General features: G+C 46.0%; 2 protein-coding genes and 19 non-coding genes across 21 annotated transcripts in view; 12 read left to right on the top strand and 9 right to left on the bottom strand.

Moving 5' to 3' along the window:
• Positions 1-2,380, top strand: part of Znf467 (zinc finger protein 467) — a 7,623-nt gene extending 5,243 nt beyond the window's left edge. The window contains 2 exon segments of the mRNA XM_028879624.2: positions 526-1,608; positions 1,611-2,380. Of these exon segments, the coding sequence (XP_028735457.1) occupies positions 526-1,608; positions 1,611-2,038 (1,511 nt within the window). The 3' untranslated portion in view covers positions 2,039-2,380.
• A 19,605-nt stretch (positions 2,381-21,985) lies between these two features.
• Krba1 (KRAB-A domain containing 1) lies at positions 21,986-45,940 on the bottom strand. The gene is given in 19 exon segments (XM_028879627.2): positions 21,986-26,314; positions 27,405-27,515; positions 27,847-27,960; positions 28,403-28,543; positions 28,635-28,829; positions 29,480-29,632; positions 30,106-30,258; positions 32,120-32,296; positions 32,682-32,855; positions 33,282-33,482; positions 34,227-34,376; positions 35,258-35,431; positions 35,854-35,988; positions 37,054-37,179; positions 37,182-37,208; positions 37,851-38,000; positions 38,506-38,625; positions 39,010-39,136; positions 45,835-45,940. Coding segments are annotated over 19 exon segments (3,252 nt in total). The 5' UTR covers positions 45,847-45,940; the 3' UTR covers positions 21,986-25,502.
• Positions 45,941-50,222: 4,282 nt separating this feature from the next.
• Trnac-gca lies at positions 50,223-50,294 on the bottom strand. Its single transcript has one exon. It is a non-coding gene; the product is annotated as a tRNA-Cys (tRNA).
• Positions 50,295-57,338: 7,044 nt separating this feature from the next.
• On the top strand, positions 57,339-57,410 carry Trnac-gca. Its single transcript has one exon. It is a non-coding gene; the product is annotated as a tRNA-Cys (tRNA).
• A 17,860-nt stretch (positions 57,411-75,270) lies between these two features.
• Trnac-gca lies at positions 75,271-75,342 on the top strand. The gene has a single exon. It is a non-coding gene; the product is annotated as a tRNA-Cys (tRNA).
• Positions 75,343-76,250: 908 nt separating this feature from the next.
• On the top strand, positions 76,251-76,322 carry Trnac-gca. Its single transcript has one exon. It is a non-coding gene; the product is annotated as a tRNA-Cys (tRNA).
• A 3,137-nt stretch (positions 76,323-79,459) lies between these two features.
• On the bottom strand, positions 79,460-79,531 carry Trnac-gca. Its single transcript has one exon. It is a non-coding gene; the product is annotated as a tRNA-Cys (tRNA).
• Positions 79,532-80,432: 901 nt separating this feature from the next.
• Trnac-gca lies at positions 80,433-80,504 on the bottom strand. The gene has a single exon. It is a non-coding gene; the product is annotated as a tRNA-Cys (tRNA).
• A 4,470-nt stretch (positions 80,505-84,974) lies between these two features.
• On the top strand, positions 84,975-85,046 carry Trnac-gca. The gene has a single exon. It is a non-coding gene; the product is annotated as a tRNA-Cys (tRNA).
• A 4,827-nt stretch (positions 85,047-89,873) lies between these two features.
• On the bottom strand, positions 89,874-89,945 carry Trnac-gca. The gene has a single exon. It is a non-coding gene; the product is annotated as a tRNA-Cys (tRNA).
• Positions 89,946-99,376: 9,431 nt separating this feature from the next.
• On the top strand, positions 99,377-99,448 carry Trnac-gca. Its single transcript has one exon. It is a non-coding gene; the product is annotated as a tRNA-Cys (tRNA).
• A 6,026-nt stretch (positions 99,449-105,474) lies between these two features.
• Trnac-gca lies at positions 105,475-105,546 on the bottom strand. The gene has a single exon. It is a non-coding gene; the product is annotated as a tRNA-Cys (tRNA).
• Positions 105,547-106,448: 902 nt separating this feature from the next.
• On the bottom strand, positions 106,449-106,520 carry Trnac-gca. The gene has a single exon. It is a non-coding gene; the product is annotated as a tRNA-Cys (tRNA).
• Positions 106,521-110,598: 4,078 nt separating this feature from the next.
• Positions 110,599-110,670, top strand: Trnac-gca. The gene has a single exon. It is a non-coding gene; the product is annotated as a tRNA-Cys (tRNA).
• A 4,785-nt stretch (positions 110,671-115,455) lies between these two features.
• Positions 115,456-115,527, bottom strand: Trnac-gca. The gene has a single exon. It is a non-coding gene; the product is annotated as a tRNA-Cys (tRNA).
• Positions 115,528-125,601: 10,074 nt separating this feature from the next.
• Trnac-gca lies at positions 125,602-125,673 on the top strand. Its single transcript has one exon. It is a non-coding gene; the product is annotated as a tRNA-Cys (tRNA).
• A 2,036-nt stretch (positions 125,674-127,709) lies between these two features.
• Trnac-gca lies at positions 127,710-127,781 on the bottom strand. The gene has a single exon. It is a non-coding gene; the product is annotated as a tRNA-Cys (tRNA).
• Positions 127,782-130,801: 3,020 nt separating this feature from the next.
• Trnac-gca lies at positions 130,802-130,873 on the top strand. The gene has a single exon. It is a non-coding gene; the product is annotated as a tRNA-Cys (tRNA).
• An 886-nt stretch (positions 130,874-131,759) lies between these two features.
• Positions 131,760-131,831, top strand: Trnac-gca. The gene has a single exon. It is a non-coding gene; the product is annotated as a tRNA-Cys (tRNA).
• A 6,617-nt stretch (positions 131,832-138,448) lies between these two features.
• Trnac-gca lies at positions 138,449-138,520 on the top strand. The gene has a single exon. It is a non-coding gene; the product is annotated as a tRNA-Cys (tRNA).
• A 1,675-nt stretch (positions 138,521-140,195) lies between these two features.
• Trnac-gca lies at positions 140,196-140,267 on the top strand. Its single transcript has one exon. It is a non-coding gene; the product is annotated as a tRNA-Cys (tRNA).
• The last annotated feature ends 2,343 nt before the right edge of the window (positions 140,268-142,610 follow it).

Below are 142,610 nucleotides of genomic sequence, written 5' to 3'. Positions count from 1 at the left end.
TGGGCACCAAAGGGAATGGAACCTCAGAGGGAGCATTTGAGAGGCAGGAGGGAGCACCGGGGTGCCCTGGTGCTCAGGGAGGAGCACAGGGAGAGGCACAAGGTTCCAAGGCCGTCCTCCCTCCTAAGGTTAAGGTTAGCTTGGGGTAGCTAGCCAGGATGCTGGGGGCAGTCTCGGGATGATGGAAACTCAGAGAAAGCTTGAGGACAGAAGCGGGCAGCAGTCCTTTTCTGGAGGTAGGAGGGGAAGGGTGTCTAGTAAGGATTCAAGGGAAAGTTCCTGAGTAGGGGAGCTGGCCAGCCTGAGAGAAAGGCCCGAGGAGGGGCCCTGCTTGCCAGCAGATTGGATGCAGAGGGAACACAAAGTGGATGAAAGAGGGCTTTGGGACTTACTGATTCCCAGCAAACTGTGTGGGGCACAAAGAGGACCAGACTGCAGGGATACTGCAGTGGGGAGCCTATTGAGAAATGAGTGTGCCCATGGATGGGCTTTCAAACCATTCTTTTTTTCTTTTTGACTGTTCAGGGGAGGAGTGGATGATTCGGAAGGTGAAGGTAGAGGATGAGGATCAAGAGGCAGAGGAAGAGGTGGAATGGCCCCAGCATCTCTCTTTCCTTCCCAGTCCTTTTCCCGCTCCTGACTTGGGCCACCTAGCTGTTGCATACAAACTGGAGCCGGGGACTCCGGGGGCTCTAGGTGGGCTCTCGTTGTCGGCTTGGGCCCCGATCCCTGAGAAGCCTTATGGCTGCGAGGAATGTGAGCGGCGTTTCCGGGATCAGCTAACTCTGCGGCTGCACCAGAGGTTGCACCGGGGCGAGGGTCCCTGCGCCTGCCCTGATTGTGGCCGCAGTTTCACGCAGCGCGCCCATATGCTGCTGCACCAACGCAGCCACCGCGGAGAGCGTCCCTTCCCGTGCTCTGAGTGCGACAAGCGGTTCAGCAAGAAGGCCCACCTGACCCGCCACCTGCGCACGCACACCGGCGAGCGGCCCTACCCGTGCGCCGAGTGCGGCAAACGCTTCAGCCAGAAGATCCACCTGGGCTCACACCAGAAGACCCACACCGGAGAGCGGCCCTTTCCCTGCACTGAATGCGAGAAGCGTTTCCGCAAGAAGACACACCTGATCCGCCACCAGCGCATCCATACGGGCGAGAGGCCTTATCAGTGTTCCCAGTGCACACGCAGCTTCACGCATAAGCAACACCTAGTGAGGCACCAGAGGGTGCACGATGCTGCTAACCGTACCCGGTCCTCTCCCGACGCTCCTGCTTCTCCCCATTCTCCTGCCCCGTCCCCTCCTGGGCCCAAGCCTTTCGCTTGTTCCCACTGTGGCCTGAGCTTTGGCTGGAAAAAGAACCTTGCTACGCACCAGAGTCTGCATCTCACCGAGGGTCGCCCTTTCGGGTGCGATGAGTGTGCACTGGGTGCCACCGTAGACCCCGCCGCCACCGAGCCCTCAGCCTGCGCTCCCCACGCTCCTGACTGTGGCCCGGGTTCGGGGCCCGCGGCGCCCCCGCGCACCAGCTCCGGTGAGCGCTCCTTCTTCTGCCCGGACTGCGGACGCGGCTTCGCTCACGGGCAGCACCTGGCCCGGCACCGGCGCGTGCACACGGCGAAAGACCCTTCGCCTGCGCGCAGTGTGGCCGCCGCTTCGGCTCGCGGCCCAATCTGGTCGCCCACTCTCGGGCTCACAGCGGCGCCAGACCTTTTGCCTGTGCGCAGTGTGGCCGCCGCTTCAGTCGTAAATCTCACTTAGGCCGCCATCAGGCCGTGCACACGGGCAGCCGCCCCCACGCTTGTGCGGTCTGCGCCCGCTGCTTCAGCTCCAAAACCAACCTGGTCCGCCACCAGGCAATCCATACGGGCTCCCGCCCCTTCTCCTGCCCGCAGTGCGCCAAGAGCTTCAGCCGCAAGACCCACCTTGTGCGGCACCAACGCATCCATGGCGAAGCGACCCTCCCAGCCTCAGCCTCGACCCTCCCGACTCCAGCCTGGCCCAGTTCCTCCGAGGTTGTGCCTCCTCCAATCTTCTTCTAACTAAGGAAGTTCTGACCCGCATCCTTCCTTTCCTAACAGATTTGGAAAACTCATGCCTGGAGACTTCGTGGGCTTGCAACACTCAGACTTAGGTTGCTGCTGAAGTGCCAGGACACATGTCATTGTCCTTTCCATAAAGTTGAGAAGTCTGAAAAGCATTCTTAGCTCTTGACAGCCGTGACAAAGAACATGCAGAGAGAACCCTTCCTTGCTTTGGAAATTGGGCATTTCTGGGGATCAACTAGGACAAGGGGAGACTGAGCAGGAAACCTCCACCTAAAGGGAAAGAATGGTTATTTATGTACTTGAAGTCCATTAAAGTTCAAATCTGAAGTTCTGGGACTGATTGAGCCAGGGGTGGAATGCCTGACCAGTCCAGTTACTGCCACTCCAGCCACAGAAAAAGACCTTTCCTGTCAGTCCAGGGAAGTTAAGTTAAGCTAGATGGTTTGCTGTTCGCAATCAATGTGTAATATGCCCAGATGCCAAACAACCACCTCGGTCCGAGTGTGTGCGTGCGCGTTTGCGCGCGCGTGCGCGCGCGCGCGTGTGTGTGTGTGTGTGTGTGTGTGTGTGTGTGTGTGTGTGTGTGTTTTCAGAAATTTGGCATGGGAGGATGGAGTGTGGACTGGAGAAGGCAGAGGGGGCAGACTGCCTTTTGCCAGTTCCCGTGGGCCCAGCATTGTCACTGCCAGCGCTGGGGCGTATCCCACCTGTTTGCAGCCCTGCAAGAGGCTTCCCAGAAGTACCCTCTCCTGCACCTGCCCAGGAGGTACAAAAGGAGGCAGCACTTGGACAGGTCATAAGGGTTGTTTCTCTATCGCACTCTCCACCCTTTCTCCCGGTAAGGAGTGCTTGAGCCTGGAGGCGCTGAGACTGCACAAACCCAGCCGGTGGGGGGAGGGGAGGCGGGGAAGGGCAGACAGAAGCCCTGGGGCTGGCTGGCTGGCAGTGAGGGGAGTTGGGGGGGCAGGCCATAAGTTTGGACAGAACTATTTTGGATTTGACCTCTCCTCTGCCTCATTGGGGGACTTGGGACGAATCGATTACTCTCCCAGAACTTCAATTTCTCATTAAAATGGGAATTGGTGTTGACAAGGGCTGAGACCCCGTCCTATCCTATTAAGAGACCACTAACACCCCCCAGCAACTGTCTCCTGGGCTCTAAGCACTGGGACTGGTAGGAGCCAATGTAGGAAGGGTCCTTCCATCACAGCTTAATCAGACTTCCCGGTCTGCATTACTGTTGCTGTGAGAAAACACTGACCAAAAAGCACCTTGGGCAGGAAAGGTTTATTTGTTTTACACTTTCAAGTCACAGTCCATCATTCAGGGAAGTCAGGGCAGGAACTCAAGGCAGGAACTGAAGCAGAGACCAAGGAGGAATACTGCTGATTGGCCAGTTCTTAATGACCCAGGACTACATGCCTGGGGGCAGCACTGCCCACAGGAGGTCCTCCCCATCAATCATTAATCAAGAAAACGCCCCCACAGACTTACCCACAGGCCAGTCTGATGGAGGCATCCTCTCCATTGAGATTCCCTCTTCCCAGATGCCCCTAGCTTGTTTCAAGTTGGCAACAAAACAGAACAAAACCAAAACCTAATCAGCACAGTAGACTGCTTGAAGGCAGAGTAAGGACCCAAAAGTCCAAGAATAGTCAAGGGAGGCTGGCAGGATGCCGCTTCTAAAGTCATGCCCGAAGAAAGGGCTCAGGAAGTGTGGGTGGGAGTAGGAAGACCCAGATTAGGTCCAATCCAAGATCCAGAGAGCGCAGTGCTCAGCACGAGGGAGGAGGAGCTAGAGGTGGCCTGAGAACTAGAAAGGCCATTAGCACTCCATTGTACAGGAGCTCCCTGTATCTAAGGGAAGGGGACACCAGGTTTTAGGCATGGCCATGTTTATATTCCTGCACTGTGGAAAGATGTTAGCTGGAGAGGGCATGGCTGGAGATTTGTTTATCAGTCATCCATCTGCCACATGGCAGGGACTTGGACCATGGACATGTCAGGAGATGGAGATGTGTTGAATTCAAGAAACACTAGGCAGATGGTACAGGACTTGCTAAGAGGGATAGTGGAATCAGTGGGCCTGACTTCTGCTCAGCTGCCTAGCTGACAGCAGCCTTTCTCTGAGAAGTGTCCATCAGATGGGGAAGCAGACTTATGCCGGGAGATCGGTCTTCTACCTGCTGAGTGTGACTTGGAGAAAGGAGGCCGTATTGATACAGTGCTCGGGATAAGGTGAGCTGGAGACAGGTGGTCTGGAAACCATCAGTGTTTCAGAAGCGTTTAGGTATTAGATGCTCACCTCCTGAGGAAGTGAGTGTGGTTCAAAAAAGGAGGCCTTGGACTAAACACTGGTGTGGAGCACAAACAATGAGAGAAAGACACTGGGAAACCTGTCAAGACCGGGGTGGGGAGCACCCAGCATGGGAAGGAGGACCCTGAGAGGAGGTAGCAGGGATGCATGGACAACAGTTCTAGGAAGGAGGAAGCAGCTAAAGGCTAGGGGAGCACAGTGCAGGAACCCAGGGTCCTGCACCTAGGCAGTGGTGTGCAGCATCCCAGTGGTTGGGTGAGTTCCAGCAGCCAAGGTGAGTCCCAGAAGGAAGGTCCCAGAGCAAGGCATAAGCGAAGGAGACCTAGACATGGATGAGGGAGGAGGGAGTGCCAACGGGAGGCCTCTTTGGCTATAAGGCCGAGGGCATGAATATGCGCAAGGTTTTGTTTCCTGGCTAAGCACGGGTAGGTGACTGTTGATCCATGTGTGCGTGACTATCAAACAGCGTTTCTTCCCAGCCCTACTGTTGGAATCCCCACCACTCCCCCCATTCAAAACCCAGCCCAGCTGCTCTCCAAAGCGGCCCACCTGGCCTCTGGGGTGCTGAGCCTGCAGGATTTGCTGAAAGGCGACTGCGCGGACTGTTGGACTCATACACACAAGTGCCATGTTAGACCACTGCTTCCCTTTCTCCAAACATTCTGGAGTTCTTGTGTAACAACAGCTTTTTGACCCTTCAGCGTGTTTGATGAGCACTACCACGTGCCAGCCCTTTCTGGGATTTCACATTCTCTTCAAGATTCTCCATCCAGCAAATCTTTGTCCTCTGAACTTGTTTGCAAATAGTTGAAAGTCATTTAGTGTCAAGTCTGGCGATCGAAACAAGGGACAAGTGCTCTAAACCGAGTGGGACTGATGGTACAGGGCTTCCATCCCAGCCACTGTGGAGGCTAAGGCAGGAAAATCAGAAGGGCAAAGCTTACCTGGGCTGCAGAGGGAGTTCAAGGTCAGCCTGAAGAACCTAAGGGGGGAAATGGGGGACTGGCAAGAAGTCTCAGCAGGTAAAGATGCCCACTGCCACGCCTGCATTTGATCCCAGGGACACACGGGGTAAGGAGTGAACTGCAAGTTATCCGCTGACCTGCACACACGTGTTATGGTATGTGTATGTGTGTGCACACTAAAGAAATAAAAAGAATTTTAAAGGGTTCTGGGTTTGCAGCTTGGTGGTGGAGCATTTATCTGGCGCATGCAAAGCTCTGGTTCAATTCCCAGCCCTTCTCTGCCCAAGATCTGAGTGGAAGGCTGGGGCTTTTGGCGTTGTTGCAAGGAGGAGCTGTAGACTCAGTCAGAGGGGTTCTTACTAAAATGAATACCCACTCTTGCGTCTTTCCAGGTGTGAGCCATCCTTGGTACTGGTACTCAAAAATAAGAAGTAAAACACAAATTATAGGTGTGTATCTATGTATGAATGTTTCATCTATAACGGAACATTTCATTAATTAGCCAAAATGCATTTAGTCTCCTCCAAATCTTTAAAAAAAAAATAATAATTCTTTATTGATTCTTTGGAAATTTCTAGTCTCCTCCAAATCTTGTTCCACAGAAAGATTGTCTGTGGTAAACAGGTGTGAAGCAGAAAGTCTGTCGTCCCAGTATGTAGTACAGACATGTATAGCTCATTCCACCTGCCTGTGAGGAACTTACAGTCTGGCTGGAGAGGAAACGTCAACTTCCCACAAGCAGAGGCTCTGTGCGCTCCCCTGTTGCGTTGCTGCCTTTTTGCTGCCGGAGTCGGAGGAGGAGGAGGAGCCAGGGGAAGAGCTGGGGAGTTGTTTACATGCCGCCCTCGCAACGACGCTTCGCCCTGGCAGCTGTCCACTTGCCCGGAATGCTGCTGCTCGCTCTCTTCTCTTCTTGTTCTTTCCCACGTGTCACCGTGCTTGGGGAGCCAATCAGCGACCAAGATTGGCAAGGGCAGAGCAAAGCGAGTGGACTTTAGCAGCACCTACTCCAGGTTCTAGTGAAATCTGCCAATCGCATGACCGGTAGGACGCAGGAATTTAGCGTTAGCCAAGCCTCTGGTGTCTCCTCCCTCCGCAGGGGTAGACACAGAGAGCTGCTGGTCAGAGGGTTCTACCCAACATGCCTGCAGATCTCAAGTCAGAGAGAGTCTAGGTGTGTCTCTGACCAGCTCAGACAAGCAGGTAGAGCGACTCTGGCATTTTAATCCTCTGAACTTGTAAATCCACCCAGCCCTGTGCAAACACTGTAGGAAACAGAGCACAAGCCCTCGATCTCATGACTTTGATTCTTCAGATGTAAGACAAGCTATGTCCTGTGGATGGCCCTTAATGCTGAGTGCTCTGGGATACAGTAAAGAAATGAGAGCCATGGCCCCAGACTCAACAAACTTGAACCTGAGCCGAAAGAGAAAGCTAAAGCTTCACAACATGCCCATCATCTGTGGCTGGGCAGGCACAGGTATTCCGTCCTATTCAAGACCAAAGGGCAGAAAAAGGGCAGGGTGTAGGCTGGGGCAGTCCGGGGTGTTTCTGGAGGGAAGTGTGCCTTGGGTGAGTTAAGAAGATGGTTAGAACTACAAGCAGGGGGCAGAGGACTTGGGGTCAACCCTAAGGCCATTGTGTAGGGCCTTGGGCCATAGGAGGCCAGCTTTATGTAACTCTAGGCAGTGATGAGAACTGGTTATCCTTCTCAGGGTCAGTTCAGAGAAATCCTACTTCTCCTGCAATGACTGATGTTCAAGCTAATGGATATTGTCTTAGTTAGGGTTTCTTTTGCTATGACGAAACACCATGACCAAACAAGTTGGGGAAGAAAGGGTTTATTAGGCTTACACTTCCACAGCACTGTTCTTTATCAAAGGAAGTCAGGACAGGAACTCAAACAAGGCAGGATCCTCGAGACAGGAGCTGATGCAGAGGCCATGGAAGAGTGCTGCTTACTGGTTTGCTCCTCATACATAACTTACTCAGCCTGCTTGCTCATCCGCCCCTCAAATTTATCTGCTTTTTACGTGAGTGCTCTGTCTTCATGTGTCCCTGCATGCCAGAAGAGGACATCAGATCCCATTACAGATGGTTGTGAGTCTCCATGTAGTTGCTGGGAATTGAACTCAGGACCTCTAGGAGAGCAGCCAGTGTTCTTAACCCCTGAGCCATTTCACCAGCCCCTCAGTCTGCTTTCTTACAAAACCCAGAACCGCCTGCCCAGGGACGGTACCACCCACAGTGGGCTGGACCCTCCTCTATTGATCACTAATTAAGAAAATGTCTCCATAAGATCTGGCTATAAGGCATTTTCTCAATGGAGGCTCCCTCCTCTCTGATGACTCTAGCTTGTATCAAGTTGACAAAACTAGACAGTACAGGGACGGCAGTAACTATTAACAGTGGTCTCTGCCAACCTACATTCTACTTTTTCTAGTTATCTGACCATTAGCACTCTCCCTGTAAGCTGGATTGTAAAATACTTGGGCTTATTTCACTTAGTAAAAAATCTTCACGGTCCATCCGCATGGTAGCACACACCAGAATTTCCTTTAATTCCTTTAAAATTGAATGCAGTGTGTGTGTGTGTGTGTGTGTGTGTGTGTGTGTGTGTGTGTGTGTACCACAATACACACATGGAGGTCAGAGGACAACTTGAGGGAGACTGTTCTTTCCTTCCACCATGTGGCTCTTGTGTATCATATAGCAAGTGCCTTAACCCACTGGGCCATCTTTCAGACACGGCATTCCTTTATTTTTTATTGTAGTTTTTAAATATGGGTTTGAACCCAGTTTTCTTCCTTTTAAAGTTTGAACGATATTCCATTGTGTGTTGAATGATATTTCATTGTGTGTCTGCAGTTGTTTCTCTGTTCATCTCAATAATACAGGTTGCTTTTGCCTCATGGCTATTGCGAATGATGTTGTACCCCCTTGCAGAGAGCACCCTCATATTCCCGCACTCTCAACTCAGATTCATAGACGGACCTAGCAGGTGAATATGTAAGACAAGTATGTGCAAGGTGTCTGAGGAGAAGAATAAGAAGAGATGGATTCTGCCTGGATGGTCAGGAGGCATCTCTGAGATGAAACAAATTGACAGGAATATTAGTGTTGTGGTCTGGGCCCCTAGCCATCCAGGCAGCATGGTTCCATGCACCCAGGGCATTCGGTCTGTCTCCTGGAAAAGAGGAGGAGAGCATCCTCAACAGTGCTGTATCGAGAAAAGCATAAAGCATTTCTCAGTTACAAACACTCCTTTTCCAGGAGCGACTGTCCGTTTCAGAGACATGCCAAGACACAGGCCTGGAATCTGTGACAAGGTGTGAGTGACAGACACAATTTAAAGCAATTAGAAATGAACAGGCTGGGTAAAGACCAGTTTTCATGGAAACTGCAGCATGCTGAATAAAGGCACTTGGGATGGGAAACAAGTGTCCCAGCAGGTGATGCAAAGGGAAGGTCAGCTGTGCACAGGCAAGATTCTGAGAACATGAGAGGGTAGGGGACAGGAAGGTTGCAGGAACTTGAAATGTGCTCCCAGAACAGGTGGTGGAGACTCGCAGGAAGAGACACTTTGTATCATACACAGGTGACGCCACAGGCCCAACACCCAGCCTGAGTGTCTGAGAATTGTCTGGGAGTTCCCTGTCTCCTAACACTGCCTTCCTCTGCCCCACCACCCAGGCCTGCCTTCACACACACAGAGGGGGATGGTCTGCACCTAGTGCCCCTCACCAAAGGTGCCACATTCCTTTTCTGGAGTCTTCTTAACAAATACCAGGGTCTGGGAGGCTCAAAAATGACAAAAGCAGCTCCTGCCCTGTCACTGGATTGGAGGTTGGAAGACTGAGGCCCTATGCTCTGCTTGGGTGGTTGATGAGGACTCTGTTCTGTGCCTCTACCCTATCTGCCCTTCCTGGTGGATGCTTCTCCATCTCCCCTTCTGACCCCAACACTTCCTGAGCCATCATTCTGTGGGCATCTGTGTCTCTTCTTCTTAAGGACACAGGTCCTATTGGATTAGACCCAATCTAGTGACATCATCTTAATTTGATTACCTTTGCAAAGACACTGTTTCCGGATACATGGCCTCAGAGCTGTGGGAGGTCCTGAAACCAAGGCTCCAGGTGCCTGGAGGCTGGGACCCGGCTCTGGAGGGCAAATCACTCGAAACAGGTGCAAGACAGAACTATATTTTTGCTTATGCAAGTGATTGGTTGTTTTGTCTTTGAGAAAGGTTCTCATTATGTAGGCCTGGCTGGTCTGGAACTTACTATGTAGCCAGGCTGTCTTCCATCTCAGAAAGAACCACAGGCCTCTGCCTCCCAAGAGTTGGATGGAATTAAAGGTGTGTGCCACCATATCCAGCCTTTGTGGACATTTTTTTTTTTAGTGAATCTCCAGGGCCTCAGACAGATTCTTGCCCTGTTCTTCAGGGGAACTCATAGTTCATCTTCTTATTGATCCTTAGGACTTATGGAGACAAAGCAGGGTTGGAGACCACTCACACTCTTCGGTGAATGAGCAGCTTTCTGGGGCAGCCATTGTGGGAGGGGCTGGAAGGGTGACTCTGGAGAAGGGCTCTGGGACGCTCCCTGGGGAGAGGTGGGAGTGCAGGACAAGAGCTAGAAAGGCTGAAGAGTGGCCTGATGCAGGAGGTTGGGGGTCCCAAGATGCTAACAATTTGGGGTGCTAGACCCATAGAGGAGATGGGGGAGCAGATTAAACCAACTGCCCAACTGAAGACAGAGCCTTCAGGTTTGGGATTAGGTCACCCTCAGGGCTGGAGACCTTCCTGGTCAACAACAGGACACCGATTTATGTAATGGGCTTATGTAATATTGTTATGTAATATCATTAGAAGCATCATCACAAATTGGATTCTACTTGAGGTTCTGCAGAAGCCAGACCAGGGATCCCTTCCAACCCTGCAAGACAGCCCCCGGGGGTCAGAGCCCTCTTTCTCTACCAGGATTTCTTCCAGGACTCAGGGGCCTCAATCCCTGTGATCTTTAGGGTCTCCCCACAGGATCTGGATTTTTAGATAGATGAAACCAACTCCATCCTGAGTATCCCTGGTATCTTTTTTCTCCAGACAGAACAACCCTCGGGTCCATTCAAAGGCCTCTCCTCCACCTACACTTGTGCTCCTGATACCGGCACCTCAGTCAGGCTTGTGTTGGAGAGGCCTGGGAACGTTCTTGAACATGGCTCTGTAAAGTTTTGTGGACCACTAAATACTTTAAAATGTTTTGTTAACACATATTAATTGTACATATCGTTGGTGTTAGTGTGAGATTTTCACAAAATCGTAGTGTGCACCTTTGATCCACACATACCCATGCCCCCTCCAGGCTTTGTTTTTTTGTTCACTGCTCTGCATTCAGGTCCATCTTGCTCAGCTTCCTCACGTGAGAGAGAACATTCATTATTGCCCTTCTGAGTCTGTTCATTTCACTCAAAGCCTTCCAATCCCAAATGGGAGCATGCCACTCCTCCTTAGGGCTGAATAATATTCCCTGTGTACATAGACTGTATATATATATATATATATATATATATATATATATATATATATATATCCCATTATTCAGTCAATGGGTACCTAGGCTATTGTGAATCATGCCATGATAAACATGGATGCCGTTCTCAAAAGAATGTGTGTGTAAATAAGTTTGTATATAAATTCAGAGTCTATGATCCACTCTTAATCTTATCCATGGGCCCTCAGGGCTGTCAGAAGACTCTCTGTTCTCATCCTACATACAAGACAATTTGGGCCTAGAGAAGGAGAGATGAGTCCAGAGGGCTGCAGGTGGGAGGGAGGGAGTAATGAGCCCATGGTGTGGTAGGGCAGGTCCTGCCGGCAGGTTTCTGGCTCCCCGTGTGGACCTGTGCCTGTGCCTACCACAGCAGAGACTAAAAGAAATTCTCCAACAGGTAGGTGTGCACAAGAAACAGTCAGGCCTCTGTATCCCCCTTCCTCTTCAGGAGGCAGGGTAGGGTAGGGTACAAAACACAGGCTGAGGGGCCAGAGCTGAACTGAGCTCACAGGAAGAAGCCTGCTACAAACCAGGGAGATGGCTTGGTGGATAAAGGTTTGCTGCCAAGCCCAATGACTGGAGTTAGATCCCTGGAACCCTCATGCTGGAAGGAGAGAAGCATCTTCCATGAGTTGTCCATTGATCTCCACACTGACACCAGGACACGAGAATGGGTGAGGGGGCTACTCACAAGGCGCACATGTGACTCAAAGGCCCCGTGTCACTGAGAAGCCTACCCACAAGGAGTGACAACTTAGGAAGGGTGCGTTCCATGAGCTCTTTACACTCCCAGCAGACAATTCAGCAGTCCAATCTCTTCTCCCCAGCGATCGTTACTTTTGATACAACCTTGGGAAGGGAGGCTTGTAAATCTTGTAAGTTTCAGGAGCTTCCTGAGACTTTTGAGCTTTGTTTTATTCCTGAGCCTTTTAAGTTTTATTTGCTTCCTAAGTCTTAATGAACCTCCCTTCCAGAGACAACAAAACAGCTCAACACCCTTCTCTGGGACAGCTGCAACAGTGTGTCCTGGGTGCACCTTGTGCCTCTCCTGCTGTGTGTGGCTTGAAGGAAGCAAAGCAGAGATTTCATCCTCACTCCCACTTCTATTCCTAGCCAAGGTCACAGCTGTACAGGTTCTGTAGGTGATGTCCCAAAGGAAGCACTGCTGATCGGAGCAAAGGATACTCATGGGAACAATCAGGTAGGTACTTAGGCATCAGAGAATGTGGGGGAGGGGTGCACCTAGACTCCATGTAGCACCACTACATTATCTGCCTTTTGGTCATCTAGCTAGTTAAATGAATTGTACTTAGCAGGTGGCAAACAGGAGCTGAACAACACACCAGTCCCGAATCAAGCGGGAAACAACAAGCCTTTATTTGTTTTGATTTCATAACATATAGTTACTTTTCTACATGTTATGTGAAGGGACACTAGCCCACTTGAACATGTGGCTATGGCAGCCCTTGCCCTTCTCTCCATGCCCTCTGCCTGGCAAAAACTGTTAGATTACATTCCTAAGGCTAGCCACCAAGGTCTATTCCCTTTTTTGGCCACTTCCTCCTCCTGAGACTGACTACCAAAGACTAGCAATCGAAAGCCCACTTTGGCTCGCCTAATTAACATGCCCAATTAAAATTATACACCTCATCCTAACACGGGGTTTCCCCCTTTACCTTTATGTGGTGACATTGTGTTCCCCAAAATATTTTACACCCTAATAAACTTATCTGGTCAGAGACCAGAACAGCCACTAGATATAGAGGCCAGAAAATGGTGGCACACAAGTCTTTAATCCTATCGTTCCAGAGGCTGAGATCTATCTGGATCTCTGTGAGTTCAAAGCCACACTGGAAACAGCTAGGCATGGTAACAAGAGCCTTTAATCCCAGGAAGTGGTGGCAGAAAGCAGAAAGGTATTAAGGCATGAGGATGAGGAACTAGAGCCTGGTTAAGCTTTTAGGCTTTTGAGCAACACTTTCATTCTGGATGAGGACTCAGAGGCTTCCAGTCTGAGGAAACAGGATCAGCTGAGGAACTGGCAAGGTGAGGTGACTGTGGCTTGTTCTGCTTCTCTGATCTTCCAGCATTCACCCCAATACCCAGCTCCAGGTTTGATTTTATCAATAAGAACTTTTAAGATTCGTGCTACACCTTTATAAACCACCATTTGCCCATGTGCCGCATCTGTCTCCTCTCTGTCCAGAGGCTGTCCTTTGTCCCTCTGGTACAGATAACCCTGCCTCCTTTCCCTTGTCCCCTTCCCCTTCTCCCTTCTCCCTCATCTCCTTTACCACCACATCCCAGCCCATTCTATCACAGACCTCCCCCCCTTTTTTTTCTCTTAAGAATGACACATCAGCTTGGCAGCAGGTATGCACGCCTTTAATCCCAGCACTTGGGAGGCAGAGCCAGGAGGATCTCTGTGAGTTCGAGGCCAGCCTGGTCTACAGATCCGAGATCCAAGACAGGCACCACAACTACACAGAGAAACCCTGTCTCGAAAAACAAAAAACAAAAAACAAAACAAAAAAAAGAAACCTCAAGGTCATTCGCTGCTGTTTTTCGGCCCGAGTCAGAGAGCAGCCACTTTTTTTCTTCCCCACTTACTAAAGGATCTCTCTGTGTAAACAGGTGATGGGTGGGGTCTGGAGGGGAGCCCCCGCCGTGCGGGCATCCTCTTCACTATGGCAAAAGCAACGTAAGGACGGAAGGACTCCTTTGGCTCGTGGTTTAAGGGGACACTGTGTCTTAGTCAGGGTTCCTATTGCTGCGAGAAAACACCATGAGCAAAAAGCAAGCTGGGGAGGAAAGGGCTTCTTTGGCTCACACTTCAGCATTGCTGTTCATCACTGAAGGAAGCCAGGGCAGGATCCAGAGGAATCCCAGAGCTGATACAGAGGCCATGGAGGGGAGCTGCTTACTGGCTTGCTCCCCATGGCTTGCTCAGCCCATCTTCTTATAGAATCCAGGACCACCAGCCCAGGGATGGCACCACCCACCATGGGCTGGGCCCTCCTCCATCGATCACTAAATGAGAAAATGCCTTACAGCTGGATCTCATGGAGGCATTTCCTCAGCTGAGGCTCCTTCCTCTCTGATGACTCTAGCTCGAGTCAAGTTGACACAAAACCAGCCAGTACAACAGTCCATCTTGTTGGGCAAGTCACAATAATGGTAGCACCAGGGCAGCTGATGACATTGTATCTTCAGTCAAGAAGCAGAGAATTGAATGCTGATGCTCAAGCTTTCTTCCTTTCCCTCTTAAAATTCATCTAGGACTCCAATTCTTGGGACGCCCATATTCAAGTTAGGCCTTCCTCCTCAGTTAAACACCACTCTGCATATACAGAGGTACCCAAAGACATGTCTCCAAGTTAACGATGGATAGCGATTGCCGCACATGGGCTGGCAGTTAGAAGAGGGCTCTGCTGAGTGGCTTTGGCTGGCCTTATTTAGAATATATCATACAGCTATAATCACCTTAGGGTTCTTGGGACTCCAGACCTGGGTGGTCGAAGATGTCCCCACGGTCAGTCTGGTGGTTGGTTCTTGGGCTGGCTTCTCTCTTCCTCCAGGAGTTTGGTCTGTGTTTCCCAACAAGATAGCCTGAATCAAAGAGTGGGAGCAGCCTTTACTCCAGATCTCATGCAATGTCATTTCTACCATTTTCTCTTGAACACATCAAGTTATCAGCCATCTTTGCTGACAGTCTCCTGGACCCACTACTGGAACACGTGTTAGGTGGATCCCAACAGAGCTTGGGTGTTTGAGTGGTTCCCCTTCAGCTATTGCAAAGTTCAGTCTTATAATCTAAGGCTTCCCCTGTCTCACCTGCTTGGTGACTTTCCTCCTGGTCCTACCGAGGCTGTTCAATGACAGGAGAAAAGGCCCAGGTTTCCATGGTCTCTGTCTTGTTTTCTAATCCTTCACTACTGGGACACCATGGACTCTCTCATAAGAAGACACGGATTATGAAAAGAGAAAGGAAAGCTCATTTGACCCATTCATTGTCATCTGGCAAGGGACCTTTGTGTGACTGGATACTGTTAGAATACTAACCTTTTATGTTCTCAGAGGCTCTGCTGAGTTCTGTCTCTGTCCTGACATGAGGCCACATGAGGGGCCACTGTTCTCTGAAGGAAGCCCACCTTCTTCATTTTGAATTGCTATAACAGCATGCCTTGGTCTGAGTAATTTATAACAAATGCAAATATATTTGGCTCATGGTTCTGCAGACTGAGTATCCCTTAGCCAAGTTACCTTGATGTATAACATTGACCATTAAAAAGCTCAACTCAACTAGCAAAGATAAAAAGAAAATGTTGATTCAGCAAACCCATGGGAAGGCTTGTTTGGCAAAGCAGGGCAGGATGAGAGGTTTATGAGGTAGTTCCCATGAGAGAAAACAATAATAACAACAAAAAGAAGGCATCTGAGCCATACAGTGCATATGGCCTCCTGAAAAGTAAGATCAGGGGAGTAGGCTCACACAGATGGAGCCTCACGCCTCCACACTCAAAGTCTCAGGAACTCAGCAGGGAGTTCTGAGGCAAAGATAGCTTGTCATGTGAGTCTGCTGGGGGCAGGAGACCCAAGCCTGGTGCCCCACCACGCTGAGATATGGCTGGTACTTCCCAGGGAAAGTGCCCTGGGATGATGAGCTGAGGTGAATCCCGAAGACCAGCGACTGCAGACAACCCGCCATTGCTTTCTTGAACTGAGCAGCACTAGATTTAGATGAGAAATTCAAGGGTGGCATCTCCCCAGTTCCTATAGAAATGTAGGGCTCTGATTCAGCCTCGGGAATACCAAGAATCTGCTTCATTTAATCCCAAGATTCCCTCCATCTCTCATGCCCTTTACTCCTGGGTCAGGCCTCACTGGAGACCAGCCTTCTCCACCTGATAGGAAATAAAGTCAATGAAAGCTCTCAGGATCTGCTGTTTATGGCTTTTGCTAACCAAGAGAGTGATGCACACACTCCCTGATTTTCAGTTCCTGACCTTGAAGGAGGTATTCCAGCTGGTCCAGATTGGTCCATTTTGGACCAATCAGCAGGTGCCAGGGACAGGACCACACAGGAACATGGCAGCTATTGGCCGCGCTGCTGAAGTAAGGAGAATAAAGAGCTGCTTCTTCCTGAAGAAGAGTGCCACTAGGCAAAGACAAATTGCACAGCTAGTCCAGGCATGGTGGTGTAGGCCTCCAATCCCAGCACTGGGGGGCAAGGCAGGGAGATCTTTGTTTGAAGCCAGCCAGGTCTACAGAGTGAGTTCAGGCCAGCCAGGGCTACATGGATACCTTGTCTCAAAAACAGAAATAAAAAATTACCTATCTATTCTAACTAGTCAATACACCTTGTCTCCACTTCCTCACTGCCATTTGCCACTAAACCACTGGCAATCTGAACCTCTGCTCTCCTTCTCCTACTGAAGTAACCTTTGAAGTGACAATTGACAGTTTCATGGTCAGTAAGTCTGATTGTCCCCAGACTAAGCAGATGACTTACCTACCTCAGCTTCAGCTTCCTTCTCTGCAAAATAAGGATAAAACAACACTTTATTGGGTTGACACTAGAATGAAATAAAATAATGCAAAATGATGATATAATGTAACAGAGGGCACAGAACATTCTGGTTGTATTTCTTAGCTAAATTTAATTAAAAAAATAACAGACAATAAACCATTTGATAAAACCATTTAATTTTTATCAAACTTTCAAGAGCTAGTCCCAAGTCTTCAATGCAAGTCCTTATTGAACACACTGATGAGGCTAGCACATAGTAAGTCTCAATAGAGCTGCTCAGACAGCTCAGTGGGTAAAGTGCTTGCTCTGGAAGCTTGAGGACCAGAGTTCGGATCCCCAACACTCATGTAAAAGCGGGTGTGGCGGTGCACATCTGTGACCCCAGTGCTGGGGGTAGGTCAGAGGTAGACAGATCCTAGGAGCTTGCTGGCAAGCCAGACTAGCCTACACGGTGAGTTCCTGGCTTAGTGAGAGACTGTGCCTCAAAAAAAAGGTAGAAAACAATAAAAATGGGCATCCTGTTCTTGGTCTCTGGCCTCCACATGTGCGCACACAAGCAAGTGCACTCTTGCACACACATGCACAGCACACACCCCCTCTTGAGTGTGAGCAGGTCTGGGACTTGGCCTCTAAGTGATAGTTATGGCAATGCCGATGGAGGCCGCTGCTCTCACCACGCCATGTAACACGGGGCTAATTCGCTAGGAGAGCTTCTTTCTGCAGACCTGATGGGGAAGTGTTGCACTGGGAAGCCTGTGGCAGAACCTTGGGTGTTCTCTCGGCATCTGAGAGTGGCTCTCTAGCTGAGCTACTAAGAAGCTGACTCCTCTCTCCCTCAGTCCTCCAGCCCCAAAGAAATGAAACCTGCCAACATACACCCAGAATGTTCCGTGCCCTCTGCCACGTTACCATCATTTTACATTAAATGCCGGTAATTCTAGTTCTAGGAGATCTGATGCCCTCTTCTGACCTCCAAGGGCACCTGCACTCAGGTGCATGGGGATGGACACACACACACACACACACACACACACACTAACAAAATAAAGATAACAAAATGTGAGGGGGGGAAAAGTATAAAGAAGAAAAGGAAAATGTCTTACATGCCTCTCGTGCTTAAGTGTTTGTTATATGCGCTTTATCTGCACCGTGTACTTTTACAAGCTTACACATCCTAGCAGGCTGGTAAAGTGACCAAGACTTTGAGAAGTCAGGGCTCGTTGGGACTGGCATGCCTAGATCCCGAGCCCTCATCTTCTTTGAATTTGAGGAATCCTTTCAGACAGAACTTTGACAGTGCATTACAAGAGATTTTAAGATTTGAAATAATGCTATGTGAGTCTGGAAAAGCCAAACATAATCACAATTACATTTTAAAAACGTCTCAGCAAGTCTAGAAAGGCATGCTGCTTGCTATCAGCTGTTTCTTTGGTGACCTTTCCGTTTTGTGTCACTACTTAAAAAGAGCGGCTTTCAGCCAGCACTACATTCTAACTAAGACTCTTGCGGCAAACATCACGTGTTCGTCAGCAGCATCTCTTTGATTCTCACGTGACTTTTGTCATGTCATTTGCACTTCTGCTTGCAGTGACTGACCCCTTACCTGACTCAGTGGTCTAGGGTCTGTTCTCAGAACACTAGCTGATCCTTGTTAAATGCTGTGTGTGCAGGCATGCATGCTAGGGCAGGCATGGTGAAGTGTTTGAATGAGAATGTCCCTCATAGGCTCAGATGTTTAAACATGTGGTTTCCACATGGTGGCGCTGTGTGGGGAGGTCTAGGGGGTGCAGCCTTCTTGTTGGAAGGAGCCACCGGAGGCTGGCTTTCAGAGTGTAAAGCCTCCTGCCACTTCCAGTTTGCCCCCTCTCTCTGCGTCATGCCTGCAGTTGAAGATGTGAGCTCTCAGCTTCCTGCTGCCGTACCTCTGCACAACAATGGAGTCTCACTTCTCTGGAACTGTAAGCCCCAATAAACTCTTCCTTCCTCAGGTTGCCTTGGTCATGGTGTAAACTGAAGCTGAGATAGGTAAGTCATCTGCTTGGCCTGGGGACAGTCAGATTTACTAACATTGGTCATGGTAGTGTTTTATCACAGCAACAGAAAAGTAATGACACATGGGAAAAAAGCATTACACATGGAAAGATGACTGAGTGTATTAGAGTGTGTGTGTGTGTGTGTGTGTGTGTGTGTGTGTGTGTGTGTGTGTGTGGTAAGTGGGGTAAGGCCACATCCATACAACTAACTAAAGACCAGATGGATACAGAACTAATTTGTTCTGTGTGTGAACTTCAGCATCCGTTTGCCTGTTTGTCTTAAATACTAGTTCACAAACAACTTCATTGTTGTTGAGCAGAACAGAGGAAACACTTTCCCTATGACCATTCCAGAACATTCTCTTCTGCCTATTGGGGCTTCTGAATATAAAAAGGTCATTGCAGCTGAGGGCATGGTGTCACACACTTTCAATCCCAGAATTGGGAGGCAAAGGCAGGCCATCTCTGTGGTCTGAGGCCATCGGGTTTGTATGGTGAGTTCCAGGCAAGCCAGGGCTACAGAATGAGATACTATCTCAAAAACAAAAATAAAAACAAAAACAAACAACAAACAACAACAAAAAACATCACTGCAAAGACGGATAGGCCCACTCAAGGAACCATGGTGCTGAGAGAACCAAGAGGCAGGAGCGAGGAGGCACCGAAGAGCCAAGGAGCAGAGGTGCCCGTCAGAGGCATGCCCGCCCAGGTTTGGGTGGTCTCACTTTTGAGAGTTTTTGGAGTCTGATGGGTAGTTTTCATGTCTCGGAGTGGCTTCGACATTGAGAACAGAACTCTGATTAGGCCTGTCTATGTTCACGGGAAGCAGGAAGAGCATGGAGTCTGACTCCCAGAGGAGACCCACTTTGAACTGTGTCAGATGTATCAAGCTTGCAAAGCTCTCAGTCAGCTGTTAGACTTGGACCCGAGAGGGAAAGCTGACTTACTGGGAGGACAGCCAACAGAGGATGAGGACATTAGGAGAAGAGATCCATGGAAAGATGCCACCAAGACTCTACCTTGGGAGCCTGCAGACTCAAGGGACTCAGTCCAGTACTGCAAAGGCCATCTTGGGCACTGGAATAGGATACTCCATTTTCTGGAAGAGCTGACCACATTGTGCTGAGCTGAGCTAGGTCCCACAGTGCTGAACTAAAGGATTCCTAAGATGCTGTGGAGCATTAAAAGTCTTAAGTTACGATCAAATGTAATACTGCATGCTACAGTCCTGGCACTTAGGAACCTGAAGCAGGAAAATAGCAAGTTTGAGGCTCTGAGGCCATATAGTGAGACACCTGACTGAAGATAAAAGTTAAGCTTCATCTTTCATGGAAGACAGACTTGTCTGAAATTTATTTTCTCTGGTGTCTTGGTGGTGGGGATGGGATAGGGGTGTGGAAGTGAGTGGGTAGAGCAATCTTCTGGATGATGGCACCTGATAGCTGGGGCACTTAGCTTGTGCTAGGTACCTCCCTGAGCCCTCCTGTGAGTTCACTCAGGATACCCAGTAACATCTTTGGGTCACCACAGGTGCAGAAGGGCAGACTCTTGGAAAGGTTGGACAACTGTGGTTTCAGTTAACATCCTTGCCAGACTTAATAAATGCATCTTCATCAAGAGCCATGGGTTCCAGCTAATCCACAGTTCTTCCCCGCCACAGCCCCTGCTTGCTCAGAATATGCCATGCCTAATCAATACACCCGATTTCCCTGCTGGCTTCTCTGTAGGCCCTAAAGACCCTGGGTTCTTTGGGGCTCTGTGGTGGTGCACCTCCTTTTTTTTTGCTTTTTCCTTCCTTTTCTTTTTGATGTGAGGCCTCACCTGGCCTGGGCTAGCCTTGACCTTTCTGTGTAACCAAGGTTGGCCTTACACTCCTGGTCTCACCTCAGAAGCGCTGGTTTTACAGCTCTGAGTGCCATCATATCCAGCTTTTCCTTTTGATTATTTTTAACTTTTTATGCGTTTGAGGGTTTGCCTGTATGTATATCTGTGCACCACATTTAAGTCTTATGCCCATGGCAGATAGGAAAGGGTGTCAGACCCCCAGGAACTGGAGTTATAGATGGCTGTGATCGGCTGTGTGGGTACTGGGAACCAAACACAGGTCCTTTGCAGTAACAATAAATGCTCTAAACACTGATCCATCTTTCCAACCTTTTTTCTTTTAATATAAAAAGGATTTGTTTAATGGGTTCACTATTATTTAGAGGCACTGGATTTATTTTAAATGTTTATTGTGGGGGCTCAAAAGATGGCTCAGCAATTAAAAACACTTATGCTCTTGCGGAGGATGGGATTTGGGTTTCAGCATCCACATTAGGCAGCTCACAACTGCCTGTAACTCCACTACCAGGAGATCCAAGGCCCCCTGGCCTCTGAGGGCACCTGCATGCACCTGGTGCACATACACTCACACAGGCACATATACATGAAAATAAGTAAAATATTTACTGGGCACCTGTTGTGTGTCAGGTACTGTAGAAGTAGCAGCTGAGGGAGCAGGAGTGGACAAAGTGACATAAACCTATAAGAAACACAGCGAAGAGCAACATGAATAGCACCTTGTCAGTTAATGCTTCTGAGGAAGTACAGCAGGGGAGGGGTGAGGAGGCTGTGGGCCAGATTACAGTTCCAATAGAGTGGCCAGGGAGGTCATAGCTGAGGAGGTAACATTTACATTTAGGGACATTATACGTTTAAGTGGCAAAGATGAATAAATACAACAGTTTCTATAGATGCTTCCCTACCTTTCCTCTTAGCTTTTGAGACAGGGTCTCACTGTGTGGCCCTGGCTGGCCTGGAACTCACTATGTGGACCAGGCTGGCCTCCAAGGACTCAAGGTGTGCCCCAGCATGCCCGCTTTACATGCCTGCCCCTCTGAAGCTAATGGTGTGGTTTTCCCCTTTGGTTTAGGATGGTGGTGGGTTACCACTGCAGGCTTCCAGGTGTTAAATTGGTTTTGGATCTCATAGATACACCCAGTGTGATCATGACTTTCTGTCCTTCTAACGTAAGACTGGTTGTTGGTATTCTGATGTGATTTCGGCTTCTGTGGACTCTGAGGCTGGCACTGATGTCCTTCTCCTCGATTGTCAGCAAGTTTTGGCTTTAAGGTTGAGGTAGCCTCATATTATTCCTACTCTTTGGTTAACCCATGAGGCTGTTGGTTTCTTCTGAAGGAAGATGTTTTGTGAACAACTTTTTCAGCGGTATAAAACTACTCAGGTTTTCTATCCTTTTCAGTCTGCTTGTAATGTTTTGTGCTTTAATTTTCTTTCTTTTTTCTTTTGTTGAGACAGGGTTTCTCTGTGTAGTTTTTGGTGCCTGTCCTGGAACTCACTCTGTAGACCAGGTTGGCATCGAACTCACAGAGATCCGAGTAGTTCTGCCTCCCGAGTGCTGGGATCAAAGGCGTGTGCCACCACTACCCAGCTTGTGCTTTAATTTTCAAGGTCTTGGCAAAAAGTTCCTTCCATCATTTTGCTACCCTTTACAGCCCATAATGTCTACAGTGATGTCATCTTTCACTCCTGAGACAAGTTATTTGTGCTTTTTTTTTTTATCAGTATTTTACCACAGGATAGTCATTAGTATTAGTTTTCATAGTACAATCATTATTTTTTGAATATATAAAAACATCTGGGATTTGCTATTTGACTTTAGCCACGAAGGTAAACTGTGGTCAGAGAACACATTCCATGTAATTCCAATACTTTTAAATTTGTTTAAATTTGCTCTGGGGCTAAGACAATTAGCTCAATTTCTGCCCGGTTCTGCATATTCATGGAAACAGCGGTCCTGTGGTGCAGTGTGCTTACATTCATGAATTGGGTCAATTTTGTTAATCAGCTTGTTCAAGATTTTGGCTTCTTTCCTAATTTGTCTTATCAATTTGGGAAAAGAATACCAAAATCTTCCAAAGAGGATTGTGAATTCAAATGTCTTTCCTTCTAGTCCTTTGGAAGGATAAAATTGGGAGAAGTGGAGTATGAAAAAAATCCAAAAACAAAAACAAAAATACACCACAGCCAATCTAAAACAAGACAGGAAAGAAGGAAAACAAAACCAACCCAGCCAACCAGCCCCAAACTCTGAAAGTGGGACAAAGCCCCACACACAAAGGTGAGTTCAAGTGTAAACATATCAGTAACCAATGCCATCTAATGGGCTAAGGCCTCCAAGAACAGAAACCGTCAAGGCGGATTATGAGGGAAAAGCCTTTCAACCACGGGTCATTAGAAGGAGCCACATGTAAAACCGAGATCAGCCAGTCTGGAGTTAAGTCACATTACCAGTGGGCGGCACTCTGGTGGAACGGTGACCCGCAGGGTGCTGTGGGAAGTCTCCGATGGTCCCTATGGTTACCTCCGCCAGCCTCCCATCAGCCTGCTCAGTGAGCTGGACCCTCCCACTTTTCTGCCCCATGGGTGATAGAAGGTCCCCCCACCCAGGTGTGGCCTAGGGTCACTTCCCAGAACAGTAGGGGACACACCGTCTCTGGCCCCCACCTCCAAGCCAGTAGATCTGCAACAAGTTTAACCAGGTTGTCCCAGAACAAGCCTGTGCTGGAACTGTTCTCAGTGAGTCCAGAGGGCTTTCTGGTTATCAGTGGTGGCGGCAGCAGGTCCTGGAGACTTCCTGCAGTGTGAACAGAGCAACACCACACAGCTTCAGCTGGTTCCATGCTCATGTTCCAGCTAAAGTTTTCTTTAAACCCGTTACACGGTCCGACTGGATCCGAACCACTTACTGCCTTTATCTGTCCTAAGCAGGCACAGCAGAGGAAGGTACTTAACACCCAGCAGATGACAGGCCCTGGCAACTCAGCCCCGTATTGCTGTTTGTTCACTTGTGCTGGCTGCCTTCAAGGGAGATGTGCCACGCAGAGCATCATGGTAGCCCTTTTCACTGACGGACAACATGGTCTCTGGCTTAGAAAGAGTCACTCAAGCAGGGCAGACCAAGTTCCTGTCCTAGCCACGGCCACCCACATCAGGCCCCAATTTGTCTTATCAGTTTAAGAACGCCTAGTCTTCCAACTGGGATACTGAATTTGAATGTTCCTTCTTCACTCTCTCAACCTGCCTTACCCCTGCCCCTTGGCACTGGGAACACCAGCACTGCCCCACTAGCCTGGAGATGCAGCTGCCCACTCCTTACAAGTGGAGGCCGCAGCCTTTGGTTTTCTACTCCAACCTGCAGTGGGCTGGACTTGTTCCAGTCAATGCCCTGTGCGTACCTTGTATTACATTCTAGGTGGACTTCTTGGGGGTGTGCTTTAGTCTCTAGGTCAGTGGTTTGAGAACCTTCCTGATGCTGTGATCCTTTAATACAGCTCCTCATGTTGTGGTGACCCCCGCCCCAACCATAAAATTATTTTATTGTTACTCATGTTATTTGACTACTGCTATGAATTGTGACTATCTAATGTGACCCCCTGGGGCCGCGAACCACAGGTTGAGAAACATGACTAAAACACTTTAATGATCTTTTGTGACTGTGTCTGCCCAAGTCACACTCACCAAGTCCCAGGCCTGAGGGGCACTCAAGTCCCGGATATCTCCAGAGACCATGACTTTAGAGTGTCACAGGGCAAAGCAGCCACAAGTAACTGCTTAGGGTTGTCACGGACAAGGTCATGTCACCCTGAGCTTCAGCAGACAGCTCAGGCCCTGGCCTTCCCAGCTCCCGTGGGTATAGGCTGAAAAGTCCTCAGGTTCAAAAGGAATTCAGATCAACTCTGAAGGACGAGGTGAGTAAATGTGGATGGCTAGCTGTGGTACATTACCAAGCATCTCACCAGGGCAGAAGCTGATGGAGTGACATGTAGCCAGGCTAAACCCAAGAGTGGCCCAGGCCTTCGTGTATTATGAGCTAGATGGTGCCCTCCTCCCCATTATATGCTGAAGGTTTAATCCTCACAGGCACATCTAACCTGCACATAGCTGAGAAATGCTATACATGCAACCCAACACAAACTTGTAAACGGATTTAAAACAGTTTGTTTTTTTTAATCTCAACTGTCTGGTTCTTGAACGTGAACTTTCTAGATGACAACACTTTGTCATAATGTCGAAAGGCTGACCATGCTGTGGCCCCTGGCACTTCAGAATGTGACGTTCCTTAGAGTCTTTAGCGAAGATGAGTTCAAAAGAGAATGAGTGCCAACCAAAACATCCTGTGTCCTGGCAGGAGGGGCATTTGGAGAAGAGACTCATAGAAGATACCATGAGCATGAAGACAGCCTCCAACAGAGCCAGACACCCTCTGTAGAACCAACCCTGACAAGACCTTGATTTGGGACCCCTGATTTAAGCTGCCCAGACTAAGTCTGTGACACTCTTGTACACAGCCTAGGAGACTGGCCCATGTGCAGTACTGTGCCCAGCCTCACTGCGCATGCTCAGTTCTCTTGAGGTGTGTGTGTGTGTGGAAGAGGGAAACGCAAGCTGCCTCGTTCTCACTGCACTGGTGACAATCCAGGTAACCATGCCCGAGTGCCATCCCCTCTGAGCACTCTTCCATTGCAGCCAAATGGCCTTTTCTTAGCAGCTAATATATTTAGTTTTAGAATTCATGTGGGTCAGTTCAGCTTAGACCACAGGCCAGGCTCTCCCTAAATGAGATCTGTGAATATTCTCTCTAGACAGACAAAGACTGGCCTTTTAGTGTCCTTGAGATCAGGAGCAGGAGATTAAGGTGCCTTCATGGTGCCCTCTGCAGCTGGCTCTGTGCATATGCAGTATGCATGACACCCACCTGGAACCTAGATGGCTCTGCTAAGGAGGAAGAGCAGCTGGCTGACTGAACCTGAGCCAAGCAAGCCGGAGGTATGGCTGAGGGATGCCTCTAGAGTGGCTCTGTGCAAACACCACGGGGGCCTGGCACAGCAGAGGCAAAGGGCCAGACTTGCAGCAGTGATCAGAGGGCTGGCTGAGCAGGTAAGGAAGACACAACCCCTGGGAAGCAGGCAGCCTGCGATGGTTTTACCTCAGAGGGTCCTACCAGGCATCCTGGCCACCCAGCTTCCTCAGCAAGCCTGAGCAAAGGGACAGGACAGTTAATGGGCCCCCCACCTCGGATCCCTGTGGTCACCTCCCCAGAGGTCTTTGCTGAGGGCTCCCCCTAGCCGGCTGTTAGGTTCCTTGTGCTGGTTTGGAATGCTGGTTGCTGCCACTCCAGCAGCCTGAGGTTCCGTGTCTGCACTGGTTGCTGGTGAGGCCACAAGGGGGACCGAGGCAGTAGGCACTGAAGGGGAGGGGGAATTCTGGTGGCATCCGGTGTGTTCCCGAAGGGGGTGTGCAGTCAGCACAGTGTGGCCTCCAGGTGCTGAGGAGATCTGCTGGGATGAGCTACCGCTGGGCCTGGAAGATTCTACCAAGGAACCATCTGGAGGCAGCTGAGGCACCAAACTGCCCTTTCCTCTAGAGAGTCCTGGGCGGTCCGCAGCCTTGCAGCCTTCTGCCTGGGCCCGCAGCATCTTTGGTCTGGGCCTGCTGGGGCCCTTCTGCCTCCAGTAGGGTAGGTGTCTGCGGTCCAGTCTGTTGGCCCAGTGAGGTCTCCGGGGGAGGGTCAACCGCCAGGAAGCCTGGCCTTTTGGTCCAAGGCTCTGTGGGCGCCTTCCCAGCCGGTCCATCTGGGTCCTCATGGTGGCCACTTCCTGAGTCAGGCCTGCCAAGGCTGACGCAAGCTGATCCAGCTTGTCCGTGAGGGCAGTACCAAGGCTGTGCAACTCCTGCTGCAGGAATCTGCCACAGGGGCATGGTGTCTGGAAAGAAGCGGGTGGCCACTTTGACAAGACAGCTGTGGGAAGGGGAGACTTGCTAGGTGGCTCCGGAGGGTCCCCAGAGAGCAGCTTCCCTTGAGTCCTGGCTGAAACCAGAGAAAGAGTGGGTAAGAGTACTTAGGTTGTAAGGGCCTTCTCTCTGGCCCCAGAGACCTCTTTAGTGTATTCACTATCCTGCCCCCATAAGGCCTGGCTTTCAGAGAATTTTAATCTTAGGTTCTTCCCCACTGACCCCCCAAAACGTCTAATTAATTCTTCAGTCCCACATCCCCTGGAGTGGGTCTCACCCAGGCAACATGGTGCTGGTCAAGATCCCTGCCATTCTTCACCCATCCACCAGAATGGAAGAGGGGTCTGCTGTTTACTGAACCCCAGTCAAGGCTCTGCCCTTGTCTTTCAGTACCTTTAGGGCTGCAGACAGGGAAGGACAGGCGACGGCCCAAGTGGCCCAAGGACCCACACCTGGTCTCACTAAGTTCTTGAACTAAAGCAAGGATCTGAAATTGAGGCAGGAGGATCACATGTTCCAAGTGGCCTAGGTTACTTGTCTCCCACAAGACTTTTGAAACCTTATCTCAAGCGAAAACTAACAACTAAACATCACAAAACAAAGTAAGAATGTGGTCTGATGCTTCATCTGAGGGAGGGCGGCCAGGGCTCTTAACAAACCTTGCACTCTCGGAGGAGTCAAAGCTCACAGGCAAAGAAGGTGCCCAGCACACGCACATGCACATGCACACACGCACATGCAAGCCAGCGAGGGCAGCGGCACAGACCCCGCGTCCTGCAAACCTGTGGTGCTTTCCCAGCACGGCTCCGGGTACAGATGCGTCACCCTGCCTGTTGTCACTGTGGGTCCCTGAACAAGGCGATGGGAAGCCCATGCTTTGTGCAGGACCCCAGCCAGGCCACTCAACAGTGCTGAGGTTCAGTTCCCTCAAACCCAAACTTGGACTCCAGATGCTTCTCAATGCCTCTAAAAGGAGAGCCTGTGGGCTTTTATGAAAACCCTGAAGTAAAGTGAACCACGTACCTTAGTGGCTTCAGTATAAGATTTTCCTACCCATAATCAATGATGAACTTGGAGCATGCTTACTTCCTTAGGCTGGAACCTGGGTTCTGATTTCCCCAGAGGCCACTAAAGCACAGCAAATGCTGGAGAAGCCACCAGCTCACCTGTGGCACTGGGTTGCCCATGTCCAGGCTCCAGGTTACTGGTGTCTTCAGCACCCTTGGGCTCAGGCCTTTCTTCCAGCTGAGAGGCAGGCCATGGGCACCCAGCTGCCTCTGCAGAAAGAACATCGAGCACTTGGGACAAGGACAGTTCTGGCAGTACCACTCCACATGGGGCTGTCCTCATGGAGCCACACCCCCACTCCCACCCTCCCCCCAATGACAAATGTGCAACTTTTAAACAACGATTAAATCAGGTGCAAGACGCTGGGGAGACCAACGCTGGTGGGCTGGCCTGCTGGGCCATGTGGGAACCCCTCCACCATTTCCTGCAAATCCTCAGCGACTCGTAAGGAAATGTGAGTGTGGCTCATCCTGAGTCCTACATAGGTGGTAGCCAAGGCCTGGGAGCAGCAGCTTCCGAAGACGATTCCCTGGCCCCTACCTCCTCCTCCTCCTTTTACTTCAGCACTGCTGACAGGGCCAGGCTGGCATGTGTGCTCTGCAGCTCCTTCTCTTCTGGGTGACTGGGTCTTGACTCCTGTCCCTTCTGCTCTTCCTGTTAGGAACAAAGTCTGGGTCACAGCCAGAAGAACTTTCCAAGAAGTTCTGTTCTCACTGTGTGTGATCAGACCCAGCCTCACACATGTTAGACAAGTGCTTTAGCACTGAAAAAGACCACTGTTGATGTTTTGTTAATTGCCAAGTTTTAAAAATGTTACTGGATACTAACTATAAGGCATATATATGTGTATGCATATATATATGCATGTATTAATGAGCATATATGCAGATAGTATGTTCATATCATTCAGTGGTTTACCCAGATTTCCTTACAGAACACAGCCCTGGGCTCAGCTTCCCTCACAGGATCTAAAGTATAACAAATTATGGGGATGTTTTAAGGAGAGTCAACAGAATGACAACCAAACCCAGAGAATGAAGTCTGGACCTTTGGACCATGGGGACATGTTGCTGTCATCCAGAGACTCCAGACTTACCTGTATCGAGGCTGCTGCAGTCCCTGGACTCTGGTCTGTCCGGGTCTTCAGCAAGACAGCTATTGTTGTTGACTCCTGGGAACGTTGCAGGGACAGGGCACAGAGGGACAGGACCCTTGCTGGAGGGAAGGTGGTCTTTCTCTGTGTCATGAGTAAGCTAGCATCAGAGTGCTGACAGGCACCTCCGAGATCAGCTCACCGCCACCACCCACCCCCACGCCAGCAGACTCACTCGGGAGGGGTGGCTGCCAGAATGCAGGCTCTGGCCTCAGGTCTTCTCCATCAGAGCTGCTGAAGCTGGAGCTGGAGCAGGGGCTGGGACTGGGGTCAGGACCAGTCACACAGGTGAAACGCAGGGGTCGCACGGGCAAGATCCCCCTCAGAGAGCTCTCCAGGCAGTGCAGAGGGGAGGGCATGGTGGCTGTCTCTAAACAAAGGAGAAAAGAGTTCACTGCCCAGTTCCTGACAGCACAGTTTTGGTGGCCAGGCACTTAGGATGCATCTTTTTCCACTCAGCCACAGCCCACTTGGGCTCTGGTGGACCCTGAACAATTTACTTTCTGGTCGTAGGTAGAGAGAAACAAACCCAGAGGCTAGTCATGTCCCCAGACAAGTGAGCTGGGGAACTTTCCGGAAGTTCCAAGTCCCTAGAAGCTATTCCTGGTCAGGTTCCAATTAGGTCCTGAGTCTTGCATGCGAGGCAGCCCTTCCCACTGGGCAGACTGCAACCCTCCCCTCAGCAGACCCTCTACCCAGCACTATGCAAGCGTTCAGTGAGGACCACTGATGAGCGAGGTCATCCTTCCACCCCTGGAGACTAGAATGGTCCTGCTGGAGCAGTCTGTACTCAACAGTGTGTACAGGGTACCCTTCAATCCCAGCAGTGTCTCCACTTCAGATACCCCAAGGAAGCCAAACATCCTGTTCTTTCTTAGTCCACTCTGTTCGGTCCACATCTTTATCCATGCAAGGGCAGGAGAGTAGGGAAGGAACAGAAACACAGAAAAGGGAAGGGCTATTGCCTTGGCAAAAACTCACTAGGGGGAAACGCTGGTGTCAACACAGAAGGCGGCTCACCATCTTTCGGCCACTGCCACGGTCCTGGCCTGGCAGTCACTTGGTGGCAGGTGGAGGGGCAGGTCTGTGGACTGCCTAGACGGAGACTCCTGCTGGGCACTTCTCCCCGACCCTGTCCAAGGTGGGGTGGCTCACAGGCCTCGCCCCTCGGTCCTGTTTTAATGAGAAGAGTTCTGACGTCCTACGGGACCTCATACTCCCACAGAATGGACAGCATTTCTAACACGACCAGGCATTTAGCACACAAGTTTCAGGTCACTACACCAGCCCAAACCCCTGGGACCTCTCTACTCCCAACCCAAGCTACAGAGAATCCCAGGAGGTGTATAACTCAGTGCCCAGACAACAAGGGATGACACAGTCACAACCGAGACACTGGTCAGCAAAGCTCTGGCTCAGTGGAGCAGCAGGCAGGGCCTCCACATCCTGGACTCTGACTGTGAGTCTGCATGAGTGGGGAGACTAGGCTGGCTGACTTTCTGGCCCCCAGCCTCGGCTCAGGCCTGTCTCCAGAGCATCCTCTCAGCTCAGCTGAGATCTGGCCCGAGGGCTGCTACCCTGCTGCCAAAGCCGCAGTGCAGGAGGGACGGCTCTTCTCCCAGCTACCTACAAATACCATTTGTTACCGTCAGTGTCTGCAGTCCAGTTCCTGGGCTCTGTTCTCTTCGACCCCCTGTCTGCAGTCAAGGAGCAAGGCCAGGCAGCCTGTGGCCTGGGAATAGGGATCTCTCTTAGACAGTTCTCCAGGCCTTGGAGTGGAGAGCTTCCTGGTGGATATCCTGTAGTCAAACATGAACAGTCTTGGATGGGTAGCCAGTGCTCTGTGAATCCCTGGAGCCCGTCTCTTCTGCCCTGACCAGGGCAGAGGAAGGAGGCACAGAATATAGGATATGTTCAGGGAGCTCAGGGCCCCGGATGAAGACATGGCTCCAAGCACTTGTCAGCCTTGGCCTGGGGTAGCCCTGCTCAGGCTGCCCTGGAAGAAGCCTACACAGAAGTCTGCCTTGGGGGCTGGAATGAGATAGTCTAGTCACAGGCGTCTAGTTTAGCACAAGAGCTGTCACTATGCCAAGGAGAGATGCTGCCTGCTCAGTGCGCAGGACATCCTAACAATCAAATGTGCACGAGTCTTCTTTTACCCCCCAAGGAGGGCAATGATGCAGGCCTTCTTGCCGCTCAGTATCACATCTGGGCACAGGAGGTCTAATTCTCCATAGGTTTCAGATACATTTAAAAACTAGTACTCCTACTGATAGAGTCTTGTGTAATAAGGAGCTAGATGATGTGAAATTCTAGAGGGATAAGGTAAGCAGACAGTACTAGTCATGAGGCCACGAGGCACCTGTTGTCTACTCTGGAAGCAGGCAGAGATTATAAGCAAGAGACGATCACGTGGGGTTGGTATAGCATAGCATAGCACGGAAGTACAAACCACAGCAGGCAAAGGTGCTTGGCACCAAGCACACTTGAGTTTGAGCTCTAGAACACATACAGTGTTGGAAAATTGAGAACTGACTCTTCCAAGTTGTCCTCGGACCACATGTATGCCACGGTACACACGGGAGGGCAATGAAAGCTGAGGGGCATTTGAGTTCTATATGGGGGGGGTGTTTCCTCAGTAGGATTCAGAAAAGAGAAAGCAGGCGCTATAATGAAGGCAGTCTCCCAAATGCTACAAGAGTAACTCCAGCTTGTAGCAATATGTCACTTAGCTCTTCTATGTGCCAGACAAGAGCAAAGTAAGCCATCCTGCCCACAATTAGGCAGTGTTTGGCAAGACCGACAGAATCTCAGATCAGGGCAAGAGCAGGGTATACATGAATGTGCAACTTGCCCAGCGTCTGGCTCTGTCTGTGCCTCCTGTCGTCGGGGCCTGTATTCAGCTCTGCTGCTTTAACACTGGGCAGCAGCACTCCAAGCCCAGCTTTACTGACTCCGCTGTACACTGAGAGCCAAATAAATCAGGAGCTTGGTGGGTGTGGGCTTGGGGACTCTGAAAAAATGCCGCTGTTGACAGTCATCCACAGTGCCTGAGAAACCTCAGGTAAACTCGTTTAACTCATCAGGGTAAACTAGAATGAGTCACTCTGGGCTGCTGGTGCCACGCCACTGAGACAGATGTCAATTTATGTTGCCAGGCCTTTAACAATGGATGTGGCCAGGGCACAGTTGGGCAGATGCACTGGGTATCCACCCACAGGAGAAGACAGACATGATGGTTCCAAGAGAAAAGGCAAAGGGGGATGCTGAGAGAGCTCCAGAAGACCCCAAGTCCCCAAGAGTGACTTCCTTTGGCAGGGCCCAGGGAGGTACAGATTAGTGAGTACAGTTCCGCAGGCGGTTTTCCAAGATCTGCACTGTCCCCTCTGCTGGAGGTCATTTAGTACTATAGACACTTCTTTTTGTCCGTGATAGGGAAGGGTTTAGTGTAAGGGAGATTAAGGACACATTGCCAGCCATTGTCCTGTCCTTTCTGAGCTAAGCTACTACAACAGACCCCTCTCACTTGCCAAGACAAGTCCTGGGTCTGTTTCTGCTTTGGTACACCCAGTTCTTCTGGCACTGAGGCAGAGATAATAGTGGACAAGGACCAATGTATTCCTTCCCAGAGGACTCCAACCTCAGGCCGGACCAGCTCACCTTTCCCAAGCCGTTGCCCCTGACTGCTCCTGGGGCTCCTGAAATCCAGATCCCCATCACTGCTGCTGGCTGAGGAGAAGCTGGTAGGGGTACCCTGGGAGCCAGAGGATTGAATCCCAGGTCCCTCTCTCATGCAGCCCCGCAAGCTCAGAGGCAGAAGTGGCTCTCTCGAAGCATCTGCAGAGAGAAGTATAATTGAGTCAAGGCAGAGCATGCTGGAGAAGTCCTTGAGCCTTACAGTATATGGCACCAGAAGACCCAGACCGGGGAGCCCCTTCCCCTTCCAGAATTTCTTTCCCATGGCACTGATGAAAAGTCTACCCCCCCCCCCCGCCCTACCCCCATACAGTCTTGGGAATAAGAAGACCTCAGAGCAGGAAAGTGGGTGGGGAGAATGTGGCTCTCACCAAACCTGGATAGCTATTTGGGGGAAGGCATGAAGCAGGGGTTAGGAAAGAAGGTAACATGCTCGAGGAGGAGGCCAAGGGGGGATGAGCAGATGGTGCCCTCAGCATCTTCCCACTGTATGCACAGGAATAACTGTCAGCCTGGGCCCGAGTACCTGCACTGTGTGATCCTTGCGGCTGTAGCTCAAGTCTCTGAGAGCCAGCATCTCCTGGCTGGGGACTTCTGGACCATGAGGTGGCTAGCGGCTGAAGAGGTGATGACCCGCCTGGAGGAATGCCCTTCAGACAGGCCTCCAGAGCTTCTAGCGGTGAGCTTGAGGCCCTGCCGGCTGGACAAGAGAGGCCACCTTGTCATCTCCTCTTGCTGGGCTCTGGCCTGCTTGTCAGACCCCAGCTTGGCCTTTGGCTGGCTGGCTGGCCCACAGCCTGACTTCTACAGCAGGCTCCAGTGATCTGCTAAGCAGGAGATCCTCCAGTGAGGAACTGTGAATGCTTTCTGCTTCTACACAAGGAATGAAGTTGTCCCCAACTCCGAGGAGAAGGGTGGGGTAGCCACATGCACACCGTGGCCAGCTTCCACAGCCACAACCTCACTGCAAAAAGAAGGTCCTGAAACCAGAGGGTGCCTGAGCATGGGCCTGACTGAGGACATGAATTGAGATGAACAGCTTGGGAGGAGAGGCCGGGGAAAGGCTCCTTGGCCGAAAGAGAAGCAGGTACTTACTTCCCTGTGGGCTTTGGAACCCAGAACTTACCGAGAGTCATGGGGCCCCAGCGGGGCACACGGACCTCTCTGCTATCTCCAGTGAAATAGGGACCGTGGCCTTGCCTGCTAAGCTGGCAAGATGCTGGCACTGGGGGACTCTGGACCCAGCCATCTTCTACCTTCACCACGGCAAGCATACTTCCAGCTCCATGACTACGGCGGAGAGGAGGAGTCTGGGGGCATCTCATCCCTGTGGGAAAGGTGAGTGCTGGGAAGCCCTGGTTGCAGGCTCAGACTCAACCTAAGCCCTAAGAGCTCCACTTTATAGGGTTCGGGAGGACTTCCAAGGTTCCTCTGCCTACACAGCACACTAGCTCTGGGTATGATCACCTCTCAATCCCGAGCACAGATGCAAGTAACATCTCTACCACCTTTGGGGTGCTCGGGAGCTTTCTAAGGGATGTTAAAGTGAACCCCTCCCTGGTCAGCAACAAATCAGACCTTGCTCCTCATGCTTCAGGTCTGTTCAGCCCCACCCTCTCAAGGCTGTGCTCTCGGGAATACAAGCTTATTGATGAGCTGACAAATATCCCTGGTCCAAACATGCGTGTTGGGAAACCCATCCTCCAGCCATACCCGCTGTCTGAACACAGACAGCAGCAATCCCCAGTCACAATTACGGTCTGCTGTGCTACACCTCCTGTCTTCTGTTCCATTTCCCTCTCCCACCCCAATATCCTTTCTCGAAAGTTCTCTAGCTCTTTTACCTCCTACAACAAGAGCCAGTTTGGAAAATTATGAAGCTGACTAAGGGTCTCCCACATGCTCTGCTCTTATACAGAGTGATGAGGTCCAGCATGGGGTCGTTGGACCAACATGCTGACACAGGACATCCATTTTGTTGTGAAGGGTCACACACAGCTGTACTCAGAGCAGGGAAACCAAAGATATTACATCTAGCTCCCCCACCACTAATCTAGCGAATAGCCTTTACCTCCAGAATTCCTTTTCCCTGGCTCCTCCTGCAGCTGCAGGTCCCCTGCTCCTGAGGGGCTGGGACGCCCGTCTGGGGCTTCTGGGATCTCCTTCAGACAGTTCAGCAGGCCCTGAAGGGGACAATCCCCGGATATTGGCTCTGTCTTCACTAAGGGAAAAGACATATGTTTCACTTAAGTTCAGCGACCTCAGTCTTCTGACAGACAGACAAGGACTGTCCTGGGGTGCAGTCTGAGCAGCACAGGATCAGAAACCAGGACCTGTAAACCTTCCAGGTGGGCAGCACTTATGCACAGCTATCACTCGGGGTGCAAATCGAAGAGGGCGGGCTGGCAATTTCTGAGTTCTGAGTACAACTTAGCTTCAAGGTGTATCAGGCCTTGACATACACATGGAACGTTCATACACATGTGAGGAATTCTGCAGTTAAGTTCACCCAACCCAGAGGATGGAGCAGCGATCCTCTACAGATGCAAGACCAAAGATCAAAGGCAGCCTTTTGAGGGGCAACCTCAGGCAGACTTCAGTGTCCACTGACACCTCATTCATGTCAACAGAAAGTGACATTTGAGCCCTAAAGTACTCCTCAGAGTCCCACATTAGAAGGAGCAGAGAGAGGGGGCTGGAGAGATGGCTCAGGGGTTAAGAGTACTGCCTGCTCTTCCAGAGGTCCTGAGTTCAATTCCCAGCAATCACATGGTGGCTTACAACCATCGATAATGAGATCTGGTGCCCTCTTCTGGCCTGGAGGCATACATGTAGACAGAACACTATATACATAATAAATAAATAAACCTTAAAAAAAAAAAAAGAAGGAGCAGAGAACAGTGAGGAGAACAGGACAAAGTCTGCTGCTATCTTTGAAAGCCACTGGGCTTCAGACAGCTGACCCTAGGGACACAGGAGCACCCAAAGTGGTCATCTCACGGGAGATGGCATGGAATACAGCAATAGCTGTGAATGGCAATTTGAACTTCCCAGGGACTGTGGAGACTCTGGCCTGAGCAGGCCAGGTGCCCAGGGACTCACCCGGGCAGGGCAGGCTCCCTGGCTCCACCTCAGCTCTGCTCTGCTTCAGCACACTCAGGCCAGGCAGAGAAGCTGGCAAGTCTGCGGCTGTTCCACGGTGCTGGGGCCCGGGCACAAGGATTTCCTTCAGACAGTTGATGAGGCCTTGCAAGGGACTGTTCTCGGGAGAGGTTCCTATGCACATACAAGGCAGCTAAGGTCAGTGTAGTCCCCACAGGCAGCACACGAGACCCTCAGCCATCGCCACCATCTCTGGGCAGCTGAGCATCACCCATACACACACACACACACACACAAAGTTTAGCTGACAGTTGTGGTTCTCAACCTGTGGGTCATGACCCCTTCGGGGCACATATCAGACATTTACATTATGATTTATAACAATAGCAAAATTATAGTTATGAAGTAGCAACGAAATAACTTTATGGCTGGGGGTCACCATAACATGAAGAACTGTATTAAAGGGTCACAGCACTAAGAAGGTTGAGAACCACTGTCTTACAGGGTTGTCATGAAGTTCAGAGGAGAGAGTGACATGACCTTCTCTGACCCTACTCAGCTCTGGACTGCTCGACCCCTGAAAGCCAGCCTCTCACCTGTTCCTATGCCGCCTCTATCTTGTCTTAGGTGGCTCTTGCTCTGGTCCAGGCTTTGAGTGGGATGAATGGAAGTCTCTCCTGAGGCTCCCAAGCCTTCCTTCTCTATGGAGAGTGGTTTATCAGTAGCTCCTACTGCAAAACACAAAGAAAGCCATGTTAGGGGGACTCAGACTCTGGGATCACCCCAGATCTGCTCCCCAAGAGGACAGACCACTTTAACTCTCCAACCCTCTGAGAGTCACCCAAACCCTAAAAATTAGCCTCTCGTGCTGGGGCTATCTTTGGAGGACTTGTTCCAGGAGGGCTGGAGGCTATATCCTGTTTCCTTCTGGTTTAGCTGTAAATACCAAGACTCGCTCATGCTGAATGTTTCCTGACCCTTTCCCTGACCTCAGTCTCTGAATCTGGCCCAGCTAATAAAGCCTACAGCCACAACACAGGTCAGGCTTGTACTCATGCTTTTTCTTCCTTTTTTTTTTTTTTGTGTGTGTGTATGTGTGTGTGTGGTGTTGTTTTTTGTTTTTGTTTAGTTTTCCCTTAGAGACAGGGTTTTTCTCTGTGTAGCCCACCACCTCCTGGAAGCACTACTCATGCTTCTTCTGTGGGCTTGTAAGACAGATGGCACATGGAACCATGGGCTAATTGGAGTACATTTTTGGGGAGTGCCCATTTTAATCTTTATTTCTTTAAATATTCTAAATTAAAACACCAAACAGGGCTGGAAAGATGGCTCAGCCATTAAAGGCTAGGCTCACAACCAAAAATAAAAAACCAACACATTCAGACAAGTACAGTTTTGAAATATTTTAGAAGACAAACTGAGACCCCAGAGAAACTTTAGAGGCTGGCGCTGCTTCACTGTTGTTAGCTCTGCTGAGGCAGCTGAGAATCAAACCAGGGGCACATAGGTAAGTGATCTGCCTGGCTTGCACATAGGAACTGCCCAGAGCTCTGTGTGTGTGTCTCTAGTCCTCAGTGATGAACACAGGGACCGGCCATCTGGAACTGAGCATCAAATCACCTGGTCTGCAGACCAGAGGCCAAGTGTGTTTTCTCATTATTCAGAGATCTTTGTTTCCAGTCACCTACAGAGGAAGCTGAGCCAGAGAAAGTGAAGAGGGTATGGGCTCCAAGACCGGTTCTAGGGGTAGGCCTTTCCAGTGCTGGGTGTCCCTGTGCACACTGGGTCAGACTCACTGGCAGGCAGGAGGCTTTCTTGTGCCCAGTCTCCAGGAGGGCCACTGGAAGAGGAGCTGCCCGTGGGTGTGCTGGCCAGGCTGGGGTGGCTTGCAGGGCTCTCCGGAAGAGAACTAAGCAGGCCTCGGGAGGGTAAGTTTCCACAGCCCCAGCTACTGTTGGGAGATGGAGAAGATGCCAACCGGTAAGTTGTCCTCACATTACCACAGTCAGTGCTTTCCCTGTCCTGTGCCACTAACAACAACCAGGGGCCAGGGGCCTGCTCAGTGTCATTGCTGAGCTCTGAAACTTGAAGATTTATGTCTCAGCCATGTCCTGATAAAGCACAGAGCAGTGAGTACAAAGCCACATCCCATCCAGTCAGCGCCGCTCTATACCTCTGCTCCCTTCCTGTGTCATCCACCACTAACTGCAGAGGGCTGCAGCAGGTAGGGGACATGTTCTAGGGGGACCAGGTGGAGAGGGGAAAGAACAGTTTCCAAGGCAGAAAGAGAAAGGCTGGCAGTGGGATCTAGGACCCACTGGCTATCTGGACAAAGCTCAGCTTCTCTCCCGTTCCCCATCTGCTTAACAGGGACAAACATACTGTTCACCAGCATGCAAAGTACAAGGCAGCAGGGAGGGATCACCAGGTGGCTGGACACAGACACACCGAGAGAAGGCATGGACTATTCCCACCCCCACTGGGTCCCACAAGCTCAGAGGATGAGCACAGAGAGGTCAAGAGCCGAGCCGGAAGGGACTGCGCACAGCCCCGTGGACCGTACTGAGGTCACTCTGCAGCTTGTGTGACTTACCCTCAGGGCTCGCTCGCTCCCCATCCAGACTGGTGCTCCCACTCTCGGAGTAGTCCTCCGTGCCCTTCACTTCTCCAAACAAGAACTCCGGAATCTCCTTCACCAGCTGCACTAAGGCGGTGAGGTGTAGGCTCTGCTGGGGCTGCCCTCCTGTGGAGAGGTGTGCAGGCCTGTGCTCAGTCACCCAGCTCTCCAGGGAACCCTCAATCACAGATGGCGCAGCCAAAGGGAGCACATGGCTCAGAGGATGGAGGGCTGAGCTCAGGAGGGCTCTGCGCCGTTACCCAGAAGTTCCTCTTGTCTCCTTTCCACTGAGAGCAATACTGAAGGGTCCTGCGGCTCCATCCGGCCGTCTCCCTTCCCTCACTTACTCTGGGCCCCATGTGCCGCCTCTACTGTCTAAATAGCAGGCTTCTCTGGGTAGGGGTGAGTGGGGCCCAAGGCAGAGTTTCTCCCCCATGTGACCTCAGGTTTTATTCTGAGCATTTCTCCATGGACTAGACTACAGGCAATGAGCCTCCCCCAGAGGAAGAGCGGCAAGCCTCAAGGAGGCCTGGACTGAATTAGCTGAAGTCAGTGTCACTTGAGGGGCAGAACCCAGGGGCTGAAAACCACGACTAGGAGGAAGTGCTCCAAGTCCACTGGGAGGACCTACCCTGGGAACCACGCTCCAGTGGGGGTTCTTGTCCCTTATCATGGTGGCCCTCTCCCGTGGTGGCTCCTCCAGGCTCTGTGGGTGACAGGAAAGCAGAGAGAGGAAGCAGCTCAGAGGTCCCTGGGGAAAGAAGGAGCAGTTACTCTGGGAACAGAGTGGCTTTTACCCTCCCGCAGTCATGTGATGGCCCAGATGCCTGCTTATCTACGCATAGCTTTCCATTCATGTTTGTGTGGTCACCAAATTCAAAAGACCAGACACCCCGAAAGCTTTGTACACCCCCACTCTGGCTCACAGAAATGAACCAAGGGAAGTGAGGCCCTGGGCAGCCTCAGGCTCTGAGCACTCCCCTGACACTACTCAGTTCACAGAGGAGGAGGCCAGGGCCCGGAGGAGCCTAGGGCCTCACGGAGACCCCAGGCCCCTGGGCACAGGCCCCGGCCTCCTTTCCTGCTCCCCTCTCCTGTCCCTGCAGCCCGCACTCTGGAGGCCTCAGGCCCTCACCCACGGACACCAACGTCTCGTAGTTCTCCCGCATCACGTCTCTGTAGAACTCCCGCTGCCCCTCCTGCAGGAGCCGCCACTCCTCTTCAGAGAACCGCACGGCCAAGTCCTTGAAGCTGATGGGCACCTGTGGGCACAGTCTCCGGGGGGGTTGGCTGCATCCATGCCAACAAGGCGCACGCAAACTGTCCCTTAGCTCAGGGAGCCACCTGCGTCTCCCGGTCAACACCAGGAGCGGGCTGGCGGGCAGTGCAGACCTGGGTGGGGTCGGCCCGGGTGGAGCGGGTACCGGGGCAGTGCCTGGGTGCCCAGGAAGGTGTGCCACCACCAGCAACCGTTTGGAAACAAGGTCACCACAGGTGTAACCAGGAAGGGCGAAACTCCACTCCTCAGTACCCAGCCGGCCCTATCTGCTGTGTCGGCTACTAAGTGACTGTCGGAGAACCTGGAACTCCAGCACCGCGGCACTGAGAGGAGGACATCAGGTTACTAACAAAACCAGCTCGTTACCAGGGGCTACTATTGTCCCCAAATTCTTGGGGTCAGATGTATTTTGAATACTTGATTTTGAATGTTCTCGTGTCCCTAATGAATTATTTTAGAGATGGCCCTCAAATCTAAACAAGAAATTCATTTGTATTTTGTTCTTTATGCACCTAGGTGGAGGTAACTTTTATAGCGTGTTTAGTACACCTGCATTCTGACTGCAAATGATCACAGGAGCTCAGATGTGGACTTCTCTACACAGGGCATCACGGTGCTCCAAAGTTTTGCCTTTTGGAGCATTTTCCATCTCAGATTTCCAGACCAGAATTAATCAACCTGCATAGCAAAGAAAAATCCCACTTACTGCTCTTCAGCAGGGATGACATAATTTATATCAGAAATTAAATACCCCCAAACAGCAGGGGGAGGGCAGCAACAGAACCTCACAAAGCCCTGAAGGTCTGAAGGAGATCAAGCCCTTTCCACCTGCCAGCCAGGCAGCAGGTGAGCCAGGTACTCCAGGCCTGACCTGTGCTCAGGGCCCCTGATCTGCAGACTCCGATCTGGTCCAGGTTCCACTGCTGGGCAGAACTCACCTTCACTCTTCCCATCCCACCTGCCTGCAAGGCTTCAACTTGCCACAAACCCTAGGCCAGCTGTGGTCAGTTCCACTGTGAAAAGCTGTGACACGCATCACCAGGCACATGCAGCAGAAGCACGCAGTGGGAGGTGATGGCCACAGAGCCCTTCTAGGGGCCCCATCTAAAGGCCTCATCTCACCACACACATCTCTACACACACACACACCAACTATTGCCACTTAGCATTGAAAGACTGTAGTGTAGTCTTTAGGGACTCAAGAAACCAGGAACTCCCGGAGCTTTAGGAAACAGTTCTTCACATCCACACTCCACACCTGTACCTGCTAGGTTCACCTTATGGCTTTTGTAAGATGAATGCAACATCTCTTAGTTTTGTTAAAAGTCATCATTCAGTAGACTTTCAAACAGCCATGAAAACTGAGACAATGACAGACATCTGATAGGCATGAACTTAGATTATGGCAGAAATTAACCATGCAAGTGACACAAACAGAATGTAAATATGGAAAGAATCCATCTAAGTGAGAAACAAGCATGATCTGCAAGAAGGAATTGTGAAGAAAATGGGGACACTTCTAATAAAGCAGAGGAGAGTCAACTGCCTATTTCATGGATTTAAGTCAGTGACTTTAAAAACTGTCTCTGCTACTAACTGGCAGCCTTACCACCCACTCCCTGCCATCTCTCGGCTGCCATTCTTGACAGCTGACAGCTACCACTGTGCACACACTAGGCTCATACTCCTAGAGCCCTGCCATTTTGAAGTAGTTAGGCTCCAGGAACACATCTGGCTAGGGACCGCATCTCCAGTGACTGTGGACAGCCAGAAGCCCAGAAGGATCACAGTCAGTGTCCTTTGCCTCAGCCCACTGTGCATTCCCAACCATCTCCATGGCTTGCTGGGCAATTCAGCAGCCTCTTTTGCCAAGCTTAGCTTGTGGCTCTGGCCCACTATGGCCACTATCCCTCAGGAACACCTCAGATACTCCACAAACCTCTAGCAGGGAGCCATTTTGCATTTCTTATTGGCCTCCTAGACATAAAATGTGGACAATCTTAGGTTCTGTACTAAGGAGCCAACGGGGCAGGCCTGCCACTGCTGCCCTTCAAAATGCCTAGCACTAGGTAAACCCAGGCAGGCACCTGGGAATGTGCATCTCAAAAGGGTTTCTACCTAACCAATTACAGGTTAATTGGTTAACACAGTGACTAATCTGTGCAATTCAGCTTGTGCTGAACACACATCTCCTTTTGAGGTGTCTGCCACTGGGGCAGGTGCCAGCAGAAGGTCTGAATGACCTGTTCTCAGCAACAACCCTGGGTGTAGCATCTCTGGCAAGCTTCCCCCAGTGGGCATTCCACACGGGTCATTCACCATTATGCTGGGGGGGAGTTCAGTGCTTCTTGGTGACTGCACTGGAGGCCTCCCGGAAGCTGCCCTCAGTTTTCCTCTAAACTGCCCCCAGGCACCTCTGCTATCTGCTGAGTTTGTCAGATGTTTTCCCACACACAGCTGTGAGTCTAACTACCTGCTGAGCCTGAATCCTCATGGGCATCTCTAAGTCTCAGATGCTCTTGGAGATGCCACCATAGGACCCCATTCCACCTGGCCACCTTTCAATCCGCGCCCCCACCCCCCATGTATTCAACCCATCACTTCCTAGTCTTGCCTTTGGCATCTCTGCTACAGCTGTGTCCTCTGGTCCTTTCTGGGGCTGCCCTCTTCCTTCTCTCCCTTCCTGTATCCTATCAGCCAACGCCTGGGAGCCATGGGGGCTGGCTGGTAGAGTGGGAAGGAGCTGCTGAGTCCTCATGTGTGAGCTACAGACCCCCAGGTCTGTGACAACAGGCTCAGGGTCCAAACGGGCATACACATGCCTCCTACAGACCAAATATACTTGTTTTGCTTACACACTTTAATTACTGTTTAAACATGTTCAGATGCTGCTGTCCTTTAAAGGTCATGCAAATTATGACATAGGAACGTCTACCACCCAGGTGCAGGAAGCAGACAACTACGGGTGATCAGGGAAGTTTCACCATCAAGAAGGGGTCAGAGAGCCAAAAGAATGAAAGTTCCTGTTTATGACCCAACCTTCTCACTGTGACTGCTAAGGGAACAGGAATTATCAGTCATCGGAAAGGGTGACCAAGTCATGGCAACAGAGAGGCATGACCCAATGGGTCCTGCCACCTGAAAGCTGGAACCTGGTCAGCTGTTACCGACCCTGCCAGAGGGAAGGGTGCCCCTACAGAATAGCAGTCCAGCACAAGGGAAGGACTAGCTTGTGGGTCCCTGGCCTTAGCCACATGACGTGTAGACTCTGGCCTACACTGCAGAACTCTTCCTAAATAGCAGTGTGGCTCCGGCTACCAGAGTACCATGCTGCCAGCTGTCAAGCTTGTCCAGCACCTCTGTGCTTAGGAGACAGATCTCCATTAGCACTTGGCTTCCCATGCAGGGTCCACTCTAGGCACAAGAGTGACTGGGCCATGCATAGATTAAGACCATTATCTGGGGGAGTCATTCTCTGATGAAAGGATGGGTTCAGCCCTCTTCTTTCTCTGTTTACTTATGCTCTTCTGCCCCTCTCCCTTCCACGGTGGGATGACAGTGCTATTGGCTGAATGTGAAGCGCCCTAGCCCTGCCCACATAAGCTCATGTTTTAAAAGCTTGTTCCCTGCCTGCTGAACTATTTTAGGTTATAGGAACTTTAGAAAGTGGACTTAGTACATCACTGGAGGTGGGTCCTTTGGGGGTGTAGTACTCCTGGTCCCTTCCTGTCACACCCCCTATCTCCCAATCATCAAGACTTGGAGAACACATGTTACTGCCGAGATGGTCTGCCCAACTACATGGGTCAAATGACTATGACTGAACTCTTCAAAAGCAGGAGCCAAATCAACCTAGCCTCCATCAGGTGTTTCTGCCAGTGTTTGGTCTGAGCAACCAGCAAAGCAGCCAACCCACACATCAAGGCAACCACTGCCAGATGCTGATTCCTTGCCAGACACTGGTCCCTTGATTTTGCATTTCTCAGCAGCCAGCACCATGAAAGGGAAAAAAAAAAAAATCTGTTTTGTAGCTGTTGTTTGCTTTTTAAGAGAGGGTCTCATTATTGCAGCCCTGGCTGTCCTGGAACATATTATGCAGGCCAGGCTGGCTTTAAACGTAGACATTAGGCTGCCTCTGCCTCCCAAGTGCTGGGATTAAAGGCGTGCGCCACTATCACCTGGCTCCATGTTAAGTTTTATTTTAATATAGAAATACAAAGAAGGCAGGTGGCTAGATATTCCACAGCTGTATCTTCATGCATTTTCAGTTTGTCAGCTCCATTTTTCACTGATTTACTCTCTGTTTGTGTCTGTTTCTACTACTGTAACAGAACACCTGAGAGGAGGTGAGTTATAAAGACAATAGATTGATATCTTACAGTTGCAGATTCTGGGAAGTCCAGAGTGAAGGGGCCATGTTGGTTGCGGGCCTCCTTGCTACATCAAATAATACAGAGTGATGGGGGACATCACATGGTGAACAAAGCAAGCAAGCCAGGCTACTCCCTCAACAGCCCATTAATAACAAGTCCAGTGACTTCCCCACAAAGCATGAACAAGACACTGGGAATTAAGTTTCTAACAGGCAAAATGTGAAGGCTATTGTCAAACTCCAGCATTCTTGTTCATTTGTCTTTTGTGAGTCTACTTAGTGTTAAGTTGGTCCTCTTGAGAGCCATAACCTAAGGTGCCCTGAATGACAATATATTAGTTAGGAGACTTCAGCCAAACAGCTGACCCATCTGAGCCTTAGCAAACTCATCTGTAATAGTGGATCATGTCCTGGTTCATAGGGATAGTGCAGACAAAATGAATAGGCAAAATGTCTAGAATAAACGCTGGAGTACATAAAGTGCTAGACTGGTCTGCCTAATATCCATTTACAGAGCGTGACTCGCCACCTCAGGCTCTTCTAAACACCACTCCTGACTTGGGTGGGGGGTGATGTGAGGCTCTTTATCTCAAGGCTAAATATATCTGGCTCCTTTAGGCCTTTGTGTGTGCTATTTTCCAGACCTCTCTCCATCCTAGCCTCAAAAGGAAATCTTCACTGACAATGTTTTTTATAAAATGTGAATGAGAACTGGCCGTGACTCCTGATGCTTCCTTCAGAGGTTTCCCAAACAGAAGTGGAAGTGGGGATGTTGGTCAGATGGTAAAGTGTTTGCCTAGCATGTTCTGGGACTGACCCCCAGTGCTACCACAAGCCAGATATAGTGGCACATGCCTATAATTCCAGGTGGTTATAGGAGGATCAAAAGTTCAAGGTCCTATTCAGCACACGAAACCCTGTCTCCAAAACAAGTAAATAGATAGATAATAAATAAATAAAAATAAAAAGTGAAGAGTGAAAAGTGTATGTGAGGGAGAGGGAGTGGGAAGAGGAAGGGAAGAGACAGAGGGCATGGGGAGATTGACTCAGGAAGACAGCTACCACTGGCCTGCCATCTGGGCTCCTGCCCCCGTTCATCAGAAGAAAAGCTTCTGGAGCTAACTAGGACCACGGTGGATGACCAACCTCATGGCTGCCATGATGGACCTCCTAAAAACTGCTTTTACGGTGTTGTCTCTGTAAGAAACTGCAGTTTCAGCACTCACAGGATGGGTCTGTCTATTGCAGTCTGTCAGCCTAGCCCCACTGCCCCAGCATGCCCCAGGCTACCAGGTCAGATCCTGTACCATGCTACCACTCACTGTCCCCACCTGCAAACTGTGCACACACCCCTGTGATTCTTGGAGTCAAACTGAACACAAAGAGTGCAGGCCTTCCCTATCCCTCTCCATCAGACTGTGACCTTCTTGCATTCCCATTGACCATGCCTGACCATCTTCTCCACGCAGCTACACAGTATGAGGCTACATCCTTCCTTGAACATCAGGTCTGAGAGATCCACGGTCCAACTCCCTCTGGATTGAGAATGAGAAACCCAAATATCCAGTCTCTAGGATGGGGTCAGTGAGCATTTCTGTGGAAGAGTGTGCTTGGGTTGCCTGTCGGCTAAAGCTACAAAGGACACTCCAGGGCCAGGCAACATCCCATTTACCTTACGATACTTGTGGGGTACTAGTAATATCTAGCCACACGCTGTTCTAAACACCCCAACACAGCTGCCTAAGTCTGGCCAAAGCTCATGGGCAACAAGATTGGACATCTGACTCTGGGTGTCTACCCAGAAGGCAGTGCAGTAACTGCTCTGGCATCTTCACAGCCTACGACCCTGCCCAAACTGTGCCTAGGCCACAACAGCAGATAGGGCTCTTCTTCCAGCTCTGGGACCGACACATTTTACCAGCAGAACTTGGATCTGTTTTCTTTCTCCCCACTTTCTTGGCCCCATTCCCCGGGATTCCGTATCTTAACAAAAGTAAATGTCAGATTTAGTTATCCCCTCAAGTCCCGCTCAGGCCTCAATCGTGCACACCCTCTCATGATATCTTGTACTGAAAAGCCCAAGGAATGAGCTCTCCAGGTAGAAAAAGAGCTCCAGGTCCGTGTTCCTGGGGGAAGGGGAGAGCCCTAGACTTCTGGCCAGGGAATCCTGGGCATCTGGCCGGTCTGGCTGGGCTCACCCAAGCTCAAAGTCGGCGGTGACGGCTCCTTTCAGGCCCGTCGCCCAGGGGGCCGCGTTGCACCGAGAAGCCCGGTCGAGGCGTCCGTCGGTCCGCAACGGCTCGCCTTACCTGGAGCGCCATGGCGGAACTCAGCTTCGCGACTCCCCGGCCCACCCAGCTTCCGGCGCGGCTCCGGCAGGAGGCTGCACCGAGACCCTCGAGACCCTCGAGGACAGCGGCCCAGCTCCGCACGACAGGAGGCGGGGCCGGGGGCCGGGCCGCGCGGGGAGCCGCAGTGTTGGCTCGCCTGGGTCAGCCCCGCGCCTCGCATCGCGGGAGGGGGTGGTCCCGCTTCCGCCCGCAGCCCCCGGCCTCACGGCGAGAACAACGCAGGCGCAGACTACACTTCCCAGAGGGCTCCGTGGCTGGGACGTGGCTCCAGGGGGGTGTGGCGGGGGCTCGCTTGATTGCTCCGCCCCTCGCACCTCCAGCTCTTCAGGTTCAGGGACCGCTTGGAGGCCGCCACGTCCTGTCAGGGCTTGCGGCTGCGCATGCTCAGGTGCAAACAACCGTTCACCCAAACAACCATCCATCCCCCTTGTGCGATCCTTCCAGCATCTGGCGCTTTCTGAGCGCGTCCTGTGCTGGTGCCAGGTGGGGATGCGTGGATAAGAAGCGACCGCTTCCTCTCATAGGCTGCAGTCACGCAAACCCAACCCTGAGCGGCTGAAGGGCCAGGGCACAAGGGGTTCATAGCCACACTGACCTGCGGCATTCTAGTTGGTGTGACTGTTTGCTGGTTTCGCCTGCTGGTGGTGGCAGCCCCAGCAGTTCCTGACAAATAGTAGGCTTAAATACATGTGCAAGGTATGGACTGAGTGCGGGCCCCACCAACCCTGGATTCGTTTGCTCTACTGTCTGTGAGGTGCAGGCGCAGGCCTCCGGCTGAGCACTGTGAGGCTCATTTTCCTTCTGCAGGAGCTCCCGCCTTTTATACTGGAAAAACTCAAAACAGGAGAAGGTTGTGGAGCTTCAACTGCTCTTTGAAACAGGTGCTTGGAGCCACAGCAGAAGCAGAGGTCACCCTGCCCTGTACCCCGCTCCCCCAAAAGCCTGCCGCCACCCCAGTGTAGTTCCTCTTTAGTGACTCTGGTCTACATGAGCTCCACTGGCTTTGTATCCCGACACGCCAGAACACAGGATGCGGCCTTGGATGGAACAAGGGAGCAGACACCACTAGCCATTACTGCTCAGCACAGCTGAAGGAATTTCCTCCTTCATACTCTAAGGACAGGACTGGAACATGGAAAAGGCAAACTGAAAAGTTCAGTCTCATCTCTAGCTTCTCAGGGTAAGTCCTAGGCCCAAAGCCAGGGACCCATGATCCCTAAGCCTTAAAATCCTCTCAAATTAAAACTTTTTTTTTAAAAAAAAGAAAGGTACGATTTCCAGCATGTAAAGTCCTCCTCCTGTCTGGGCTTAGTGCAGCATTTGTAGATTCTGGGCCATCTGTCACTAAGAACGGCCTAGCAATATCAAACTTGCTGAATGGCCACTTGTTAAAGTTACAGAGAAAACTGCTGCCTACCCATTACCCTTTGGACTGTTCTTGCCTCTACTCCAGCCCTATATCTCTGTGTTGAAAATTTTACTCCAGATGACAGGGGTTGTAGTCTGGGGTGTGCTACCATGACACACCATGATTAACTCAGGGAGGCAAGAGAAGGCAAAGGTGTTTTTTTTATGGCTAACTTGACCAAGGTTGCAGAGTTGTTTTGAAATGATAGTTCTTGGCTATAAGGATCAATAAGGATAAATGGAGTGTTGTTATTCCGGTTCTGAACAGGCACTTGCTGAGTGGGTGTCCTTTGCAGAAGTACTTTTTCCCTACAAGGTTGCTGTGGCCTTTGAGTAAGGTTGTGGTCTTGGCTGTCTTTTGTGACCGTTCTTGTTATCGGCAAATATAAGTGAGGAAACCCCCACCCTCCTCATCGCCGTGGCTTCTTGACTTCGTTCTGTCAGCAGTTGATATAAGTGATTCTGTCAGTTTCACGTAAGTGGCTCTAGTTTGATCTCAGCAATTCCGCATGAGCTCTGCATGTAGATAAGGGATGGAGTAGGAATGGAATGCATTTAAGAAGCCTCAGTAATTCAGATAGGTTGTTCGGTGAATTGGTATTCAGGGGCTTAGCTTTCTGCATTTTTGGCATTTGGTTCCTGGCCATCCAACAAGTTGGCTTTTGGAGCACTAAGCCAGCTGTCTTGCTTACACGAAACAGCTAGCTTCTGTCAGTGGTAAACTGTGCTGTCCATTTCCCCATATGAAAAATGGCTGGAATTGAAAATAGTTTCCGATTTACATTATGATTTTCTTTTCCATCCATGAGGTCACCTAGAAAGACTTCTGAATTTCCCATGATGAGGTTCTTATAGAAGTTAGGAGTTTTTAAAATTTGCCCTATATTCAGAGACTGTGATGTTGACTGTAATGGGTGTGTCCAAAAATTTGACATTGTAATAAAGTTTACCACACAATGGAGTTACAAAAAATTGTAAACAAACAAACAAACAAACAAAAAAACTCCCCTAAGGTTTTAAGTACGCTTATTATTTTGTGTTGAGTTGCATCCAGAGCTATTGTGGGCCAGGGGTTGTACGTACCTGCTAGGATTTTCTGAGACTTATTTTGTGGCTAGTAAAGCAAGAAACATTTAAATGTTTGGTATTTCCTTCAGAAGAGTGTTCATATTCTAATATGGGTGGTAATGATCTAATTAGAGATTAAACCAAGCATATTGATTGTGTTGTTTATGCCTTTTATATATTGCCATCTATTTGTCTTTTGAACCATTGATTATTGAGCTGTGATAGAAATCTCAAGAATATGTGTTTGTCTATTTCTACCTTTATGTATTTGGTGGCCTGTGCATAGAAATTTAGCATTGTAGTATTTTCCCCAGAGAATTGTTCATTTTAATTTTGAGAAGTAACACTATTTCCAATAATACATTTTGTCTATGATCTGTTCTAACTGATATTGTGATTGCTAGGTGTGCTGGTTTGAATGAGAATGACCCTCATATATTTGAATATGTGGTCCCCAGTTGGTGGACCATTTAGGAAGGATTAGGAGCTGTGACTTTGTTGGAGGAGGTGTGTCACTGGGAGTGGGCCTTGTGTGTGTGTCTCGTTGTGGGATATTTGTACACTGTGTGAAGGTGTATTGCTGTGATTAGTGTAATTAAAAAGCTGAATAGGCAATAGCTAGGCAGGAGGTGTAAGTGGGATTTCCAGGGAGAGAAAAGAAGAAGAGGAGGAATCTAGGCATGCAGGAGATGCCAGGAGACATGGAGAGGAAACCGGAGGTGCAAGATGGAAGAGAGATAACACCACATGATAGAGTGTAGATGAATATAAATGGGTTAATTTAAGTTATAAGAGCTAGTTAGGAACAAGACCAAGCTATAGGCTGAACTTTCATAATTAATAAAATGTCTTCCATGTCATTATTTGGGAGCTGGCTGGAGGGACAGAAAAAGACTTGTTACATCTCTCTGCTTCAAGGTTGTGTGTGGATCAATAGTGAGTTCTGAGCTATTTCTTCACTTTGCCATCATGAACTTTAACCCTGTAAAAGGTTAGAGTAGTCAAATTAAATGTAAGCCAAATTAAATGTTTTCTGTTATAAGTTACCTTGGCCATGTTGTTTTACTGCAGCAATAGAAAAGTAGCCGTATTTGTCTTTTCTTCATTCTCTGGATGCCTCAGATAGGTCAAGTCCCTGAGGCTATGCAAGGATAGTTTGGTCCCCAGAACCCTCATGACAAAGCTGGACGTGGTGGCATGTGCTGTGATACCAGCTCTGGGAAGATGAAGGCAGACTGGTCCCTGGGGCTCACTAACTAGCCAGCCTCGCCTACTTGGTGAGTTCTAGGCCAGTAAGAGCAAAAAAGGGAATGACACCTGAGAAATAATATCTGAGTTGTCCTATGGCCTTAATATGTGTGTGTGTATTGTGTGTGTGTGTGTGTGTGTATACACACACACACACACACATATATATATATACATATATATATACATATATATATATATATCCTTGCCCAATACACACACACACACACACACACACACACTTTATAAGGAAAAAAATTAAATTTGGTAAGTGAAACAAAAAGCTTAGGGTGGAGGAACTTACAGTTCTGGGCCTGTGGTACTCAATGGCACAGGTTTTGTTGTTGTTGTTTTTTGTTTGTTTGTTTGTTTTTTGTTTTTTTGAGACAGGGTTTCTCTGTGTAGCTTTCACCTTTCCTGCAATTCACTTTGTAGACCAGGCTGGCCTCGAACTCACAGAGATCCACCTGCCTCTGCCTCCCAAGTGCAGTTTTAAGTCACTCTGAGTTTTCTCTGAGATTTTAGGAAGCTGAGTATCCTAAGATTTAGGATTAGAATAAACAATGAATTTTCAGCACTTGACCTTAGTAACTAAACAATAATAATGAGAATAATAGAATAGTAGGGGGCACCTGGATTTGAACCAGGGACCTCTTGATCTGCAGTCAAATGCTCTACCCCTGAGCTATACCCCCTGATGATGACTGAGGTCTAAGTAGTGCCTTATACCCATGTAACCATGCTCAACATGTCTATAAAACGTTGCTGTGGGTATTTATTCAACTGTGGCTCCTAGAAGCCACCAAGCTTGCCTCACTACAAATTTACCTCTATAATATAAAACAAGCAATGGTTTCTTCTCCCAAATGTTTTCGTGATGCACCTGATTTCATAAAACTAACACTACTAGGTGTAAAGAGTTGGATAGGCTGAGACACAACAATGGTGAGAGCCTCCAGCACATCACTGTCTTTGAAAGACGGATCATCCAGACCAGAAAAAGGAAGAGAGGGCTCCAGCGGCACAGCATCAAACCCCCATGCACATGGAGTTGCAGCACTTGTCATGCCAAATATTTCAGAAAGAAACGACGTCTTACACTGCTGAAGAATAAAGCTGCCTTTAAAATGGTGCCTTCTCTGAGTCTGTGATTCACCCACCCCAGACAAGTGGTTCCTCTCTTCATCTCACAAACTGACAAGCTCTATTTCTGGAACAACCCACACTGGGACACCAGATTACAGAAGAATCACATATCATTAAAACAGAAGAGAAAGCCTTCGGAAAGAATGAATACATGTTCATGGTTTCAAAATGGTTTTGGTTGATTAGGACAAGCACTTTACCTCTTTAGTGTGCTCTGAGGAATCTCTCTGAACATAAAATAAATCCTACTAATGGTGGGGTGTTGAAAGTTTTCCACTGAAACTCAAAACAAGATAAAAATACTCATTGTAACTACATCTGATCTTTGATAAATGAGGGTCTTAGCCAGGGAGGAAGGCATTTGATAAAAAAAAAATAAACAAAATATACGGTTTTAAGGGGAGAATACTGGTTTTTTTGAAGATGAAATTATTACAGTATGGGTGAGAAAGTTGCAGACCACCACATATATAAGGCCAAATTAGAACACATCCTTTATTTTTGTCTGGCAATCAAGAGTGAGCTAGAGTCTCAGCCTCTTGGTGCCGAAGCTCAGTGGTGCAGCATTTTGAAAGGTAAAGCCCACAATTACATCCGTCTTAGAGCTGCAGTCGGAGTCTCTGCAACATTTGTTTTGGCAGAGCACAGCAGTTATTTCAGACACAACATAACAACTAATTTTGACTTATATCCTTTTCAGTTATTTTAGTTTATGTTTGTTTCTATAAACATTATTTTAGCTAATACATCTGGACCATGATCAGGATCTTGGAAATCCCAAATGTGTTGCCAAGGCAGACTTGGATCTTAGGGGTGTAGAGAGCTGAAAAGTGTCTAAGCAGACACAAAATGGAGTCAGGACATGATAGTGTTACCTTAGTCATTTCAATATGATTGCATATGTAGAACTTAAAAAGATATCAAAGGCACACCAATTAGGGTTATTAGCTGTTCAGCAATGTTTCTGGATTTAAAATTGAAATTATTAGATCAATGATGATATTGCAGTGTACCAGCAAGAAACTGGAAAAGGGGGAAATTCCATTTAAAATAACATAAAATGTCAACCTTCCATATTAGTTAATTTCCTTATTGTTTTGAGAAATACTTGGCAACTACAACTCAAGGAAGGATTATTTTGTCTTGCAGTTGTAAATGGGATACAGTCGATCATGGTGAGGAAGGCTTGGTGGCAGAAGCATAAATGGCTGGTCAAGTTACTTCTGCAGTCAGGAAACAGATGGAGACGGATGCTGGTGCTCAGCTCCCTTTCTCCTTTTGATTTAGTCCAGGATTCCAGCCCGTGGGTTAGTGCACCCTGCCTTCAGGCTGGGTCTTCTCTCCCCAGTTTAAACCTTTCTGGAATCACCTCCATGAATACCAGAGGTCTGTTTCCATGGTGATTTTAAATCTAATCAAATCTATAAGATTAGCTGTCATTCCTCCTAACTAAAGATGAGCAAAAATTTCTGCAGTTGCAAAAGTATGAGAAGAAATTGATGAAACAAATTCTGAGAGGACAGATGACTTGGGGGTTAGAAACCTAGTTATCAGAATTATGTAGATTTTCCCTGCATTTGTCTAAAACACCAATGCAGGCTAATAAAAAATACTGGAAGTGTGTGCTTGTGTGCGTTTAACTGGACAAATGGTTCCTAAAACATATAAGTACAGTAGCCAAAAACAAGAATGGTCTTAGATAAAGTATAGAAGGATGTGTTGAACCAGAGCTCAAAGCTCATTCATTCAAGAGAAAGGAAGGAAGTGTGGGGTTCTCACAAAGCTGGGCAGAAATTCAAAGGCCGAGGCTAGACTCATTAGAAAGACTCCTTTCTGTGTCTGTGTAGTTTGAATGTGAAATGTTCTGAAGGGTGAATTAATGTGATGGAGACTTGGTTCCTCCTCCCCCACCCCCCAGCTAGTGAAACTATGTTGGGGGCAATAAAAACTTCAAGAGGTGGGGCCTAGCTGAAGGAAGTAGATTACTGAAGTGCTTTTAAAATATTTTTTAATTTTTGAAATTATAATATAATTATATAATTTCCCTCCTTCCCTTTCCTTCTTTCAACACCTCCTATATACCCCCTTGCTCTCTCTCAAATTATAGCCTCCTTTTCTTTAATGGTTCATACACACACACACACACACACACACACACACACACACACACACTTCTAAATATAACCTACTCAGCCCATATTGTAGGCGAGTGTGTTTCAGCTCTGGGAAAAGGTATCCTGACGGTTCAGGACTCAGGCAACACCTTGAGCTTCTGGGACAGCTCTGGCAACCGGAGCTGAGATGGGACAGCTCAGTCCTGGAGCGGAAGGTATCCTGACTGTTTGGGAGTCAGGCTACACCTGGAGTTAGGGTGCGGTGGGGGATGGTCTCTGCAGGATATAGCAATGCCGCTCCTCTCCCGGGGAGCCACTACAGCTGACCTTTACTCAGCCCCCACTTAAGGAGGCTTTCCAGAGGAACCCTGCGGCTTCTCGGCTGGAGATGTTGCTTCTTTTGCTTCACTCTGCTAAAGGGGAAACCCCGCAGAAATGTAGCAATCTCCTCCGGCTCTGGTGAAGAGAAGTTGTTACTTTCTCTGCTCCACCTTGCTCAGTCCCCTAAGGGAGGATGTCTCTGCAAGTCTTTTTCTGCTCAGTCCACTAAGGGACGTCTTAGCAAGGTTCTTCTTCTCTGCACCAGCGAATGAAGATCTTTACACCCAAAACTCTTTTGAGAAAGAGATTTATTTGGGAAGGAGGAGTCCAGGAAAGTAGCTGCCTCTACCAGGGTGGGAGAGAACAGCCTGCAACTGAATAGGCAGGGTGGTTTATATAGGATCTCTTGAGGGTGGAGTTTCTCCAGGGAGAAGATTTTCTGTCCAGGGTTTGTTATTTATTTTTTTTCCTTGCTTAGGGATTGGTTAGTTTTGGATTAGGGGCAGAGATGGCCTTGATTTCAGAGCCAAACTGTGTTTCTTTCACTGGCCTTTTTAACCTTTCTCTCTAATTCTAAGACCATGGCTTATTTCTTTCACTGGCTCTAATTCTAGGGACAAAGTGTGTTTCTTTGGTACTGGGCTTGGGGATAAAGTGTTTCTTTCTCTGGCTCAGGTCCCAGACCCAGGGTGTGTTTCTTCCCTATTTCTGGGCTCCAGGGACAGGGTGGGTTTCTTAAGCCAGCCCCATTTCCATACACATATGCTATTACTTGTATATATATGAGTTCAGAGCTCACTATTCGGTACTGGATAACCGACTAGTGTTATATTCCCGAAGGAAGACTATTTCTCCTGCTCTCATCATTCCTTAGTTGTCTATAGTTCTTTGTCTAGGGTTGAGGCCTTGTGAGATTCCCCCTTCCATGTTATCATGTCTGTTGGTGTTGTCCTTGTTCAGGTCTTGTTTAGGCAGCCACGGTGATGAGACTTCATGGACATAACTTCACTGACATTTCTAGGAGACAAAATCTCACAGCAAACTTCCTATTCCTCTGGCTTTTACTGTAGGCAGACTTTTCTATCCTGCCAGTCAGTTCCCAAATAACCACACAGAGACTTAATATTAATTATAAATGCCTGGCCTATAGCTTTGGCTTGTTTTTTTAGCTAGATCTTATGACTTAAATTAACCCATTACTATTAATCTATGTGCTGCCCTGAGGCTCATTTACCTCATCTATGAACTTTCCATGTTGCTTCTTCTGCATCTGACTCATGACTCTGGTGACTCCACCCTTATTCTTCCCAGCATCCTCTCAGTTTGGCTCTCCCACCTAACCTCTACCTGTCCAGCTATTGGCCAGTCAGCTTTTTTTTATTAACCAATGAGAGTAATACATGCTTAAGTGTACAAAGTCTGTTCACAGCATTTTATAATCTCGCCCTGCTCCCCTTCTGCAATGATCCCTGAGTCTTAGGTGCAAGAGTTGTGCTGTAGACATATCAGTTGGGACTGGGCAGCACAAGTCTCCTGTTCTCTGGATTTTGATCAGTAGTAGTTTTCTGTAATGATCTCTGTCTGTTGCAAGTAGAAGTTTTCTTGATGCGGGGTGAGAACTGCACTTACTTGTGGGTATAAGGATAAATATTTAGAACATAGTCAGGGATTGTGCTAGTTTAGTAAAGTAGCATTCTTAGGTTCTCATATGAGATCCATGACTTCTCTGGCCCCAGGGAGTTGGCTGGGTCTCCAGTAACAAGAATAAGTTCCCTTTTGTAGAGCTGGATGTAAGTCCATTTAGAGAGCTGTTGGTTATTGCCACTGTTGTACTTTTAGAGTTATTGTGCCATGCTGGTCATTGTTCGTAGATGCCATAGGTAGGTAGGACTATCGGTTGCTTCCATCCCCTTGGAAGCTTGCATGGTGCCTTCTGGTAAAAGTAAGCCTTTCATCTTTCCAATGGTTTCTCCAGGTATTTGTGACAGTGACAAAAAAAATCGATACAGACAAATGGTTAATGGCAAAGGCAGTTTGCTGAGCACTGGAGAAACTGAGGTAGCTGAGGAAGGTGGACCTGTTCAACAAAGGGAATTGGCAATCGGGCCCATATAGAAAGGAAAGAAGCCTATGAATCCAGACCTCTGCCTCACACTACATACTAAAGACAGTTCTGAAACAAAGTGGCATCCTGGGCGGTGGTGGCCCACACCTTTAATCCCAGCACTTGGGAGGCAGAGGCAGGTGGATCTCTGTGAGTTCAAGGCCAGCCTGGGCTACAAAGGAGTTCCAGGAAAGGCACAAAGCTACACAGAGAAACCCTGTCTCAAAAAACCACAAGAAAAAAAAAAAAAAAAAAGAAACAAAGTGGCAGTCAACCCAACAAGGTTTAGGGGAGTAATACAGGAAATTAAAAAGGAGATGCTTAAATTGAACAAAGAGTACACATTACCATAAAGAAAAAGGTCAGTTAAGGCAGCCATCTTAAAATGACTTCACGTCATGAGTAGGTACCATTAGGAGAAAGTAATTCTGGTAATTCTGATGTTCTATTGCACAGCTGGGTGACTGCAGATAAAAATCATCTTCAGGGCTGGGACATGACTCAGAAGTTAGGAGCACTGACTGCTCTCCCAGAGGACCTGAGTTCAATTCCCAGCACCTACATAGTAGCTAACAACTGTCTGTAACTCTAGTTCTATGGGATCCAATGTCCTCTTCTGGCCTCTGTGGGCAACACACACACACACTTTGCACAGACACATATACAGGCAAAACATTTCTATACATAAAATAATATAAATTTTTAAAATGTTTCTTTTATTCCCAAAAAGTCAGGGGCCTGTAGCATTGTTTTTTTTATTATTATTTTATTTTATTTTACAATACTATTCAGTTCTACATAACAGCCACAGATTCCCTTGTTCTCCCCCTTCCTGCCCCCCTCCCAGGGGCCTGTAGCATTACACAGGCTCCAACTTAAAACTGCAAACACAGGTCCTGAATGCATCAGTCAGCTTCAGGTCCCACGGTTGGTTTTCTTTCTCCTGTCCCTCCTTAAGATCCTTGCTCTTCCTCCTTCCAGGTGTGACACAGGCTGTAGCTTTACTTACTGCTCCCATCTGTGGGGCTCGAGGCTGTGCCCTAGGAAACACTTCTCACAGTGCTGGACCCCCAAGCTGTCTACTGCTCAGCCCTCAATTCCCGGCCACAGATGGCAGCCTTCCTCCCCTGCCCCTGCTTCCATGGAGTTCTTTGAACTTTTACAGCCTCAAAGGTCCTTTCCACAGTGCTTGGCAGTGTAACCTGTTGCTGATGGGAGAGAGCCAGATAATTTCAATGGCCCCATAGAATTCCATGCAGAAGGCAGCATCCCCCTGTCTCTCAGGCTGGGCAAGCAGAGGAGAGGCTTCTGGGCCACCTCATGAGAAGGTGGCTAGGATGCCAAGGGAGGCCTGTGGGTAGAAGAAGAAATTTCCTTCCTTAAGAGAAAAATATGGGTTGGAGAGAGAGAGAGAGAAAATGGTACTAAGGGAAGTGCATTTTTTCTAGATGGGATAGGGCTTTGCCCACTGGCCGTCAGATCTGAGTTAGATGGGACTCATTGCTGGTAGCATTTCCTGGTCTTGATCTATATGCTACTATCTGTCCCTTTGCAAGCTGGGAGATGCCTTCGGCTGTTTCTTTGAGGAGCTCGTTGTCCATCACACTTCTCTGTTTTAGCTAGAGAGCAAAGTGGAGAGGCCCTCGTGTATCCTAGTCCTGCACTTGTGTAGGAAGTGCCATGGACTCTGTATGGGCGCAGGTGGGTCAGGCTTGACTGTCATCTGTGTGACAGGACAGACACTTCAGTCCGATAGTTGCTGTTTATAGGTCTCCATCATGGTGGGCTCTGGCTTTGACTCTAAGGACCATTCTAGCAGACAGGTCCATGCTTCTCTAGGTAGTAGCTGGCCCTAGGGGTTTGTGGAGATGACACAGCTGTAGACTTCCAGGGGAGTGACCCTGTCTTTTGGTACACAGCAGAAGATCGGTTTCCTTTAACTCGGGATTGATGCGCCTGAGATCTCCATTCTGTAATGCCAATAAACAGGTTACAAGGGATGTGGGTGTGACTCTAGGAGTAAAAGATGTTAATTAGACTCCATATGAGTAGAAGGGGGTATAGCTCAGGGGTAGAGCATTTGACTGCAGATCAAGAGGTCCCTGGTTCAAATCCAGGTGCCCCCTGGTTTTTGTGTATCAGTGGGTAGGCACCCACTTTGTTTTTGAGACATGGTCTCGTACTGCACCTGGAGTTTACTGGTCGACTGTAGGATACCCCATCCTCCTTCCTTGAACCTTCACTAGACTGGTGGCCAGCAAGCTGCCCCCCCAATCCTCCCAGCTCCATTCTCTCTGTCTTTGTCCTCCTGTGCCTGTCTCCCAGTGCTGGGTTATCAGGCATGCTATACCTCTTCATGGTTTCTTTGTTTTTGTTTTTTTGTTTTTTTTTCCACGGGGGCTGGAGATTTGAGCTCAGTTTTTAGTGCTCACAGGGCAGGGCACCTTTCCCACTGAGCTGTCTTCAAAGCCCCACCACTAGCTCTAGCCAGTGAAATCGATGCTGGAATTTCAAGTTCTTCTTCCTTAGCAGATACTAGGATATATTTTCTTTTTCCAGAGCCAGTACATGGTGAGGCTTTAATGTGGTGGTTTTGAACCCCAAATACACATTAGGAGCACCTCAGGAGTCTATAAAAGTTTCTTTCCCAGGCCTCACCCAGACCAATTAAATCAGAATATCCTGAATGGGACCCACGTACCAGAAAAGCTTCCCAGTGGTCTCTGGACCACAGAGGTGAGAAAGAGCACTGCAGAGCTTCCTGGATGTCTCCTCAGCCAGTGCCACTCAGCCCCTGCGTTCTTAACCTTTGCAGTCAACAGTGTCTGTGTATGCTTATACTCGCAACAGGGATAACTAGACCACACCAGCATCTTCCAGGGACAACTGCTTTCTCGACTCTTTTCCTCTTCTTGATCCTTCTTTTTTCTCCACTAATTTTCCTGGGAAAGGGTGGAATTGGTCTTCTGATCTTCATTTGAAGTGGCCTGGTTTCTCTCTTCTTACCAGTTTTTTTCATGAAAGGTCTTATTTTGTGTTGTACCTTATGTCTTTGTGAAGAGGAGATATTCTTATTCTTTAACTTTTTTTTTTCTTGGCTTTGGTTCTTTTTTTTTTCTTTAAGCAACTGTGTTAGTTATTCCCATTTGGAATAACTGCCTGTGCATGTCAGAGCTTGTGACGTGCCTTCTGCCCCATTGATGGTGGGTAAGTGCATATCTGCATTGCACTTTTAGAAAACAACACGATGCACTTCACCCATGGGCTTCCTTGGCACTCAAGTGAATAAACGTATGTCCACTCATTTGCTACACGAGTTCCTTACAAAACACAACACACTTGTATAGAGAAGCTACCTAATAACAAACTAAACAAGAAATAAGGTTTTAAAAATATTTATTTCTTTTACTTTGTGAGCATTTTGCTTGCATGTATGTATGTGTACCACATGTGTGCCTGGTGCCCAGGTTGGTCAGAAGAGCGTGTCAGATGCCCTGGAACTGGAGTTACAGACCGTTGTGAGCTATCATGTGGTACTGGGAACTGAACCTGGGTCTTCTGCAAGAGCAACAAGTGCTTTTAACAATTGAGCCATCTTTAGATCCATCTATAAGTTTTTAAAAGTCTGAACCTATCCAGGCATGGTGATGAATTCCTTAAATCCCAGCACTTGAGAGGCAGAGGCAGGCTGATTTCTATGAGTTTGAGGCCAGCCTGGTCTACATAGTGAGTTGCAGGCAAGGCAGGAATACAGAGATAGACCCTTAAAATATTAAACAAATAAGTGTGGTCCTATTTTCTAGAACTAATAGAAAACAGTGTGGGCCAGTGTGCATAGCTAACTGGATGCCACGATGATGCTGGTCTTTTCTTTCTTTCTCTCTTTCTTTATTTTAAAGATTTATTTATTTATTTATTTATTTATTTATTTATTTATTTTATGTATCTGTGTGTACACTTGCACATCAGAAGAGGGCACCTGATTTCACTACACATGGTTGTGAGCCACCATGTCGGTGCTGGGAATTGAATTCAGGACCTCTAGAAGAACACCCAGTGCTCTTATCCTCTGAACCATCTCTCAAGTCCCCAGATGCTGGTCTTTTCTTATTCACATCTGACTCTTAGCTACAGCTAACTACAACCATAGATCCTTAAATCCAAAATATCATACAAGTGGCCCTGACAGAGTCTTTGCTTGCCTCTGAAACTGCACAAGTCTAGCCTCTATTGTCTGCATGTCTCTCAGCAAAACTGTCTTCTAAGCTCTCTTGCTCCTGCTCTGCTAGCTTTCTTGTATATCCCAGGGCCTCCTGCCTGGAGAGCGTGCCCCTCAGTGAGCTGGACCCTCCTGTGTCAATTAGCCATCAGTAAAATGCCCCATAGACATTCCCCAAAGGCCAGTGTGATTGGTGTACTCTCCCACCAGAGACTCCTTCAGGTAACTTCGGGCTGTGCTGAGTTCATAAAGACAGATTTATGTTTGTTTGGTCTGAATAGCTTGTGATAATTTAGTTCTTATCAAGAGTAAGGCAGTTCACAGATAATGTTGCCTTGTGTTTTGTTAAACAGACATTGCTTTGGAGAAATATATGGTATGTTGCTTAAAAGTTAGATATCTAGATTTCAAAACTTTACACTAAATATTTATGTATTACAAGAAATTACAGTACTATTTTCGTTAGTCTGAATGTTTTCATTGAAATAAATTTTGACTGTGACAAACAAAATAAAGTAAAACAAAACCAAAAATAGGTGAGATAGGCGATGTTGTGCAAAGAAGGCTTCTGGGGCCAATGGAAGGGCAAGGGCCGTATGGAGGAAAAGGACCAAGGGACACTATCTTTCTGTGGGGCAACATTTTTATACTGTTAGAACTTTCTGAGAGTTAGGACAAATTTCAGCTCATGTGGGTATGGGTACTGAGTGTGGTTTGCAATGTGACTCAGAAGGTATTTACTAGGCACTTCCAGAATGACAGGGGGCAGAGCTCAGTTCGAACATTTGACTGCAGGACAAGAGGTCCAAGTCCAGCTCCAGACACCCTCTGAGGAAGGTTGGCTTTAGTGTCCTGCAGTAAATTACCAGTTCACCCTCAGCTCGACCCATTTTATCTCTGGGTTGAGGGGCCTTACGGGGAGTGGTGGGAGGCAAACAGTCAGAAGAGACAGGAAGGAGTCTAGACTATCTTGATTGGGGCAATGGAATGTTCCAGAACTAGAAATATGGTTTTAGAACATGATCATGTTTTCACTGTTGTTTTATTTGTTTGAGACAGGTTCTCACTATGTAGCTATAGATGTCCTAGAACTCACTGTGTACCCCAGGCTGACCTTGAACTCATAGAGATCCACATGCTTCTGCCTCCCAGGTGCTGCAATTAAAGGCGAGTGCCACTATGTCCCACCAAGATCATGTTCTAAGCTTAGTCTGTCCTGGTCTTTCTTCAGGTGTACAACATAGAAGTGCAGGCTAAAAGTTGTCAAATGTGTGTGAATTCTAGAATGGTCTGGGTGTCTGGTGATATGTGCCTATTTCCTGATCCCATCCTCAGGCATTCTCATTGGTTAGGTCTGCGCTGGGCCTGCAAGGTTGAACTTGACAATGGCATCCTTCCTTCCTTCCTTCCTTCCTTCCTTCCTTCCTTCCTTCCTTCCTTCCTTCCTTCCTTCCTCCCTCCCTCCCTCCCTCCCTCCCTTCCTTCCTTCCTTCCTTTCACTCACGTTCTATTCTCAGTGTTTAAGAGGGTTGAACCGAGGCAGAAAGACTCATCCTGAATGTGGGAGCACCATAGTGAGCTGAGCATTAGCGTGCATCTCTCTCTGCTTCTTGTTTGTGAAGCTAACATGTCCAGCCTCCTCATGTTCCCTCTTTGGCCTCTCAGACTGCGAGCCACAATAAACCCTCTTCCTTAGCTTGCTTTTGTCGGGTAGTTTGTTATAGCGACGTGAAAATAACTCATCCAGGGAGAGAGTTCAAAGAGTCCTGAAAGATGCTACCTAAACACAGTGACATTACTGAGTCTCTTCCTGAAAGCGTGGCTGAGGCCTGCCAGAATTCTCTAACGTCATTACTTAGGAGTTCAGCTGCTCAGACTCCAGCATAGGGCTTCTGTATCCTTACTGTGGTTCCAGAAATATTAACAGTGCCTTAGGACTGCAGCCAGTGGCCGCTCTGGTCCTGCTCTCAGAGCTCATTAAGTCCCCTCCTGATCAGTGACTGTCCTCTTCACACCTGTCCCACCCCACTCACCTGTGTTCACTTATTTCAACACAGTCATTCCTTTCCTTCTTTTTCTTCCTTTTGGTGTGTGTGTGTGTGTGTGCGCGCAGAGGACAGAGGACAGCCTCAGGTGTGTTTCCTTAAGTCCCTTCCACTTTGCATCTGCATCTGCATCTCTCTCTCTCTCTCTCTCTCTCTCTCTCTCTCTCTCTCTCTCTCTCTCACACACACACACACACACACACACACACACACATACACACACATATACACACACACACACACACAGAGAGAGAGAGAAGAGAGAGAGAGAGAGAGAGAGAGAGAGAGAGATTCAAGACTAGAAATGTCACAAAGGGAGGACCACATGGGAGAGATGTGGGAAGAGAGAATGCCCTGGTGAGGGTGAGTCCGGGTACTAAAGAAAAAAGAATAGAAGTGTTCATTATCTGATGACCCACATGTAGAAATTTGTTCTAAAAGATGCAGAGAGATGTCAAAGTTCATGAAAACCATAGCTATTTAAAGAAAATAAAGCAAGAGCACCACCTCTGCCCCACACCGTGCAGCTGCGCCTGTCGAGCTCAGTGGATCGCAGCCGTGCTTTCTAGCCCCGGCTCCCGAGAGGTCTCCAGCAACACCTCCACACCAGCTAGGCTTGGGGCAGTTGGGCACTCTTACGGTCTGGTCTCTTTGTGATGAGGAAGCATGGTCCTGCCCAGGGCCATGACACTCTAAGCAGGACAAGGAGATCCACATGTGGGCCTGGGTTGATCTGCACCAGGCTCCGAGAAGAAAACACTGGCCCACCCGGCTCCTCGTGGCACCAGACAGGCACTGCTGTGGTGAGCAATGGAGTGATATGGGGGGGAGAGAGAAAATGGTTGACATCCTGTGGACAGAGGCATATCTGAAGAGGTGAGGAAGGGGCTGAGGTGAGCGGCCTCATTGCCACCCAGGGCCAGGTGACATCTGGGCCTGGGCTACTGCTGGGGCCCATGTCTGGGTTCACGCTCTGATGCAGCCATGGTCTCTGTTGATATCTGTGGCTCCCGATACCACCAAAGGCAGAGAGGACAGGGCTGTACACATCTGGCCGCACCCCTCACTGGCTGCAACGCTAGGGAGAACTGGTCCTGCCCCTTAACAGCTGAAGCACTCAGGAGAGAGGGTCCTACACCTCACCTGGGCAGCATACTAGAGCTGACCCTGTTGGCAGGGGCAGGGGCGAGCTGGTCCTGAGGGCATGAGAATGGGAGAGCAGGTCACACCCCTCTTGTATGCCATGTGGTGGCATGGATCAGGGAAAGATGCCCTCCTCCCCTCTCTCCTCACCACCTACAGCAGTGGGGGACTTGACCCAATCCCTCACCAGCTGCAGCACTCGGGAGAGCAGGCCCTATACCTTGCCTGGGCAGCACAATAGAGCCAACCCTGTGGGCAGAGGTGTGGGTGAGCCAACCCCGAAGTTGTGAGCATGGGAGAGCTGTCCCCATTACTCATCTGTCTTGAGGTGGCATGGGCTAGGGAGAGATGCTCCCCCTTTGTCACCCATCAACGCCTGAGTCAGGTGGGAGAGCTGTCTCTGCCCTCATCAGCTGCAGCACTTGGGAGAGTGGTCCCTACATCTCACCTGGGCAACACAGTAGAGCTGGCTCTGAAGGTATGGGTGTGGGAGAACCAACCCTGAGGATACATGACAGCTGGAGATCTGGCCCCACTGCTTGCTCCTTGCTGCAAGGGGTGAAGTAGCCAGGACAATCCTGGAGAGCCCACCCTGGTGGTGAGGACAGGGGAGAGCTGGTGGGCTGGTCAACCTTGCAACTACCCAGACCCAGAACCAGGGTTATATGTTGGCCCACTCCAACATCCACCCCATCTGTGATCTGCTGGAAAACGGGGAGGGGAGGGATCAGTTTGTGGACCCAGGGCAGCAACAGAATGTCCAGGAAGAGTCCCAGGGAGGGTCCAGCTTCCATGGTGCAGCAGAGACCAGGGGCCTCGAACCAGACCAGTGATTCTTTTCAATAAACGTCTGCATGTAAAAATCTATGGATAAAGAGGTTTACTGTGTGACTCACTGTGTCACACTGCAGCTTCCATGATGTGATTTCTTCCTTCTTCCTTTTTTCTTTCCTTTTATCTCTTAAATTTTATTTTTATTTATTTATTTTTAATAATTTATTTAATTTTATTTTATGTGCATTGGTGTGAGGGTATCAGATCCCTTGGAAGTGGAGTTACAGACAGTTGTGAGCCATCACATGGGTGCTGGGAATTGAACACAAGTCATCTGGAAGAGCAGCTAGTGCTCTTAATTGCTGAGCCATCTCTCCAGCCCCTTATTTTGTTTTATTTTGAGGTAGGGAGGGAGATGGGTGGGATTGGGAGGCATGATGTGAAAGACACAAAGAATAAATAAAAAATAAGTAAGTAAAAATAACGATATGAAGTTTCACTCAATTAAAAATAAAGCAAGATTGCTACTACCCTCAGGAAAGCAAACAGTTCAACACAAATTCTTAGCCCTACTTAACATGGCATTCATACTCACTATTAACTATTCACCACAAGAACACAAAGGATTTAACTCAGAATTGAGGTATAGATGTATTGGAAAGTGACCTGCTTGTCTATGAAGAATGCTAATGATTTCTAAACTAGGTTACTTTCAACCTAGCTCTACTCACTTAATCCCACAGATGCTAAAGTACCAGAGGAAACAACCAAAAGTGTGGAAATTGGCTGCCTGTGGGTGCCAGGGGGACTATACAAAGCATTGGCAGGTTTTTTTTTTTTTTTTTCTTGGTTTTTCGAGACAGGGTTTCTCTGTGTAGCTTTGCGCCTTTCCTGGAACTCACTTGGTAGCCCAGGCTGGCCTGGAACTCACAGAGATCTGCCTGCGTCTGCCTCCTGAGTGCTGGGATTAAAGGCGTGTGCCACCACTGCCAGGCTGCATTGGCAGGTTTTTAATGATGCGTTTTAAAACAATATTTGACTCTGAAAAATAACTGTGAAAGATACTTTGATATAAGTGCAAATATATGCAAAAGGGGACACATTCATGTGGAGATAAAGGCCACAGTAGTGCTGTCTCCGTAAAGGCCCTTTGTGCTCCTCATTCTATGTTGTCCTCCTGATGGTTTTCAGAACTCCTTCTATTATCCCTCAAGACCTGGGAAGGCCACACCCCCTTCTGCCACCACCCTTAGGGTCCTTGGGCTGGAGAGATGTGTTCAGATGTGGGTATTTCAGGTGCCTCAAGAAAATAGGCATTTTACCTTCCCCTGAGGCTTTGTGGTATATGTATAATATGAGGAAACATGACATGTGAATTCTAGAGCCCCTGAAGTATTGTATGTGTGTATATGTGTGCTGTTCCCACAGCCTGAAGAAAGAGGGAAGGGTGTGAAGACGTGAGCAAGTTAGAACTGACGACCGGAGAAGGAGCTCTCTAGGAGGAATCAGTACTAGCTAGTCTTACCAACTCTCTGGAGATAAGTTAACACTTCTAGTATATTGTAGGAATGTTGTATGTGAACATAAAAGGTAATTAGTAGACCCCTATCACAGGACAGGGGGAATAGCTCAGGGGGTAGAGTGTTAGGCCTCTAACCAATAAGGTCCCCAGTTCAAGTCTGGGTGTTCCCTGCTAAGTTTTTTTTTAATTGTTGTTTTTAATAGAAGCTGTTGCTCATATTCATTTCTGCTTTTCTTTCATTTATTCTAATTCTTTCTGGATTTTTCCAAGGCAGAGCAGATAGCTATAGAAAGAACCCATATTCCAGGAAAGAACCATCAGAGGACTCACTGTGAAGTTCATACAGGTCACAGTCAGTCACTCCTGCTATGACCCAGATAGTCTGAGTGATCCTAAGACTCACTCACTATTGGCGAAATTATTAAGGCCACTCCACGTAGTTAAAAGGGAGGTTTATATAGTGGCGTAACTTACAAATGAAGGGATAGGTAGGTCGTAGGGTCTGGGAAAGACGTAGCGCAGTTCGGTGGTGTTCTCTGCAGAACTCTGCTAGGTCTACTTCCAGCATCCAGGGTCTGGGAACCAAGAGAGGCAGCGCATCCGGATCTTGGGTCTTCAGGGACCTCTCTTGGCCCCGCCTTGTAGGCGTGACAGTTACCGAAGCCTCATGGGGGTTGGAACTTCCAGATCAAAGCTGGAATGGCTACCCACTACACATTCACTTCAGGAAATCCAGTCTAGAAGAATCTGAGGGGTTGTTGTGGCTTAAAAAAGAGTGGTCCACATAGGCTTATATATATTTAAATGCTTAGTCATCAGGGAGTAGCACTATTTGAGAAGGATCGTGGCCTTGTTGGAGTAGGTGTGGCCTTGTTGAAGGAAGTATGTCATTGAGGATGGACTTTGAGGTTTAAAAAAGTCCACACCAGGCCCAGTCTTTCTCTCTTTCTCCTCTCTCTCTGTCTGAGGATCAGGTGTGGCTCTCAGCTTCTGCTCCAGCAGCATGTATGTGCCGTGGCCCTTGTCAGCACAGTAGTGGACCTGGCCTCTGAAAACTGTCAGCCAGCTGCCAGCTAAACGCTTGCTTTTCTGAGTTGCCTTGGTCCTGGTGTCTCTTCACAGCAACAGAGCAGTGACTGTGACAGGGACTGGGGAGCTGGCTCCTTCCTCTGGCAGCTCTTGGCATCTCTCACGGAATCTGCTCCTCATTCCCTCGTTGGGTATTTGTGCTCCGCCCCCCAGGCCTCTGCGCTGCCTCCTGCCACTTCTGTGGCAGTGTGGTTCTTGGATTGGTCTTCTATTTGGAAGAAGTCTCTTTGAAGAATGAAGACAGTGTCTTAACTTTCTCTGTGTAGACGACCAGGATGTGACAAACTGAGTGTTCATTTCTCATTTCAACATAACTGAAAGGATGACTAATGAAATGCCAGAGGGCGCCCCCTTCTGATCTCTTGGAGTTATAAAGATGCAAACACAGAGCCCGACCTTGCAGTCAGTCAGTGGAGGCTGCAGGTACCAGGCTGGTTTCTTTTTCCTGGGTTCCCACTTACCCCTTCCTTAAGACTTCAGCACTTCCTCCTTCCTGCTCACCACCAGTGAGGTCTGAAGCTGTGGCCTAGGAAACATTTCTTTCTCCGCACACTGCTGATGCTTGGCCACCAGGCTGCAGAGACCATGGGGACAAATGAAGAGCCCTGCACATGGCTACTGGGAAGATGGCTCAATTGTCATGGAAAACCATGATTTTTTCAAAATAGGGAGCTGGACAGGTGGCTCAGTGGTTAAGAGCACTGGATGCTGTTCCAGAGGACCTGAGTTCAATTCCCAGAACCCCTATGGCGGTTCACATCTATCTGTAACTCCAGTTCCTGGGACTCCAATGCCCTCTTCTGGCTTACACTGGTAACAGGCACACATGTGGTACACAGACTATATATGTATAGGCAAAGCACCCATACACAACACATTTAAATCGAATTACCACGTAATCCAGCAACCATGCTCCCCAGAATGTCTGTAAAAGAGTTGAAAACAGGCACTCAGATACTTATTCATAAATGTTCATATTGTGTATTGTGAGCAGTACTCACAATAGCCTCACAAAAGTATGGAAGCAATCCAAATGTCCATCCATGGATAGATAAAACCTGAAAATGTCATGCTACAGAAAAGGAGCCACATACATACAATTATGTATAGTGTGACTCCATTTTTAATGAAACACTTGAAATGGAAATCCACATGGACAGAAAACAGGTTGGTGGTTTCCAGGGCATTGCGTGTAAGGGAGTGGGAAGTGATTACTAATACAGCAAGTGTTCTTCTGGGTTGAAGAACATCTTTGAAACCAGGGATCACAGGTGTTTGCCGGCACTGTGAATGGGACTGAACACCATTGAACTGCCCATTTTAGAAGACTTAGTTTTATGCCATGCGAATTTCACCTTGATTTAAAATAAACAGAGATGAGGCTACTGAAGAGAAGCCTTGGACCAGGTTGGCAGAGCTGGGGCACAGTGCTTGTGTGCAGGGCTAGCTTTGACTAGAAGCTGAGCAGGATAGATGGGCTCAGGTGCTGGGAAGTGAGCAGATGTTCTGTTATAGGTGGAGACAGTTTCTTGCATTGCCTGTGTTTTCCCAGTGCAGCCAGGAGTGAACTGAAGATGGGGGAGAAACTGCTGCAGGTTTGGAGAGAGAGGGAAAGCATGAAACATTGACCCAAGAGAGCAGGGATGACACTAGGCTGGGGGCTTGATCAGCAGCAGCACTGGACCCCTGCAGCTCGATGGCAGGTGTCAGAAGTGAGAGTTGTCAAGAGTAGGTTTTTCTCCAGCTAGATTCAAGAGCAGGTGCAGAGCAAGTAAAGAGACAGAATGCAGAGAATGGCTTATGGCAGGGCCTGTTCAACAAAGGGCAAAGACATAAGGGAGCATGGGAATTGGGTTATGATGATAGACACTGAGTGGATGAAGATGAAATAGGAACTTGAGTGACAGGAACAGTGATGAGGGGATGGACTATTATTCACACTAGAATGCCTTTCTTACACCCAAGAGAATATGTGTGCAGAAGTCTTAACTTCTTAGCATTTGGGATGGTTGTTTGTGGCTGAGGCATCTTGAGGCTCTATCTGGACATCATGGCCTTGGATGTTCTGAGGATGTTCCTCAGAAGGATCTCATACTTAGAACTTGCCATTGTCTTCCATGCTATGGTGTAAGAAAGTCAAGAAGGCTAACACTCCATCTTGACCCCGGAACCCATGATTACTAGATGCTAGCATGTCTGCTGTGTGTATGCCCACATAAACCAGGTACATGTTCTTTTCTCTTGGGTCAGGACTTGTCCAGCAGAAGGGAAACTTCTGAGATTTGCTGCTCCACCTGGGCTGACCTTCTGGTGTGCCCATGATGTGCTTCAGTGTGGGTGTTGTGCTTCTAAGTCAAATAATTATTAGAGAATGACTTATCTATGCTTCCCTGAGTTTAGTTAAGATCCTTCCCCAAACTAAGACACAATTTGGGGAAGAATGAGAAAGAGCGGAGGGGAGAACATGGGCAACAAAGCTCCCAAATCATGGTGGAGATAGGGGTTGGGAGGGAAGAGAATGTTGTGACAAGTTCACTGCCAGTGAAGCTTACTGAAGATGTTGAGAAGGGAGGGAGGGAAAGAGAGCAAGAGGGAGAGTGGAGGAAAGAGGTATCCCAGATCTTAGCAAAGGTGTTTCAATCAGATGCCTCAAAATGGCCATAAAGAAAAGCAAGATGCAAAGATTGTGCAGAGACGCTTTCTAGGTACCAGTATGAGGATGAGGGCTATATGGAAGAAAAGGACCAAAAGGTGATAATTTGCTATGAGATCAAATTTATTTATATTCAGAACTTTCTTAGGATTCATGTAAATTCAGTTCACAGGAGAGATGGTGTTACAATGCAGATAAGATGGTGTTTATTAGATATCCTCAGGAGGGCTGATGGTGTGGCTTAGGGGTTGAGAACCTGACTGCAGATTAGGAGGTTCCTAGTTCAAGTTTAGGCACCTCCAGTGAAGTTTGCTTTTAGTGCCCTACATACAGACAGTGCTTCTTCAGGTTGCCTCATGTCATTGTCCAGGTCAATGGGCACCAATAGAAGGTGATAGGGGAGAAATAGAGGCAGACTAGGCAGGAAGGAGGTCAGTCTAATCATCCGTTGAGCTGGAGCAGTGGAATGTTCCAGAATCAGTAATGAGGCTCTAGAACATGATCATGTTACTAAGCATCATGTGAACTTAGGCAAGCTTGCTGTCATGGTCTTTTCTTTCAGGAATACAACATAGAAGTGCAGACTAAAATAAATGTTTCCAAATACATCTGAGTTTCAGAATGATCTGAGTGACTTGTGCAGATTCCCGGGTACCATCTCAAGACTTTCTGATTTGTTAGGTCTGAACTGGGGCCTAAGAAGTTTAACTTTTATTTCATTCTCTCGCATCTCTGAGACACCACATGGTCTCCTGGGATAACAAATTTAGCATCCATTTTTGAAGTAGAATCACCATGCATTGTTACCAGTCTGAGATTTCTACTTCTTGCATGGATTTGATAAGTAAATGTTCACACAAGTTAAAGCAAAGCAACATTTTTTCCATACAAGCACAATGAATAGCAGAACTCTGTGATTCGTGGTGAGCAGGTATCCCAGGGTTCAGGAAACTTGCCCAGAGCAGATAGACTCTCACTTAGGCATGCCCCACATTATATCACAGAGGCAGTAGCCCATTAGCCCTCTACTCCAGGGCTGTCCCTGTGGGGTTTGGGATCACTGAGCACTGCAGGATATACTGTTCTAGGAAGCGAAGTCCAAGATGTTCCAGATAGTTCCTTGTCATCGGAGGGTGATACATCTGCAGCGGACTGTACAATTAGTCAGAACTATAAGCAAGGAAGAAGGAAAGATTGTGTCATCTAAGGCTGTCAGGGCCCATGTCCTTTATCACTGGCTCATTCTGAATGCATTACTGTTCAGAATAGCATTACTGCCTCTTCAAGTGAGTGTCTTTGTTGTGGTAGGTTGCTGGTTAGAAGGACATTGGGGTTTGGTGAAGTAGAAGAGTAGAGGTGGGTTGAATTTATAATGGAGCCATTCCTATAGAGGGACAAAAGAAACACACATGTTGTTTCTACAATGATGCTTATTAGAAACAACTGAACATGTGCCCCGATGCAGATAAAGTAGTCAGTGATTCAAGTCTACATGCCTTCAACCCCTTTAGTATTTTACTTGTGGAAATTCCATTTACTTTTGAATTCCAAGATGTTGGTGTTCTTCATTGAGAGAAGAGGAGGAAGCAGATAGTTCATAAGCTTGTTAGAAAGCTTCCCAGTGGAGGCAGATACAGAGATCCACGGCCAAGCACCAGGCTGAGCTCCAGGAATCCAATTGATGAGAGAGGGGAGAGATATTGCAGGTGAGGGACGTCGAGATCATGATGGGAGGATGTGCAGAGATGACCAGCCACACTAGTGGAAGCCCATGAACTGTGGACTGGTGGCTGTGGAACCCCCATGGGACTGGACTAGGCCCTCTGGATACGGAAGATGGTTGTTTGGCTCGAACTGTTTGGGGAGCACCCAGGCAGGGGGATTGGGATCTGTCCCTGGTCTATGGGTAGGCTTCTGGAATCTGGTGCCTGTGGTATGACACCTTGCACAGCCTTGGTGCAGTGGGAAAGGGCTTGGACCTGCCTAGGCTCAGTGTGCTGGGCTTTGCTGACTCCCTATGGGAGACCTCGATTTGGGGGATGAGGGGATGCGGGGTGGCTTGGGAAAGAGGGCTGGGGGGTGGGAGGAAGGAGGAGGGGGTCTGTGGATAGCATGTGGAGTGAGTAGAAAATTTCTTAATAAAGAAAAATGAAAAGAAAAAAAGACAAAAAAAAAAAAAAAAAAAAAAAGCTTCCCAGCTTCTAGTAGCTGAGGGTGAGCTCTTTCGGGGATGGATCTGTCCCCTCCTGAGTGCTGATTCCCTCTCTCTCTCTCTCTCTCTCTCTCTCTCTCTCTCTCTCTCTCTCCCTCTCTCCCTCCCTCCCTCCCTCCCACCCTCCCTCATCCCCCCTCTCTCTGTGGGTAGTCTTGTCTCAACACACATAGGCACCATCTTTGGATTAATAGGAACATTAATTCTGAATTTCCATTCACAAGGACATTTTAGCCTGTGGCTGTGTCTGAAGCAGAACACATATGGCTGCAGTTTCTACATCCTGAGCTTTTCATAGAGAACTAAAGAACAAAAAAGGCAAGGGTATTTAAAGTAGCACTATGAGTTCTGGGAAGTTGCTGTCACCTGGGGGGCCTGCAAGGCACTTTGAGGCAGAAGTAACCGCCTTCTGCAACTGTAGTTGGCCCTGTGTTCATGAACAGACTCTGTAATATGTGCAATGGTTAAGATTCCTCATCTGTTTGCCCAGATGTGGCATTGCATGAAAACACACTTTTGGGTGTGTCTGTAGGAATGTTTCCTGAAAGGCTTGGGCCCAAGACTGACTAAACAGTAGAAAATGAGGTGAGCACCACTATTCAGCTGTTTGTGCTTCCTGACTGGATACAATGTGGCCATCTGTCACACATTCCTGCTGCCGTGCCTGGCCCCTCCCAGTCAATGCACTTTATACCCTTGAGTTGTGAGCTTAAATGAATTCTCCCTCCATTGATTTGCTCCTGGTCAGGTATTTGGTCACAACACCAAGGAAAGTAAGTATCTAGGCAACTGGTACCGAGGCATGGGGCTGTGGTAAGCTCGACCATGAGCTTCTTGGGCATTTGGAACTGGTTTGCAGGAGGAATGTAGAAGAGTTTGGAGATGTGGGCTAAAGAAGCCCTATGTTGCTGTAGGCAGGGGTCAGTGGGCCATTTCAGAGTTGAGAAGGTCTGATTCCTGAGAATAATGCAAAGAGGGAGGCCCAGTTCACGAGGTTCCAGGGGAGAACAGGAGAGCAGGAATTCTATCAGAAACATGGCTAGTGGCTCTTCATTCTGGCAAATAATCTGGTTTTGCTCTGTGTCACCCTGTGTCCTGAGAACTTGAGTGAGGCTGAATTAAAAAGCAATGAACTTACCCGGTGGAAGAAATTTTAAGGTGAATGGGATTCAAGTTGGGTCGTGTCACTGTTCATTGCTTTCATCCAGATGAGAAGTAAGAGAGCGGCAAGTGGGACAGAGAAACAAAACGTGCAGTTTGTTAGGAAAGAAGTGTGATGGAGTTTAAAATTGCAGATGGGTAGAGTGGGAAAGCAGTGGAAAGACATTAGCACCGCTGAGGAGAGCAGAGTGTTCTGCGCAGGGACAACGGGGCAGGTGCTGAGTGCCAGACCCCACTGCACAGGCTCAGATTGGGCAAACTCGTTTCAAAAGAAAGAGCCTGAACTGAAAATGACATCCGTGGTTTCTTGCCTAGAAGCAACTGTGTAGGCAAGTATTTTCTCACATGTATCCTGGGAGGCACACAGAGACTGGAGCAACTTGTGGGTCCAAATGGACAGACTACACCTGAGGCTGTCACAGAACTTGGAAGCATGGCTCATGTGGTACTGTTTTTGCAGGCATGAAGGATGCAAAAATTAGGTGGTCATTTAAGCTTGCACCAAGGTTCCAGAAAGCTGTTGAGGCAGTCAATGTGTGATACGGTTGGATTCTCTGTAAGGAGACCCTTAGACATCATTATGTAAAGCTGGGAAGATGGGACTGGAGATGGCTCAGCAGTTAAAAATACTGGCTGCTCTTGGTGAGGCCCCAGGTTTGATTTATAGCACCCACATGGCAGCTCACAACCACCTGTAACTCTAGTTTCAGGGGATCCAATGCCATCTTCTGGCTTCTGTGGGCACTGTATGCATATGGCACACAGACATACATGTAGGTAAACATTCATACATTTAAAATAAAATAAACCTTAAGAAAATAACACTGGGAAATTAAAGTTTAAATTGCAATGAAGACCCTACGGTACAGAGAAGACTGGAGCCAACCAAGACAGAGCTTATATATGCCTCAGGAGCAGAGTTGGGAATGTAATGCTGCCCAAGAGTGTGGGAGCATAGGTGATCATCATGAGCCTGGTACCAGAAATGGAGCTGAAGGTGTTTCCCTGTTGAGTTGCAATCTTACCTGGGTCCAGTCTTTCTTTGCTGCACCCCCTTTCCTCCCTTTTGGAACAGGAATGCTGTCCGTTGTATGTGGTGGTTTGAGGGAGAATGGCCCCCATAGGCTCATATATTTGAATGTTTGGTTCAGAGTTGGTAAAACAGTTTGGAAAAGATGAGGAGTTGTGGTCTTGTTGGAGGAGGTGCGTCACTGGGTGTGGGTGTGGAGGCTTCAAAAGGCCACACCATTCCCAGTTAGCTCTCTGTCTCACGCTTGTGGATTGAAACATAAGCCCTTAGCTACTGCTCCAGTACCATACCTGCTTGCCTGCTGCCATGCTTTTCACCCTGATGATCATGGACTAACCAACCCTCCGATACCATGAGCCCCCAATTAAATGTTTTCTTTTATAAATTGCCTCGGTCATGGTGTGTCTTCACAGCAATAGAACAGTAACATTGCATATTGGAAGTATATAACCTCATTTTCTTATTTTACAGTGACTTGTAGTTAAGAAAATACCTTGATTCTCAGAAGAAACTTTGGACTTTTGTGCAATGTTGAGATTGTTAAGGCCTTGGAGACTGACTAACACTGCTGTGCATTATGACAGAAGCATGAGACTTTAGGAACCAGGGGTGTAGTGTAAGGTTCATAGAGGGTGCAGTGTGGTACTTAATCATGATTGTCAGCTTGGCTAGATTTGGAATTACCATCAAGACACAACTCTAGGTGTATCTATGAGGGTGTTTGAAATATAAGGTTGTCACTAGCTTCCAGGAAAGCAAAGGCTCTACCCAAAAACTTAGCTCTACTTAACACCATATATAATCCATGATATTACCTAATCATCATGATAGAAATACAGAAGACAATTCAAACAAAAGTTGAGATAGAAATACATTTGAAAAATGAGTTATAGCAGAAGGCACATGACTTATAATCCTTCTGTACAAAAGTGAGTCAGTTACTGATTTCAGGACTGTATTAAATGAGACAGATCACAGAATGGTGACTTGACTTAATGGCACAGAGACAGACAGGAAGATACAGTCAGAATGGATACATCTTAGAAGCAGGAAACATATACAAAAAAGGGTTTCTTTTTCTTGACAGGCTTTACAAACAACATTTGATCTCTAAATATACTTGTGCAAGATCCCTTGATAAAAACACCACCACATTATCTTAGCTACTGTTCTATTGCTGTGAGGAGACACCACAATCAAGGCTGTATATAAAAGGAAGCATTTAATTTGGTGCTTGCTTATGGTTTCAGAGGGTTACTCCATGATGACCACTATAAGGAGGAAGGCATGGTGCTGAGAGCTCATGTGATCCCTAAATTGAAGGCAGAGAGACTGATACTGGGCCGGCCTCAGGATCTTGAAGCCTCAAAGCCGCCCCCCAGTAACACACTTTGTCCAACACCTCCTAATCCTTCCCAAACAGTTTCAATAGCTGGAGACCAAACATTCAAATATTTGAACCTACAGGAGCCATTTTTTACTGAAATAACCACACATGTCAGATTAAACCGTCTATGACTTGGGGATAAAATTGAAAGGCAAGATAGAGTCCACAGCTTGAGCATTGCCTAGTTCTAAAACAGAGGCCCTCTCTCTCTTCCTGCTCTGCTGTATTCCTTATGCTTCTCAGAGCTCCTCAATGACCCACTCAGGCCTGAAGACGCATCTTCACCGTCTAGGCAGCAACAACCCTCAGAGGCTAACACACAAATCATCCATGCTCTGGAGAGATGTCTTCACATGCAGGTACCACATATGTCTCAAAACACATTAGAGAGTGTCTCTTCACACCAAGAGCTTGTATGTACTACTGAAGAAGTCATACATGTAAATTTAAAGACCCTTGTAGGAGCCTGTGTTCTCTTGTCTCCATCTGTGCTGTGTCCACAGGCTGAGACACGTGTGTGTGTGTGTGTGTGTGTGTGTGTGTGTGTGTGTGTGTGTGTGTGTAGACACAGCCACAGGGGCAGAGTTGGAGACACTGGGGACTGGAGAGGGACATGTCTGGGCTGAGTTTGTGGGGGCAGGCAGCAGTGCTAGTGCAAAAAAAGTATTTTGAGACAAGTAAAAATTAGAAGTGGAAGGAATGTTGGGTGTGAAGAAGAAAGGCACATTCTAAACATTTCTAATGTGGGGAAGGGGGTATAGCTCAGGGGTAGAGCATTTGACTGCAGATCAAGAGGTCCCTGGTTCAAATCCAGGTGCCCCCTGCCATAAGTTTATTTCTTTATGATTTTATCTATGGAGTTACCACACACACTCAGTCTTATGTTTCTTATGTTTATTCCACTGCGGTCCTCAGCAGAGCTGGGAACTATAGTCCAGCCTATTCATGTGGGTAGATAGCTGCCTCCCAGTTCTTCCTATAAGCTCCATGTCCCTCCTACTCTTATTAAATGTCTCTGTTCTTCCTGCACATATCTAGTTTATCTGGTTCTGATGGGTTCTTAAAAAGAAGGCAAGGACTATGGTAGAAAATTCTTCTGGTTTTTCTAGGTACAGGAGCCAAACAGGCAGCCAGTGTCCAGGGACCAGAAGGGAAAGCTGAACCATAAATTATCAGCCTCCATGATTGTCTGGTGAACATGTGGTCAGAACAAAGTAGACAAATCCCAGAACCAGGCTGTCTGTGTGGGGTGGACATTTCCCACATGAGCTTCTTCCCCTCCAGGGCCCACTGCTCACTTGCTTCATCCTCAAAGGCTAAAGCCTGGCTCAGCTGCTGTACCAGGAGAGAGGGATCCTGCAGTGTTGCTGCTGATGGTGCAGGTTAGGGCACCGTGAGAGCCTCTGAGAGGCAGCCATTCTGTCTTCAGGGAAGGAGGGGAGAGGAGTCTGGGGGCCCAGGTGGAAGGCACTTGGCCAGCTCAGGAGCTAACCAGGGACAGCAGTGTGAAATGGGCCCATGTCTGCATTTCCTCCTGCTCCTCTCCATTTCCTTGGCTGATGGTGCTGATGAAGGATGGGCCTGGAAAGCTACAGAGCTGAGGAAGGCATCTCACCAGTCAGGTCTGGCTGCTTCTGGAGAGTAGGTCTGAGAGGATCTGTAATTTAACTTTATAGTCAAACCATATTACCACACAGATGAAATTTATTAACTGGGTACACTGGTACCAGTGGGGGTATAGCTCAGGGGTAGAGCATTTGACTGCAGATCAAGAGGTCCCTGGTTCAAATCCAGGTGCCCCCTTATTTATGATGGATACTGGTTACTGACTTATCGGGTTCATCTTAGGGAGGCCACCCATGGACTTAGAAAGTCTTCATTAGCTGCAGTTTCTAGAAGCAATGCTTGTATGCCCCATTTACTTCTGTGGGTTGCATTCTCAATGTAACTATAATCACCCACGGCCCAAAGGCTGGAACCCACAAAGTGCCTTGTTACAATTCACACAGCTGACCTCTGACCTTTGCTGAGTCCTCTCTACCTTCTTGTTTTTCCCATCTATATTCTTTCCTTCAACTTCACAGGGACAGTAAGTTTTAATAGTCTATTTGACACAGTGTATAATCACATGCAAATAAAGTCTCAATGAAGAACACAGTGTCTAGATCAGCTTGGCCTGTGTTCCTGTCAGTTGGGGATTGTCTTGATGATTAAGTGAAGACACAGCAGTTTTCCCTAGGCAGGGATCTTGGATTGTGTTAGTGTAGAAAGTGTGCTCAGCCCTAACAAGCATGCGTGCACTTATTTTTCTCTGCTGTTTATGGTAGATGTGATGTGACCAACAGCTTTAAGCCCCTGCTGCCTTGACTTCCCTGAAATAAGGGACTGTGTCCTGAAATTGAGAGCTAACACCAACCCTTTCCCTCACTTGCCTCTTGCCTGGGCATTTTATCACAGCAGCAGAAATGAGACTAGAACATACCCTCCTCCAGTGTCCCCTCTTTTTTTTTTTTTGGTTTTTTCGAGACAGGGTTTCTCTGTGTAGCTTTGCGCCTTTCCTGGAGCTCACTTGGTAGCCCAGGCTGGCCTTGAACTCACAGAGATCCGCCTGGCTCTGCCTCCCGAGTGCTGGGATTAAAGGCGTGCGCCACCACGCCCGGCCCAGTGTCCCCTCTTAATGAGTGATGGTCTCATTGTGGTCCAGAGCTGCCCATGAGTGATGGACTGCATTCTGCATTCCAAGACTCTCCTGGCAGGCTGAGATGGGGTGGGGGAGGGTCAGAATTTGAGGCTGTGCCAGCCTGCACAAACACTGCCTGTGGGCAAAGACTGTAGGAGGGACAGGACATCAGCAGAGGTTTCTGAACTTTTTAGTCACTAACTCACTCCTGTCAGGTGTTGAAGAGATGCCAGCAGAGTAGTGTTCTCTGATTAGGAAGGTGAAGTGTTCCTTTTGTAAGTCTGGCAGCATTAGGATGTCACCCAAACATCCACTGGGTTGTCTTGTTTGGCATTCTTCTCCTTCTATCCCTATTATTCTTAGGTTTGTTCTTTTCATGGTGTCCCAGATTTCCTGGACATTTTGTGTTACGACTTTTTTGGCTTTAGGATTTTCTTTGACTGATGAATCTATTTCCTCTACTGTATCTTCAATGCCAGAGATTCTCTCTTCCATCTCTTGCATTCTATTGGTTATGCTTGCATCTGTAGTTGCTATTCATTTACTCAGATTTTCCATTCCCAGTCTTCCCTCAGTTTCTGTGCTGGGGATGCTGTGAATGTGTTGCTCTGACTGATTGATAAATAAAACGCTGATTGGCCAGTAGCCAGGCAGGTAGTATAGTGTAGGTGGGATAAAGAGGGAGGAAAATTCTGGGAGGTGGAAGGCTGAGGCAGTGAGATGTTGCCAGACGCCGTAAGGAAAAGCATGATGTAAGACACTGGTAAGCTATGAGCCATATGGCAAGGTATGGATTTATAGAAATGGGTTATTTTAAGGTATAAGAACAGATAGCAAGAAGCCTGCCACAGCCATACAGTCTATAAGTAATATAAGTCACTGTGTGTTTACTTGGGAGATGCAAGTGGGAGAGATCTGTCCCAACTGCTGGCAGGCCAGGATGCAGGAAACCTTCAGCTACATTTGTGTCTTCTTTATTGCCTCTGTTTCAGTTTTCAAATCTTGGACTGTTTCATTCACCTGTTCAATTGATTTTTCTTGGCTTTCTTTAAGGGATTTATTGATTTCTTCCATTTTTTTTTGTCCTTTTGAATTCTTTAAGGGTGGTTTTCATTTTCTCTTTAAAGACGTCTGCCATCTTGTTAAAGTCAATTTTAAGGTCTGTTTCTTCTGCTTCTTCTGCTTTGGGATGTTCAGGTCTTGCTGATGCAGCACCACTAGGTTCTGATGGTACCATGCTGGACTTTATATTGTTGACTCTATTTTTGCACTGGCGATTACTCATCTCTTTCTCCACTCTGTGCAAGTGGTGTCTGTGTCTGAGGAAGCCTCTTTTGGTTTGATTGATATTCTTGGTCTAATGGGAGCTCTTGGTCTAATCCAGGTCCTTGGTCCAATCAGTGCTGATAGATTTGTGTCTCAGGGAGCAGATCTTAGTCCAATGGGCACGAGTAGGCTCTCTCTCAGGGAGCAGCTATTCCCAATTGTTGCAGGTTGGGACCTGTTTTCTGGTCCCAATCAGTGCAGGTTGGGCTTATGTCTCTGGTTTTCACTGGTGTCACAGGGGGCTGTTTTCTTGGCAAGAAACTGCTGTGAGGAAGGTTGGGGGAAGAGGCAGCTGGCTGGTCCCTGGGACTCCAATGGCTTGGGGGAGAGGCACAGAATGTGCCCTCCGGGGGCCTATGGACTAGGGACCTGGTCTGCCTAGTCCAGAGATGGAGCCTTACCTGTTCCCAATCGGTGCAGGGTGGTCTTGGTCTCTGGTTTTCACTGGTGTCGAAGGGGGCTAGTTTCTGTTTTCTTCTCAGCCTACAAATCCTCTGTCCAAGGATTAGAAGTCCCCAGGGGTATGTGACAAAATGACTCTACTTATAGCTTCAGAAAACAGAACAAAGATGACCTTCTCCCTCATCCTGGTCATTGTAGCCTACCAGGCCTGATGGAAGTCCCTATCTTCCTTAATGGTAAATTTTCTTGTATTTTCCTTCCATCATTTTCTGTTTCTGGTCATCGTGGTAATGGGGGGAGGAGGGTAGAGTGTGGATTCAGAGTCATGAGTGTTTGGGCCCTTGGGTGAGAGTTCTGTTAAGAGGCTAAGTCTTCCTCTCATAGGTCATCGAATTATTCTGTATTATGCCACCCAGAGTGGGAGGCTCTGGAGTTTATTCAATAAACCTCAACTAATGGAGACTTCCTAGCTTTACTGAGGTCCTTTCCAAGGCATATATGGTAAATTAATAACCAAAATCATATTTAAGCAAGGGGGCACCTGGATTTGAACCAGGGACCTCTTGATCTGCAGTCAAATGCTCTACCCCTGAGCTATACCCCCGCTTATAGGTAAGATAACCTCTCATTAGCATCTCTCCTACCTTGGGACCACACCCAGGCTTCCTTCAGGATCAACTGGTTCCTCCTAATGATCTTGACCTGGCAAGATGTTTCTATTAAAGTCTGCCTTCCACCCTTCTCTCCAACCTTAGTCAGCCCATCTAAATGTCCTCTCCCTCAGTTTTGCTAAAGACATCAGCTTTGGTCCTGTAAAGGACGCTTAACTGTGGTGTCATCCTTAAGTTTACACTCAATTTTCCTTAAGTGGCCAAGACAAGAGCTGATGGTTCTGGGTTTTCAATGTTCCAAAACTTTTGCTCATAGACAACTTATCTGTACTCAAAGATATCAGGAGGGTGCCCTTTACTTCCCTCCGTTATTTATTAACTCAATAAACACACATGGAGCTTCCTATGTTCTGGTCACTATCAGCCACACTGAGCACACAAAGTGAGGTCAGCCATTCCCCTTTTCCTCAGAGTCTTAGTCTAAATAGGAGACAAATTCATGGATCCAAGTCTTTCCTCAGAAGTAGCAGCAGCCAAAGCACAGGCTAGGGGGAACAGCATGTAAGGAGTGTACTTTATGGGGGAGTTAATTCCTGAGGGACTGACTATGGAAAGTTGCCAGAGGAAGAATCACACTCTCATCTTCCTAGCACTCCTCTGTGATGACTTCCTGCACTGACTGAGCCATACAGAAACTTGGAGGCCAGCATGTGTCACAACATGAGTGTCACCTGGATGGGTCTCACAATGAGTCCTGTACTAGCTTCTCTCAGAGAGGAGAACAGAGACCAGGCCTGAGCAGAATACAGAGCACAGGGAACACAGTGCATTAGTCAGCTCTGTGCTAACCAATACTTCAGATTTGGTCTCTTGTATCTAAAAGAGACACTAGGAAGGGGGCACCCGGATTTGAACCGGGGACCTCTTGATCTGCAGTCAAATGCTCTACCCCTGAGCTATGCCCCCATCTGCTTTACATATATCTGATATACATCTCTGAACCCATGTGTTCACTCCCTGACATGTATACTTGCTAGTACTCTGCTGTCATCTGCTTTTTCCTGTGATGCCCAGTCCTGAGCCAACTGCACACCTGCATGCCACCTCCTTATGACCAGCACCAGCCTATCCTAGCTCGCAGCTGAGAAGAAGCACTAATGTTGGAAGTCTGCATTCAGCTCATCCTCCACACCCACCTGTTGAAACCAAGCAAGCTCAAGGCTGTGTGTTCAGCAATTTGTAGTTTCTGGGGTGGGATAATAGTTTCCTCTAAGAGTATAGCTCCTGGTAAATCGCTGATGTTCCTGTATTAGCCCCACACCCAGACACATGTGCATAGCACAAATTGGAGGAGACAAATTCGGGGTATAAATGTTGGAAGGATCTGTTAGAGGCTTTAAAGCAGGATTTGAAGGTGAATATGATCAATTAGGTTATATGAAATTCTCAAAAATCAATGAAAATAATGTAAAGCAATATGATTTGTCCTCAGCAAGATGTCTGTACCATCAGGTTGTAGAAAGCAACCAATAATAATCTTGGGAACATCTGGCAATGTTTTTTGCAGGAGGTTTGATGGGACCCCTTTGGCCACCAATTGAACAAGATATAACCCATTCCTGGCTCTGGAGGTTTTACTTCCCCGTATTTAAATTCCTTTCATAAAGGTATATATTTTAGGAGGCCTCTAAAGTAGCTGGTCTCTGTATAGGTTTTAGGACCAGCGTTAGTGTCCCTCCCCATGTTCCTTCCCTTCCCTCATCTCTCCTCCTCCTCCCTATTTACATCTTGTTATTCCAATTTCCGTCTTATTTCTTTAAGACTGTATTCTATTGTCCATTCTTTTAAAGATGCTTTCCTCCCTTTTGGTCCCTTAACTGGTACCTAACCCTGTGGTTATTTGGTTTATAATCCACTGATCAGATTCTTGAAAGCTTACATCCACATATAAGTGAAGACATGCTATATTTGCCTTATTGGTTCTTTGAACCTCACTCAGGATAATTGTTTCTATTTCTGTCCATTTTCCTGAGATTTTCAAAACTATGTTTTTCTTAAATACTGAATAATATTCCATTGTATAAAAGTACCACATTTTCATTATCCATTTATCAGTTGATAGACATCTAAGGAGGCTGTTCCAAACTTATGACTACTATGAACAGAGCAGCAATGAAAACAGATGAGCAAGTATATCTCTTCTAAGATAGAGAATCCTTTGGGAAGATACCTGTAGTGATTTAAAAGAAAATTATCCCTAAAGGGAATGCCAATATTAGGAGATGTAGCCTTGTTGGAGTAGGTATGGTCTTGTTGGAGGAAGTCTCTCACTGTAGAGTTGGACTTTGAGGTCTCATATATGTTCAACCCATACCCAGTGAGACAAACCACTTCCTGTTACCTGTGAGTCAAGACATAAGAACTCTCAGCTACCTCTCCAGCACCATGTTTGCCTGCAAACCACCATGTCACAATATGATGATAATGGACTGAACCTCTGAACTCTAACTGAGCTACTCCAATTAAATGTTTCCATTTATACGAGTTTCTGTGGTCATGGTGTCTCTTCACAACAGTAGAAACCCTAAATAAAACAGAATTTGGTACCAGGAGTGGGGTATTGCTGTGATAGGCTAGACAATGTTTGTTTTTGGAATATTATGGCCTTTGGGAATTTGTGTTTGGAAAGCAGTGGAATGCTTTAAGCACTGCTTAATGGGCCAGACTAGTAGGAGAAAGACAGTGATCCTAAGACTTATTTGAACTGTGGGGGCCTGACTCAGAGGTTTCAGAAGAGAAGAATATTAATATGTGGCCTAGAGACTGGTCTTGTCTTATTTTGGTAATGAATGTGGCTGCTTTTTTGCCCTTTCCAAAGAGTCTGCCTGAGGCTAAAGTGAAGAGTTTTAGATTAATTCTGTTAGCAGAGGAAATCTCAAAACAGCCTATTACAGACTCTGTTGTGTGATTATTAATGTTAACTCTGATGAAGATTCATAATGAAAAAGAGTAAGCTGAGCAAATAAAAATTAAAAAGTACAGATTGAAGAAAGGGGCACCAGGAAGTGGAATAGAGCTAAATCCTGTGTTCAAGGAGATAAACATAATTAGAAATGGAATAAAGGGTGTAGTGACCTCAGTGCAAGGTCCTACCTAGCTAAGTGCTGTGGGATGGTCTGTATGTCAAATTACTTTGATTGGTCAATAAATAAAACACTGATTGGCCAATGGCTAGGCAGAAAGTATAGGCGGGACTAACAGAGAGGAGAAAAGAAAGAACAGGAAGGCAGAAGAAATCACTGCCAGCCGTCACCATGACAAGCAGCATGTGAAGATGCTGGCAAGCCACAAGCCACGTGGCAAGGTATAGATTCATGGAAATGGATTAATTTAAGCAATAAGAACAGTTAGCAAGAAGCTTGCCCCAGACATACAGTTTGTCAGCAATATAAGTCTCTCTGTTTACTTGGTTGGGTCTGAGCGGCTGTGGGACTGGCGGATGACAAGGATTTGTCCTGACTGTGGGCAAGGTTGGAAAACTCTAGCTAGAGCTAAGTTTCAAACTTGTGAAAAGGAATTAAAGAAAAGCTTAGAGCTGGAAATGATGGTGTATGCCTTTAATCCCAGCACTCTCAAGGCAGTAGCAGGCAGATCTCCAAGTCTGAGGTCAGCCTGGTCTACAGAGCAAGTTCAAGGACAGCCAAACTTAGGCAGTGAAGGAAACGGTCGAAAACAGAAAGCTGGTAACTGAATGAGGAGGCCATGTTCCATTCACAGAAAGCAGCAGAACTTGTCAACTTCCTCCCCATGGTTCTGGCTTTAGGAACAGGCTTTGCGAATCAGTTCCCCATGCTGGATTACCTCGCCCAGCCTTTATGCAGGGGGAGGAGCTCAGTCCTACCTCAACTTGACTTGTCAGACTTTGTTCAAGTCCATAGGAGCCCTGCACCTTTCTGAATGAAGATGGATGAGGAGTGCATGGGGAACAGGGGGGAGAAGGGAGTGGGGGAGAGGGAACAGGAGGAGACAAGGAAGGAAAACTGTGGTCAGTACCTAAAATAAATGAAAGGAATGTTAATTAAATAAATAAATTTTTAAAAAAGAAGAAAAGCCTTATGGGAACTTCCTCCATGACTAAGCATAGGCACTGAAGCCAGCAATGTGTCAGAGGTGTCCCTGAATCAAGTGTAGAAAGGCCATTGCATGAAGCTGTGAAGTTGAAGCCTAGATTGTCTTGTAGACCCTGTGAAGTGGAGATGCCAGAGCTGTGGCATTACTGCTGAGGAAAGCTGCTAACAGGGAGTGGAAGCAGTCCAAGAAAAAGAAGTGTATTACAGTCAACAAAGCTGAAAGGAGTTGGAGATCTGAAGAGCTTTTTGATATCAGACAGGGAGATACAGAGTTTGAAGTTAACCCAGCTGGTTTTTGGTCTTGCTTTGGTCAAATATTTCCTTGGTATTCGCCTTTGCCTATGTTTTGGAACAGTAATGTATATCCTGTACCATTATGAAAGTACATAATTTTTTAATTCTGATTTTATAAGGGATTACAGTTGAGAGAATACATAAATCTCAGAAGAGACTTTGAACTTTGGACATTTAAACATTGTTGAAACTGTGGTAGACTATGGAGACTTTTGAACTTGGACTAAATGCATTTTTGTATTAATATATTGCTACAAGTCTGTGGGGCCAGAGAGCGGAATGTGGTGGTTTGAAAGAAAATGCTGCGAAAGGGAATGGCACTATGAGTAGGTGTGGCCTTGTTGGAGAAGGTGTGGTCTGGTTGGAGGAGTGTCTCACTGTGGCCAGAAAACTCTAGGGTCCACTCAGGCCATATTAATGTGGACTCTGACCTCAAACCAAGGTCTGATTCCATTGGCAGTCTCAGATCATGCAACATAAACAAATCTCCCCCAACAGACAAATCCCAGAACCAGGCTGTCTGTGTGGGGCAGACATTTCCCACATGAGCTTCTTCCCCTTCCAGGGCCCACTGCTCACTTGCTTCATCCTCAAAGGCTAAAGCCTGGCTCAGCTGCTGTACCAGGAGAGAGGGATCCTGCAGTGTTGCTGCTGATGGTGCAGGTTAGGGCACTGTGAGAGGCTCTGAGAGGCAGCCATTCTGTCTTCAGGGAAGGAGGGGAGGGGAGTCTGGGGGCCCAGGTGGAAGGCACTTGGCCAGCTCAGGAGCTAACCCAGGACAGCAGTGTGAAATGGGCTCAGGTCTGCATTTCCTCCTGCTCCTCTCCATTTCCTTGGCTGATGGTGCTGATGAAGGATGGGCCTGGAAAGCTGCAGAGCTGAGGAAGGCATCTCACCAGTCAGGTCTGGCTGCTTCTGGAGAGTAGGTCTGAGAGGATCTGTAATTTAACTTTATAGTCAAACTATATTACCACACAGATGAAATTTATTAACTGGGTACACTGGTACCAGTGGGGGCATAGCTCAGGGGTAGAGCATTTGACTGCAGATCAAGAGGTCCCTGGTTCAAATCCAGGTGCCCCCTTATTTATGCTGGATTCTGGTCACTGACTTACCAGGTTCATCTTAGGGAGGCCACCCATGGACTTAGAAAGTCTTCATTAGCTGAAGTTTCTAGAAGCAATGCTTCTATGCCCCATTTACTTCTATGGGTTCCATTCTCAGTGACACTATAATCACCCACTGGCCCAAAAGCTGGAACCCACAAAGTGCCTTAGTACAATGCACACAGCTGACCTCTGACCTTTGCTGAGTCCTCTCTACCTTCTTGTTTTTCCCATCTATATTCTTTCCTTCAACTTCACAGGGACAGTAAGTTTTAATAGTCCATTTGACACAGTGTATAATCTCGTGGAAATAAAGTCTCAATGTAGAACACAGTGTCTAGATCAGGTTGACCTGTGTTCCTTGATGTTGGGGATTGTCTTCATGATTAAGTCATGGGATTGATGTATGAAGATACAGCAGTTTTCCCTAGGCAGGGATCTTGGATTGTGTGAGTGTAGAAAGTGTGCTCAGCACTAACAAGCGTGTGTGCACTTATTTTTCTCTACTGTTAATGGTAGATGTGATGTAACTAACAGCTTAAAGCCCCTGCTGCCTTGACTTCCCTGAAATAAGGGACTGTGTCCTGAAATTGAGAGCTAACACCAACCCTTTCCCTCACTTGCCTCTTACCTGGGCATTTCATCACAGCAGCAGAAATGAGGCTAGAACATACCCTCCTCCGGTGTCCCCTCCTAATGAGTGATGGCCTCAGTGTGGTCCAGAGCTGTCCATGAGTGATGGACTGCATTCTGCATTCCAAGACTCTCCTGGCAGTCTGAGGTGGGGTGGGTGAGGGTCAGAATCTGAGGCTGTGCCAGCATGCACAAACACTGCCTGTGGGCAAAGACTGTAGGAGGGACAGGACATCAGCAGAGGTTTCTGAACTTTTTAGTCACTAACTCACTACTCTCAGGTGTTGAAGACATGCCAGCAGAGTAGTGCTCTCTGATTAGGAAGATGAATTGTTCCATTTGTAAGTCTGGCAGCATTAGGATGTCACCTAAACGTCCAGTGGGTTGTCTTGTTTTGTTCCAATGCACAGGCCCTGCAGGGTGCTCACTGCTGGAAAGATGGTGAAGGAATACTTGAGCATGGGTGAAATGGCTGTCCTGATGACCCAAAAGGCATAAAAATATAGAGTTGAACTTACAGAGCTGGAGGATATTTCATAGTGAAGTGATGACTGTGTGAGCATTTGTGACAGGCTGCCTTTGCCACTGATTCTGTGAGAAGTGTTTGAGTGCCCATGAGAACTGACTGGTTATGAAGAGAATTCAGAGGCAATGGCAGATAGACTTTGCTGTTGGAAAAAGTGAAACTGATGTGTTTCCATTATAGGTGCCCTTGACTAAATGAGCTCACAGTAGGAAGAAAACCCTGAGCCTTCCAGTTACATACTCCTTGGCTGTGTGGCTTGTTTATTCGTGTGAAGACTGATTTGGCTAAAGTGATACATAGGAAATTCTCTTAGATGTGAAACGAGTGTCCAACGGTAGGCCTGTTGTCCAAAAATGCACCACTGATTGACCGTGCATTGTGACCGTGGCTTTTGAAAAATGGGATAAAATTATTAGGACACCACACGTTTCTTGTGGTAGCTCTGTTGACAAGCTCTGATTCCCACACCTACTCCCCACTCTCATCAGGTACTGACCAAGGAGAAGCAATGTCTCTGGCTTATTATAAGAATTCACATTATGATTCATTGTGGAAAAGAAACTGTGAGATAATTGAGGGGCCTCTAGGGCATGGAGTGTGCTTTAATAAAATGTACCTATATTATGCGATGCACAGGCATGGCAACAAGGTGAAATACTGAGAATACTCTCTCTGTCCACGGGAGTACAACCTATAATAGAATGTCTGACAGCAGGCTAAGGTTCTGAGTTCAAACCCATCTGCTTCCTATTGCTGTTTCCCTTCATTTGAAAGCCTAAAATTGGCATCTCTCATTAGTGTTCTGCTTACTAGTCACCTCCAACACTGTCCTCCTAGGTCGCTGTCAGTATCTTTGGGAACATCAGATATCAATCATAAGTGAGGTCCCATCAATGGTTAATGACCTGTGTCTATTTCAGAAGTTCTTCATTAGTGGCTCCATAACCTCACACTGTGGAGGGATGTCCTGAATCAGAGGCTGTCCAGGAGTTCTGATGCAGAGTCAGCGGGTCATTGGATCCCACTCTGCACACTGTGCAGCCCCAACATGTCCTTCGCTTTTTCTTAATTTTGTATATATGGCTGTTTTTCCTGTATGTGTGTCTGTACTACACATGGCTGCCTGGTGCCCAAGCAGCACAGAGAGCATGTGAGACCTCCTGGAGCTGGAGTTAGACACTGTTGTGAGCTGACAAGTGGGTGCCAGGAATCACACCTGGGTCCTCTGCAAGAGCAACAGGTGTTTGTAAGCAATGAGCCCTGGCTCCAGCATCCAGTCCTTCAGTCCTGTCTCCCTTTTCCTTCCTACAGTTTTGTCTCTACTTGGTGGGCATCTGCTACATTGGTTTCTTTTTTTTACTCCCCTCCTCAGCCTACAAGTCCTCTGTCCAAGGACTAAAAGTTCCCAGTGATATGAGACAAAGTGACTCTACTTATAGCCTCAGAAACCAGAACACAGATGATCTTCTCCCTCATCCTGGTCACTGTAGCCTACCAGGATTCCCTCTACTTCACACAGAGTGTGGGGAGAAGACTCAGATGTTAGGGATTCACCCCACAGAGGGCAGGGATGTGTCCCACCCATCTGCTTGCTGAGCAGTGCAAAGTGTTTGCCAGCTGGCTGAGTGTGTACTTTTGGACCCCATTTTTCAGGTGAGCAAGTCTTCATTTATATTTGCAAAACAGTGAGTTCTCTAGTCCTATCCATGGCAGTTTCAGTAGAAAGAACCAGTCTCTGGTTCTCGAACCATCTGTGGAAGCCGGCACAACAAGTGAGCAGGGGAAATGACTAAACATAGGGGTCAGGAGTGGGCTGCCTTCTGTCTGCACTGGAGAACTGCAGTTGATTCTCCAGAGCTGGGGAATGGGGATCCCAGGCTGTGGGGTGAAGCACACAGCCTCCTGCATTCCAGGGTGCATGTTGGCCTGGTGGGCATCCAGTGGTGGCCATTGACTGGCACCTCTTCTAACTCGTCAGGATCTGTGCCGTGGCAACAAAGCTTGAGCATTTAAGTTTCACTCCACAAAGCAGAGTTACCCTCAAAGATTCAAACTCTTTACGTACAGCATTTGCTGCAGGGCCAGGTGTAGCTGCAGCAGACCTGACAGCTCTGGAGCATCAGCAGGTACCACGGACAGCTCCACAGCCTCCACTCTTTGTTTGCAGAAGACACAGAAGGAAGATGACAACCCAGCACTGTGCAGCGGCCTCAGCTAATTCTGCCAAGTGACCAAGATTTTATAAAACCAAAAATGAAAATAAACATCAAATTCCCACAGCGCTGTCTAGTGAGATGGCTCAGCAGGCATTGGCTGTTGCTGCACAAGCCTGAGAATCTCAGTTTGGATACATGCCCACATATGTATATCCTATATGGAAAAAGATGTGGGGTCACATGTATGTACTCCAAGCACTCCTAAGGAAAGAGGGAGGTGGAGGCAGGAGAGTCCTTCTTGAAGCTCACGGCCTGTTAGCCTGGGGTGTGCAGCCTAGTTTGTAGTAATGAGATGGACTCCGCTTCAAATAAAACCGAGGGTGAAGTGTGACACCTCAGGCTTTCCTCTGTCCTCCTCACCTACTCCATAGCATACACATGCCCTCATGTACAAATACACCATACATGCACACACACAGACAAATACACACACACTCACAATCACCGATGTAGGAAGTTTACAATGGCCCCATCTCTCTCAAATGCTGATTTTCATTAGTGGAGAGACAGGTTGCCTCGGGCACTCTAGGTGAGAAGTCACAGAGTCTCCTTGAGTAAGGCAGTGCAGAGATATGGTGCTAATGAGGTGAGTATGCACAGCTACAAGGTCATACATCACTGACAAAGCACTTTCCAGCTGGACTAAAGCTAACCAACAGGGAGGAAGCTTCCAACTTGTTCCCCCATGTGCTGTGACTAATATATGTGGTGTCTTCAGCAATAGAGTTTTGCAACAAGTTGTGGTGAGTGACTGAGAGCAATGGCAATAGCCTGTACTGTCCTGGGGACCTCTGGGACACCAGAGTTTAATTGGAATTGCTCCATACAGGGAATTATGCTCATCTGAGAAGCTATAGATTGCCAAATAAAACATCCAGTTCCAGGCATGGATACCTCCCTCTGAGTTGTTGGTCAGAGGTTTGCTGGAGCCCAACCATGTTTCTTATTGTCTCCTAGTGTCAAGGAGTGCTGTTGAGAGGTTATTGCCATGGTGATTTCTTGTCCTGTAAGCATCACCTGCTCCTTGTAGCCCAGGTTTTTAAGATCTTCCCTATGGTCTTAGATTTCTTTGACATTTGCTACTGAGTTCATTTTCCATTTATTGTGTTGGGTACTTACCAAATCTGATAGGAGCCATATCTCCATTTATGGTAAATTTTCTTGTATTTGTCCTTCCATCATTTTCTGTTTCTGGTCATCGTGGTAATGGGGGTAGAGTGTGGATTCATATCATGAGTGTTTGGGCCCTTGGGTGAGAGTTCTGTTAAGAGGCTAAGTCATCCTCTCATAGGTCATCAAATTATTCTGTATTATGGCACCCAGATTGGGAGGCTCTGGAGTTTACTCAATAAACCTCATCTAATGGAGAACTCCTAGCTTCACTGAAGTCCTCCTCAAGGTGAATTAATAACCAAAATCAAATTTATGTAAGGGGGCACCTGGATTTGAACCAGGGACCTCTTGATCTGCAGTCAAATGCTCTACCCCTGAGCTATACCCCCACTTATAGGTAAGGTAACCTCTCATTAGCATCTCTTCAACCTTGGCACCACACCCAGGCTTCCTACATGTTCACGATCAACTGGTTCCTCATAACCATCTTGACCTGGCAACATTTTTCTATTAAAGTCTTCCCTTTACCTTTCTCTCCAACCTTACTCAGTCCATCTCAATGTCCTTTCTCTCATGTGTGCTAAAGACATCAGCTTTGGTCCTGGAAGGAAACTTAACTGTGGTATTATCCTTAGGTTTACACTCAGTTTTCCTTAAGTGGCCAAGACAAGAGCTGGTGGATGACTGCAAGGAACCAGTGTCATCCATTTTGTATTTAACTTTGCCCTTCTTGCTCCTTTTCATTGTAGATCTGCAGAAGGGTGATCAGTAGCAAACATGTGACACCATCAACACCAGGCTGTCTTGGAATCTCCTCTGCCAATGATATATCCAAAACTCTTGAATTTATCCTCAGGCAGATTTTAAGACAAGACCTTTTGCCACTTTTTTGTATAAACACACACTTTATGAACATATCATAAGGTAAGCATTACTTGTTTTCAAGCTACTATTAGCATGGCCTGGTAAGTCACACAACATTCAACTGTCTTTCTAATCCAAAGTCCCAACGTCTTCCATATTCCACCCAAAACCAGCATTGTCAGACCTGTCATAGCAATAACCCAAGCCCTGGTATCAACTTTTGTCTTAGTTACTATTCTGTGTTACTACAGTGAAACATATATAGTCATTATACTGTTCCTTTTTTGTGAAGAGACACCATGATGAAGGCAACTTATAAAAGAAAGCATTTATAGGAGCTTACTTACAGATTTGGAGAGTTAGTCCATGATCATCATGGTGGGAAACATGATGAAGGTAGGCAGACATGGCACTAGAGCCCTAAGAGTTTCCATTTGATCCACAAGCAGGAGGCAGAGAATAAGACTGACATGATATGGGATTTTGAAACCATGAAGCCACCTCCATGACACATCTCCTCCAACAAGGCCACACCTCCTAATCCTTCCTAACCAGTCCACCAAATGAGACCAAGCATTCAAATATATGAACCCATGGTGGCTGTTCTCATTCAAACCACCACATTATTTTATGAAAAAAACCCTTAAGTTAAATATACAGAGTATTAGTAAAATGTGTGGGGAGAATTATATGCTTTATCAGACATACACAGTCTAGAATTTTTACTTCAATTCACCTCTCATAGGATAGGATCATCATCCAAAAGAAGGAGTGTCATTTTGTTAAGAAACATCCAAGAACTCATAATCTGGGAAAGAGACATTTCCATACAGAAGAGATGGTGGAAAAGAAGAATGTCATGGTGAAGGAAGTCACAGGGCCTTGACCATGCAGCAGGCCTTTGGGGACAACCAGAACAAAAGGATCAGGAGCCAGGTCACTCCTGGAAAACAGAAAGTAGAAATGTTCATTAGACAGTAGAAATGTTTCCATGCATGGAATATTATTCTGGAAAGTATTTCATGGAGGACTCAGGGTTTGTGGAAGATGGAGATATTTAAAGGAAACGAAACAGTTTAAACATAAGACTGCCATTAACTTCAGGAAAATCAAAAGTTCTGCCCGATATCTTCATCTTGTTTAGAATGCTGCACATCCACCATACACAGTATTAACAAGTCATCATGATAAAAACATAGAAGGTCATCCAACTAAAGGTTGGGACATGAATGTAATGGGAAAGTGAGAATGGAAGAAGACCTCTACTCCAAATCAGTTAGTTACTGTTGTCCAGACCTGATTAAATAAGACATGCCATGTTGTATGCATTTTACATATGTGTACAGGAAAGATTAGATGAGACAGTGAAACTTTTGAAGAATGGCTCCCTTTGGTTGTCAGGAGCAATAAGAAAAGAATTTGGAGCAGTGCTGTTTTTTTTTTTTTCCTTAATAATCTTTCACAATATTATAGAGTTCCAAATATTTGAATTGTGCCATATATGTTGATATAAACATATGACAATGAGTTTGTGCAGTGGTGATCGATCTGAAGGACAGGGTAGAGGTCACAGCTTCAGCATTCTCTGACCCTCTGTGTCCTCCTGCTCTGCTGTCAGAGGTCCTCGATGACCCACTCAGGCCTGAAGAGATGTCTTCACCATCTACCCAGCAGCTACCCTCAGGGGCAACACTCAGATCATCCATGGGCTGGAGAGATGTTTTCACATGCAGGTACCACACTGTTCCCCAAAGAAGTTAGGCAGAGTCTCTTCACACTGAGGGCTTGTGTGTAACTGAAGAAGCCAGACATGTAAAGCTGAGTCCTTTATAGTAGCTTATGTCTCTCTGTCTCCAGCGATGCTGTTCCACAGGCTGAGATGTTCGTGTGTGTGTGTGTGTGTGTGTGTGTGTGTGTGTGTGTGTGTGTGTGTGTGTTGCTGACATGACAACATGGGGCAGAGTTGGAGTCACTGGGGACTGGAGTGGGACCTGTCTGAGCTGAGTTTGTGGAGGCAGCAGTGCTGGTCTTACCAAATCTCGTGAGACAAGTAAAAACTGTAAATTGTAGGAATGTTGAGTGTGAAGGTGAAAGGCACTTCCTAAACATCTGACAGGGAGGCAGCAAAGCTCGGGGCTAGAGCATTTGACTGCAGATCAAGAGGTCCCTGGTTCAAATCCATGTTTCTCTATGTTTTTATATATGTGTTTATCACACACACACAGTAATATTTTTCTTCCAATTTTTACATGTATGATCCTCAGCAGAGCTGGGAGCTACAGGCCAGCCCGACATTTGGATGGATGGATGGATGCCTCCCATCTCTTCCAACAAGCTCCATGTCCATCCCACTCTTATAAGTGTCTCTACTCTAACTGAATATATCTAGTTTCTCTGGTTCTGTTGGGAACTTAAAGAGAAGGCATGGACTATGGTGGAGAATTCTTGTTTACCCAGGCACAGCAGCCATAATACAGCCAGCCAGTATCCAGGGTCCAGAAAGGAAAACTGAACCATAAATTATCTCCCTTCATTACTGTCTGGTGAACATGTTGTCAGAACTAAAGAGAGAATTATTGTGACTTCTTTGTATTGTTTTATTAAAAAATAAAATTTGGGCATTAAATATTAGGGAAATAAAGCGGAGAGCTCCATGGAAGATGGAGAAATGGTCACCCACTCTCTTCTCTGCCTTCCAGGCTTGAAAAAAGACCTCATGTCTCCACCAGCCCCTCCTTCTTCCTCCTCTGTGTGTCTCTCTAGCTTTCTTTCCATCCACAAAAAAGTCTATGGTCCATTCTTGCCTGCTTAGTGTTTACTCTGCCCTCAAACCAAGGTCTCACTCCATTGGTAGCCTCAGAAAGGCAACAGAAACAAATCTGCAACATTTCCCCCTTTCTGTCTAAATGAAGAGGAAGGGTTTTGACTCTAACATAGTAAAACTATATAAAATAAGAATAATTATCAACTAAGAAATACCTTCACAATGTCCAGTCCATTACTATTTGGCACATTTATAAAGAAACTAGTTCATTATCTCTCCTTTCTTGGGGAGTCCAAAGTTGTGTACCTGATATCCTTTCTATCATTACTATGGAAAATTATAACTATAACTATCTAATCTTTAACCTCATCAGAGACCTGAGAAGGATATACTATTATCTGATTAAACAGGAAATGCAGAGGAAGCAAATTCCAAATCTAAGAAATGACAAAGACATCTGGCTACCTGGACAGTCACCCCAACTTTCCTCTGCAATTTTGGGGCTTTCATCTTTAGCCTACAGGCCTAGAATATCTGATAGACTTTTTTGTGAAGCAGGAATATTGAAGGACTGTCCTGCCTTGTCTTGGCAAAGTATAACAGTGGTTTTCTTTTGTGTCCTGATTGTCTAATTTGGACAGCATATTGTCAGGAGTCGAAGCAAGGGCAATTTCTTTGCCCAGTGGCTAACTTGGCTGCCAATGAAAGCAAACTGCATATGGAGGTTCTTCATTCCTGTCATCCTCCTTTGAATTAATTTGGGGCTGCCAGGGCAGACGTGTATCACCATCATGAAAAGCCTTATGCTATTAAAACATTTTATGTGCCTTATTTTATAGTTCTCTTAAGTTTTTGCAGACCATTTATCTATTTAAATATGTCTCTTTGACCTTGAGAACATACCTGATATGATTGTAAGTTTGATTGTTATAAATGACTAACTACTAACATGTATTTTCTTATTATCTTAAATAGCTTTCAAGGATTAGAACTTTACATTTTAAAATGAGATATATATGTATAATACCTTATACAAAAATTAGAAACATATAATACAGTATAACAAAAATAACCTTAAATTTGTATCAGTTTATGAATATCTTTAACAAGAGTAGAAACATATATACAGTATAACAAAACTAACCTTAAATTTGTATCAATATATAAAAATCCATACCAATGTAAAATATTTGAGAGCAGTAGTTGCTGTTTCAGTTTGAAAGTAGATTCAATAATCTACCCTTTTATTCTATCATTTTTATATCTCCCCTTTTTCTTTCAGAACAAGTTCCTTGAATCTAATTCTCTTTGCTTAGTTTCCTCCCTGACTGAGACCAATAACAATTTGTAGCCAACCCACCCCCAAATGATGACTAACAGCCACTGAATGACCAAAACTACCCACCCCACCTCTTGGGAATTTGGCCATCCTGTTCTTAAATTTACTTCTTCTGTTTGGGGGTGATGGCAGTTTTAGGGTACCCTGAAAAAATTGAGATAAAGATCATATCCTGGGAGACCTAGCTGTTGTCCAGTCTCTTTGTGATGAGACAGTGCAAGGCTTACCTGAAGCTCTGGCTGGAGTAGTCTATGATGCCAGATTATCTTCGCTAACTGCCTTGAAATTGTACTGAGCAGTATATAGTCCAAAGATGATTTTTAAGTGGTGTCTGTTAACTTAATGGTGTTACCACAATCGAGGTGGAATTGTCTTTGTGAGACTTTCTGGAGACTTCAAAGGTCGCTGTTAGGAATGATCACGATTCACTGTAAATAACTTAAACATTTTAAATGTCATATGCAGCAGATATCAGAGAGGTTAAAGGATCACAATCTATTAATTACATTCAGGGTACACAAATTTAGTTCCTAGTTACCCGCTTTAGACTCAAGGCTGAAATTAGGTACAGGAAGCTAGATGAAGCCTATTTCCAGAATTAGCTAGTATTCTATATGACCATTAATATCATGACATAATATATGTATATATTATAAATTTTGAGAAAATATTTATACCTTAAGAAAAGTTTTGAGATGAGTGGCAATAGAACAGTCCCTTAATTTTGGTTTTCTTCTGTCCCATACCAGGTGGTGAGATAGAGACCTTGGATTTTCCTCTAGCAAACATGCTTGGGTTCAAAGAAGGAGAGAACCATGCTCCAATTCCAAAGTAGCTTTAAATTCTAATTGAGTTGGGTCTATAAAAAGACCATTTCCCTTATACGTTTGTAGAAAACAGTAGAAACAAACATTTGGGAAGATTTATGAAAATTTTTTTCCTGTTGGAAATGTGTTGTACCATTAAGCCCATTTATTCTTTTCCTTGGTACATTTTTTTTTCTGGATGATTTGTCCTTCTTCTTCAGACATCTATCTATTTGTTCAGTGGTCTTTGGATTCTTTAGTTGAATGCTTTTATTCTCCTGGAAAGACAAAACAAAACCCTGCCCTAACCCTAACTTTCATGAATTCCACCCCCCTTTTTTTGGACGCGTTATGTTTGAACCAAATGAAAGGCATCTGTCAGTCTTATCAGTTAATTTAGATGGAATGGCCATGTGGTTGATGAACTATCACCTCTCCTAATCATTAGGTCTCTCCTGTTTGAATCTAATCTTTATCAATCTTGATGGTATTCATAGTGTGTTTTATCGTGTGGAAACAAAAGCAAAACCTCTTCCCCAACATAATACATATTCTGGTTTCCATTCTGAGATCAACACATCTTTGAAGTATACAGACTGATTTAATTCAGAAGTTTTTTCCATTATCCAGTGTCTCTCCACAGCTGTAGTTCCTTTCTCATTAGCATTTTAAAAATTAAGGTTAATAAAGTATTGTATAGTCTATCTCTGGGGATCTTTATTACCCCTTTCTGTTTATTAAGCATATCATTTAAAGTACAATTAGATCTTTCTAAAAATGCCTGTCTTGTACAATTGTGTAGTATACCTGTCATAACCTTTATATTTTAATATGGAAAAAACTGTGTCTAGTAAATCCTCAATGTTAATGCCATTTATATGTATTTTTAGCTTTGGTCTCTGATCATTTACAGCAGTTCACCAAAATACTTGTTTTCTGGTCTCTCCTGAACTTTTTGTTGTATCTATAAAAGTTTTTCTGTTGCCAGGCATTGGTGGCACACGCCTTTATCCCCAGCACTCGGGAGGCAGAGGCAGGTGGATCTCTGTGAGTTCCAGGCCAGCCTGGTCTACAGAGTTCCAGGAAAGGTGCAAAGCTACACAGAGAAACCCTGTCTCGAAAAAAAACAGAAGAAGAAGTTTTTCTGTCTTTGGTCACAACCAGAGAGCAGTGTGGTTTCTAAGTCTTTTAACTGCTGTGTAGATTGTTTTCTCCAATGCTGACATGGAATGATTGGCGACCTGTGGGAGCCCCCTCAGGGATTTCCCAGTGGCAAATGTTTACCCTGCCTGTCCCTTGTATATCTGCAGTCATTAGTCCAATGCCAGGCTTTGGCACACCTTCTGTATATTCCAGAAGGCTGGGGCCCTCTTTTTGGATTATCTCTAGAAAAAATATTGTTTCTAGAAACATCTTGCCTACAGTCCCTTTTCAAATGATCTCATTTGCCACAACTAAAATATCTGAAATTTTGATTTTTCTTAAAATTTCTAGAAATTACTTCTATCAAAGCAGCATCATAAGTATGAGATCCAATATTAGCCATATTTCTAATCCATTCTTCTATTGGTGCTGATCCTACCTTTAAATCCCTAATCATCCTTTTGCATTCTGAATTAGCATTTTATTTTCAATTAATATTTGTCTAACTTCTGGATCTAATGTCATTCTATTTACAGCTGAAGTCAATCTTTGTAAAAAAAAATCAGTGAGGGCTTCTTTTGGGCCTTGTATAATTTTAGTAAATGACTCTGTCTTTTCCTGATTCTTAAACCATGTCCCAGGCTGCTATACAACATAGTGTCAAGGTGTGATCATCAAATCTTGACTGTCTTTGCAAATCAGCATACTGACCTCTATTGAGAAGCTGGTTTTGGGAAATTTCCATACCTCTAGCCCTACCTCATTGTTCTATGATCCTAGCTTACTCTTGCCACCATGTTTTCCATTGTAACTGATGACCAGCTTCCAATGTTGCTCTAGCTAAATCTTTTCAGTCTTATGGAATAATTCTGAGTTACCCATGAATTTAACACCTGCTTTACACAGGGTGAATGTATACCATATGAAATGCCTGCTTCCTTAAATCTCTTCAAGTCTAAAACTTATACAGGATTCCAGTCAACTCTGCATTGCCTTGGTGATGCCTATCACCTGGTGTTCATTCTTGTATGATAACTGGATTAACTAAAGTTGGTTTTCTAGTAATCTTGGGCCACTCTTACTCAATTTCATAATGCAGTGGTGTGATAGGCTCTGCTCTAAATTCCTTTGTCTGTGTCTGAATATTTTTCTTATTTTCATTAGTAGGTCTTTCTATGGCTTGTATTTATCAGTCTTTTTTTTTTTTCATTTTCATTAGTAAGTCTAAGGCTTGTATCTTATCAGTCAAATTTTTCTTATTTTTACTAGTAAGTCTTTCTAAAATTTGCATCTTTTCAATAGTAAGTCTCTCTAAGGTTTGTATCTTACCAGTCAAATTTTCATATTTGAAACAGTTATCAAACTATTTTTTAGGATAAAATGATAGTAATTGAAATAGATATTGTGTCAATCCCAGCTGAGTGGTTTATTCCCGCATTTATTTTTTCCATTTACAAGCCATACATAGTAGCTCTAAACAGGATCCTAACACCCTTCATTGTAGTATTTCTGATTATTAACATGGGAAAGATTTCCCCCCTTTTAAAATTTATTTTTATCTTTTTAAAACCCAATTTCTCCTTAAAAGCTCCTTGTGTCTCACCAAATCTACTGATGCCAACAGCACAGATGGAGCTGTGTGGCGGGGAGGGGAGGGCAATCAGCTACAGGTAACCAACTTTGCCAACAGGGAGGATGGGCATGGTGGGGAGCCCCCAGCTGTGCTAACTGCAGACCTGGGCCAGGTACCACCATGACTGCTCATGTGCCACGTGGGGAGAGATAGTGAGCCTAAGGAGAAACCCGCCTGGCTGGGGCACTGTGTGGGAGGGACCAAGCTGTGGCTGTAAGCAGGGGAGCATGGCAGCCCAGGGAGTGCTGGGACACCACGGCTCACAGTCCTCGGGCTGCACTGCTGGTGGTGCTGAGAGGGTTGCAGTGTGCAAGCGCACAGACAGCCTGAGTGACAGAATCACCTCCCCGTGTATGGGGACGGTGGGTGGTAGGATGGTGGGGTAGAGGGGGTGAGGCTGTGGCTGTACAATTCAACCATGTTGGCAAGATCTACAGCCATGCATGGATGCCAGATGTTTAATGGTTTTATAGAAATATAGAATTTTGTAGTTAAAAGTTAGGCAAACAAACCTGAGAGATCCACAGAGAAAAGAAGAAATTATCACCCACTCTCTTCTCCGCCTTCCCCAGTCAGAAACACCTCGTGTCTCCTCAGGCACCTCCTTATTCCTCTTCTGATCCCTCTAGCTTCCTCTCAGTTGGCCAAGAAACTCTAGGCCAACTATGGCCAGCTTAGTGTGGACTCTGCCCTCAAACCAAGGTCTGATTCCACTGGCAGTCTCAGATAATGCAACACAAACAAATCTCCCCCAACAGACAAATCCCAGAACCAGGCTGTCTGTGTGGGGCAGACATTTCCCACATGATCCTCTTCCCCTCCAGAGCCCACTGCTCACTTGCTTCATCCTCAAAGGCTAAAGCCTGGCTCAGCTGCTGTACCAGGAGAGAGGGATCCTGCAGTGTTGCTGCCTATGGTGCAGGTTAGGGCACTGTGAGAGGCTCTGAGAGGCAGCCATTCTGTCTTCAGGGAAGGAGGAGAGGGGTATCTGGGGGCCCAGGTGGAAGGCACTTGGCCAGCTCAGGAGCTAACCCGGGACAGCAGTGTGAAATGGGCTCAGGTCTGCATTTCCTCCTGCTCCTCTCCATTTTCTTGGCTGATGATGCTGATGAAGGATGGGCTTGGAAAGCTGCAGAGCTGAGGAAGGCATCTCACCAGTCAGGTCTGGCTGCTTCTGGAAAGTAGGTCTGAGAGGATCTGTAATTTAACTTTATAGTCAAACCATATTACCACACAGATGAAATTTATTAACTGGGTACACTCGTACCAGTGGGGGTATAGCTCAGGGGTAGAGCATTTGACTGCAGATCAAGAGGTCCCTGGTTCAAATCCAGGTGCCCCCTTATTTATGCTGGATTCTGGTCACTGACTTACCAGGTTCATTTCAGGGAGGCCACCCATGGACTTAGAAAGTCTTCATTAGCTGAAGTTTCTAGAAGCAATGCTTCTATGCCCCATTTACTTCTGTGGGTTGCATTCTCAATGACACTATAATCACCCACTGGCCCAAAGGCTGGAACCCACAACGTGCCTTAGTACAATGCACACAGCTGACCTCTGACCTTTGCTGAGTCCTCTCTACCTTCTTGTTTTTCCCATCTGTATTCTTTCCTTCAACTTCACAGGGACAGTAAGTTTTAATAGTCCATTTGACACAGTGTATAATCACATGGAAATAAAGTCTCAATGAAGAACACAGTGTCTAGATCAGATTGACCTGTGTTCCTTGATGTTGGGGATTGTCTTGATGATTAAGTCATGGGATTGATGTATGAAGACACAGCAGTTTTCCCTAGGCAGGGATCTTGGATTGTGTTAGTGTAGAAAGTGTGCTCAGCACTAACAAGCATGTGTGCACTTATTTTCCTCTGCTGTTAATGGTAGATGTGATGTGACCAACAGCTTAAAGCCCCTGCTGCCTTGACTTCCCTGAAATAAGGGACTGTGTCCTGAAATTGAGAGCTAACACCAACCCTTTCCCTCACTTGCCTCTTGCCTGGGCATTTCATCACAGCAGCAGAAATGAGGCTAGAACATACCCTCCTTCAGTGTCCCCTCCTAATGAGTGATGGCCTCAGTGTGGTCCAGAGCTGCCCATGAGTGATGGACTGCATTCTGCATTCCAAGACTCTCCTGGCAGGCTGAAATGGGGTGGGAGAGGGTCAGAATCTGAGGCTGTGCCAGCATGCACAAACACTGCCTGTGGGCAAAGACACTAGGAGGGACAGGACATCAGCAGAGGTTTCTGAACTCTTTAGTCACTAACTCACTACTATCAGGTGTTGAAGAGATGCCAGCAGAGTAGTGCTCTCTTATTAGGAAGATGAATTGTTCCATTTGTAAGTCTGGCAGCATTAGGATGTCACCCAAACATCCAGTGGGTTGTCTTGTTTTGTTCCAAAGCACAGGCCCTGCAGGGTGCTCACTGCTGGAAAGATGGTAAGGGAATACTTGAGCATGGGTGGAATGGCTGTCGCGATGACCCATAAGGCATAAAAATATATATTTGTGCCTGGCTGTGGTGGTGCACCCTTTTGATCCCAGCACTTAGGACGAAGTGCCAGGCATATCTCTGTGAGTTCAAGGCCAGCCTGGTCTACAGAAGGAGACTCAGAGCAGGCACCATAGCTACACAGAAAAACCCTGTCTCAAAAAACCAAATATATATATATATATATATTCATATATGTATTTACCCATATATACATACTCATTCATATATATATACATATATATGAATATATATATATGAATGAGTAAATATCTGTATGAGCAATTTATGACAGGCTGCTTTTGCCACTGATTCTATGAGTAGTATTTGACTGCCCATAAGAACTGACTGGTTATGAAGAGAATTCTGAGGCAATGGCAGATAGTTGGGAAAGTGAAGCTGATGTGTCTCCATGGCAGGAGGCCTTGACTAGATCAGTGCAAGATAGGAAGAGAACCCAGCATCTTCTAGTTACATAATCCCTGGCTGTGTGGCTTGGATCCCTTTTGTGAAGGATGATTTGGTTAAAGTGTTACACGGGAAATTCTGTTAGATGGGAAAGAGCATCCACAAAAATGAAGATTGTCCCACAAAAGTCCCATGTGTCCAGAAATGCACCTATGACTGAGCTGCATTGTGACCATGGCTTTTAAAAAATGGGATGAAATTATTTGGACCTTTATGATTTTCCTGTGGGAACTCTGTTGACGAGCATGATTCCCACACCCATCAGGTACTGACCGTGGAGAAGGCAGAGTCTCTGGCTTATTATAGGAATTCACATTATATTTCCTGATGGAAAAGAATCTTTGAGATAAATGAGGGGCCTCTGGGGGACCCAGTGTGCTTTAATAAAATGTACCTATGTTATGGGATTCACAGGCATGGCAACAAGGTGAAATACTGAGAATACTCTCTCAAGCCATGGGAGTACAACCTATAATAGAATGTTTGACAGCAGGCTAAGGTTCTGAGTTCAAACCCAGGTGCTTCCTATCGCTGTTTTCTTTCATTTGAAAGCCTAAAATTGGCATCTCTCATTAGTGTTCTGCTTACTAGTCACCCCCAACACTGTCCATCCTAGGACGCTGTCAGTGTCTTTGGGAACATCAGATATCAATCATAAATGAGGTTCCATCGATGGTTAATGACCCGTGTCTATTTCAGAAGTTCTTCATTAGTGGCTTCATACCCTTACACTGTGGAGGGATGTCCTGAATCAGAGGCTGTCCAGGAGTTCTGATGCAGAGCCAGTGGGTCAGTGGGTCCCACTCTCCACACTGTGCAGCCCCAACATGTCCTTCAGCTTTTTCTTAATTTTGTGTATATGGCTGTTTATTATTTGTACATAGGAAGGCTACTAATTTTTTTTTAGTTACTCTTCTATTCTGCCACATTACTGAAGGTGTTTATCAGCTATAGGAGTTCCCTGGTAGGATTTTTGGAGTCACTTATGTACATTATCATCTCATCTGCAAATAGTGAAAGTTTGACTTCTTCCTTTCCAATTTCTATCCCTTTGGTCTCCTTTTTGTTGTGTAATTGCTCTAGCTAGAACTTCAAGTACAATATTGAATAAATATGGGGAGAGTGGACAGCCTTGTCTTGTTCCTTATTTTAGTGGAATTGCTTTGAGTTTCTCTCCATTTAATTTGATGTTGGCTTGCTGTCAATTGCCTTTATTATGTTTAGTTACGTTGCTTGTGTTCATGATCTCTCTAAGACCTTTATCATGAAAGAGTGTTAGATTTTCTCAACCTTTTCAGTATCTAATGAGATAGTCATTTGGTTTTTTTTTTCTTTCAGTTTGTTTATTACATTGACGGACTTTCATAAGATGAACCAGCCTTGCATCCGTAGGATGAAGCCTACTTGATCGTGGTGGATAATTTTTTCATTTTTTTCTTGGCTTCGGTTTGCCAATATTTGATTGAGTATTTTTGCATCAATGCTCATGAGGGAGATTGGTCTGTAATTCTCTTTCTTTGTGTGGTTTGGGAATCAGGGTAACTGTAGCCTCATGAAAGGAATTTTGTAATGTTCCTTCTGTTTCTATTGTGTGGAAGATTTTAAAAAGTATTGGAATTAGCTCTTCTTTGAAAATCTGGTAGAATTCTGCACTGAAATGATCTGATCCTGGGCTTTTTTGGTTGGGAGACTTTTAACGACTCTTTCTATTTCCTTAGGGGTTATTGATCTATTTAAATAGTTTATCTGGTCTTGATTTAACTTTGGTATGTGGTACCTATCCAGAAAAGTGTCCATTTCTTTCAGATTTTCCAATTTTGTGGAGTACAGGTTTTTGAAGTATGACCTGATGATTCTCTCGATTTCCTCAATGTCTGTTGTTATGTCTCCCTTTTCTTTTCTGATTTTGTTGATTTGGATGCTTTCTCTCTGCCTTTTGGTTAATTTGGATAAGGGCTTGTCTATCTTGTTGATTTTTTTTTCAAAGAACCAACTCTTTGTTTTATTGATTCTTTGTATTGTTCTCTTTGTTTTATTACATTGATTTCAGCCCTCAATTTAATTATTTTCTGGCGTGGATTCCTCCTGGGTAAGTTTGCTTCTTCTTGTTCTAGAGCTTTCAGGTGTGCTGTTAAGTCACTAGTGTGACATTTATCCATCTTCTTTATGTGGGTATTTAGTGGTATGAATTTTCTTCTTAGCACTGCTTTCATAGTGTCCCATAAGTTTGGGTATATTGTATGTTAATTTTCATTGAATTCTAGTAAATCTTTAATTTCTTTCTTTATTTCTTCCTTGACCCATTGGTGATCCATTTGGTCATTGTTCAGTTTCCCTGAGATTGTAGGCTTTCTGTAAATTTTGTAGTTGTTGAAATCTAACTTTAAGCCATGGTGGTCCAATAAAATACAGGAGGTTATTCCAATTTCTTTGTGTCTGTTGAGATTTGCTTTGTGACTGAGCATGTGGTCGATTTTAGAGAAGGTTCCATTGATGTGCTGAGAAGGAGGTATATTCTTTTGTGTTAGGGTGGAATGTTCTGTAGATATCTATTAAGTCCATTTGAGTCATAACTTCTGTTAGGTCCCTTATTTCTTTGTTAAGTTTCAGTATGTAAGATCTGTCCAGTAAGGAGACTGGTGTGTTGAAATCTGCCACTACAGTATGTGGGGTTGATGTACGATTTAAGCTTTAATAGTGTTTCTTTACAAATGTGTGTGCCCTTGTATTTGGAGCATAAATGTTCAGAATTGAGACTATATCTTGGTGGATTATCCCTGTGATAAGTATGTAATGTCATTCCCAATTGAAAAATAAAACTCTGATTGGCCAGTAGCCAGGCAGGAAATATAGTGTAGGTGGGATAAAGAGGGAGGAGAATTCTGGAAGGTGGAAGGCTGAGGCAGCAAAATGCTGCCAGATGCCATAAGGTGAAGCATGATATAAGATACTGGTAAGCCATGAACCATATGGTAAGGTATGGATTAATAGAAATGAGTTAATTTAAGATATAAGAACAGATAGCAAGAAGCCTGCCACAGCCATACAGTTTATAAGTAATATAAGTCTCTGTGTGTTTACTTGGGGGATGCAAGTGGGAGAGATTTGTCCCAACTGCTGGCAGGCCAGGACACAGTAAACTTTCAGCTACATTTGTGTCTTATTTATTGCCTCTATTTCAGTTTTCAAATCTTAGACTGTTTCATTCACCTGTCCAATTGCTTTTTCTTTGCTTTCTTAAAGGGATTTATTGATTTCTTCCAATTTTTTTGTCCTTTTGAATTCTTGAAGGGTGGTTTTCATTTTCTCTTTAAAGGCCTCTGTCATCTTGTTAAAGTCAATTTTAAGGTCTATTTCTTCTGCTTCTTCTGCTTTGGGATGTTCAGGTCTTGCTGATGTAGCACCACTAAGTTCTGATGGTACCATGTTGGTCTTTATATTGTTGACTCTATTTTTGCACTGGCGATCACCCATTTCTTCCTCCACTCTGTGCAAGTGGTGTCTGTGTCTGAGGAAGCCTCTTTTGGTTTGATTGATATTCTTGGTCTAATCCTGGTCAGTTCTGATAGATTTGTGTCTCAAAGAGCAGATCTTAGTCCAATGAGCACCAGTGGGCTCTGTCTCAGGGAGCAGCTATTCCCACTTGGTGCAGGGTGGGACCTGTTTTCCAGTCCCAGTCAGTGCAGGTTGGGCTTATGTCTCTGGTTTTCACTGGTATCACAGGGGGCTGTTTACTTGGCAAGAAACTGCTGTGAGAAAGGTTGGGGGAAGAGGCAGCTGGCTGGTCCCTGGGACTCCAATGGCTTGGGAGAGAGGCACAGAATGTGCCCTCTAGGGGCCTATGGACTAGGGACCTGGTCTGCCTAGTCCAGAGATGGGGCCTTACCTGTTCCCAATCAGTGCAGGGTGGTCTTGTGTCTCTGGTTTTCACTGGTGTCGCAGGAGGCTAGTTTCTGTTTTTTTCTCAGCCTACAAATCCTCTGTCCAAGGATTAGAAGTCCTCAGGGATATGTGACAAAATGACTCTACTTATAGCCTCAGAAACCAGAACAAAGACGACCTTCTCCTGCATTCTGGTCACTGTAGCCTACCAGGCCTGATGGAAGTCCATATCTTCCTTGATGGTAAATCTTCTTGTATTTTGCTTCCATCATTTTCTGTTTCTGGTCATCGTGGTAATTGGGATAGAGTGTGGATGGAGTCATGAGTGTTTGGGCCCTTGGGTGAGAGTTCTGTTAAGAGGCTAAGTCTTCCTCTCATCGGTCATCAAATTATTCTGTATTATGCCACCCAGAGTAGGAGGCTCTGGAGTTTATTCAATAAGCCTCAACTAATGGAGACTTCCTTGCGTTACTGATGTCCTTCTCAAGGCACATATGGTAAATTATTAACCAAAATCATATTTAAGCAAGGGGGCACCTGGATTTGAACCAGGGACCTCTTGATCTGCAGTCAAATGCTCTACCCCTGAGCTATACCCCCGCTTATAGGTAAGGTAACCTCTCATTAGTATGTCTCCTACTTTGGCACCACACCCAGGCTTCCTTCACTTTCAAATGGTTCCTCCTAATGATCGTGACCTGGCAAGATTTTTTATTAAAGTCTGCCCTCCACCCTTCTCTCCAACCTAGTCAGCCCATCTCAATGTCCTCTCCCTCAGTTTTGCTAAAGACATCAGCTTTGGTCCTGTAAAGGATGCTTAACTGTGGTGTTACTTTAAGTTTACACTCAATTTTCCTTAAGTGGCCAAGAGAAGAGCTGATGATTCTGGGTTTTCAATGTTCCAAAACTTTTGCTCATAGACAACTTATCTGTATTCAAAGATATCAGGAGGGTGCCCTTTACTTTCCTCCATTATTTATTAACTCAATAAACACCCATGGAGCTTCCTATGTTCTGGTCAATATCAGCCATGCTAAGGACACAAAGTGAGGTCAGCCATTCCCTTTTCCTCAGAGTCTTAGTCTAAATAGGAGACAAATTCATGGATCCAAGTCTTTCCTCAGAAGTAGCAGAAGCCAAAGCACAGGCTAGGGGGAATAGCATGTAAGGAGTGTCCCATCTGGGGGTCAGGAGTGAATTCCTGAGGGATTGACTAAGGAAAGTTGTCAGAGGAAGAATCACACTCTCATCTTCCTAGGACTCCTCCATGATGACTTCCTGCACTGACTGAGCCATACAGAAATGTGGAGGCCAGCATGTGCCACAACATGAGTGTCATCTGCATGGGTCTCACAATGAATCTTGTACTAGCTTCTCACAGAGAAGAGAACAGGGAGCAGGCCTGAGCAGAATACAGAGCAAAGGGAACACAGTGCATTAGTCAGCTCTGTGTTAACCAATACTTCAGATTTGGTCTCTTGTATCTAAAAGAGACACTAGGAAGGGGGCACCCGGATTTGAACCGGGGACCTCTTGATCTGCAGTCAAATGCTCTACCCCTGAGCTATGCCCCCATCTGCTTTACATGTATCTGATATACATCTCTGAACCCATTTGTTCACTCCCTGACATGTGTACTTGCTAGTACTCTGCTGTCATCTGCTTTTTCCTGTGATGCCCAGTCCTGAGCCAACTGCACACCTGCATGCCACCTCCTTATGACCAGCACCAGCCTATCCTAGCTCGCAGCTGAGAAGAAGCACTAATGTCAGAAGTCTGCATTCAGCTCATCCTCCACACCAATCTGTAGAAGCCAAGCAAGCTCAAGACTTGTTTTTAAGCAATTTGTAGTTTCTGGTGAGGGATAATAGTTTCCTCTAAGAGTATAGTGCCTGGTAAATTGCTAATGTTCCTGTAAATGGCCCCACACCCAGATACATGTGCATAGCACAAATTGGAGGAGAGAATTTGGGGGTATAAATGTTGGAAGGATCTGGTAGAGGCTTTAAAGCAAGATTTGAAGGTGAATATGATCAATTAGGTTATATGAAATTCTCAAAAATCAATGAAAATAATGTAAAGAAATATGATTTGTCCTCAGCAAGAGGTCTGTACCATCAGGTTGTAGAAAGCAATCAATAATAGTCTTGGGAATATCTGGTAATGTTTTTTCCAGGAGGTTCCATGGGACCCCTTTGGCCACCAATTGAACAAGATATAACCCATTCCTGGCTCTGGAGGTTTTACTTCCTCGTATTTAAATTCCTTTCATAAAGGTTTATATTTTAGGAGGCCTCTAAAGTAGCTGGTCTCTGTATAGTTTTTAGGACCAGCGTTAGTGTCCCTCCCCATGTTCCTTCCCTTCCCCCATCTCTCTTCCTCCTCCCTAATTACATCTTGTTAATCCAATTTCCCTCTTATCTCTTTAAAACTGTATTCTATTGTCCATTCTTTTAAAGACTTTTTCCTCCCTTTTGATCCCTTAACTGGTACCTAACCCTGTGGTTATTTGGGTTGTAATCCACTGATCAAATTCTTGAAAGCTTACATCCACATATAAGTGAAGACATGCTACATTTGTCTTTTTGCTTCTTTGAGCCTCACTCAGGTTAATTGTTTCTATTTCCGTCCATTTTCCTGAGATTTTCAAAACTATATGTTTCTTAAATACTGAATAATATTCCATTCTATAAAGGTACCACATTTTCATTATCCATTTATCAGTTGATAGACATCGAAAGAGGCTGTTCCAAACTTCTGCCTAGTATGAACAGAGCAGCAATGAAAACAGATGAGCAAGTACATCTCTTCTAAGATGGAGAATCCTTTGGGAAGATACCTGTAGTGATTTGAAAGAAAATTGCCCCTAAAGGGAATGCCAATATTAGGAGATGTAGCCTTGTTGGAGTAGATGTGGTCTTGTTGGAGGAAGTCTCTCACTGTAGAGCTGGACTTTGAGGTCTCATATATGTTCAACCCATACCCAGTGAGACAAACCACTTCCTGTTACCTGTGAGTCAAGACATAAGAACTCTCAGCTACCTCTCCAGCACCATGTTTGCCTGCAAACCACCATGTCACAGCATGATGATAATGGACTGAAACTCTGAAGTCTATCTGAGCTACCCCAATTAAATGTTTCCCTTTATAAGAGTTTCTGTGGTCATGGTGTCTCTTTGCAACAGTAGAAACCCTAATTAAGACACTAGTTGGTACCAGGAGTGGGGTATTGCTGTGATATAGACAATGTTTGTGTTTGGAGTATTATGGACTTTGGTCATTTGTGTTTGGATAGCAGTGGAATGCTTTAAGCACTGCTTAATGGGCCAGACTAGTAGGAGGAAGACAGTGATCCTAAGACTTATTTGAACTGTGGGGGTCTGACTCAAGAGGTTTCAGAAGAGAAGAATATTAATATGTGGCCTAAAGACTGATCTTGTCATATATTAGTGATGAACGTGGCTGCTTTTTTGCCCTTGTCCAAAGAGTCTGCCTGAGGCTAAAGTGAAGAGTTTTAGGTTAATTCTGTTAGCAGAGGAAATCTCAAAACAGGCTAGTATAGACTCTGTTGTGTGGTTATTAGTGTTAACTCTGATGAAGATTTATAATAAAAAAGAGTAAGATGAGCAAATAAAAATTAAAAAGTATAGATTGATGAAAGGGGCATCAGGAAGTGGAATAGAGCTAAATCCTGTGTTCAAGGAGATAAACATAATTAGAAATGGAATAAAGGGTGTGGTGACCTCAGTGCAAGGTCCCACCTAGCTAAGTTTCAAACTTGTGAAAAGGAAATAAAGAAAAGCTTAGAGCTGGGTGTGGTGGTGCATGCCTTTAATCCCAGCACTCTTAAGGCAGTAGCAGGCAGATCTCCAAGTCTGAGGTCAGCCTGGTCTACAGAACAAGTTCAAGGACAGCCAAACTTAGGCAGTGAAGGAATCTATGGAAAACAGAAAGCTGGTAACTGAATGAGGGGGCCTTGTTCCATTCACAGAAAGCAGCAGAACTTGGCAGCTTCCTCCACATAGTTCTGGCTTTAGGAACAGGCTTTGCGAATCAGTTCCCCATGCTGGATTACCTCGCCTAGCCTTTATGCAGGGGGAGGAGCTCAGTCCTACCTCAACTTGACTTGTCAGGCTTTGTTCAAGTCCATAGGAGCCCTGCACCTTTCTGAATGAAGATGGATGAGGAGTGCATGGGGAACAGGGGAGAAGGGAGTGGGGGAGAGGGAACAGGAGGAGACAAGGAAGGAAAACTGTGGTCAGTACCTAAAATAAATGAAAAGAATGCTAATTAAATGAACAATTTTTTTTAAAAAGAAGAAAAGCCTTATGGGAACTTCCACCATGACTAATCATAGGCACTGAAGCCAGGGATATGTCAGAGGTGTCCCTGAATCAAGTCTAGAAAGGCCATTGCATGAAGCTGTGAAGTTGAAGCCTAGATTGTCTTGTAGACCCTGTGAAGTGGAGATGCCAGAGCTGTGGCATTACTGCTGAGGAAAGCTGCTAACAGGGAGTGGAAGCAGCCCAAGAAAAAGAAGTGTATTACAGTCAACAAAGCTGAAAGGAGTTGTAGATCTGAAGAACGTTTTGATATCAGACATGGAGATACAGAGTTTGAAGTTAACCCAGCTGGTTTTTGGTCTTGCTTTGGTCGAGAATTTCCTTGCTATTCTCCTTTGCCTATGTTTTGGAACTGTAATGTATATCCTGTACCATTATGACAGCACATGATTTTTTTTTATTCTGATTTTATAAGGGATTACAGTTGAGAGAATGCATAAATCTCAGAAGAGACTTTGAACTTTGGACATTTAAACATTGTTGAAACTGTGGTAGACTATGGAGACTTTTGAACTTGGACTAAATGCATTTTTGTATTAATATATTGCTACAAGTCTGTGGGGGCCAGAGAGCAGAATGTGGTGGTTTGAAAGAAAATGCCATCAAAGGGAAAGACATTATGAGTAGGTGTGGCCTTGTTGGAGAAGGTGTGGTCTGGTTGGAGGAGTGTCTCACTGTGGCCAGAAAGCTCTAGGGTCCAGTCTGGCCATCTTAGTGTGGACTCTGCCTTCAAAACAAGGTCTGATTCCATTGGCAGTCTCAGATCATGCAACACAAACGAATCTCCCCCAACAGACAAATCCCAGAACCAGGCTGTCTGTGTGGGGCAGACATTTCCCACATGAGCTTCTTCCCCTTCCAGGGCCCACTGCTCACTTGCTTCATCCTCAAAGGTTAAAGCCTGGCTCAGCTGCTGTACCAGGAGAGAGGGATCCTGCAGTGTTGCTGCTGATGGTGCAGGTTAGGGCACTGTGAGAGGCTCTGAGAGGCAGCCATTCTGTCTTCAGGGAAGGAGGGGAGGGGAGTCTGGGGGCCCAGGTGGAAGGCACTTGACCAGCTCAGGAGCTAACCCGGGACAGCAGTGTGAAATGGGCTCAGGTCTGCATTTCCTCCTGCTCCTCTCCATTTCCTTGACTGATGGTGCTGATGAAGGATGGGCCAGGAAAGCTGCAGAGCTGAGGAAGGCATCTCACCAGTCAGGTCTGGCTGCTTCTGGAAAGTAGGTCTGAGAGGATCTGTAATTTAACTTTATAGTCAAACCATATTACCACACAGATAAAATTTATTAACTGGGTACACTGGTACCAGTGGGGGTATAGCTCAGGGGTAGAGCATTTGACTGCAGATCAAGAGGTCCCTGGTTCAAATCCAGGTGCCCCCTTATTTATGCTGGATTCTGGTTACTGACTTACCAGGTTCGTCTTAGGGGGGCCACCCATGGACTTAGAAACTCTTCATTAGCTGAAGTTTCTAGAAGCAATGCTCCTATGCCCCATTTACTTCTATGGGTTCCATTCTCAGTGACTCTATAATCACTCACTGGCCCAAAGGCTGGAACCCACAAAGTGCCTTAATACAATGCACACAGCTGACCTCTGACCTTTGCTGAGTCCTCTCTGCCTTCTTGTTTTTCCCATCTATATTCTTTCCTTCAACTTCACAGGGACAGTAAGTTTTAATATTCCATTTGACACAGTGTATAATCACATGGAAATAAAGTCTCAATGCAGAACACAGTGTCTAGATCAGTTTGACCTGTGTTCCTTGATGTTGGGGATTGTCTTGATGATTAAGTCATGAGATTGATGTATGAAGACACAGCAGTTTTCCCTAGGCAGGGATCTTGGATTGTGTTAGTGTAGAAAGTGTGCTCAGCACTAACAAGCATGTGTGCACTTATATTCCTCTGCTGTTAATGGTAGATGTGATATAACTAACAGCTTAAAGCCCCTGCTGCCTTGACTTCCCTGAAATAAGGGACTGTGTCCTGAAATTGAGAGCTAACACCAACCCTTTCCCTCACTTGCCTCTTGCCTGGGCATTTTATCACAGCAGCAGAAATGAGGCTAGAACATACCCTCCTCCAGTGTCCCCTCTTAATGAGTGATGGTCTCATTGTGGTCCAGAGCTGCCCATGAGTGATGGACTGCATTCTGCATTCCAAGACTTTCCTGGCAGGCTGAGATGGGGTGGGGGAGGGTCAGAATCTGAGGCTGTGCCAGCATGCACAAACACTGCCTGTGGGCAAAGACACTAGGAGGGACAGGACATCAGCAGAGGTTTCTGAACTTTTTAGTCACTAACTTACTACTGTCAGGTGTTGAAGAGATGCCAGAAGATTAGTGCTCTTATTAGGAAGATGAATTGTTCCATTTGTAAGTCTGGCAGCATTAGGATGTCACCTAAACGTCCAGTGGGTTGTCTTGTTTGGTTCCAAAGCACAGGTCCTGCAGGGTGCTCACTGCTGGAAAGATCGTAAGGGAATACTTGAGCATGGGTGAAATGGCTGTCCTGATGACCCAAAAGGCATAAAAATATGGAGTTGAACTTACAGAGCTGGAGGATATTTCATAGTGAAGTGATGACTGTGTGAGCATTTGTGACAGGCTGCCTTTGCCACTGATTCTATGAGAAGTGTTTGAGTGCCCATGAGAACTGACTGGTTATGAAGAGAATTCAGAGGCAATGGCAGATAGACTTTGCTGTTGGAAAAAGTGAAACTGATGTGTTTCCATTATAGGTGCCCTTGACTAAATGAGCTCACAGTAGGAAGAAAACCCTGAGCCTTCCAGTTACATACTCCTTGGCTGTGTGGCTTGTTTATTCGTGTGAAGACTGATTTGGCTAAAGTGATACATAGGAAATTCTCTTAGATGTGAAACGAGTGTCCAACGGTAGGCCTGTTGTCCAAAAATGCACCACTGATTGACCGTGCATTGTGACCGTGGCTTTTGAAAAATGGGATAAAATTATTAGGACACCACACGTTTCTTGTGGTAGCTCTGTTGACAAGCTCTGATTCCCACACCTACTCCCCACTCTCATCAGGTACTGACCAAGGAGAAGGCAATGTCTCTGGCTTATTATAAGAATTCACATTATGATTCATTGTGGAAAAGAAACTGTGAGATAATTGAGGGGCCTCTAGGGCATGGAGTGTGCTTTAATAAAATGTACCTATATTATGCGATGCACAGGCATGGCAACAAGGTGAAATACTGAGAATACTCTCTCTGTCCACGGGAGTACAACCTATAATAGAATGTCTGACAGCAGGCTAAGGTTCTGAGTTCAAACCCATCTGCTTCCTATTGCTGTTTCCCTTCATTTGAAAGCCTAAAATTGGCATCTCTCATTAGTGTTCTGCTTACTAGTCACCTCCAACACTGTCCCTCCTAGGTCGCTGTCAGTATCTTTGGGAACATCAGATATCAATCATAAGTGAGGTCCCATCAATGGTTAATGACCTGTGTCTATTTCAGAAGTTCTTCATTAGTGGCTCCATAACCTCACACTGTGGAGGGATGTCCTGAATCAGAGGCTGTCCAGGAGTTCTGATGCAGAGTCAGCGGGTCATTGGATCCCACTCTGCACACTGTGCAGCCCCAACATGTCCTTCCGCTTTTTCTTAATTTTGTATATATGGCTGTTTTTCCTGTATGTGTGTCTGTACTACACATGGCTGCCTGGTGCCCAAGCAGCACAGAGAGCATGTGAGACCTCCTGGAGCTGGAGTTAGACACTGTTGTGAGCTGACAAGTGGGTGCCAGGAATCACACCTGGGTCCTCTGCAAGAGCAACAGGTGTTTGTAAGCAATGAGCCCTGGCTCCAGCATCCAGTCCTTCAGTCCTGTCTCCCTTTTCCTTCCTACAGTTTTGTCTCTACTTGGTGGGCATCTGCTACATTGGTTTCTTTTTTTTACTCCCCTCCTCAGCCTACAAGTCCTCTGTCCAAGGACTAAAAGTTCCCAGTGATATGAGACAAAGTGACTCTACTTATAGCCTCAGAAACCAGAACACAGATGACCTTCTCCCTCATCCTGGTCACTGTAGCCTACCAGGATTCCCTCTACTTCACACAGAGTGTGGGGAGAAGACTCAGATGTTTGGGATTCACCCCACAGAGGGCAGGGATGTGTCCCACCCATCTGCTTACTGAGCAGTGCAAAGTGTTTGCCAGCTGGCTGAGTGTGTACTTTTGGACCCTATTTTTCAGGTGAGCAAGTCTTCATTTATATTTGCAAAACAGTGAGTTCTCTAGTCCTATCCATGGTGGTTTCAGTAGAAAGAACCAGTCTCTGGTTCTGGAACCATCTGTGGAAGCCGGCACAGCAAGTGGGCAGGGGAAATGACTGAACACAGGGGTCAGGAGTGTGCTGCCTTCTGTCTGCACTGGAGAACTGCAGTTGATTCTCCAGAGCTGGGGAATGGGGATCCCAGGCTGTGGGGTGAAGCACACAGCCTCCTGCATTCCAGGGTGCATGTTGATCTGGTGGGCATCCATTGGTGGCCGTTGACTGGCACCTCTTCTAATTCGTCAGTATCTGCCCTGTGGCAACAATGCTTTAGCATTTTAAGTTTCACTCCACAAAGCAGAGTTACCCTCAAAGATTCAAACTTTTTACATACAGCATTTGCTGCAGGGCCAGGTGTAGCTGCAGCAGACCTGACAGCTGGGGAGCATCAGGAGGTACCACGGACAGCTCCACAGCCTCCACTCTTTGCTGAAGACACAGAAGGAAGATGTGCAGCGGCCTCAGCTAATTCTGCCAAGTGACCAAGATTGTAAAAAATGAAAATAAAAATCAAATTCCCACAGGGCTGTCTAGTAATATGGCTCAGCTGTTGCTGCACAAGCCTGAGAATCTCAGTTTGGATACATGCCCACACATGTATATCCTATATGGAAAAAGATGTGGGGTCACATGTATGTACTCCAAGCACTCCTAAGGAAAAAGGGAGGTGGAGGCAGGAGAGTCCTTCCTGAAGCTCACGGCCTGTTAGCCTGGGGTGTGCAGCCTAGTTTGTAGTAATGAGATGGACTCTGCTTCAAATAAAACCAGGGTGAAGTGTGACACCTCAGGCTTTCCTCTGTCCTCCTCACCTACTCCATAGCATACACATGCCCTCATGTACAAATACATCATACATGCACATGCACAGACAAATACACACACACAATCACCAATGTAGGAAGTTTACAATGTCCCCATCTCTCTTGAATACTGATTTTCATTAGTGGAGAGACAGGTTGCCTCGGCACTGGAGGTGAGAAGTCACAGAGCATCCCTGAGTGAGGCAGTGGAGATATGGTGCTAATGAGGTGAGTATGCACAGGTACAAGGTCATAAATCACTGGCAAACACTTTCCAGCTCGACCAAACTAGCCAACAGGGAGGAAGCTTCCAAATTGGTCCCCTGTGTGCTGTGACTAATATATGTGGTGTCTTCAGCAATAGGGCTTTGTCACCAAGTTGTGTTGAGTTACTGAGAGCAATGGCAATAGCCTGTCCTGTCCTGGGGACCTCTGGGACACCAGAGTTTAATCGGAATTGCTCCATACAGGAGATTATGCTCATCTGAGAATCTATAGTTTGCCAAATAAAACTTCCAGTTCCAGGCAGGGATACCTCCCTTTGAGCTGTTGGTCAGAGGTGTGCTGGAGCCCCAACCATGTTTTTTATTGTCTCCTACTGTCAAGGAGTGCTGTTGAGAGGTTTTTGCCATGGGTATTTCTTGTCCTGTAAGCATCACCTGCTCCTTGGAGCCCAGGTTTTGAAGATCTTCCCTATGGTCTTAGATTTCTTTGACATTTGCTACTGAGTTCATTTTTCATCCATTGTGTTGGGTACTTACCAAATCTGATAGAAGCCATATCTCCCTTTTTGGTAAATTTTCTTGTATTTGTCCATCCATCATTTTCTGTTTCTGGTCATCGTGGTAATGGGGATAGAGTGTGGATTCAGTAATGAGTGTTTGGGCCCTTGGGTGAGAGTTCTGTTAAGAGGCTAAGTCTTCCTCTCATCGGTCATCAAATTATTCTGTATTATGCCACCCAGAGTGGGAGGCTCTGGAGTTTATTCAATAAACCTTAACTAATGGAGAACTCCTAGCTTCACTAAAGTCCTCCTCAAGGTGAATTAATAACCAAAATCAAATTTAAGCAAAGGGGCACCTGGATTTGAACCAGGGACCTCTTGATCTGCAGTCAAATGCTCTACCCCTGAGCTATGCCCCCACTTATAGGTACAGTAACCTCTCATTAGCATCTCTTCAACCTTCGCACTACACCCAGGCTTTTTATGTGTTCACAATCAACTGGTTCCTCATAACCATCTTGACCTGGCAAGATTTTTCCATTAAAGTCTGCCCTCCACCCTTCTCTCCAACCTTAGTCAGCCCATCTCAATGTCCTTTCTCTCATGTGTGCTAAAGACATCAGCTTTGGTCCTGGAAGGACACTTGACTGTGGTGTTGTCCTTACGTTTACACTCAGTTTTTTTTAAGTGGCCAAGACAAGAGCTGATGGTTCTGGATTTTCAGTGGTTCACACCTTTTGCACAAGAGAATTTTATCTATTCTCAAAGGTATTAGGAGTGTGCCCTTTACTTCCCTCCATCATTTATTCACTCAATAAACACACATGGAGCTTCCTATGTTCTGGTCACTATCAGCCATGCTGAGTACACAAAGGGAGGTCAGCCATTCCCCTTTTCCTCAGAGTCTTAGTCTAAATAGGAGACAAATTCATGGATCCAAGTCTTTCCTCAGAAGTAGCAGGAGCCAAAGCACATACTAGTTCAATACTGACACAAATGTTATAGAAGTAACCACTACTTTTACAAAATTGGGTTTAAGGGCCAATCCATGAGACAGAACCCATATGTTATATTGCTACAATGGCCATCTAGGTCATGGGCCCTTGGAGAAAACCCACTACTAATTTTCTGCTAAGGAACATAGAAATAAAACAATTCCTAATGACATACTACTATTTTGCTCAATCCACATCAGAGAATATTCTCCTTGAAGGAGATGGAAATGAACACAGAGACCCAAACTGGACAATGGACAGAGAGTGAGAGACTTTGGAGCACTCAGTCCTAAATGGGATGCCTTCATCAATCCCCTCTATTCAAGTCTGAGGATTCTAAGGTGAAGAGGAGGCAGAAAGGATATAAAACCAAAGGTGATTAATGACTCTAAGGAACCAGTGTCATCCATTTTGTATTTAACTTTGCCCTTCTTTCTCCTTTTCATTATAGATCTGCAGAAGGGTGATCAGTAGTAACCATGTGACACAGTCAACACCAGGCTGTCTTGGAATCTCCTCTGCCAATGATACATCCAAAACTCTTGAATTTATCTTCAGGCAGATTTTAAGACAAGACCTTTTGCCACTTTTTTTGTATAAACACATACTTTTTGAACATATCATAAGATAAGCACTATTTTTTCCAAGCTCCTATTAGTATGGCCTGGTAATTCACACAACATTCAACTGTCTTTCTAATCCAAAGTTCCAACGTCTTCCATATTCTACCCAAAACCAGCATTGTCAGACCTGTCATAGCAATAACCCAAGCCCTGGTATCAACTTTTGTCTTAGTTACTATTCTGTGCTACTACAGTGAAACATATATAGTCAATATACTGTTCCTTTGTTGTGAAGAGACACCATGATGAAGCAACTTATAAAATAAAGCCTTTATAGGAGCTTACTTACAGATTTGGAGAGTTAGTCCATGATCATCATGGTGGGAAACATGATGAAGGTAGGCAGACATGGCACTAGAGCCCTAAGAGTTTCCATTTGATCCACAAGCAGGATGCTGAGAGTAAGACTGACCTGATATGGGATTTTGAAACCATGAAGCCACCTCCATGACACATCTCCTCCAACAAGGCCACACCTCCTAATCCTTCCTAACCAGTCCACCAAATGAGACCAAGCATTCAAATATATGAACCCATGGTGGCTGTTCTCATTCAAACCACCACATTATTTTATGAACAAATCCATAAATATACAGAGTATTAGTAAAATGTGTGGGGAGAATTATATGCTTTATCAGACATACACAGTCTAGAATTTTTACTTCAATTCACCTCTCACAGTATAAGATCATCATCCAAAAGAAGGAGTGTCATTTTGTTAAGAAACATCCAAGAACTCAACATATGGGAAAGAGACATTTCCATACAGAAGAGATAGTGGAAAAGAAGAATGTCACGGGGAAGGAAGTCACAGGGCCTTGACCATGCAGCAGGCCTCTGGGGACAACCACAACAAAAGGATCAGGAGCCAGGTCACTCCTGGAAAACAGAAAGTAGAAATGTTCATTAGACAGTAGAAATGTTTCCATGTATGGAATATTATTCTAAATAGTATTTCAAAGAGAACTCAAGGTTTGTGGAAAATGTAAATATTTAAAGGATATGAAACAGTTTAAACATAAGATTACCATTAACTTCAGGAAAATGAAAAGTTCTGCCCGATATCTTCATCTTGTTTAGGATGATGCACATCCACCATACACAGTGTTGACAATGTCATCATGATAAAAACATAGGTCATCCAACTAAAGGTTGGGACATGAATGTAATGGGAAAGTGAGAATGGAAGAAGACCTCTACTCCAAATCAGTTAGTTACTGTTGTCCAGACCTGATTAAATAAGACATGCCATGTTGTATGCATTTTACATATGTGTATAGGAAAGATTAGAAGAGACAGTGAAATTTTGGAGAATGGCACCCTTTGGTTGACAGAAGCAATAAGAAAAGAATTCGGAGCAGTGCTGTGTTTTTTTTCCTTAATAATCTTTCACAATATTATTAAGAGTTCCAAATAATTGAATTGCGCCATATATATTGATATAAACATATGACAATGAGTTTGTAGAGTGATGATCATTCTGAAGGCCAGGGTAGAGGTCACAGTTTCAGTATTCTCTGACCCTCTGCATCCTCCTGCTCTGCTGTAGGAGGTCCTCGATGACCCACTCAGGCCTGAAGAGATGTTGTCTTCTACCCAGCAGCTACCCTTAGGGGCAACACTCAGATCATCCATGGGCTGGAGAGATGTCTTCACATGCAGGTACCCCACTGTTCCCCAAAGAAGTTAGGCAGAGTCTCTTCACACTGAGGACTTGTGTATAACTGAAGAACCCAGACATGTAAAGCTGAGTCCTTTATAGTAGCTTATGTCTCTCTGTCTCCAGCTATGCTGTTCCACAGGCTGAGGGGTTCTTGTGTGTGTGTGTGTGTGTGTGTGTGTGTGTGTGTGTGTGTGTGTGTGTGTGTGTTGCTGACATGACAACATGGGGCAGAGTTGGAGTCACTGGGGACTGGAGTGGGACCTGTCTGAGCTGAGTTTGTGGAGGCAGCAGTGCTGGTCTTACCAAATCTCGTGAGACAAGTAAAAACTGTAAATTGTAGGAATGTTGAGTGTGAAGGTGAAAGGCACTTCCTAAACATCTGACAGGGAGGCAGCAAAGCTCGGGGCTAGAGCATTTGACTGCAGATCAAGAGGTCCCTGGTTCAAATCCATGTTTCTCTATGTTTTTATATATGTGTTTATCACACACACACAGTAATATTTTTCTTCCAATTTTTACATGTATGATCCTCAGCAGAGCTGGGAGCTACAGGCCAGCCCGACATTTGGATGGATGGATGGATGCCTCCCATCTCTTCCAACAGCTCTATGTCCATCCACTCTTATAAGTGTCTCTACTCTAACTGAACATATCTAGTTTCTCTGGTTCTGTTGGGAACTTAAAGAGAAGGTGTGCACTATGGTGGAGAATTCTTCTGGTTTGCCCAGGCACAGTAGCCATACAGCCAGCCAGTATCCAGGGACCAGAAAGGAAAACTGAACCATAAATTATCTCCCTTCATTACTGTCTGGTGAACATGTTGTCAGAACTAAAGAGAGAATTATTGTGACTTCTTTGTATTGTTTTATTAAAAAATAAAACTTGGGAGTTAAATATTAGGGAAATAAAGCGGAGAGCTCCATGGAAGATGGAGAAATGGTCACCCACTCTCTTCTCTGCCTTCCAGGCTTGAAAAAAGACCTCATGTCTCCACCAGCCCCTCCTTCTTCCTCCTCTGTGTGTCTCTCTAGCTTTCTTTCCATCCACAAAAAAAGTCTATGGTCCATTCTTGCCTGCTTAGTGTTTACTCTGCCCTCAAACCAAGGTCTCACTCCATTGGTGGCCTCAGAAAGGCAACAGAAACAAATCTGCAACATTTCCCCCTCTTTGTCTAAATAAAGAGGAAGGGTTTTGACTCAACATAGTAAAACTATATAAAATAAGAATAATTATCAACTAAGAAATACCTTCACAATGTCAAGTCCATTACTATTTGGCACATTTATAAAGAAACTAGTTCATTATCTCTCCTTTCTTGGGGAGTCCAAAGTTGTGTACCTGATATCCTTTCTATCATTACTATGGAAAATTATAACTATAACTATCTAATCTTTAACCTCATCAGAGACCTGAGAAGGATATACTATTATCTGATTAAACAGGAAATGCAGAGGAAGCAAATTCCAAATCTAAGAAATGACAAAGACATCTGGCTACCTGGACAGTCACCCCAACTTTCCTCTGCAATTTTGGGGCTTTCATCTTTAGCCTACAGGCCTAGAATATCTGATAGACTTTTTTGTGAAGCAGGAATATTGAAGGACTGTCCTGCCTTGTCTTGGCAAAGTATAACAGTGGTTTTCTTTTGTGTCCTGATTGTCTAATTTGGACAGCATATTGTCAGGAGTCGAAGCAAGGGCAATTTCTTTGCCCAGTGGCTAACTTGGCTGCCAATGAAAGCAAACTGCATTTGGAGGTTTTCTATGCCTATCATCCTCCTTTGAATTGATTTGGGGGTGCCAGTGCAGACGTGTATCGCCATCATGAAAAGCCTTATGCTATTAAAACATTTTATGTGCCTTATTTTATAGTTCTCTTAAGTTTTTGCAGACCATTTATCTATTTAAATATGTCTCTTTGACCTTGAGAACATACCTGATATGATTGTAAGTTTGATTGTTATAAATGACTAACTACTAACATGTATTTTCTTATTATCTTAAATAGCTTTCAAGGATTAGAACTTTACATTTTAAAATGAGATATATATGTACAATACCTTATACAAGAAATAGAAACTTATACTACAGTATAACAAAAATAACCTTAAATTTGTATCAGTTTATGAATATCTTTAACAAGAGTAGAAACATATATATAGTATAACAGTAAAACTAACCTTAAATTTGTATCAATATATAAAAATCCATACCAATGTAAAATATTTGAGAGCAGTAGTTGCTGTTTCAGTTTGAAAGTAGATTCAATAATCTACCCTTTTATTCTATCATTTTTATATCTCCCCTTTTTCTTTCAGAACAAGTTCCTTGAATCTAATTCCCTTTGCTTAGTTTCCTCCCTGACTGAGACCAATAACAATTTGTAACCAACCCACCCCCAAATGATGACTAACAGCCACTGAATGACCAAAACTACCCACCCCACCTCTTGGGAATGTGGGCGTCTTGTTCTTAAATTTACTTCTTCTGTTTGGGGTGATGGCAGTTTTAGGGTACCCTGAAAAAATTGAGATAAAGATCATATCCTGGGAGACCTAGCTGTTGTCCAGTCTCTGTGTGATGAGACAGTGCAAGGCTTACCTGAAGCTCTGGCTGGAGTAGTCTATGATGCCAGATTATCTTAGCTAACTGCCTTGAAATTGTACTGAGCAGTATTATAGTCCAAAGATGATTTTTAAGTGGTGTCTGTTACTTAATGGTGTTACCACAATCGAGGTGGAATTGTCTTTGTGAGACTTTCTGGAGACTTCAAAGGTCGCTGTTAGGAATGATCACGATTCACTGTAAATAACTTAAACATTTTAAATGTCATATGCAGCAGATATCAGAGAGGTTAAAGGATCACAATCTATTAATTACATTCAGGGTACACAAATTTAGTTCCTAGTTACCCGCTTTAGACTCAAGGCTGAAATTAGGTACAGGAAGCTAGATGAAGCCTATTTCCAGAATTAGCTAGTATTCTATATGACCATTAATATCATGACATAATATATGTATATATTATAATTTTGAGATAATATTTATACCTTAAGAAAAGTTTTGAGATGAGTGGCAATAGAACAGTCCCTTAATTTTGGTTTTCTTCTGTCCCATACCAGGTGATGAGATAGAGACCTTGGATTTTCCTCTAGCAAACATGCTTGGGTTCAAAGAAGGAGAGAACCATGCTCCAACTCCAAAGTAGCTTTAAATTCTAACTGAGTTGGGTCTATAAAAAGACCATTTGCCTCACACGTTTGTAGAAAACAGTAGAAACAAACATTTGGGAAGATTTATGAAATTTTTTTTCCTGTTGGAAATGTGTTGTACCATTAAGCCCATTTATTCTTTTCCTTGGTACATTTTTTCTGGATGATTTGTCCTTCTTCTTCAGACATCTATCTATTTGTTCAGTGGTCTTTGGATTCTTTAGTTGAATGCTTTTATTCTCCTGGAAAGACAAAACAAAACCCTGCCCTAACCGTAACTTTCATGAATTCCGCCCCCCTTTTTTTGGGCGCGTTATGTTTGGCCCAAATGAAAGGCATCTGTCAGTCTTATCAGTTAATTTAGATGGAATGGCCATGTGGTTGATGAACTATCACCTCTCCTAATCATTAGGTCTCTCCTGTTTGAATCTAATCTTTATCAATCTTGATGGTATTCATAGCATGTTTTTTTTCCTGTGGAAACAAAAGCAAAACCTCTTCCCCAACATAATACATATTCTGGTTTCCAGTCTGAGATCAACACATCTTTGAAGTATACAGACTGATTTAATTCAGAAGTTTTTTCCATTATCCAGTGTCTCTCCACAGCTGTAGTTCCTTTCTCATTAGCATTTTAAAAATTAAGGTTAATAAAGTATTGTATAGTCTATCTCTGGGGATCTTTATTACCCCTTTCTGTTTATTAAGCATATCATTTAAAGTACAATTAGATCTTTCTAAAAATGCCTGTCTTGTACAATTGTGTAGTATACCTGTCATAACCTTTATATTGTAATATGGAAAAAACTTTGTCTAGTAAATCCTCAATGTTAATGCCATTTATATGTATTTTTAGCTTTGGTCTCTGATCATTTACAGCAGTTCACCAAAATACTTGTTTTCTGGTCTCTCCTGAACTTTTTGTTGTATCTATAGAAGTTTTTCTGTTGCCGGGCGTTGGTGCCACACGCCTTTAATCCCAGCACTCGGGAGGCAGAGGCAGGTGGATCTCTGTGAGTTCCAGGCCAGCCTGGTCTACAGAGTTCCAGGAAAGGTGCAAAGCTACACAGAGAAACCCTGTCTCAAAAAAAAAAAACAGAAGAAGAAGTTTTTCTGTCTTTGGTCACAACCAGAGAGCAGTGTGGTTTCTAAGTCTTTTAACTGCTGTGTAGATTGTTTTCTCCAATGCTGACATGGAATGATTGGCGACCTGTGGGAGCCCCCTCAGGGATTTCCCAGTGGCAAATGTTTACCCTGCCTGTCCCTTGTATATCTGCAGTCATTAGTCCAATGCCAGGCTTTGGCACACCTTCTGTATATTCCAGAAGGCTGGGGCCCTCTTTTTGGATTATCTCTAGAAAAAATATTGTTTCTAGAAACATCTTGCCTACAGTCCCTTTTCAAATGATCTCATCTGCCACAACTAAAATATCTGAAATTTTGATTTTTCTTAAAATTTCTAGAAATTACTTCTATCAAAGCAGCATCATAAGTATGAGATCCAATATTAGCCATATTTCTAATCCATTCTTCTATTGGTGCTGATCCTACCTTTAAATCCCTAATCATCCTTTTGCATTCTGAATTAGCATTTTATTTTCAATTAATATTTGTCTAACTTCTGGATCTAATGTCATTCTATTTACAGCTGAAGTCAATCTTTGTAAAAAAAAATCAGTGAGGGCTTCTTTTGGGCCTTATATAATTTTAGTAAATGACTCTGTCTTTTCCTGATTCTTAAACCATGTCCCAGGCTGCTATACAACATAGTGTCAAGGTGTGATCATCAAATCTTGACTGTCTTTGCAAATCAGCATACTGACCTTTATTGAGAAGCTGGTTTTGGAAAATTTCCATACCTCTAGCCCTACCTCATTGTTCTATGATCCTAGCTTACTCTTGCCACCATGTTTTCCATTGTAACTGATGACCAGCTTCCAATGTTGATGTAGCTAAATCTTTTCAGTCTTATCGGATAATTCTGAGTTACCCATGAATTTAACACCTGCTTTACACGGGGTGAATGTATATCATATGAAATGCCTGCTTCTTTAAATCTCTTCAAGTCTAAAACTTATACAGGATTCCAGTCAACTCTGCATTGCCTTGGTGATGCCTATCACCTGGTGGTCATTCTTGTATGATAACTGGATAAACTAAAGTTGGTTTTCTAGTAATCTTGGGCCACTCTTACTCAATTTCATAATGCAGTGGTGTGATAGGCTCTGCTCTAAATTCCTTTGTCTGTGTCTGAATATTTTTCTTATTTTCATTAGTAGGTCTTTCTATGGCTTGTATTTATCAGTCATTTTTTTCATTTTCATTAGTAAGTCTAAGGCTTGTATCTTATCAGTCAAATTTTTCTTATTTTTACCAGTCAGTCTTTCTAAAATTTGCATCTTTTCAATAGTAAGTCTCTCTAAGGTTTGTATCTTACCAGTCAAATTTTCATATTTGGAACAGTTATCAAACTATTTTTTATGATAAAAATGATAGTAATTGAAATAGATATTGTGTCAATCCCATTTAGTGGTTTATTTTTTCCATTTACAAGCCATACATAGTAGCTCTAAACAGGATCCTAACACTCTCCATTGTAGTATTTCTGATTATTAACATGGAAAAGATCCCCCCCCTTTTTAAATTTAGTTTTATTTTTTTAAAACCTAATTTCTCCTTAAAAGCTCCAGGTGTCTCACCAAATCTGCTGACGCCAACAGCATAGATGGAGCTGTGTGGCAGGGAGGGGAGGGTAATCAGCTACAGGTAATCAACTTTGCCAACAGGGAGGATGGGCATGGTGGGGAGCCCCCAGCTGTGCTAACTGCAGACCTGGGTCAGGTACCACCATGGCTGCTCATGTGCCAAGTGGGGAGAGATAGTGAGCTTTAGGAGCAACCGGCCTGGCTGGGGCACTGTGTGGGAGGGACCAAGCTGTGGCTGTAAGCAGGGGAGCATGGCAGCCCAGGGAGTGCTGGGACACCAGGGCTCACAGTCCCTGGTCTGCACTGCTGGTGGTGCTGAGAGGGTTGCAGTGTGCAAGTGCACAGACAGCCTGAGTGACAGAACCACCTCCCCGTGTATGGGGACGGTGAGTGGTAGGATGGTGGGGTAGAGGGGGTGAGGCTGTGGCTGTACAATTCAACCAAGTTGGCATGATCTACAGCCATGCATGGATGCCAGATGTTTAATGGTTTTATAGAAATATAGAATTTTGTAGTTAAAAGTTAGGCAAACAAACCTGAGAGATCCACAGAGAAAAGAAGAAATTATCATCCACTCTCTTCTCCACCTTCCCCAGTTCGAAACACCTCGTGTCTCCTCAGGCACCTCCTTATTCCTCTTCTGATCCCTCTAGCTTCCTCTCAGTTGGCCAGGAAACTCTAGGCCAACTATGGCCAGCTTAGTGTGGACTCTACCCTCAAACCAAGGTCTGATTCCACTGGCAGTCTCAGATCATGCAACACAAACAAATCTCCCCCAACAGACAAATCCCAGAACCAGGCTGTCTGTGTGGGGCAGACATTTCCCACATGAGCTTCTTCCCCTTCCAGAGCCCACTGCTCACTTGCTTCATCCTCAAAGGCTAAAGCCTGGCTCAGCTGCTGTACCAGGAGAGAGGGATCCTGCAGTGTTGCTGCCTATGGTGCAGGTTAGGGCACCATGAAAGCCTCTGAGAGGCAGCCATTCTGTTTTCAGGGAAGGAGGGGAGGGAAGTCTGGGGGCCCAGGTGGAAGGCACTTGGCCAGCTCAGGAGCTAACCCAGGACAGCAGTGTGAAATGGGCTCAGGTCTGCATTTCCTCCTGCTCCTCTCCATTTCCTTGGCTGATGGTGCTGATGAAGGATGGGCCAGGAAAGCTGCAGAGCTGAGGAAGGCATCTCACCAGTCAGGTCTGACTGCTTCTGGAAAGTAGGTCTGAGAGGATCTGTAATTTAACTTTATAGTCAAACCATATTACCACACAGATGAAATTTACTAACTGGGTACCCTGGTACCAGTGGGGGTATAGCTCAGGGGTAGAGCATTTGACTGCAGATCAAGAGGTCCCTGGTTCAAATCCAGGTGCCCCCTTATTTATGCTGGATTCTGGTCACTGACTTACCGGGTTCATCTCAGGGAGGCCACCCATGGACTTAGAAAGTCTTCATTAGCTGAAGTTTCTAGAAGCAATGCTTCTATGCCCATTTACTTCTGTGGGTTGCATTCTCAATGACACTATAATCACCCACTGGCCCAAAGGCTGGAACCTTAGTACATTGCACACAGCTGACCTCTGACCTTTGCTGAGTCCTCTCTACCTTCTTGTTTTTCCCCATCTGTATTCTTTCCTTCAACTTCACAGGGACAGTAAATTTTAATAGTCTATTTGACACAGTGTATAATCACATGGAAATAAAGTCTCAATGAAGAACACAGTGTCTAGATCAGCTTGGCCTGTGTTCCTGTCAGTTGGGGATTGTCTTGATGATTAAGTGAAGACACAGCAGTTTTCCCTAGTCAGGGATCCTGGATTGTGTGAGTGTAGAAAGTGTGCTCAGCACTAACAAGCATGTGTGCACTTATTTTCCTCTGCTGTTAATGGTAGATGTGATGTGACTAACAGCTTAAAGTCCCTGCTGCCTTGACTTCCCTGAAATAAGGGACTGTGTCCTGAAATTGAGAGCTAACACCAACCCTTTCCCTCACTTGCCTCTTGCCTGGGCATTTTATCACAGCAGCAGAAATGAGGCTAGAACATACCCTCCTTCAGTGTCCCCTCTTAATGAGTGATGGTCTCAGTGTGGTCCAGAGCTGCCCATCGAGTGATGGACTGCATTCTGCATTCCAGGATGAGATGGGGTGGGGGAGGGTCAGAATCTGAGGCTGTGCCAGCCTGCACAAACACTACCTGTGGGCAAAGACTCTAGGAGGGACAAGACATCAGCAGAGGTTTCTGAACTTTTTAGTCACTAACTCACTCCTGTCAGGTGTTGAAGAGATGCCAGCAGAGTAGTGCTCTCTGATTAGGAAGGTGAATTGTTCCTTTTGTAAGTCTGGCAGCATTAGGATGTCACCCAAACATACACTGGGTTGTCGTGTTTGATTCCAAAGCACAGGCCCTGCAGGGTGCTCACTCCTGGAAAGATGGTGAAGGAATACTTGAGCATGGGTGAAATGGCTGTCCTGATGACCCCAAAGGCATAAGAATATAGAGTTGAACTTACAGAGCTGGAGGATATTTCATAGTGAAGTGATGACTGTGTGAGCAATTTGTGACAGGCTGCCTTTGCCCCAGATTCTATGAGAAGGGCTGACTACTCAGGAGAATATCACTTCTTGGAGGGTAGATTTTCACACCATGTACCCCAATCCCTCATTTTATATTCCTTCCACATTCACCTTCCAACCTTGTAGACTCTACCTTCCAGTTTCATACATCCTTGGCTGTGTGGCTTGGAATCCCCTATTAAGACTGATTTATTTAAAGTGCTGCCTAGTAAATTCTCTGATGATTCTGGGTTTTCAATGGCCTTTTGCCGAAGAGAATTTTATCTGTACTTAAAGATATGAGGAGGGTGCCCTTTACTTCCCTCCATCATTTATTCACTCAATAAACACCCATGGAGCTTCCTATGTTCTGGTCACTATCAGCCATGCTGAGGACACAAAGTAGGGTCAGCCATTTCCCCCCTTCCTCAGAGTCGTAGTCTAAATAGGAGACAAATTCATGGATTCAATTCTTTCCTCAGAAGTAGCAGGAGCCAAAGCACAGGCTAGGGGAAACAGCATGTAAGGACTGTCCGTTCTGGGAGTCAGGAGTGACTTCCTGATGCCTTGACTATGGAAAGTTGCCAGAGGGCGAATCCTGCTCTCATCTTCATAGGACTCCTCTATGCTGACTTCCTGCACTGGCTGAGCCATACAGAGCCTCGGAGGCCAGCATGTGTCACAACATAAGTGTGACCTGGATGGTTCTCACAATGAGTCCTGTACTAGCTTCTCTCAGAGAAGAGAACAGGGACCAGCCCTGAGCAGAATACAGAGCACAGGGAACACAGTGCATTAGTCAGCTCTGTGTTAACCAATACTTCAGATTTGGTCTCTTGTATCTAAAAGAGACACTAGGAAGGGGGCACCCGGATTTGAACCGGGGACCTCTTGATCTGCAGTCAAATGCTCTACCCCTGAGCTATGCCCCCATCTGCTCTACATGTATCTGATATACATCTCTGAACCCATGTGTTCACTCCCTGACATGTGTACTTGCTAGTAATCTGCTGTCATCTGCTTTCTCTTGGGAGGCCCCGTCCTGAGCCAACTGCACACCTGTGTGCCACCTCCTCATGACCAGCACCAGCTTATCCTAGTTCACAGCTGAGACAGAAGCACTAATGTCAGAAGTCTGCATTCTGCTCATCCTCCACACCTTCCTATAAGAGCCAAACTCAGGGTTGGGTGTAAAATAATTGATAGCTCTTGAGGAATATAAAACAGTTTTCTCTAAAGGTGTAACTCATGGTATGTCACTGATATTCCAGTGAATGGCTCCACACCCAGAAGCTTGTGGATAGCACAAATGGGAGAAGACAAATCTGGGGGTGTGAGGTGGGATGGATCTGTGAGTAGGAGTTAAAAGAATGAGTTGAAAGTGAATTGGATCATAATACATTGTATGAAATTCCCAAGGAATTAATAAAAATATTTTTATACTAATTTTAAATAAATCTTTGGGTATTTCACACCACGCACCCAAATCAGACTCATTTTCCATTCCTTCCATAATCACCTTCCAACCTTGTAGACTCAACCCCAAAAGTAAGTAAAAAACAAATAAAAATTAGAAGTGAAAGAAATGGAAGAGAAACCAAAACAAAAAAACAAACAAACCATATAGTGGATCCCTCTGGTCAACAACATGCTCCTTGATCAAGCACAGCATTCTGTGCACATACCATTCTGCTCCTCTGTCTTTCTGGAATCTCCATCTTCATTTTTTATAGTGGTATTGGAAGTTGCAATATGTTGCACAGTCTACCCTTTTATCCAAACAGCCTAAACACTTTACTTGCAAAGTTCATTGCAATATGTCGTGAGGCTAGTTCAAGGCCTCTGGCTTCTGCTGCAATGTCAATACTGGACCCACGTAGAGACTCTCAGATAACCTGCTGTTGCTCTGAGTTGTAGGGATCCTGAAGCTATGGATCTGCAGAGCCAGTTCCTTCCTGTGCTGTGGCAGCTCCTAGATGGGGAAGATGTTGTTGTCAGCCAACTCAAAGCCTTGGATCTGGGCCTGGATGGTAGTTGAGTTGGTCAGCCTGCCAGCTCTCCCACTCTCCCAAATCCATGACTCTGGGGCCAGCACCCCCATACCACTTGGGCAAGAGATAGGACCATCTTTCCCATACCAATGTAATCTGGGTCTGCTGTAGAATAATCCTCTTGTACAGTGTAAATATTTGTCACTGGAATTGGTTGTATGAAATTCTGATTGGCTAGGAGCCAGGCAGGAATTATAGATTGGATAATCAAACTAGGAAAATAATGGGAAAAGGAAGGTCAGAGCCCGAGGAGATGCCAGCCAGCCACCAAGGAAGCAGGACATATAGAAAATGAGGTAACAAGCCAAGAGCCATGTGGCAAAACATAGATAAGAAATATGGGTTAATTTAAATGTAAGACTTAGCTAGTAACAAGCCTGAGCTATCGGGCAAGCATTTATAATTTATATTAAGTCTCTGAGTCAGTATTTTGGGAAGTGGCTGCAGTTATTTGGGAGCATACGGTCAGGACAGAATAACTCTGCTTATATGGCTCAGCTCTCCTGCACCCTGCACCCAAGCCACCAGTGTCAGCTCTCCTACTCTGCCCGGTCAAGGGGTGAGGCCAGCTCTCCCACACCAGCAATGCTCCAGGTGAGGGGTTGGACTGGTTCTCCCACTTCCCATGCCACCAGAGCCAGCTCTTCCACTCTGCCCAGGTGAAGGTTAGGGCCAGCCCTCTTGCTCCAATGCCTTTGGGCTGGCTCTTCTGCTCTGCCCAGGGGAGTGGAGAAGCCAGCTCTCCTGCATACATGTATCAGCTGGCAAGGGATGGGGCAAGCTCTCCTACTCAAATGCCATCTGGGCCAGCTCTCCATGCCCCTGCCTCACCTGCACCTCACCACCTAGGCCAGTTTTCTCACTATCCCCAAGTGAGAGCAGGACCAGCTACCCTGAATCTATACCACCTAGTGTTTCTGAGGGGTTGGGCCAGTTCTCCCACAAGTGGCATCAATGAGGAGCTGGGACAGCTCTCTCGTGCTCACATGATAAGTGCCAGCTCTCCTGCTCTGTTCAGGCAAAGGCTAGGGCCAGATCACCCATGCCCATGCCGTTGGGGACAAATCTCCCACACTGCCTCTTTTGAGCTGAAACTACACAACCACATTACTGTGAACATTACTGTTATCCAAGTTCCTATTAGTAAGGCCCAGTAAGTCATACTTACAGCATTCAACTGTCTTTCTAATCCAGAGTCTCAACATCTTCCATATTCCTCTAACAAGCAGAATGGTCAGGTTGGTCATAGCAATAATCCAGGCCCTGGTATCAACTTCTCATTTACTATCTGTGTCTTTGTCCTGTTTAGAATGATGCACATCCACCATACACAGTGTTGACAAGTCATCATGATAAAAACACAGAAGGTCATCCAACTAAAGGTTGGGATATGAATGTAATGGGAAAGTCAGAGGTCCTCAATGACCCACTCAGGCCTGAACCGTATCAGGTGAAGATGTCTTCACCATCTACCCAGCAGCTACCCTCAGGGGCAACACTCAGATCATCCATGGGCTGGAGAGATGTCTTCACATGCAGGTACCCCACTGTTCCCCAAAGAAGTTAGGCAGAGTCTCTTCACACTGAGGACTTGTGTATACATGAAGACACCAGACATGTAAATCTGAGTCCTTTATAGTAGCTTATGTCTCTCTGTCTCCAGCTATGCTGTTCCTACAGGCTGTGTGTGTGTGTGTGTGTGTGTGTGTGTGTGTGTGTGTGTGTTATTGACATGACAACAGGGGGTAGAATTGGAGTCACTGGGGACTGGAGAGGGACCTCTATGGGCTGAGTTTATAGAAGCAGCAGGGTTAGTCTTACCAAGTAGAAAGTATACATTGAAGAAATGTTGAGTTTGACTTTGAACGTGAAAGGCACTTATTAAACATGTCTGGCAGGGAGGGGGTATAGCTCAGGGGTAGAGCATTTGACTGCAGATCAAGAGGTCCCTGGTTCAAATCCAGGTGCCCCCTACCATAAGTTTATTTCTTTATGTTTTTACCTATGGAGTTATCACACACACTCAGTTCTATGTCTTTTCTGTTTATTATACTAATGGTCCTCAGCAGAGCTGGGAGCTATAGAGCAGCCTATCATGTGGATGGATGGCTACCTCCCATCTTTTCCTATAAGCTCCATGTCTCACACATTCTTATTATATCTCCTCACTTTCTGCATATATCAATACCTCTGGTTCTGTTGTTGGGTTCTTAAAGAGAAGGCAAGGACTGTTCTTCAAAATTTTCCAGGCACAGCAGCCATAAAGACAACCAGTGTCCAGGAACCAGAAAGGAAAGCCAAACAATAAATTATCTTCCTCCATGGCTGTCTGGTGAACATGTGGTCAGAACTAAGGAGACAAATCCCAGAACCAGGCTGTTTGTAGAGGGTGGCCCTTTCCCATGTGAGCTTCTTCCCCTTCCAGAGCCCACTGCTCACTTGCTTCATCCTCAAAGGCTAAAAGCCTGGCTCAGCTGCTGTACCAGGAGAGAGGGATCCTGCAGTGTTGCTGCTGATGGTGTAGATTAGGGCACTGTGAGAGCTCTGAGAGGCAGCCATTCTGTCTTCAGGGAAGGAGGGGAGTCTGGGGGCCCAGGTGGAAGGCACTTGGCCAGCTCAGGAGCTAACCAGGACAGCAGTGTGAAATGGGTCTGCATTTCCTCCTGCTCCTCTCCATTTCCTTGGCTGATGGTGCTGATGAAGGATGGGCCAGGAAAGTTGCAGAGCTGAGAAGGCATCTCACCAGTCAGGTCTGGCTGCTTCTGGAAAGTAGGTCTGAGAGGATCTGTAATTTAACTTTGTAGTCAAACCATATTACCACACAGATGAAATTTATTAACTGGGTACACTGGTACCAGTGGGGGTATAGCTCAGGGGTAGAGCATTTGACTGCAGATCAAGAGGTCCCTGGTTCAAATCCAGGTGCCCCCTTATTTATGTGATTTTGGAAACTAAGTGACCACATTCACAGTACAGACCTACTTTCTCTTTGTCTCATATGTCTTGGGCCTCACCCAGTGAGGGCAGAGCTCTGCCATCACCAATCAGATCCCTCGCCTGTATAAGAATGTGACAGCTTGCTGTGTAAGTATATTCATTGGAAGTCAAGTCTGTCAGGTGATCAATTTTTCGGCATTTTTAGAACACAGAGAGACTTCTCTAAACCTCAACCATTGGTGGTTCTCAGGGTATGGAAGTCAGCGTACTGATTCAGTGGGCAGGAGGCAAAAGACCCCAAAGAAATGAAGTAGGGGAAACTGGACTGGTATTCCACTGTAGTTAGATATAACCAGTTGATTCATCAGGACTGGGGATGTGGAAGCTCAGGCTGTCAGATGTGATGCATCAGAAAATTAGATATATGTATTCTATAGATCACAGGGGTCCCAAACTTATCATGGGTCTGGTTTGCATCCAACTGGTGGCTCATGACTGGCATCAGTTCTAAAGGCTTAGCATCTGTGCTCTGGCAGCCATGTGTCCGTGTTTTAAGTGTTACTCCTTGTAATAAACTTCTCACCAAAGATCCCAACTTCCTTGGCAGCTGTTGGCACAGCTCAGTGTGAAGGGCCAAGCAGAGCCTAACCATGCTGGATCTCCGATGCATACCATGGACAGCTCCTCTGTCTGCTGTTTTTCCTGAAGACATAGAGGAAACTTGCAGCCTCCTCATACACACTGTGTTAAAGGCCTCAGCTCTTTCTGCAGAGAGACTAGGATTCCATAAGACCAAACACAGAATCAAATCAGCACAGTGCTGGGTCACAGTGTCTCTGTCTTTCCTGTGAATTGCCACATCAGTGACAAACTCCAGTGGAGTTTTAGAGGATGTTGATCTCCCCAAACTTGAAAGACAAGTCCTTGTCTCACATAAGCATTTATTAGGATATTTTTTTCTGTAACAAGTGACAGTTCTTAGGAAGATCCAATGCTCAATCAGATATTTTCTGGAACATTCATGTGAAACTGTGGCATGTGTTGATGGTTAGTAATCACAAAATACCAACTGCATGCTTCTATTTATGAAAACACTTATCTAAAAATAGTTAGCTCATTTGGAGACACACACACATACACACACACATTCTAGAAGACTAGTAATCACAAAATACCAACTGCATGCTTCTATTTATGAAAACACTTATCTAAAAATAGTTAGCTCATTTGGAGACACACACACATACACACACACATTCTAGAAGACTGGATACTAAGGTTGTGCTGACTCCACATTGAGTTGAGCAGTGGTAATCTCTTTGTGTTATTTGCCTATATATTTGTAGGAATCCACCAATGAGGCTTCTGAGCCTGATTTTGGTGTAGTGATTTTATTTCTTTGGGAAAGTCTTATTCTATGGATGAAATATACACTGGCAGTATATTTACTAGATAAATAGGAATGAATATTTTCCAGAGGAGAAGCATTCTGTGATTGCCCAGTCATCTTATGCCAATCATGAAAGTTGTGCTATAGCCTCCCTGATACCCTTACCGGTTCTGTCTCAACAGACTACATCTTTTAGCTGCAGTACTCTCTTGCATCCTTAGCATCTGTGTGGTCTTTTATCCTCACTGTGATGCTTTCAGAGGAAGGAGCCACATGGCAGAGGTACCTGACCCCAATCAGTGCATTCTGAGGGCTGAGCTCTGAGTCTCTGTACCTGGTCTCTGCTGATGCTGAGCTGCTGGTTTGGGATAAGCATGGGGCAAAAATCTCCCTGATTTTGATATTTTCTTTCAAATATGGGACCAGAAAATTATAAGGTGGGAAGCATAGGGTGAAAGTCCAGAAATGATTCCCAATACAAGCTTCTGCTGAATGAGAATCAGCAGATTCACAGAGTAAGCATCTCTTCTACCCTGTCACCACACCCAGCTTCCTACATGTTCACCATCTACTGGTTCCTCCTAATGATCTTGACCTGGCAAGATTTTTCTATTAAAGTCTGCCCTCCACTCTTCTCCTCTCCATCCTTACCCAATCTCAATGCCATCTCTCTCAGTTGTGCTAAAGACATCAGATTTGGTCCTGGAAAGGATGCTTAACTGTGGTGTTTTCCTTAAGTTCACACTCAATTTTCCTTAAGTGGCCAAGACAAGAGCTGATGGTGTATGCTGGGGGTGTAAGGTAAGATAGACCTGTAAAGAGGAGTTAAAAGAAGGAGTTGAAGGTGGATATAATTAAATATATTGTAAGAAAATCTCAAAATTAATGGAAATATTTTTAAAGAAATACATTTTGTCCTCAGCAATGGGGTCTTACCATCAGGTTGTGGAGAACGACCAATAGACTTGGGAATAGATGGTGATGTTTGGGGGCTTCATGGAACACTTGTGGCTACCAATTCAATAAGGTATAACCCATTCCTGGCACTGGAGGTTTTACTTGGTGGCATTTAAATTCATTTGATATAGGTATGTATTTTAGGAATCTTCTATTGTAGTAGACCTCCATGTAAGCTGTCAGAAGACCGGTGTTAGATGTCCCTCCCCATAGTCCTTCTCTTTCCCTTCTCTCCCATCCCTCTCCCTATTTAATCTTCTAATTTACCCTTATCTCTCCATAGTACTTATTCTATTTCCCTTCTTTGGTAGATCCTCTCCCACCACATGGTTCGCTAATAGGTACCTAACCTCTGTGGTTATTTGGGTTGTAACTCACAGATCAAATGTTTAAAAGCTTACCTTCACATAAGAGAAAACATTCAATATTTGTCTTTGGGGTTATTGGACCTCACTCAGATGATTGTTTCTAGCTCCATTCATTTTCCTGAAATTTTCAAAACTTCTTTTTTCTTAATGGCTAAATAATTATATTATATAAATGTACCACATTTTCATTATTCATTTATCAGTTGACAAATGTCAAGGGTGTTTCCAATTTCTGGTTATTATGAATAGAGCAGCAATGAAAATGGATGGGCAAGTATCTCTTCAGTAGATGGAGAGTACTTTGGGTAGATATCCAAGAGTAGTACAGCTCGATCTTGAGGTAGTCTGGTTCTCTGAAGCACTTACTTACCTTGTAAAACATGGAGAAGTTAAACTGATGCTCAGCTTCCTCATCCATATTGACAAGCATTCATGGTGCTTGAAGGCACTCCACTAATTACCAGAGGAGAAAGGTAATTATCAATATCACCCAGATACAAACCCTGTGACCTATAACATTCATCTGGCTACAAGACACCTTGGTTCAATAATGACATGGATGTTATGGGAGTAACCACAAGTTTGAATTTTATTATTTATTATTATTATTATTTTATTAGTTTTTTGAGACAGGGTTTCTCTGTGTAGTTCTGGCTATCCTGGAACTCACTCTTTAGATCAGACTGGCCTTGACCTCAGATCCACCTGCTTCTGCTTCCAGAGTGCTGTGACTAAAGGTGTTTGCCACCACCACCCAGCACAACCACAACTTTTAAAAAATTGGGTTTAAGGCCTACTCCAGGAGATGGAACCCACATCTGACACTTCCACAAAGGCCATGAACTTTAGACTAGCTGGGGCACGAGCCCTTGGAGGAAATCCACTTCTATTTTTTTTTTTTTTTTTTTGCTAAAGGAACATAGCAATAAAATGACTCCTAATGACATTCTGCTATTCTCATAGATCAGTGCTTTGCTCACTCCACATCAGAGAAGCTTCTACTTGAATTAGATGGAAATGAACACAGAGACCCACACTGGACAGAGAGTGACAGACTTTGGAGCACTCGGTCCTAAATGGGATGCCTGCATCAACCCCCTCTATTCAAGTCTCAGGGTTCTACAGTGAAGAAGAGGTAGAATGGTTTTAAGAGGCAAAGGTGGAAGATGACTCCAAGGAACCAGTGTCATCCATTTGTATTTTGTTTGTCCTTCCTGCTCCTTTTCACTGTAGATCTGCAGAAGAGGATCAGTAAGAACCACGTGACACAGTCAACACCAGGCTGTCTTGGAATCATCTCTGACAATGACATTCGCCCAAAACTCTTCACTTTAGCCTCTGGCAGATTTTTAGTCAAGAGCAAAAGGCAGGTACATTATTTGTCAATCAATCATAAGAATTTTAGTATTCTTCCCCTCTGCAATCTTTTGAGCTGGAACTTATAGATGGAACCAACTGTCTTATTAAATAAGAAACACAGAACCCAATGTAAAGGAGAAAGCCAAGAGGTCAGAGCTCAGAGCTAAAATCTCACCCCTTCCTCCTGCAGTGGTCCTAGCTCTCCGAAAGAGACCTATTTCCTGTCTGTCTGTCTTTTCATAGTCTTTTGTTCTGCCTTCTCATTGGTTGTAAATCCAAACACGTGACTGCCTCGTCACTGTCTGTATGTACAGCCCCCTAGGTCTTAAAGGCATATGTCTCCAATGCTGGCTGTATCACTGAAAACACAGAGATCTACTCAGCTCTTCTACCAAGTGTTGGGATTAAAGGCGTGTGCCACCACTGCCACACTCTTGCTATGGCTCTAATAGCTCTGACACCCAGGCAACTTTATTTATTAACATACAATCAAAATCACATTTCAGTACAATTAGAATACCACCACAGGAACTCCACAGCCACATTGCTCTGTGTACAACTGTTTTCTTAGTTACTATTAGCATGGCCCATTAAGTTCCACTTACACTATTCAACTGCTTGAATATCAAGCCCTGATATCAACTTCTCATTTACTATCTGTGTTACTATAGTGTTAAATATATAGTTAATATACTATTCTAGTGCCATGAAGACACACCATGATCAAGGCAACTTATAAAGAAAGCATTTAATGGGGGGATTGCTTACAATAGCATGGGGTTAGATCATCATGGTGGGAAACATGGTAGCAGGTAGACAAGCAAGGCACTGGAGCAGTTAACTGACAGTTGACATCTGATCCACAAGCAGGGGGCAGAGAGTAAGACTGACCTGATATGGGATTTTGAAACCACAAAGTCCCCTCCCAGTGACACATCTCCTCCAACAAGGCCACACCTCCTAATCCTTCCTAAACAGTCTGCCAAATGGGGACCAAACATTCACATACATGAACTTCTGGTGGTTTTTCTCATTCAAACCACCACATAATTTTATGAAAAATATTTAAATTAAATATACAGATTATTGGTGTAGTGTGTGGGAAGAATTATATGCCTTATCAGACATACAAAGGCTATAAATTTTATATCCATTCACATCTCACATGAGGGGTTCATCTCCCAAAAGAAGGAGTGCCATTTTGTTAAGAAACATCCAAGAACTCAAAATCTGGGAAAGAGACACTTCCACACAGAAGAGATGGTGGAAAAGAAGAATGTCATGGTGAAGGAAGTCACAGGGCCTTGACCATGCAGCAGGCCTTTGGGGACAACCAGAACAAAAGGATCAGGAGCCCAGGTCACTCCTGGAAAACAGAAAGTAGAAATGTTCATTAGACAGTAGAAATGTTTCCATGCATGGAATATTATTCTAAATAGTATTTCATGGAGAACTCAAGGTTTGTGGAAGATAGAGATATTTAAAGAAAATGAAACAGTTTAAATATAAGACTACCATTAACTTCAGGAAAATCAAAAGTTCTGCCTGATATCTTCATTATGTTTAGAATGATGCACATCCACCATACACAGTGTTGACAAGTCATCATGATAAAAACATAGAAGGTCATCCAACTAAAGGTTGGGATATGAATGTAATGGGAAAGTGAAAATGGAAGATGCCTGAAAATTATAATCCTCTTCTACAAGTCAGTTAGTTACTGTTGTCCAGACCTGATTAAATAAGACATGTCATGCTTTATGCATTTTACATATGTGCACAGGAAAGACTAGAAGAGACAGGGAAACCTTTTGGAGAATGGCTCCCTTTGGGTAACAGGAGCAATAAGAAAAGAATTCGGAGCAGTGTTGTGTGTGTGTGTTTTTTTTTTCTTAATAATCTTTTACAATAATGAGTTTTCAAAATAATTGAATTGTGCTATATATGTTGATATAAACATATGACAATGAGTGTGTGCAGTGGTGATTGATCTGAAGGCCAGGGTAGAGGCCACAGCTTCAGAATTCCTGACCCTCTGTGTCCTCCTGCTCTGCTGTCAGAGCTCCTCAATGACCCACTCAGGCCTGAAGAGATGTCTTCACCATCTACCCAGCAGCTACCCTCAGGGGCAACACTCAGATCATCCATGGGCTGGAGAGATGTCTTCACATGCAGGTACCCCACTGTTCCCCCAAAGATGTTAGGCAGTCTCTTCACACTGAGGACTTGTGTATAACTGAAGAAACCAGACATGTAAATCTGAAGTCCTTTATAGTAGCTTATGTCTCTCTGTCTCCAGCTATGCTGTTCCTACAGGCTGTGTGTGTGTGTGTGTGTGTGTGTGTGTGTGTGTGTGTATGTTGCTGACATGACAACAAGGGGCAGAGTTAGAGACACTGGGGACTAGAGAGGGAGCTCTCTGAGCTGAGTTTATGGAAGCAGCAGGGATAGTCTTACCAAGTAAAATGTATACATTGAAGGAATGCTGAGTGTGACTATGAAGGTAAAAGGCACTTATTAAACATGTCTGGTAGGGAGGGGGTATAGCTCAGGGGTAGAGCATTTGACTGCAGATCAAGAGGTCCCTGGTTCAAATCCAGGTGCCCCCTACCATAAGTTTATTTCTTTATGTTTTTACCTATGGAGTTATCACACACTCAGTCCTATGCTTCTGTTTATTGCACTTATGGTCCTCAGCAGTTGGAAGCTACAGGGTAGCCATTTATGTGGATGGATGGCTGCTTCCTATCTCTTCCTACTAGCTCCATGTCCCTCCTACTTTTATTCAATGTCTACATTCTTCCTGTACATATCTATTTTCTCTGGTTCTGTTGGGTTCTTAAAGAGAAGGCAAGGAGTATGATGGAGAATTCTTCTGATTTTTCCAGGCACAGCAGCCATATAGACATCCAGTGTCCAGGGACCAGAAAGGAAAGCCAAACAAAAAAATATCTCCCTCCATGGCTGCTTGGTGAACATGTAGTCAGAACAAAGTAGACAAATCCCAGAACAGGGCTGTCTGTGGAGGGCGGACATTTCCCACATGATCCTCTTCCCCCTCCAGGGCCCACTGCTCACTTGCTTCATCCTCAAAGGCTAAAGCCTGGCTCATCTGCTGTACCAGGAGAGAGGGATCCTGTAGTGTTGCTGCTGACAGTGCAGGTTAGGGCACTGTGAGAGGCTCTGAGAGGCAGCCATTCTGTCTTCAGGGAAGGAGGAGAGGGGTGTCGGGTGGATTGTAGGAGCCAGATGGGTGGAGTACACTGGGGAAGACAGCCCACAGAGTCATCTAAGCAGCACTTATGGGGCTCAAAGAGTCTGAAACTGCATCCTGGAATCTGCATGGAACTGTGCTAAGTCCTGTGCAGACATGCTGTGGTTGTTTAGTTGGGGTTTTGTGGGACTCCTAACAGTGGGAGTGCAGGTGTCTCTGACTCTTTCCCATGTTCTTGGGACCCTTTTCCTCCTATTGGGGAACTTATCCAGCCTTGATATGAGAGTTTGTGCCTAGTCATATTGCACCTTGTTATGCTGTGTTCAGCTGATATCACTGCTCATTTCTGAAGGGAAATTTAGGAGCACTGGCTCTCGGGGAGAGGGAAAGTGGGGGGTCGGTTACCAGGAGCAGTGGAGGAAGGTAGGCTGAGGTTGGGATGTATTGTATTAGAAAAGAATAAACAAAGATTAAAAGGAAATAGTGTGGACTTGGAAAGCTTCAGAGATGAAGAAGGCATCTCACCAGTCAGGTCTGGCTGCTTCTGGAAAGTAGGTCTGAGAGAATGTGTAATTTAACTTTATAGTGAAATTAATTAACTGGGAACACTGGTACCAGTGGGGGTGTAGCTCAGGGATGGGATTACACCCAATAGTCTGTCAGAATTGCCTGTAGAGCTTGCTGAGATACATCAGACCCTGGGTCCCTCCAGAGAGTCTGACCAAGTTCTCGGTGGACAGAGAACTTTCCCTTTTTACAATCCCAGTCCCGCTCACCTCCAAAGGTCAGCTAAGCAGCCAGTATATATGCACATGGCTCCTTTGGTTGAGTTGAAGAAGTCTGCAGAAGCAGGCCTCCTGAATTTAATGCCCCTGCCTCAGCTAGGATCTAAGGCAGGAGGATGCTAGTCATTCATGAGGACATGACAGTCATGTGCAGAAGCAGCTCAGGGCTGGGTCTCATAGGAGGAAGCAGATGATGGCAGAGCACTGACATGTGTACCTGTGATGTTAACAGCCAGGGAGTGGCCATGCAGGTTCTGAGTGCCTGTGAAACATTAATAAGCAGGTGGGGGTATAGCTCAGGGGTAGAGCATTTGACTGCAGATCAAGAGGTCCCTGGTTCAAATCCAGGTGCCCCCTTGCTGGAATGTTTTGGTAGTTAATTTGCCACATTCACCTTGGGGGGAACTCAGTGAAGCTAGGAGGTCTTTATTAGTTGGGAATTCTCAACTAATCCCAGATCCTCCATTCTGGGCTTTATAATTCAGAGTGTGTGTAGCTTAGCTCCTTAATCCATTGCAGTCACTCATGGTCCCAGAGCCCACAGGGCTTACAAGTCTTCACCTGAGCACACCAGCTGCTCACTGTAGTTAGTGTCTTCCCCGTTGCATGCATTTCCCTGTTTGCTCTTCCCAGTCCACTCCTCACCTCTGTCCTATGTTCTGATCATAGAGGGATCAGCTTTTCTATGCTTCAGTTGACCATTAAGAGATGAGGTCCACTTTGAATACCCAGTTTCTATCTGGGAGTCTATTTGACAAGATGGTCTGAAGCCATGATATTAGTGATAAGCTCAGAGCCAGCCGGCTCCTGCATCCTTAGTGTGTTTTCCTGTGGAAAGGCAGGAAAGCCAGACTTGAACAGCTCCTCAGACCTAGAAAAAGAGATTATTAGGATATGTCAGAAGCCAACCTGGTACCCTGGGCACCCATGACAGTCAAAAATCAGGGCAGGAGCCCCTACTTGTTCCAAAAAATTTTTAATCTCCCTCCCTATTCACCCACTTTCCCCAGGGACAGAAATTATGACATTGAACTACATTTTAACAAAGAAATTTTAGACTAGGTGGTACCAGGGTGTGGAGGGTTGAACCAGAGAACTCTCAGTCTGCATCTAATGCTTAGATCCAAGCTGTTTCCTACCATGGCATCCATCAAATAAATGGTGTTTCTTTCTAATTAGTTTCTTTTATGTGTAAAAACCACACTGTAACTTCACCTTCCTCAGTAAGGAGGGCTGATTTGTTGGGTGCAGGCCACCCTGGTAGGCTGCTGGATGCAATCTCTGTTTCTGTTGCATGCTTTCTTCTACCTCACCCTCGAGACCCCCCTGCCTGATACCCTCAGATGCTGAAGACCTGACACCTGTCTCTCTCGTCTCTCTTAGTATAACCAGAAATAAATCCTAGAGAGCTGTGGAGTTACTAGAAGTCAGTGCTTAGCCCCTCAGTTAACATCCTGTATCTGAGGCTGGGATTGGATGGCTACAGAGACTAAGGAAATATGGTCATGACACTTCATCTTTGTCCCATTTTAGTGGTCTTTGGTCTAGTGAGAATGATGTGAAACACAAAATTCCATTAGATGTAATAGGAAATAGAGTAGCAGCACAGAGCTGGGCTGATTGGAATGGACTTAGTCACAGCCTGGAAGACATGGTGAGGTTAGCAGAGTTTTAAAGATGAGAGTATGCTGAACTAGAGTAAAGACACTATTGCTGAAGACACTATACCCTTTTGTGGGAGGACATAGAGAAACAAGCTGGAACTTACCTGAAAATGTTTTCATAGTTCTGGAAGGTGCTTAGACAAGCTGCTGGAGAACAGACATCAATGGTATCCCTGCAATGACCCCTGCCTGCTACAGTACTGACCTGCCAGGCAAGATACGTCCACTTGGCATGAAGTCTAAGGCTGCATACAACTGCTATTGGATTCATTTTGAGGCCTGATCCACAGGAGGGAATTCTGCAGACCTGTTCAAAAGCCCATGGCTTGGGAGGTCACAGGTCCTAGGGAAGAGCCTACTACTGTTGTTTTGCTAAATGACATGTCAAACTGTCCTTTAAATATGTTTATACTGCTAGATTAATGCTGCCCTCAACCTTGGCCAGAGAAGCTTTTCTCTGCCATGATCAGAAGTTAATGCAGAGACTCGTAACTGGTCAAAGTGCTGAGTATATGTGACTAATGAGTACTCAGACCTTAAACTGGACATTTACATCAACCCCTGACCCGAACCAACAGGTCATTCTTCAGTAATGGAACCCTAAGTGGAAGACCAGGAGATGAGAAGATAAAGAAGATTAAAAAAAAAAAAAGGTGTGGTCAGGAGGTCTTACACAAGCTATGTTTTATGCCAAGCAATTTATTAGCAAGCAAAGCATCTTATATACTGTTTTCAGGGGGAAATTGAGCTAAGGTCAGCATGGAGCTAAATAAACAATATTGGCAAAGAGAACACAGGACACTCCAGGCACAGCTGCCTTAGGACTGATAACCACAGCCTTTAAAAGGGAAATCCGGGTTCCTAGGAGCCGAAACCTTAACTCCTTCAAGGCTCTGGCCCTAGCCCCCAAGTAGACCTCACCAAGTCTGTCCCTAGACAAGGACACAGAACTAGTCTCCCCTTTGTCCTTTTACAGGGCCTCTGACAAAGCCGTGGGTACATCTGGCTCCTAAAGAATCCTCTCTTCAAGGCTCAG

This window comes from Peromyscus leucopus, chromosome 3, assembly GCF_004664715.2.
Source record: "Peromyscus leucopus breed LL Stock chromosome 3, UCI_PerLeu_2.1, whole genome shotgun sequence".
NCBI classification, from domain to species: Eukaryota; Metazoa; Chordata; class Mammalia; order Rodentia; family Cricetidae; genus Peromyscus; species Peromyscus leucopus.
Note: the sequence above shows the minus strand (reverse complement) of the source record. Positions and strands in the feature narration are given on the sequence as shown.